Raw genomic sequence first — 135,435 nt, forward strand, 5'->3', positions numbered from 1 at the left:
TGTTTTACATATTTCCCCATATCTTTGTTTATTTTGATGAAATTTTCAAACTTTTATGGGATATCAGTATCAAAATAATTTTTCCCATTGTTATGAGCATCTTAAATATAATTTACTTTGACCATCGTCATCATGCAAAATAAAACAAGGTTTCATGTTTATTTTATCCAATAAATCTATTCTTGATTTTAGTAAAAACCTTTTAAATCTACCTAAACGTATTCCCATCGACGATTTTTTGTGCTTCGCTACTTATGGATGTTGTCATCCTTGTTTTTTATATTGATAATAAATCGAACAAAAGTTATTAGTTCAAAACATCCCCAAATACTTTCTTTCATTTGTAAATTACTTTAAAACGACATACAAAATAAAGAATATATCAGAAAGACTACAGAAATGTGCACAGGTACTTTGGAGAGGGGAGGGGGGGGGGGGTTGATATAATATTCTATTACTAAAAGATTCTTTAAGGTTAATAAACCAATAGATAGACAATTTACCAATGAAAATTACTGTTTGGTTAATTGTCTACCTATCATTTTAGTATTCATATTTGTCTGGAAAACGTTAAATAAAATAATTTTAGATCTTTACAAATAAAAATGTTTGTGACATAGGATTATTATAATGTGGTGTCTATTTGTGTAAAGAAATGGCGTCAAGACGGAGACAATATAGCAACTCCAAACGTTATAATCAGAGCTTACCAGGTATAAAGATCAGGTATCTTAGGGATATGACAATGGCCGATAAAATGATTTACATCCATAAAATTATCACTTATATAAATTACAATTATTGGTTGAACAGCAACTTAATTAGCGAACCAATTTAAATTCATTAAAAGTCCCCAAAGTTGTTAAGTCAACGAATTATAAAACTTTGGGGACTAGTATAACAAACAGCTCAATGTCCCCTCATTCCCTGAATAACGCTACAAAAACATTTTAGAAAAACATCAAATAAATAGGTAATTAACAACAAACAAATGATAGTTTTATAATAGCTTTGCTGAATAGGAATTATATACAAAAACATATCATATGTTCCTTCGTTATGTTAGGTTAAGTTGATGAGAGGAAGGCCTTCGCAGGGTACGAGGCAGGGATATACTTATAGTAAAGTTTGTCTGTACAGAAGGATCTCGCCAACCGCTGAACCGATAGAGTTCTTCTTAACAGGGTAGCTTCTCATAGGAAATTAAAAAAAATTCTTGCTTTTACGTAGCGACTTCAACATGAATTAGACATAGATATTAAAAAATTTTAAAAAAACATTTAAAGTGCCACTAGAGGCCTCAGGTGGAGTAGCCAATAGTTACGGATAATACAATGGATGATAAATTAAGTACATATCAAATGATGATGATATTAATCACCACTAATGTAGATCAAAATTATTGCTTGTAAAGTTTGGACACTTCAAGTCTGGAACCAACCAATCAAAATTCAATCTAAGTACTCACAATTTTTAAGTCAAAGAATAAGAAAACGTGGTTATAAACCTTTGAGTACCAGTATAATGCCCCCTCCCTCCCTTGTTAAAGGGGAAGGTGGTATAGTGAGTGTTTGGGTGACCTCTCGTCGTTTGATTTTACAAAACAAGGATGACAACATCCATCAAAACGAAGCTCTGAAACGGTAGGACAAACGAACATTAACACTTGTATAGTGTCAGAACTGAATAATCAAAATATAAATGTATAAAATTCGTACGAAACAAAATTGTAAGTAGATCTGTTGAAAAACTGCAGGATACAGGATATTGTTTAAGGCCATACTTACATTTTTAGGACTTGATTATAGAGATTCTTCGCTAATAACAATGTAACAACAAAGTCCTATGAATCAATCGGATAATTTTATCACATAAAATTTGATGTTAAAAAAGTTAAAAAACACTAAAAAGTACGGACTTTCTAGTAACGATTATAGAGTTGCTTCGCTTTCTAACTCGTATAACTCCTATAGGAATCATCATGCAAAGTTTGAAATCGATAGGAAAATTAAAAATAGCTATCCGTTACGTATGGACATACGGACCGACCCTAATTATAGAAAAGCTTCGCTTTTAAAAATACTAAAGTTTCCAGCTTCAATTTCTTAGTAGTATATTGATTCATTTAAGTTTACATTTGTACAATTATACTTCCCCAAGTCGAACGATGTATTTTCATTCAAATATATTTCAATTTGTTAGTAATCCTTATAATAAAGTAACAAGATGTCAAATTGTCTGTGTGTTTGTATGTATGTACCGAAGGATCTTGCTAACCGCTGAATCGATCTTGTTCTCCTTGACAGGGTAGCTTCTCATAGGTCCCAGAAAGGTTTATTACTTTTTTGGGGGGAGATTACCGCCACCCGTCCAAGAGAAATAACAAAAAAATCAAATTTAAAAAAAATATTCGTAGAGACTTGTACGCAACATAGAAATAGCACATTTAAAAAAAAACTTTTTCTTATAAAATTGGCCGTTGGAATTCAACTTCCTTCTTCTCAAGTTCCCCTAGTGGCCTCTAGGGGCGTATACGCTAGTGAATAATAAACTAGCTGTTCTTGTTTTCTATTGAAATTTAACTAATTTGAATTCATTTTTTCACTATCAAGAAAAGAAAATATAGGGCAAGGCAATAATATTAGAATAACAAGAATGACAACATACATAAAAGCGAAGCTCTAAAACGGTAGGATATATGAACACAAACTTTTGTAGAGTGTCAGAATTGGACATTCTTGTAACGATTATAGGAATCATCATGCTAAGTTTAAAATCAATAGGATAATTCTAACATGTCTAAATAAAAAAAAGATCGGGTATAGTTTATTTTGTGACTTCGTCTCTTAAGGGGCGTTTCGTCGTATTTTTACATCTTAAGAAGCGATGTCACGAAAGGGACTATATCCAAAAGATCTAAGCGTCACCTAACTGTTACGGACATACGGACGAAACGAAAATTAAAGAAAATAGTTGCTTTTAAAAACCAATATATTCTAGATACAATATTTAAAACCCTCCCTCTCTCCCTTTCTCTTTCTTTATTTTTACTGATATATTGACAAAATATGATTGTCAACCCACTTTGCATGCTTCCTTACCATACAATATGTTTTAAACAAGGATGTCAACAAGGAATCAATATTCCAAAAATCAAATGAATAGGATAATAATAGCACAAAAAAAATGTTGTCAAAATATAATTATGTTTTAAAAGAGTGTACGGAATTTTTGGTCGCGATCATAGGGTTTCTACGCTTTTTAAATCTTACCTGACTGTTAAGTCGATAGAACAATTTTAACATGCTTAAATTCATTAAAAGAGCTAACCGTTACAAACGGACAGACCTTAATTATAGAAAAAGATAAGTTACTATATGACAAGACAGCCATAATTTTGGCAAATCATGCATATTTTAAACCTATAACGCCAAGCAACAAAGTAGAAATCTTAATTTTCCTTACATAGACTAAAGAGAAATTTAACGTTATCTAAAGTTATCAAATGCCATGTTTAAGTCAATATTCTAAAACAGTGCTTGCGGCCAGAAGGGTGTATAGGGGTGTCAACTCCCCCCTAAAAATTAATATTGGATAGACCCATCTTCCCCTTTTTTCACCCCCTAATGGTTTTATGCCTCCCTAGTAAATTGGTAAGTAGCGCCAATGTTTTAAAACCTATTAAATATTTATAATTTTAATTTTGAAATTATAAATCTAATAGTGCATAATTTATTTTTACATAGAAACCAATTTAATACTACAAAAAATGTAGTACCATAAAATATAAAAAAAACGTGCTAAATCATAGTAGATTAACAGCAAAATTTGCAAAACTATTAATTGTAAAACAAATAATAAGTAGAAGAAAAAAAACTGCCAAATCTTAAATTTTGTAGCTTAAATTAAAAAAATTAATAAACTTTAATAATAAAAAAAAAAATTATGGACATACATACGAATTTTTAGGCTTCATTATAAACATTGAACTACTAAGTTCTATTTCAGTACTTTCGCAAGCATAAAAAAAGATAAAAATTAGCCGGGAAAAAATATTAAGTTTTTAGTGTCAGTTTTTGTCCAAGTTTGTTGTGCACCTCAAATTAGAATGAAATTATTGCCGAGAGGACTTTCTGGCAAGGATCTTCAACTGCAAGGAGAACCAACTCGGTTCAGCGATTACCTCCGATTTTAATTTATCGAGAAAATTACATTTATAGCCTATTTTTTATTGGTACAATAGTGTTTTTATTGCAAAGCTGCTCCTTAACTTTCAATGTATGACTGTCTTGCAATCTTCAGTGTAAACTCAACCGTTCCAGAAGCTATCCAATATAATAAAGTAGTAATTTCTTTTGTGTGTGAAGATCTCGGAAATAGTAAGTTAGACTATTTGTTGTCCCAACAATCCTTTCTCTACCCTAAATGCTAGGGGCGAAGCAGCTTGTGTGAGACAAAACGGTTAAAAAATTAAGTTTCTGAGTGTATTACACTATAATGTGTTGTTTGCTTTTTTGTTTTATTGATAAAATCAGACTTACCTATTAAGTATACAGAACACTCTGCTACTTGCTTTGCGGCTGTCTATACCCTTGTTTAACTTTGGTAAGCAAAAGCTTTACTGTTACTAAGCCAGGAGCTTTTTAACACTTGGTTTCATAGACGAAAAATAGTTTAGTTTGGAAACATTTACACTTTGAGATACAAAGCTTTAAAGAACAATGAAAATTACAATCTGGCCACTCGCTAATAAAGACGTTAGCACCTTTCTTGGAAGGAGATGTCAAGGAAGTAATTCATATTTTTAAAAGCGAAGCTTTTCTGTAATTAGGGTCGGTCCGTCCATCAGTCCGTTGGGGTGAGCTTTTTTCTTTAATTTAGGCATGTTAGAATTGACATATTGATTTCAAACTTTGCATGATCATTCCTTGAGTAGTTAGGTATGATTTAGAAAGGGAGTTGATAATTTAAAGAATGGAGGGGTAAAATATGGAAAGGTGTATGTATCACTCCCAGCACCTATTCAACACCTTGGTCTTTATTCATATTTTTAAAAAATTAATATTAACTTAAATTGATATTTAATCTGTTATACAGTTTTATATCAATCAATAACATTTAGGAATCATTAAATATGTATGTGTGATCTTTACAAATGTACAGAATAACTTTTAGTTTTACACTTCTTTTTATGGTAGACAGTTATATTATATTTATTTATATTTATAAAAAATAGTAAGGTTATTTTGTCTGCAGCTTAAGATTACAATAACTACAGAACTGATTGAGCTATCCATTTCAAGAAAGCTTTACATAGGTTTCAGGATGGTTTTAGGCTATTTATTTTTATGCTTTCCTGCCCTTCCATATCCAAAATAAAGACCCCAAGTTTCTCTACACATTAAGAATGAATATAAGAAAGTGTATATTACAAATATTATCTAAGAAAGTAAAGTAAATAAACCAATACTAATCAGAACATTGAAGCTGTCTATGGCACTGCAAAATCAGGCCCTATAGCCAAAAAAGTATTTTAATAAAAAGACAACTCCTACTAGAAAACCAACCCAGGGGCTGCTATTCAGCCAATTAATTCGAATTGAAAATGCCACAAAATTTATTATTTTGTTGGAGTAAGGTTGTAGTAAAACTTATTTTGGATGTAACTGAGGGGGAGTGGGTGGGAAGGGGAGAAAAAAAACAGGGGGTTGTTGGGAAATTTTTCTTTAGAATTGTTTGTCAGAATCACATTTATTTTTCCCTGGATGTACCATTTTTATCTCAAATTTTCCTATCTGGTCTAAATGTTATTGAGTTGCCCTGTTTATCACAAGGCATTCCCCATTCTCTTATTATTGATGCATTGTAATTAAGCAGGCAGGGGACATTCTGCTGTTTATTATAATAGTCCCCAAATGTTTAAAATAACGTTTTCTTATTCGTAGTTTAACAACTTTAGGGACTTTAATTGAATTTTAATTGGTTAGTTCATCAATTTGAGTGAATTAATGTTTCAATCACTAATTGTAATCTCCATAATTTTGTGTACCATCATTGGAGATGTAAAAACAGTAAAATAGATCCTTTGCAATTAAGCCTGTTCTTAGTTATTAATAAGCCAAAACCGCTGTTTTTTTTCAATCTATGATATAAATTATCTATGAAGCTTGCTTTAACTTGCCTTAAAGTAATTACAATGTTTTTCATAATCAATTATTTATTCACCTTAGACTGAAAAATTATTTTGTTTCCAGAAATCTGGTGTAAGGTTATAATAATCTGGTGTAAGGTTACAATAATTTTCCTACTTTTAAACTTGGCATAGTAATTCTTAGAACAACCTAGGACATTTGTTTTCATAGTTAGAATAAAGTTTATTTAAAAATAGAGAATAGTTATCTATCGCATCGTATTTTAGACAGATTTCCGCAGATGTTAAAATGAAAAATATATGGTTTTAATATTCATAGAAATCAATTGTCTGTAATAGGATGCTAAACATGATTTTTCAGTAGGGCTAAGAACCGTTTCTAATCCAGCGGATATTAATCGGTTTCGAAGCCATACTGTTTATAGATTTCCTTGTCTAGTTAGAAGGTGTATAATTTAGTGCAATTGGCATTGATATATAAAAGATATAGGAAAATATATTTTTTTAAAGGAATATTCAATGTCTTGCGGGGACTAGGCTTATATTTCTTAATGCTAGTGACTAATCTACTTTTAAAAAGCAGTTCCATGCAATTAATATGATTCTTAAGTTAGTCCTACTTTACTTTTAAGGAAAAAAGTTATATTAACAAATCTAAATTTGATTTTTATTAAATTATTCAAATAAAAAGTTTTATTTACTGAAAAAAGTTTAATTTCTTACAGGAAGAATATCATCAGGGATATTTCACAATCTTTTATTCTTCAAATGACATTTAGATTCTTTTGTAGGGGTGCCAATCGCTTTGGTCAAAATTAGGGTTGGGCCGAATACTTTTTTGGCCGGATTCCGTATATCTGGCTGATTTCTAATTCCGGATATCTGATAACCGGTAAATTACCGGTTATCTGGTCGGATAACCGGATATCCGGCATTAGAAATCAACTGGATATTGAAAATGGCCGGATATTTGGCCCAACCCTATTCAAAATATATCAAATGTGGATATTTTTAGAACTTTTTGCTTGTAAGTCTAGCAAGTGTAGAATTCAGGTTAATATTAATATTCAAGATATATTCAATAGTATTTTGATACTATGTAGAAAAATTAAGTTGAAATGCCAGAAACTGAAACAAATAAATATATTCTGAAGCCATAATTCAATTTTTTTTTTATAATTTCAGCGAAGCTGTATCAGTTTCATGTGCCGGTATCCAACGTCAACAATCAAAGGTAAAATTAATTTGCATGGCTTTGATATTCGCAATTTTTGTACCTTTTGAAGTTGACATTACAATCATTTTATTTGCACAGGAATTTAGGAATGGCATGCTGATGTTTTCATATTGTTTAAGATTGCATATTTTCTTATATTGAGTAGCGAAAATCTTATAATTGTTCATTTTAATACCCGCGGAAAGTTGTCTATATATAGTACTATGATTATTATAAACCCCTAAAGAATAAACTTGAGCGACAAAAACTTGTTTTTCTGATATTATTTTATCATTACACTTTTCCTTTCTTCTTGTTAATTCCCCCTTGATCGTAAGTTGACTGCGGAGTTTCATATCATCAGGGATGTAAAGGACAGGACAATTGAAAATAGATTCACTTCTTGCCAAATTGTCCCTCATATGGTTCCAGGACAAACGCAGGAGTCCCAAACGTCGGAGTGGACAAACGCAGTAGTGTTAAAATATTAATATTATTAAGTATTTCTATACAGATTAGGTTAGGTTAAGATATGAATGAATAAATAAGCCCCCCTGCAGGGGTTAGGCATTTAAAAAACCTATAAGATGGTCTAAAATAGGTTAGGTTAGGTTAAGTGTCCACTCCGACGTTTGGGACTCCTGCGTTTGTCGTAGGACCCATAATATATTCTGAAAATTTCATTTATTTGGTAAAGAAGTTGTATCAACTTTTTTGCTTTTTATTTAAGATAGCTAGCCGGTCCTTTCAGTAAGTAGTAGATGTAAAATTTTTCATAGAATTCAGATATGCAATCGGTTTTTTTTGTAGACCTCTTATTTTTTAAGTAATTTAAGTTTTTTTAAAAATAATTAAGTCGGTTTTAAGGTACTAAAACGCAACAAAATAAAAGAAGAAAATAGCCAGTATAAACAAAAATAGTAAGATCTTTAATTTGACACCTTACTTTTAAAATTCTGTTGAGTAATTGTTGAAAAAATCTATTTTTTTAACCTCGGTTTAATCAAAACATTAAACCTAAATATGTTCTCATGCAGACATAAAAAATATGGGTTCATATATACCATTAGAATGAGAAAAATAATATGAATCCATTGTAAGCAAAATTGAAAAAGTTTAAAAAAATTGTAATAAAAAATAGAAAAAATAAAAAAGTTATTTTAAGAATTGTAACTACTAAACTAGCCAATCACAAATCGCAAAAATTGACGAATCGGGAAGCTTAATCTATAAAATTAACCTATAGAATTGCCAGAAAAAAAGGAGAACGTTCATACAATATATACAATAGATACTACAATAAATATAGTGATATTAAAGAACATGTAAAGAATGAAAAATTATGAAAAAATATGCATCAGTCTGTTTATAAACTTCAAAACAATGCAGTTAAAAATACATTATTGTTTCTTGTGTTTAAAAAATATCTGCTACATTGCATTGTCTTTTGTTTAGGTTTTTTTCAGGTTTGGTTTAAGCTAACCCTTTAAAGCCGAAAATTATGATTCTTAAAATAAACTTATTTTTTTTATTATAGTTTTATAAAACTTTTTCAATTTTGCTTAGAATAGATTCGTAATATTTTTCTGATTCTAAAGGTATATATGAACCCATGTTTTTTATGTCTGTTTGAGAAAATATTTAGGTCTAAAGTTTTTATTAAACCGAGGTTAAAAAAATAGATTTTTTCAATAATTACTCAACAGAATTTTAAAAGTAAGGTGTCAAATTAAAGATCTTACTATTTTTGTTCATACTGGCCATTTTCTTCTTTTATTTTGTTGCGTTTTAGTACCTTAAAACCGACTTAATTATTTTTTTAAAAAACTTAAATTACTTAAAAAATAAGAGGTCTACAAAAAAACCGATTGCATATCTGAATTCTATGAAAAATTTTACATCTACTACTTACTGAAAGGACCGGCTAGCTATCTTAAATAAAAAGCAAAAAAGTTGATACAACTTCTTTGAAAAATAGGGAATTCTTTGACAATCCTATTGTATAAAGTAGTAAGGTTGTTTTTGTTTGAAGCTTAGGATTTCAATAACTACTTAAATGATTGAGTTATCTTTTTAAGGGGGGCTTCAAATAAATTGGAAGATGGTTTTAGGCTATTTCATTATTAGATTTAAGCCTATTTATGCTATTTTTCTACACCCTTCTTATCGGCTAATCTTGAATACAGTGCCCCTAGATGCTAAGGTGAAAACACTAGTAGGCTAAAAATAAAGTCCGTCCCTTACAATAGATTGAAATTTATAGAAATTGTCCTTTCCTTCTATCCCTGAAAATTACAGTAATACAAATACTATACCAATAAAAAAAACTTACTATAAAATGGTATTTAGGTCAAGTTTACATCTTTTACTATTATTGTTTTTGTTAAAAAGTCTAACCACAGTTTTACGATAATAGTTTTAGAATAAAATATCAATTTTAAGTGATTTAAAAAATAGGGGCAAAAATCGTTGAATACATGTAATTCTTTAAGAGGCAAAGATACTCTAAAAATTATTCTCGTTGGTCTGTCTGTTTGCTACGTTTGGACATTCGCTGCCCAATTTATACTATGAAACTATTAAAGAATTCTCGTGCTTTAATGACAATTTTGAATCTCTAATAATTAAAGTTTACATTTCAAAAACAAGTTTAAGATAATCGCAAATATTTATAGAATACCAAAGCAATATACAATTTTTTTTCTGATTGGCTTAACACAACTCTAACATCTCTTAAAATTATGAATGCAGAAGAAATATTTCTTTGCTCTGACTTAAATATTAATCTGCTTAAATATAATGAACATTCTCCAACCAACGACTTTTTAAATATGTTAATCTCTCATTCATTTTTACCAGTTATTACATTACCTAGCAGAATTACACCAACAAGTGCCACTTTGATTGATAATATTTTCACAAATAAAAGGATGGATAATTACAATGCTGGACTTATTTATTCAAGCCTATCTGACCATCTCCCAATATTTTACTTAAATGTAAGTAATCCTTAGCAAAACAAAGATTCTTCTTTACAAAAAATAAATATGTCTAATGAAAATACTGAAATATTTAAGCAATCCTTATCTTCTTTTGATTGGTCTGACATAACTACAGATTCTAGTCCAGAGAGTGCTTTTGAAAACTTTTCTATTGTTATCAACGGAAACTTTGAAAAATGTTTCCCTTTTAAAACTATAAAACCCAACAAAAGAGTTATCCCCCAAAATCCCTGGATGTCACCAGATTTACTAAACCTAAGAAAGAAAAAGGAAATGTTATTAAGAAAAAAATTTAAGGATAAAACCGTTGATAGCAATAGAAAATTTGTCACTGCAAATAATATTTATAAATCTGCAGTTAGGAAAGCCAAAAAAGAGTACTATTTTTCTAAATTCAATGAATTTTCGTCTAATATGAAAAAAACTTGGTCTACAATTAATCAACTCATTAACAAGAATAAAAAAACGCATTCTATCCCAAATTTTTTTACTGATGATAACAGATCTTATGAAAACTTTCAAGATATTTGTGAAGGTTTTAACAATTTTTTTATTAATGTTGGCCCCAGACTAGCGGATGAAATTCCATTTTGCGAAAATGATTTTAATGACTACCTTGGGGTTCCAGTCAATGAAAATTTTGTGTTTCAAAAAATCACCCCTCAAATAATTTTTTCTACTCTCAATAAGCTAAAACCTAAACTAAGTTGTGGGCCTGACAATATTTCTACTAAACTTTTAAAAGAAATTATGCCAAGTATTATAGAGCCTGTTGTACACCTATTTAATCTATCTTTTAAACATGGCTTTGTTCCAAACAGTTATAAACACGCTAAAATTTTGTCAATCTTTAAATCAGGAAGGAATAATTCATTTGATAACTATAGACCTATTAGTATATTAAATGCCTTTTCTAAGCTTCTGGAAAAAATAGTTGCCTGTCAAATGTTTAAATACTTAAATAAGTTCAATATTCTTTATAAACATCAGTATGCATTTAGACCCAAGCACAACACAACCCAGCCCCTAATTCAACTATTGAATAAAATATACCAAGGTCTTGATTCTCAAACACCAGAATACACACTGGGATGCTTCATTGACTTAAAAAAGGCATTTGATACTTGCAATGTCCAAATCCTTTTAAACAAATTAAATCATTATGGTTTTAAAGGTATATCAAATGAATGGTTCCATTCTTATTTAAATAATCGTTCTCAATGTATAGAAATTAATGGTATCAAATCATCTATTCAAAACATTACCCATGGAGTCCCACAGGAAAGTGTTCTTGGTCCTATACTGTTTTTATTATATATAAATGACTTGCCTAATGCAATTGATATATTTTCCTCACTTTTTGCACAATTTTTGCACATAGTGATAGCAATTTAAAAAGATTAGAGGAGAGGGTAAACATTGAACTAGAAAAAGCTAAACTTTGGTTTCAAGCAAATAAACTTTCACTTAATGTTGCCAAAACTAAGTTTATGGTTTTTAGAACCAAACAAATGCAGTGTGTTAAAGATTCATTAGACATAAAAATTGGTGGTGAAAAAATTGAAAGAATCGGGAATGATTGTAATATTAAATCTTTTAAATTTGTAGGTGTTCATTTAGATGAGTTTATAACATGGGAACACTATATAAACTCAGTTATTAACAAAGTATCTAGTGCTAATTTTGTATTAAATCAATTGAAAAAGTTTGTACCCACTAAAATTCGTAAATCTATATATAATTCCCTTGTAAAATCGCACTTGGAATTTTCTATTATAACATGGGGTAATGCTAAATGTGAGGGAATGAATAGATTATTATTAAAACAAAAGCAAGCTGTGAGATATGTCGCTAATGCAAAGTACAATGCTCATGTAGATCCATTACTTGAAAAGCTTGAGTTACTTAAACTTGAAGATATTAAGATAGTTAATATAGGTAGCTTTGTAAAAAGTCTCCTTGCAGGACAAATGCCAGACTCATTCAATAATATTTTTGAACCAATGTTATCAAACAGAGTAATGAAATTAAAAGTACCTTTACCTAAACATAAAGCCTTAGAAACTTTTCCCAATGTCTGCTTTGTTAAAACATGGAACAATCTAGACACTGCTATAAGGTGTGCTAAAACTAAAAATTCCACTAAAAATCTCATTAAAAAGAAATCATTAAATAAGTACACGAGTTTTAACTGTAATAAGCAAAAATGTTTTGTCTGTAAAAATAATTAAAATCTGCCTAAATTTGTTGTAAAAATTTTAACAACTCTCTAACCCCATTGTATCATAGTGTAAATACCATTGCTAATACCATACTATTTATTTATTTATTTGTTCTGTTTAAACCTATTTATATGTCATATGTATATATCCAATATGACTATCTTATTAAAATTCGATGTAGCTAGAAACCTTATAAAATCTTTTTGGATATGTTTGTCATGAACTGGTATTTTCAGCTTATGCAACGGCCAACCCAGGTTTTGAAAGTACCAAACTATGCATAAAAATATGTGAATATGTGTAATAATTTTATTATTATTATTTTGTATGCTTATGTTGAAATACATATCTATCTATACTCCCATTTTTTGTACTCCGTATATGTTTCACTTTTTAGATGTTATAATACTTAATTTGTTCAAAATTTAAGAAGAAATTGCTAGTTGAATTGACCAATTTTATTTCAAATAAATACTAGAAAAATTTCCCAGGAAAGACGTCTGATAGTTGGTATTGGAATAAATTTTGAATAGTCATACTACAGGGGTAAATATAAGTTCCTTTTCAAAACTTGTGACTAAGCTACATTTCTCTAGGTGCGATTGTAATAAAGTAGGGTGAGGTAAACAACCTCTTTTAGATTTTTTTTGGAAAATTGAAAAAAAATAAAACAATATTTTTTGTGGAGTTTTCTATGAGACAGTTATCTTGAATATCAACAGATAACGATAGAACGAAGGTTTTAACAATTTCTCAGCAATGTGAAGGTTTTTAGTTCTTCTGCCAATTTTCAACTTAAACGTTTCAGGCCAAAGATATGATATTCAAAAAATCTGTTGTCAAAGTCTACTCTACGACTAGCGCCGGTCAGTTTTCTAAAAAAATCTAAAAAATAGTGAAACAATTACATCGCCAGCGCTAGTCTCGGTTTAAAGAAATGTGCAGAACACCTAATTTCATCTCAGAGCCATTCTCGTATGCATTCGAAATTTCTTCATAAGATTACGGAATTTCAAAACTGCTATTTCTTGAGAAAAAAAAATCAAATGCATAGGACTAAGGCTTGGAGACGAATTTAGGTTTTCTGCATATTTTTTTAGAATTAGAAAATACCATTAAGAATATTGTGTCAAAAGTATACTGTGTTATTTTTGAACCGAGACTAGCGCCGCGCTGGAGATGACTTTTTTTCACAATTTTCAGCGATTTTTTAAGAAAACTGACTGGCGCTACTTGTAGAGTAGACTTTGACATAAGATTTTTTGGACATCATATCTTTGGCCTTATATGTTTAAGTTGAAATACACACACAAACAGTCACACAGCGATCCTTTTACTTTATTATAAAGATATGAAATTTAATTTTGTTTATTTAGATCAACAGACAGTACCCCCTCGCGGACAGTAAGCCGTGCCAGAAAACTTCCGCGGGCCAGGTCTCAATGCTCCCCTGACTACTCTCTAGAAATATCAGAATGTTCGCTGGAGGAGCGGACAACCTACTCGCGCAACACCTACCCTAAAGTTCAGGCGGGGAGACGAAGGCGACATTTGTCTACTTCAGATCATTCTGAAACTTCGGTAAACCCGAACAGACACAGAAATTGCTCAAAAGAAGGTGGTATAAATAGCAGGTAAAGTTTCTAAGTATCGCAGCTACTCTATATTTAGGACCAACGGCTACGCCCCTTGAGGTCTCTAAAGGGACTTGAGTTGGGGGAGAGGAGTTAACTCCCCCCGCCCCTATTATTAATTTAAGTTTTAAAAGAAAATATAAAAAATAAATTTTATGGGGGTCAAATTTCTCTTGGGGAAAATTCTCTTGCAAGGGTTGTGGTACCCTCCCCTAAAATAGTTAGAAACCTTCCCAGAGCCTGTGAGAAATTACATGATAAATCAGAACCATATCAGTCTAATGGATAGCAAGATCCTTCGGGACAAACAGACAGACAGAAAGACAGAAATCATTTTAATTTTATATTAGGCTAAGTCTGTCTGATCGTCCATACTTTTAAAAGATAAATAATTTAATAATTCATTGAGTTAAATTTGGTGTATTTATTATTCAGTTCTTTAAATAGAATGATTCTGTAATTAATTTTCAAATATTCCAATGAAAAATCAGATCATATTCAATCATGTATAATTACAAAAAAAATTGCAAAAGAAATTAATAAAAAAGTGTGCATTTTCTTAAGAAATCTTGAAAAATCCATGACTCAGAAAACTATGCACGTAAATTTTCGTGTTCATTTGAATAAAAATAAAAATTCAATATCTTTTATTGAAAAAAAAAATGATTTTAATTTTCAGGAAGCATAGAAGTCCAACTATAGATAAACATGGATTTCTAGGTAAGGCACTTCATCATATTTTTTGATAACGAAGCTTTTCTATAATTAGGGTAGGTCCGTCCGTCCGTACGTCACAGACAGATAGCTCTTTCGTTAATTTAGATAGGTTAGAATTGTCCTATCGATTGCAAACTATGTATGGTAATTCCTGTAGTAGTTAGGTACGATTTAGAAAGCGTAGCAACTCTATAACCGTTAACAGAATGTCCGTACGTCCATTTTAAACTTGTTGATTTTTAACTTTTTACAACAAATAATAATGTGATAATATTATCCGATTGATCTGATTTTTGGAATACTGATTCCTGGGACAACAAAGTACAATGGTATTAGCGAAGCATCTCTATAATCAAGTCCTCAAAATGTAAGTATGTCCTTAAACAATATCCTGTATTTACTTAGTTTTTAAACAAATTTACTTACAATTTTGCCTCAACTCTTATACATTTATATTCTGATTATTCAGTTCTGATACTCTTCAAGTATTAATGTTCGTTTATCTTACCGTTTCAGTGCTTCGCTTTTATGGAAGTTGTCACCCTTGTTTTCTAAAGGTCTTCTGCATATAAATAATGAACATGAAATTGTAAGAGTTGATGTAATGTTTTGGCCTATAAACAGGCGCATGTAATACAAGGCTTTGTTTTGACTTCCAGATAAACGTTGTGCAATTAAAGAATGGGTTGTCTATTAAATAACATCACCCCTTTTTGGGTCTTTCTATTTCCCACTCTCATACTTACTTTCTTTCTTTTTCTTTCTTAGTCTTTTTTTGATCAGGTTTTTTGTATATTGATTCCTGAGACGACAAAGTACAATATTGTACACGAAGCAACTCTATAATCAAGTCCTAAAAATGTAAATATGTCCTTAAACATTATCCTGCACCAAACAATTTTTCAACAAATTTACTTACAATTTTGCTTCAACTCTTATACATTTATATTTTGATTATTCAGTTCTGACACTCTACAAATGTTAATGCCCTTTTGTCCTACCGTTTCAGAGCTTCGCTTTTATGGATGTTGTCATCCTTGTTCTTTCTCAGTCCTACTTTCTCTTTCATTATTTAATCTTCTTTCTTTCTCTCAATGAAGGCACTATGTCTAGGAAGATTTTTATAGTACCTATAAAAAAAGACGTCATATTGGCCTACCATTGGTCAATGAAAATATATATTGGCTTGCTGTTTGTAATTAAGTCTGTTGGCCTTTCATTGTTCATTTAAATTGTATGACGTCATTTTTAAAAAATCATTGGTACTAATGGACGTAATCATCCTGGTTCTTTGTAGGCAGCGCAGCAGAAAACACAGATATAAACAATTCCTCCTGCTCTGATGATGTTTCTGAGGGGAGGAACAGCTCCCTACCACCACCCCACAGAAATAAAAAAGAAAAAGGTAGATTTTCTATATTTTCAGAAAGCATTCTTCACTATGAAGCATTGGAATCAGTGGTGTGCACAGAGTTTCACCAGGGGAGGAAGTGGGAAGGTTGAATAACCTTTAGGGGAAGAACAGTATCTTATTTTATGATTTTGATTAGTATTTGGTACCAAAACACCATTTAAATTACAAAAAAATATTGCTTTTTAGGATTTTTTGACATAAATTATTTCTTTTGAAAAATTATTCTAGTATATTTTTCTGTTGTTTGAAAATAACTTATTCTAGGACGAAGGAGTAGGACTTTATCAGTTCCCCCTGGCCTACACAGCATCTTAAGTCAACTTACTAAAGAGGTAAATAATTCAAATTTATTACATCTTTTCACAGTATTCTTTAAAAGGATCTAAGTGTGTGTACCGCTGAAACGATACGGTTCTCCTTTACAGTTTAGCTCTTCATAGGCCCTGGGAAGATTTGTAACTATTTTGGGGGAAGGTAGCACAACCCCCCTAAAATTTGCTTTACTTTTTCTTTTTTAAACAAAAGTTGAAAATTGGAGGGGTCGACTCCCTCCTTCTCCCACCTTAACTGCCCCTGAGGCCTCTAGTATCAGATTAAACAATTAATCTTATGAAAGGTCATAATTATAATCACTGAAGACTTAAGGATACAATTTTAGATTAGATAATTAAACACTTTAAAAAGGTCTAATATTCACAAATTGAAGACTTTCTTAATAAGCAGGGAATACTAATGAATTACTTCTTGGCTTTTGTGTGTGCTTTTGTTTATTTTATCCTTGGTTCATTTTAAGGTGTTATATGCAAAGCCGACAAACATCGCCAGTTTCTGTGCGGATGTGTTAGAAAGAAAAATCTCGCAACAAGCTTTGGTGAGCAGTGGTGCACCTGGATACTATATGGAAAATAGGTAGGTTAAATATTCTGTTTTAACACACATAGAACGTTCTATAAAGCTTACTTGCCCCCACTATTTCTTTAAATATTGAACTATTGTATGCATGTAGCGCCATGATTTCTTTGTTATATATATAACTAGCGGCTGGTGAGAAGCCCCAAATTCACCACTAATTTTAAATAATAGAAAGAAAAAAAAATAATTGGGGGAGGGATTTTTTCATTTTTAGGGGGGTTGGGGTGGCTCACCCCCGAAGAAAATAGCTTAAAACCACCACAAGACCAATAGGTATATACCCTGAAGAGTAGAATCTGATCAGTTCAGTGGTTACCGAGATCTTAAGGGACAGACGGACAGACAGACATCGTTCTACTTTATATTATAGATTATAAATTTTAGATAGTTGAAATAGGTTTATTTATACTCTCTTAATTGCTAATGTCAACTAATACACACAACATTTTGGCTCTGTGAAAAAAATGCAGCTCTCCAGCAGTTTAGATATTTATATTCATTTATTACTAAGTTCACAATACTTTAATCTTATACTAAAATGTGTCATAACTAATGACATTAAAAGTTATACACATAGCTTCTTAAGCCCAAAACAGGTACAACTTATTACCATTATAAGAAAATACTTCAAAAAAAGGTTCATGCAATGAAAGGGAATGTTGTCTGCAATAGTAGATACGTTTGAAAAAAGATCTGGCTCCACATTCATATCAAACGTAACTAAGAAATTAATCAGGTATAAAGTTAACAATGTGTAATTATAAAAGTTGCTATATTCTTTAGGCATATAACAGAAAGGTTACCCATCTCTGTACAGACTGGCGTTCCACAGGGAGGAAGAAGGTCCAGGGCTTCAATTAAGGTAAGTTTTCTTGTGAATTTGGCATGTAATCAGTTTTTTGATAGGTTAGAATACTTTATATCTAAGATCTATGATATCAAAGATGAATTGCTATTATTACAAATATTATAAATGTAACAAATAGCTTTAAACCAATTGCATGCACAATTTTTTAGCCTAAATATTTGACAATCCACCAAATATAGGGCTATGTTGGAGGTATATAAAGCTTATAAAGGGAGTTTGTGTAGATGATTTGTCAACTTTTTGTCAGGGGAGTGTTAACACTTTTCGGATCTATTGAAGTTCACGGTAAAATATTGCTGGTAAGCAATATTTCAAAAAATCTTTGAATTTTAAAGGCTGCTAGCTGTCAAATGGCTGAACGTACAGATCATGCTCGCACACTGTTTTAAGCAACATAAGAAGGCCTACAAATAATCTGGAATAGCAAAGCCATAAATAAATCATGCATAATTATCTTGCAGTGCAGAGAAATGCGCAAAAAAAGACCTATTTTATGCATTTTTTCTTCAGTTAAGCTTTCCCTTTGCATAATTGGATCTTGGCTATTCCAGATTATGTATAGGCCTTCTTTTGGCGCTTAAAATGGTGTGCGGGTATGTTTAGCTTTTTGGCATCTAGCAGCCTTAAAAATTCATAGATTTTTTGAAATATTGCTTACCAGCAATATTTTACCGTGAACTGCAGTAGATCCCACTTTTCTTTTAGTACTTTAGCAAGATAAAATTAAACAATGGTCATTTTTGTATTAAAGGTTAAATCAGTTCAAGAGACACAAACAGATGTTCATCCCTACCATACTCCTACAGTTGTCAGGTAATAAACATTGGAGGATTTTTTAAATGATTGCCATAATTTTGTCCCTTCAGAATAGCTGATATAAAATGAATAGTTTTGAAACAAATTCTGCGTGTTAGTGTAAAGGTTGATAAAGATGGGTAGGTATTATGAAATAATTAATAGATACTGCATCATTGTAATCCCTATTCCCTTGCTTTTTAATAAAGGTTACTATACAGCTTTAATAATATGAGTTAATAGAAAAATTTTATAAAACTAGTTGAGTATGGCTTCGAAACTAATTAACCTCTGCTGGATTAGAACCGGTTCTAAGCCATACTGAAAAATCATGAAATGTATCATTTTATATCTAGTTTTCAAAGAATATAAAAAAGTAAATCAAACTATTAAAACCAATTTTGTTAGTCACTGCTTTTGGCATCTTGGGGCTAACAAAACTAGTTTTAATTTTATAATTGTACATTTTTTGTACATTTTTAGCCGCGGAATGCTGTTTATAATACAATATGATAAAAACTATTAGTCCATCGCCATATGAAAAATTGATTTAGGATTGAAGAGCCAGGGGAGATACTTGAGAACAAGCACCTTCGTGGGCTGGACTCTAGATGTGCAAGTATGACACCAGACTCCCTCCAGTCCACAGCCAGGCTCGACTCTACACGAACACCAGAACAGCTGACTGCTAGGCGTGGTGGGTCAAAGAGCAATACTCCTGAACAGGGTGGTGGAGGCGGGATAAGACGTGCGGCTAGTAAAACACCAGAAAGGGTGAACGCCGGTCGTACACCTGAGGTTAAACGGGAGCAGGCGGATATGGTCACTCAAACTGTTATTTCTGCAGGTTAAGAATTTGTTTACATTAAATCTGTTAGGATAGAGTCAAATGCCTTTTAAAAATCATAATATATTCATCCTTTAATTGTATAATATTTTGTTGTTTTCTGTTATTGATTATGATATAATTAGTTACTACAGCATAAAAAAGTATGTAAAAGAAAGTAGTAAAAAAGGAGGGAAGGGGAAAAAATTAAGAGGAGAGGGAGATATAGAGAAGGAGAGAATGCAGTTGGTTGCAGTTAATTTTTCACATTGCTCTAAAAGAATAAAACAATTAATTCCCAAAAATTTATTTATTATTAACTTAAAACCTGTATAATTTTATTTTGTCTTTCTTCATTGTGTTTTTGCATACAAGTCAATCTTAATTTAGTCCCTGTTTTCACCTTTTTGTTCCATAGTGTAATTTATAATATAATGTATAAAATTCAAGCCTCTTTACTCAAGTTTAAGGTCAAAATTTCAAACTCTTGAAAAAATCTAATTTAAGGGCTAAATATGCTTTAAGATTTTTTTAAAGTTTCAATAAAATTGATGTTTAATTACACAAATACATTTGAAAAAGCGTATTGGAAAAAAGTTTGGAAACAATTTTGTTATTTTTGCGGCATAGTCGCCGATATAATTTTTAATGGGGAAGGGATTACAGCTAGGCAAGGGCATGCAAGGGGTTTTATAAAAATTGAGGCATTAGGCCTAGTTGGAATGAGGGGGATATGGGGATGTGGGGGGGGGGGGTGGATTATAATGCAAAGTTTGCTGACTGTCTCTATTACTACCCAGACTGTGGAGTATCTTCAGTTGGAAGGACCAGGGCTGCACAATCACAGCTTATAAACAAAACTACATCAACAGATCCTATCAATAATAAAATGTAAGTATTTTAACATTTAAAAATCCTCCATTTTCTCTAAAAATCTGGGAATTTAATGACAATATTAGATTGTAAAAATTGCAGTGTATTTTTATGAAAGCTCAATGCAGATTAATTTTTATGGAAGGGTAACCTTCAAGCCTTTTTATTTTCATCAAACTTTATTTTATGGCAATTTTTATTATGTTTTAAGGAATAATATATTTAGGGAATAAACAGGTGAAATAATTTTGTTGTTATCTAATTTTCAAACAAAATACCTAATTAGAAATTTTTAACAAGTGATTTATGAGTGAAAAGAAAATGTGATATTTTGTGTAGTTATAATAATGTTATCTTATATTCCAAATGTTCTCGTTTAAAAGTTATTGAATTATTGATGAAAAAAGTTAAAATTGACAAAAATTTCCAAGTATATGATATATGCATTTTTACTTAGCAGATTGCAGTTCCTCTATGATTTATTTAATTTTATTGGTCGAGTTACGTATGTTGATTAATTTTATACGTGTATTAGCCTATAACTTTAAGTGGCTTTAACATAAAGGTTTATGTGAGTATAACATCTTTTTAAAAGCGAAGCTTTTCTTAATTATTAAAAGCGAAGCTTTTCTATAATTAGGGTCGGTCCGTCCGTACGTCCGTCCGTACGTCCGAGATAGATAGCTTTTATTCGTTAAGTTAGGCATGTTAGAATTGTCCTATCGAATTCAAACTTTGCATGATGATTCCTGTAGTAGTTAGGTACGATTTAGAAAGCGTAGCAACTCTAAAATCATTACCAGAATGTCCGTACGTCCATTTTAAACATGTTGATTTTTCTACTTTTTTAACAACAAATTTTTATGTGATCTAATTATCCGTTTGATCTGATTTTTTGTATATTGATTCCTGGAACAACAAAGAACAATATTATAAGCGAAGCAACTCTATAATCAAGTCCTAAAAATGTAAGCATATGCATAAACATTATCCTGTATCAAGCAGTTTTTCAACAAATTTACTTATAATTTTCCTTCGACTCTTATACTTCTATATTCTGATTATTCAGTTCAGACACTATACAAGCGTTAATGTCCGTTTGTCCTACCGTTTCAGTGCTTCGCTTTTATGGATGTTGTCATCCTTGTTTGATTTTAAAAATAGGAGAAGGACAAATTTACGAAGTGGGTTCATCTAACATCCATCTACTATGAACTGTCTTGAACCAATACTTAGTCAAAGCTTCCCAGATAAGTGTTGAGCATTCAGTCAAGTTGTTAACGATATCTTACTGGACATAAATAGTACTTATGAGTTAGTATTGGTGATTAGGAATTATAATTAGATTTATATTTGTGGTATATTATTTGTGAGTATGTATGTTATTTCAGTCATTGTTTTGCATTGTATGCAGAGGAATTAGCTTAGACTAATGGCTTAGTAAATAGTAATGCACAAAGTGGCGTCGGCTTACAATAGCTGATTTATCCTCAAAACCCCTCCAGCTTTCTTAAATTTGCATGATTTGTTGCGGCTGCGAGTAGCGGGACAAAGTGTCTCAAAAATCTGCCATGTGACGTCATAAAAATGAGGGAGATGAGAGGAGACATTGAAAAGAAAACCCCAAAAAAAGAGATGGAAATCACTCATTTTATGGCTGATTTTTGAGACACTTTGTCCCGCTACGGCTGCGACTGTAGCTTGTTAACTTCAAACTTCTTTGCTGATGAATATTTTAAAGATGATTGATGGCAATAATTGCTTTGGATGATGAAGTACTCGTTAAATACATGCATATTTAAACATATTCTTTCATGAGCTAAAAATCTTTTTATTTAAATATTACATGATAATTCACGTATTTAAGATTTTTAAACATTTCTTATCAAAGTGATTAATTTAATTTAAAAATAGGCTCTCAATATTTTATCTATTGCCCTTTTATATTTTAAAAGACTTATAATAGCATAAAACATGCACATAATCTGCAGGACTTTAAAAGTTTTATATTTATAATAACACACGTTCTTCGAGGCTATTTAGGGTATATAAAAGTTTAAGTATATTCTTAATATCTAAAATGCAGTGCTCTGGAATGGCATACTTTTTAGGGTAAAAAAAGTTGTTTAACGCGACGTGTTATAGTCAACTTTCCGCAGATATTAAAATGACTAAAATCATTTTGTTAGACCCGAGGGACCGAAGAGTTATAATATTATAATTTTTATTTAAAATTTCATGGAAAATTGTCTGTACTACAATGCTATGAGTTTTCCGTATTGCTGAGAACTGGTTCTAATCCAGCAAATATTAATTGGTTTCGAAGCCGTACTGGAAAGTTTTTACTGACATTTCTGCGATAGTCGAGCATTTTTAGATCCCTACTTCTGCCAATAATATGAACTGCATTGATGAAATGATAAAACAATTGCAATTGCATTATTTAAAAAAAACTTCTTGTGTTTGTTGTGTAATAACTTATCTATAGTTGAAGTTATGTAAGGTAACTTTTATAAATGGATTTATAATTTCCTTGATCTTATTACACCAGATTAACATGTACTCTAATAAAGTGAAACTTGTAGCTGGCTAGAATATCGATCCCCCATCCACCCCATTTACCTCATCTTCTTCCCTTCTACTGCATGAACGAACTGACAAATAAATTATGTCCATGTTAGCAACCTAAATTAACGACAATTTTCCCCCTGTCATGCATAATATCCACGTATACTATATATCCATTCTTTTATACCATTTACCACTTTTATTTACTTTTAATTTTCTATAAAATTTACATAAAGATAAATATTTTCTGAAAAATTATTTTCTATCTTAAAAAATATGAAAATTACAGCTGTTTGAAATTTTTAAGCAAAAAAGAACCTAAAAACAAAGGTTGTTAGATAAAAGGGTGAAGGAAGCGAAATTTGACTTTGACTCACTTATAGTCGGAAATTCATTATCAAACAGGGGACATGCACAATTTTTTTTTAGCCCTCTAGCTCTAATAGGAGCTGAGATCAAGGTGCGGCTAGGGTCTCTAAGAAATTTTAGGGAAATCATTGTAATTTGATTTGTTATTGTATTGAGAATAAATGTATAAATATAGACATAGACGTCCAAGGGGGGGGGGTAATGGGGCGATTATCCCCCCCAAACGATTTTTTTTGGGGGGGGGGTAAACTAAATTTACCCCTGCCAACAGATTTCAGGGGGGGTAATTACCATCCCCCCAAAGCAAATTTGCGGCGCGCTTGGCGCGCCATTTTACCACCCCCACATTAAAAAATTGATACCCCCCCCCCCCAAAAAAAAAGCTTGGATGTCTATGAATATAGATGGTTAATCTAGACAACTACCTGGCCCAAGTCGCTGAGAACCTATTCATCTGCAAGCAAATTGTTTTCTGTTATTTTGTAGAGACTCTGCCATATTTATATTTCCGACGCTATTTCAAAAACGGGACAGGGTTTCCACCCCTTGGGTAAAGTTGCATTTTGCTCTTACCCCCTCTATTCTTTTTCTTTAATGTATACCAGAATCTTGAAAATGTTTTGCCTAACCAAAAGAAAACAGTTTGGGGGATATTGCAAGTTGTAAATGTAGAAATATGATAGGAATAATAAAGTTGGGAGCACCAACCCAAGTCTAACTACTAAAGATATTTTCAGTTTAATCTTATGATTTTAATTGTCATCCAGTATTGACTCTCCATGAATTAGAATAAAACAATAGAGGGGAAAGGGGTTAAATAACTGTATATCCCCATCCCAAGGACCTTGTGCCGACACTCAATTAGGTCTTTGAAAATCAACCAATAGTGTCGAGAACATTAACACAACCAAGTAGAAGAAAACAATTTGCTAGCAGACGAAAAAGGTCCATGGCAAAGAGGGGCAGGTAGTTATACATCTATACTATAGATCTGTTCACCATGTTAAACGAATTCAATAATTTATAGCATAAACTCTGTTTTATTTTGTGTATTTTGCCTTTAGTAGATGGTAAATTTAGAAGACAAAGAAGGGTTGTAATAAATTGTAAAGAGATGAACAGTAAACAGTAAATATTTCTATGTAGTCAGATTTGATTTCACGCTCCCAACTATAAAATGATAAGAATGATATTCAGGCTAATTATCATCAATATTATTATTTAAATTCCCCCCTTTTATTTTTACACTATACCTTCTTCTTTTTATACCCAGGTATAAAGGGTTATGTAAAAAGGTAGAGTAATAAAGTATATTTTTTTATAAGAATTAAATCTTAACTTGATTTTAACAAAAGATTTATTTTGTTTGACTGTCTAATTATGTGTAATTTTAAATTCATACAAAGACTTTATTGATTGAATTTCTTTTAGCAATGATTCAGCCCTAAGTAAGTTCAAATTGTTTTAAAAGACTAGGGATGGCTAAGACCTACAAAAATAATGAATAGATTTTAGAAAATTATATATCTATAAACGTAAAAAAATTCTAAGAGATTGAACGTATTCTTTTATCCCTGACAACACCTAACTTCTCCCCTCTTTAAATACTTTTTTTTGTAATCCTTTGAGCTAAAAACAAGGCAAGTCAACACTAACAGTCAAAAGGTTAAAATTGTTTGAATCCTGTTTTTAATATTGTTTTGTTTTCATTTGGTTCAAAATTAGAATAAAATAACAGCTTAGCGTCAATGTAAAAATAAACACAAGTTTCAAATGAAAACAGATATTGATCTTAAAATTAAACATTATTTTAATAAAAATATTATCTAATAGTGTAATACATTAAAAAAGTATTAGAGTATCTTTATAGAAATTGTGTAGTTTAGAGTGTTTTTTTTAAATAGAATATGATGTTGTGATACTGTTTTCTTTTTGGTCTTTAAGAGTGGGATAGTTGAACCTAGGTATAAAGTAGCTACACTAGTAACCAGCTTACATTTACAGTTAGAGGTCCAAAATACAAAACGGTTTCTACCCCTTTGCCCCTCTAAAAACCCCTTGGACAACTAATGCACCTCCTCAAAACAGCTAAAAGAGGTTTAAAGCTATAAGAAGTCACAAATCTCTTTAACAAACCCCACTGGCAAAACCCTGTGCCCGGCACTGTATTAATGTTATATTTTTATGATAGTTGCTGCGTAATTTTATCAGGAAATATTATGCAAACTTTATCTATAGTAAAACAGGGAATTTAGCAAGTTTGCTTCAGAATAGAAGCAATTGATAAGACAATTTTTTGTTGAAACGGTTGCAAAGATAACAGTCAAATGCCTTTGTAAAGTCAAATTACAAGCATTCATAATATTGGAATATTTATTATTTTAACTCTTTTCATGTATTAAAGAAATTAATCTGTACAACAAATATGAATACTAAATATATTTTTGATGATTCAAAATCGACAAAGCCTAATGTACTATGAAAATATTGGGCCAAACAAACTGTTGTGTTGAAAAGTGCCAGGAATAAAAGAGAAAGAGTATGAAAAAAAAACTAAAAAATGTTTGAACTGTGTTATCAAAAAGTTATATTTAATAGCCACTTCTTTATATAAAACTGGTTTAATTAAATTAATAAAATTGAAAAAAATCTTAACCCTTTATCCCTGAGAAAGGTAAAGTGTGGAGGTATAGAGACATTGTTGGTGCAGACAGGGGGAGGGACAGTGCATCTTAACAAAAATATTTTTTCTTAATCATTTCTGCATGATTCCTTTTAATCAATTGTAACATATTTTGTTCATTGAAACAACCAATGCCACATTAAGAAATAGAAACATTTTGTCTGAGCAGGATCTTTAAATCATTTCAGTGGTGAGCCAGATCGGGGTGCGCCGAATTTCAGCCAATCACAGCGCGGCATTTCATAAAATGCTGTGCTCTCATTGGTAGAAAGTTGGCTCACTCCGATCTGGCTCACCACTAAAATGATTTAAAGATCCAGCTCTGTATAGTGATTGTTTATTGTTTTAAGGGAAAATTTTGGGGCAATTTTTTTCTTAAGATTGTCTATCCCTGCCAGTGATGCAGATACCAGATAGTAACAACCAAACAAAAACATCAATTTACCATTTCAAGGAATAATTTGTTTTTTTTTATTCGCCTCAGTCATCACAAGGTCTTTTCAAATAAAATTATCTGTTCAAATTTAATTTTGATTGGCCAACTTGGATTTATTATAGTAGCATTTCATTTAGAGTAACAAAACTTAGGCAAAACATAAAAAATAGATGAAAATTGGCATAGACTAAAAATAAAAAGATTCAAACATGTTTTAAAATTAAACAGCGCATCCTAAAAAAATTAAAGCACTAATTAAATATAGATTCATTCCTTTTTAACCAAAGCAGTATGAAGTTTGTGTGTTAGTCTATATTTTATCTATAATTTATTATGAGTACAGAAGAATGTTTTTGTATATATTACCTTTCCTTAACCCATTAGTGACGAACCTCAACCGCGAAAAAAAAGGTGCTTTAGAAAAACGTTAATAACTTTTTTGTTTTTATAGGTAAGTTGCTGATTTTTTTTTTTGTGAAATCTAATGTTTATTGACAAGTACATCTATTTGTGAATTCGTTTTATTCAAATTATTATTTTTTATATGATTTTTTTATCATTTTTTTACGCCCTATTAGAACCCGGTTCGGCATGGCCATAAATACCTGACATTTTTAAACCCGGCTCGGTTTTGGTTTTATTACCCGGTTATTCAACCATTAAATATTTTTTTATGATTTATTATTCTTGAGCAACCCTAATCAGTATACCCTAGTAATCTCTATATGTGTCCTCCAATAGTTTTATGCTCTTTTTCTGATATGTATCATCCAATTTTTATATGTTCTTTTTTTGTGTATGTCAGGTTTTAAAACTTCGACAAACGGGCTTTTTTACCCGGTTACGGCGGCCGAAACCGGCCGAAACACTAAATTTGAAATAAATCGCTTTATATATTACTTGTAGCCAAATAGATTACATGAGGTTGTGTAGTTTTCAATTACGGATCGTATCAAAGTTCTAAAAAGTGTTCATCTCACTTTGGGCGTTCAAAAATTACATTTTTCATTTTTTTGTCGAAATAACCGGGTATTTAGGAAAAAGCAGCTTTTATTGCCGGCAGAAAACCACCCAAAACGGGTTTAAATACCCGTTGTGCATTTATGGCCATGCCGAACCAGTTTTTTTGCAACTTTCCTGTGCACGCCACTAGAGCAAAACAAAAAATTGGAATTCCGTTTTGACCATTATAAAGCTTCCCTGAAATTTTCAGCTCGATCGGCCCATAAAAGTGGCGCTCGGCACTAATAGGTTAATAAAGTGTTTTGTTTACATTAATAAAACTTGGCTAAGGACTAAACCACAAGATAAAATTCCCTATATAGATTGATGATTTTAGGTTCAAATATCAGTAGAGGTATTAAAACGTATTGAATACTAGAAATTTTCTTATAATTGACATATAGTTACTTGGATGTTGCACCAGATTTTCATGTACTATAATAAAATAATACTCCAAGCTGGATAAAATAACGATACTCTCATCCCTCTCTTAACGCTATACTTTCCTCTCCTTCTGGATGAATGAACTGACCAATAACTTGTCACATATTAGCATTATAAATTGACGACACATTTTCTCTGTCAATATATCCTCTTATATTATATCCATTTTTGGTAAAACAAAAGCCTAAATATATTTTAAAAATTTAGACTATGTGACACCCATGTTGATAATATTTATAAAATTTAGACTATGTGACACCCATGTTGATAATGTTTATAAAATTTAGACTATGTGACACCCATGTTGATAATGTTTATAAAATTTAGACTATGTGACGCCCAGACAGAGACATCATCCAACCCTCACATTCCAGACCATTTCGTTCAAGGTAAAATATATTTTTATTTGCAAAGCTATCATTGGAAGCAAAGTATTTCTATAAATATGATATGACTGTCATAGCTCTAAATATATAAATAACAAATGTCTATGCAAGCATGATTTTATTTAAAATTTTAGAAGAGCAAGCTACTCTATATCTGGTTCTAGTACACTTTAGTCAGTATGATTACCAATACTTTTATTTTGTGAAAAATACTTCCACGTTTATCTTATCAAAATTGTACTTACAACAAATCATAATAACTAGATTTCATTTCAATGTATTGGTATATATATACAAAATTTTCCTATTGCTGATAGTAGTAAGGTTTTTGTTTGTTTGCCCGTTAAAATCTCGCTGAAACTGAACCGATTGAGTTCTCCGTTTGCTTAAATGTCCTGGGATGGTTTAAGGCCAATTGATTTTTGATTTAAGCATTAAGATGGTTTTAGGTCATATTAATGCCCTCCCTTTAACAGATGCGCAGTTGCTAGTTTATGATATAAATCATTAAGCCGGTAAAAAAGTGTAATATTTACAAAAACAACGTGAATTATATAGATTACATAATTTAAAATTACTTACTCCAATTGTATAAAGGGTTTGCTTTATCCACCATAATAAGTTTGTTAAAATTACAAGCTGGTCATTTTGGTGTGACAAACGGCAAAAAAGACAAAATTAAACTTTCATAAAATTGTCTTTTTTTTAACCTTGAAACTTTTAACAACTGGAAAAATATTACGCTCAAATTAAAACATAAGCTAAGATTTTAATAATTTAGGTATGTTCGTCTGTCCGCAATTTTAAATACGTAAAATTGAAATTGAACTATAAATATAAAGGTATTTTTGTTTGACATGGATTTTAAGAGAAAATGTTAAATACCCAACTGTGTGAATTTTGTCATCCTTGTTTTCATGTCCTTTGGGAAGGGGTGGAACATTGGACTGTAAACTATATACTGTTTCATAAACACGTCCTTTATTCATTGCTTCAAACTTTGGGTACTTTTTAAAATCTAGATTTTGTTCAGATATAAATAAAGTTTTATTTTATTATTTTTGTTCAGGGCTTGAATGTTATCAAGTTAGTGATCATACTGCTCAGATACCCCATGTTAAATCAAGGAAATTTTAATCAATACAACTAACTAACTAATTTATTTAATATCAACTAGCGGCGCGATATTATCTAGCAAGTATGTATTCAAATGGATATAGAATGGGCAGACAAATAGACTAAAACCATACCAAGAATTAAATCTAAAATTAAAACAGCATAAAACAATACAAGGGCTTTAGTGAATCTTCCCCAAAAAGGAGAAGTCAATTAGTTTAAAACTTATTGAGATCTTTAGCTTCAGACAAAAAATCTATAATAGTATAGATTTTAATTAATTAGTGAGTATGTCAGTCAGAAAATTTTTTAAGAGCATAATTATAATAGAGTGAGTATAAATAATATAAGTCTACAAGTTTCATATTTTTGTGGTTAGGTTTTAAAGGAATGATCAATGAAAAACGTTATTTTATATAGCCATAAAAAGCCATAAAAAAGCTTTAAGTAACACTTATCCTAACATTTAAGGTTGTTAGATTTTTACGGTTAGAACTCGCTAACCACTTCGGTTTTACATTTATAGGATGCTTGATAACTTGACGTAGCATGACATAGATGGTTTAAGGCTATTTAACTATCATTTTAAGTCTTTGGATGGTTTTAGGCTTTATTTATCCTCTCTCATTTCGAAACAGAGCCCCTAGATCCTAGGAGCGCAACCGCTAGTACTTCATAAATTAATAGATAATAGCCTGAAGGCATGGAAAGTGGGTGGAGTAATGTTATAGTGAAAGTTATCATTTGTGTAAATGTTTCTTCTTTTATTTTTACAATTATTGACCAAACAGTTTCTCTAAATAAAACCTTCCCTTCCTCCATCCTTCTTCTTTCTTTTCTCTCTCTCTTTCTCTCTCTCTCTCTCTCTCTCTCTCTCTCTCTCTCTCTCTCTCTCTCTCTCTCTCTCTCTCTCTCTCTCTCTCTCTCTCTCTCTCTCTCTCTCTCTCTCTCTTTCTATCTCTAAAGTGGTAAGGCCTCGGGGTTGTTATATGAATTTCAGCAACCTTAAGCTTGTTATGGTATTTCTTTACTTTGTAAAACTAGAGTTTTGGCGGATTTTCAATAACTAATAATTAAAATAAAAAATCATTTTTTAATTTGCTGGATCAATTATATTTTTCACAAAATATATTACAAGTATACTATTTTATTATTCGTATTCGGCTTAAGCCTAAAAATAAGTTATTTAAAGGTATTTTTTTTGCATTTTATTCAATGTTTTTTACTGCATAAAAAACTACTATGCCTTTACTCTAGGGTATGCTATTATACTACAGATAGTAATTTTACAGCCAATCATTTTTGTCTTTAAGTATTTAGTATCAGGGAGGGTGTGGACATTGGGATAATTATTACACCAGTCCCCAAATTTTTATGATAACGCTTCTTATTCTTTGGCTCAATAACTTTGGGGACAATTATTGAATTTAGATTTGCTGTTTTTTTGGTGTTCAAACATTTAATCCAATAACTGAAATCTACAGAAGGGGTAATTTTGTGTATCATCATATCAACTAACTAATTTTTAGAATTTAAGAGTATATTCGCGCGCGCGAGAGAGAGAGAGAGATAGATAGATAGATAGATAGATAGATAGATAGATAGATAGATAGATAGATAAAGAGAGAGAGAGAGAGAGAGAGAGAGAGAGAGAGAGAGAGAGAGAGAGAGAGAGAGAGAGAGAGAGAGAGAGAGAGAGAGAGAGAGAGAGAGAGAGAGAGAGAGAGAGAGAGAGAGAGAGAGAGAGAGAGAGAGAGAGAGAGAGAGAGAGAGAGAGAGAGAGAGAGAGAGAGAGATAGAGAGAGAGAGAGAAAAAAATACATTATTTAACAATTACAATGCAATGGTAGGATAATTATTATATAATTATGATTATACAATTATCCAACAAGGTTTCCCCACCAGGTACTTAGATACAGGGCATAGCTGCTGCCTCCAAGTTTCAAACTTTTAGACATAAATTAAATGTCTTTTACAAATCAAAATGCCACCTTTTAAAAAGATACTTTACAAGTGTGACCATAGGCGTGCACTGAGATCTGTTAATGGTGGGGGATAAGCCTTGAGTGCATAAAATAAACAAAAAGGCAGACATATATATTTTATAGGGGGGGGGGGGGGGGAGTGAATAAATTTTTAATGCATTTATTACTATATACTATATTTTAAATTGTTTACTTTTTAAAAACATTGTTTTCTATACACACTAAATGCACGATAAGTAGAAAATAAATAATACAAAAAGAGCAATACAATCATTATATTATTATCTACTTTTGAAGGTTGTTATTTTCTAAAAATCTTGTGAAAATCACTTTTTGAACACAGTAATAGTGTCTGACTGATTATGACGTAACAAAAAAAAATTAGCCAATGAGAGGCCGCTATTGACCAATGGTAAAATTTATAGTGGCCTCTCATTGGCTAATTTTTTTGTGTTACGTCATAATCAGTCAGACACTATTACTGTGTTCTCACTTTTTAATACAAAGCATTGCAAATCTGAAAAAAAAAGATTGGCAAACGACTATTTGCTTGCCCTTTATCCCTTCCACCCATCCCCTACCCCCCCCCCCCCCCCCGCAAGTTCAGTAATTGAGCTATTTCATGTGAAACGGTATTTTTCTAAATCTAATCAGGTTAAATAAATTCCACCAATTTTGTGCAAAATTTTGAGCAATTTTACTTCTGTGAAGTGGAAATAGGATGCATGGCAAAGTTGTGGTAATGAATTAGCTAATTCATAAGAAATAAGTTGCACGCCTTCTATATTAATAATTTCTTATTTTGTCATTTTGGAAACTAAATAATCAGTTGAGAAGCTGCAGTTAGTATGTCTGTTAGTCATTAAGAAAAAAAAGATTTTATTCGGTAACTACTCAAGATAGATGGCAGATTTTTTTTATCAAAATCCAACTAATTACCATTTTCTTCCATCAGTTCATATAGGTATTGAATTGATGGGGTTTAATTTGTACGAATAAATTGTGATTTTCTTTCTTGTTTAAAAGTGAAATGGCTAAATTATCCAGAGATTTAAGGGACAAGACAAGTAACAGTCCAATGTCCCTTCCCTTCCTGCCGTTCTTGAGTGCTAGACAAAGCTTTTTATTCTAACCTACATTCCTTTGGATTGTAAATACGTTGTATTGATTGTCTGGTTGTGTGTGTGCAGTGTTGGAGGACCACAGGCTGGAGGCAAGTCTGGAGAACCTTTACAAGTTGCAATTCAGCATCTGTCTCAGACTATCAAGGCAGAGATTATAATTTCATAACAAATATTAAGACTATTAATACAAGTAAGATAACATAAATCAAGTAAAAGGAGGACCAACTGTGTGTTCGTAAGTTGTCTATTGTCGTATAGTAAGACATCTAAAAACGCGGGAATAGTCCCTTTCGTGGCAACGCCCCTTAACGGGCGATTCGTCTTATTTTTAAAATTGCTTTTGATAGGTTATTTTAGGTTATATTGGGTTAGATGATTGCCCCACAGGATTAGGCAATAGGCCCCGCAGGGTTAGAGCCCCCCGCAGGGGCTAGAAATACGAAAAAAGCTACTGTGAAAAAACGAAGAATCGCCCTTTAAGAAGCGTTGCCACGAACGGGACTATTAAAACGCTTGTACCAACATACCTTTTTTAAAATCTTAGATGTATGTACTTATTTGTGTACTTTTGACCTAACCAAAGTGCTTGAGTGTCTTCAGTCCAAAAAACTGAATGGTAATTCTTCAAATAAACTGATCAAATAACACTAACTCTTATGCTGTCAATAATTAAATCAATTTTCTATGCTTTGTTTCTATCCTTAGAATTCATATAATAGGTTGAATTTTTAAAACACAATGCCTTTGCTAATGACATTTTGGATATCTTAATCAAATGAAAATTTTTACTCTTTTCGTTTTTATCTATATAAAGAAATAATTAGTGCTTCTCAAAATGCCTATCCAGCACCAAACTGAACTTTCTATTTTGTTATAAATTAAAAATATGGTTGAATTTTCTTTTATACACCTTACCCCTGCAGAGTCTATGCCAGAGATGCCCTAACCATGTGGAGCCATACGGCCCAGTACTTAAAAAAGCCCACCTTTACCTGTTTCAAAGTAATAAATAAACAAACTAAAAACTTCCCACGACTTTAACTCTTATTATCAATTTAATTTAAACCAGGGGAAGGGGGTATGTGCTAGACTTGTCCCTTAGAGGGAAACCGCCGAATTATTATCTCTGATTTGAAGGCCTACGATGATGGATGTGTAAACTTATCTCCTGGAGCCGGTTGTCCTCCAGTGTATAACACTTTAGGTAACAATTTTACCATTTTTAGAAGCAAATTTTTTCTACTCTTTCTAAAAATGGTCTATCCGTAACGAATAGATGTACATTTGATTTATGAATAACTATCTCGTAAAATGCCCTATATTATAAAGTAATAAGATGTTTGTATTGTATATGTATTTTTCAGAGAATTTATGTATAGAAATTGCAATTTTTCCATTGCTTAAAGTTATGGTCACAAGAAAACAACCCCCCCCCAAACTAAAAAAAAGTAATATATTTTTTTTAATCATAGAAAATATTTGGGGAGTGTCCAACACCTTCCTCTTAGGGCAAAGCTATTAGAGTCTTTGAATGAAGCCCTTAGTAGTGTTGAAAAATAGATAGTTTAAGAATTATACTGTTTAAAAAAAAAATAAACTTTGCCTGTATTGACATTTATTCATCTTTGTGATTTAATTTCCTTTTTTATTCTTGCAAAAGTTATCTATCTATCTATCTATTGATTATTTTGTCTAGTATTTTGTGGGCATAGCGCCTGTCTGTAAACGGCACTAGGTCAAAATAACAAACAATGGCCTTTTTATTCTTCAACATTTTAAACAGTCGTGATTTTTTCATTTCAAATTCATAGATTGTTTTGGGTAAATACATTAAAAAATTCCAAAACCAAGCCATTACCTAAACCTTAATTGTTTTAAGTTAATAGAATAACCTTTATCAAAATCTTTGAATTATGTATCAAGTTTATATTTAAAAATGAAAACATAACATTTTTGTTTAAAATCTAAAAAAAAACATTTGTAAGTCTTAAAATATTTAATTATATATTGTTTATTCTTGGGGATTTTAATTTCTCAAATTTCATTTAAACAAAAAGACCGAGCTTTATAAAATTTTGCAAAAATGTTGTTTTGATGATATTTTTTCAGGGTTACATGCTTTCAATTTTACTCTTTCATTTTACAATTCTTTTTCTTTTCAAACTTTGTTCTTTGGATTATTTACAGGTTTTTCATGGAGAAAATTAATGAAAAAACATTTATTTTTTTTTATCTAATAATGGATGAAATTAAATCATAATTTGCATATGAAAACTTTTTAAAATAGAAGCTTAGAACCTATATCTTGTATGCTTATTCTAGGTTAGGTAAGGTTAAGTATGGGTTAAAAGACTTAGTGGCAGGGTCCCACAGGGTTTAAGTCCACTTTAGGGGCTAGAAATATGTTTATAATATTTAGAACTTTGAATTGCTTAAATATTGATTTAAAAACTATTTTATTAGAACCTTGTACCTATTTTGAAATAAATTTAGTTTATTTTTATAAATAATGATACTTTTTTAAAATTTCAGTTGTAGGACGAAGAAATCCTTACAGTAACAACAGCAGTGCTAACCTCACCTCTGACTTTGATGAAGAGTTCTCTGACGCGGATGAAGACAAACAAATCATTGAGATTGACATAAATATAAATGGAGTGGAGCTAAAGAATATAAATCTTCTTGTGAGTAAACATGGTGTGGCTAAAATATTGAATGATACCAAGAATCCTGAACATGCAAAATTAAGGAGGTATGTATTTAGCTGTGTGTACAGAAATTTTTAATACTTAGTTGTCGCATCGTATTATAAGATACCTCGCGGATATTAGAATGAAAAATTATAAGAGTAAAACCAGTTTTGGTAGCCCCGACCGGATGAAGGCTCGAGCTAACAAAACTGGAATAAATTTTATTTTTATTTTTATTTTCATTTTCGCGGAAAATTGTTTGTACTACAATGCTATACATGATTTTTCGGGATGTCTGAGAACCGGTTCTAATCAAGCGGATATCTCCAATTTTCTGTTAGTCAAAACCTTTTTTTAAGATTTGTGTTTTTTTACAATACTTGCATACAAATCATATGCAAAAAATATTTCTTTTGAGGTTCATATCATGCATATAATATTTTTTTTTTATAGATATGTTTGGGAAAATTCACCAATAATAACTTTTTAAAATTATTATAGGACAACAGTTCCAATACAACTTGGAAAATCCGGGAGCAAAGAAAGTGTTAATACCAAGAAAGATGCTAATGTAGCAGATAAGAAAAGGAAGGATGGAAGAGAAGATTCTGTAACTTCAGATCTACCAACTTCTCCAGGTAGACATATTATAAAAAGCCTTTTAAAATCTATTACAGTTTATAAAGATCTTAATCCCTTTTTTCAAAGTTTTCATTTAAGAAATAGTTTTTAAAGATGAATAAATGATAAATAATGTTTGAGATTTATCATTATATAAAAGAAACATGATTTGTGTCCGCGTGTCTGTACCTTAGAATATCCCTAATCGCTTAACTGATATGTTTCTTCTTTTAAAGTAGGGACTGAGAAGGTTTATCGCTCTTTTGGGATAGGTAACACCACTTTACCAAGAGAAATCGCCCCTAAAAAAAAATTAATCTTTTACCCCCAAATTTTTTTTTTCTTTTTAAAATTCGAATTCAAAATTTATGGGGGATGACTTCTTCCCTCCCCTCTCAAGTACCCCCAGGGTATATAAAGCATAATTTTTCTGTTGTTATCAGGAAGCAGCTGCCTGCCAAGCCCAGGAAGTTCTAGCAGCTCCAGATCATTGAGTCCAATCAAATTCAACTACCTTGAGAAAAAGCCGCAGCTTATCAGACAAAACACCTTTACAGAATCCAGCTGTCAAACCCCAGCTGATAAGAAATGTAACAGTGACAATAGGAATGGTGATGGAAAGGTGAAGAGTCATACAATACAAACCCAAACAGATCCTGCTCCAAGACAAAAATCCTCCCACGTTCAGACACTTCCGGATAACAAATCCTCCAAAAACAGCGGCAACTCAAAGAAGCCTAAAACCAGCAGCATTCAAACTGATCTAACCCTGAAAGATCTTGCAAATTTCCCCGCCAAAATGTCGGCTTCAGATGTGCTGCCGGCGGCTGCTAATGCTTTTATGCAAACCGAAGCAACGCCTGTTAATTATGATATCATTACTGAAGGTTTCCCCAACCTAAGTCGCACCCCATGCATTGAGCTTAGATTCAACAGTACTCAGACAGATCCAAATAGATTATTTAGCACTCAGGTTCAAGGATTATTTACTAAAAGCTTTTATTAAAACAAATTAACAGCAAAGTTTTTTTTCAATTTCCTGCATATTTTTGAAAATTATAACCTAGGTAAATACTTATCTGGTTTTCATTAATTCAAAATAATATTTCTAATTCTTTTTGACATGATTTGAAAAAGTATCTATTCTGATCTCTTGGCGCTTCTTTACTTTCTCTTTATTATTTTTATAAAAAAAAATAATGCTTTTAACTATAACAATCCTTGCCAAGGTGCAGACGGAACTTGCAGCCAGAGAGGAAGCTGAACACTTGATGACAGACTCGGCCAGATTTAGGGACAGAACAACTACATTTGTCAAATCACATTCATTCACTGACGAGGTTGTCTGTCGGGTGTTGTTAGAGCATGCTGATGATTCTGATGAACCTCCCAGGTCAAGATCCGCAGAAGAACGCAATTTGATCTATGACAAAGCTCCCAAAACATCAGAATCAGATCCTGGTGAGCTTGCCAGAAGCTCATCTGTCTCAATTGATGGCTTCAACAGAGCATTTTCTGACAACAAGAATGAAGAGTGGCTGGATATGATGAAGAATCCAATTGACATGTCAAGATCTGTTAATTACCTTGATTTGACCAAGTTAGGTAATGAGGGAGAGACCCCTAACTCTGAAGAGATGTGGGTCAATGTAGAGGATGATAATAAGTTCCTCACAACAGATTCAGAATCATGTTCAGCTGCTACTGATAAAGTATCCACCATGGCTAACTGTGGAGGTTATGGCAGCAATCAAGACACGTCTAATCTAATTAGAAGTGTCTCTGAAACTGAGTTACTTGAGTTTGGGGCTGAGATATCAGATATTGAGTCTTCATTTACTGCCAAGCAGTTGGCTAACTTTATGCGAATGGAAATGATGCCAATCAAAGATAGTCTAAACACAACAGAACATACTATAACTGGTATTGCTGGTACTCTATGTAATATTCAACTTGGAGTCAATAATCTTTGCTGCAATCTTAACCAAATGAAAGCCAAAGTGTTGTCAACTGGTGAAAATGATGATAGTATCTTTAATATTGATGATGATAAAGTTGAGATTGTAAAGAATGGTGAACTGACAGGTCCACCTGATCAAATGGTTGATTCTCTTATGATGAAACTTGAAAAGATTCTTGTCATGAGAGATATTGAACTTGAACATCTTATTAACAACCTCAAAGAAGATAATAGTTTGCTTAGAAAGGAACTAGAACTTTACAGGGCAAAAGATGGCTCTGAAGGCAACCTTGAAAGCAAAATGCAAGAAGTTCTTGAAAAAATGAAAACTTTGAGTCTTAGAAAATCTGCCAATTCATCAACATCAGCTGAAGAAATAAAAAAATCCGGGGAAACCAAAAGAAGAGTAAGAAAGAGAAATAAGAGTAAAGCAGACAAAGAAAGATCAAATCTAAATGGTTATGAATCATCAGAAGAAGATCTTGATAGAAACAAGAAAGGTCATGTTGCTCCTGTAAAAGCAAAAACTCCTCTAGTAGATTCTTCTCAGCAAACAACCAAAATTAGCCAATTCTTCAAAGAAACCCAAACTGTGCAACATCTTACCAAAGAAGCTAGTACAATCACTGACTTAACTTCCAAAGATCTAGTTGTTAAGGAGGATGTAGTTTCAACTCCTAATTTAGTATTTACACCTAGCGAAGATGAACCTTTGATTGAAGAACCTTTTAAACCTAAGAAAGGAGTAAAGCCAAAGAAAATACTCAACAGATCAAGATCAATTGACAAGAAGGTTCCTCCACAAATCACAAATCTCTCCAAGAATAATACAAATAAACGGGCAGGATCCAAGCCACGGAAACCTTTGAGTAAAACTCCGTCCATGCAAGAAATTACAGATTCTCAGGTAAATATTTTCTTTTGTGACAAATTTGGAGGGAAGTAAATTTATTACATGTTTGAAAAATATAATGAATAAATTTTTTTTCGTATTTGGAAACTTATCTTTCTTTCCTTGTGTAGGTTATCATTGGTAATGGTCTGGGAGCTGAGGGTGCAGACCCATCCCCAACACCTGATATTTGTATCCCCGACATACCCAACCTAACAGAAGCCAAGCTCCAGCAGGCTGCCAAGTCAGTAACTCCGGTCGTCACAGCCGCAGCTGCCATTGTAGAAAAGCCGCCCAAAGAAGATCCACCACCCAGGGCTGCCACAAAAACCATGCAACACTCAGATTCATTTGAGATCAGCTTTACTGGTAAAAGCAAACCATTGACAAGATCCAACTCAATATCACGCACACCAGCAGCCACGCCGGTCAATCCTGCCAAGAAATCTGATGCTTCCAAACTAAAACCTCTCACTAACACCAAGTCAAATATTTTCAAGAAAACGCCACGAGATGCCAAAGACAAGGACAAAGATGGTCATAACAAGGACGCCAAAGATGCCAAGAATGTGACAATAGTTGAGAACAAACCTAACCCCAGTCTTACCATTGATTCCTGTGTTAGAAGTAAAGTTATTGAAGGTGATGATTTTAAAATAACCATCACCTCAAACGCCGAACTTCAATCTTGTGAACTATCTGATGCAGAAGGGGGCGGAGATTCTCCCAAAAAGAAGATTGTTGTCACCCCCAAAACTCCAGAAAAGAAGGAGGAGAAGAAAAAAGTTGTTGAGAAAGAAGTGAAAAAGAAAAATGGAAAGATTCCTATCAGCAAACAGTATATTAAACACAGGCATAGAAAACTATGGAATAATGATGATAGTTATTTTGATAGCAATGTGAAATTTGTCTTTTGTAAATGTAGTTTAATTAAAGGCCAAGAGTTAACTTTTATATTATCTATCTACCGTATGCTATATTCTCGGGGGTGTAACTAATAGGATGTTTGTGTGTCTATGTGTAATGAAGAATTTGACTAACCACAGAACTGATTGGTTGTACTTTACAGTGAAGCTTCATACAGCCATCCTCGAAAAATTATTTAATTTTTTTTTCATTTTAATACTAAAATTGAATGTAAAGTATAGACTCCCTCCCCCCCCCCCTCTACATCCCCTACAATGTCTGGCTTTACTGGCCCTTTTATGGCATAGCTTATAATCATAAATTTAGCCCTAAAGATGTATTATGTATTCTACAGTTTTGCTAACCCCAGGGCAGAGATACCCGGACCAGAACAGTTTCCAGTGGCCAGGCCTCCAGCCAGCCAGATACCCACACCCTCCATAGCCTCCTCATATTCTATGTCTCCATCATATCCTATCTGTTATGATATGCCTGGATATAACCATAATATTCCCCCAACACCAACACAGGTAGATTACAATTTTTGAAGTTGAAGATCTCTGACATAACTAAATAAAACCATATTTCAAATTTTTTTTGAAGTTTGCAATATAGCAACTAATGAAGCTTTACAAAGTGTCTCAAAAATCAACCATGTGACGTCATAAAAATAAGAGATGAGAGGATAAGTGGGAAAGAGAACCCTTAAAAAAGATAGATATCCCCTCATTTTTATGACGTCACATGGTTGAGACACTTTGTAAAGCTTCCCTATCATACAAAATAAAGGGCGGTTTCCTCTAAGTCGAGTATCGAACCACACCACCCCAAACTTTATTTGAGAAAAGGTTGGGGGATACTTTTTGTTTGTTTATTTTTTTTAGTTCATGCTGAGTTAGGTTATATTAGGTATTTGGTAACCCCGCAAGGTTAATGCACTTTGATAAAAAGCACCAAAACATTTTTATTTTATTTCAGGACTATTCTATCTGCTCAAACACATACCCCATCTCTGGCCGTAATACCCAGATGAGTATGGAGGGCGAGGTGATTACTATGATGATAAAACAGGACAGAGAAACCTCGCTGTATGATGCTCCCTCCAGCTTACCTGACTTTGCCGATATCAGGGATATCAATATGGATATTTTTATCTTATTTTTTAATTTCAAAAATTGCATGCAATTATACAAAATATTATATTACAAGGTAAAGTTTCAACTATTATTTAGATTGGATTGAGTGAATTCTTCTAAATCCTTCCTCACCACTACCAATTGTTTACAACCGAAAACTAAGTTTGTGCTAATTTTATGCCAGTAAAATTTCTATTTTTATGACAATTTTAATTTTAATTAAATTGCTGATATAAATATTGTCAGTTATTGTTTAATGTTTATTTTTGATTTTTTGTTAAAATTCAAATTTAATTATCAAAAGTTTTTATCCGAAAGGCAAAAAATATTTTTGATGTTAACCTTTTTTCCTAAGGTACAAATTATAAGGGCTTGACAGTGGCGCGTCAGCCGTCTATAAGCCTCAGTGAATTCATAGTATTATAGATTTAAAATTCAGCTGGATTTCTAAACCAGTTCGAAAACAAATAATCCATCTTTTTAGAATTTATTTTTTAGCTGGTTTAATTTTGAGGCTTAGACGCAGCTGCCGCGCCCTTTAAAGTATTTGTTAAAATTTTTTTACGTGAAATTATTATCTATAATACAAAGTAGAACGATGTCTGTCTGTCTGTTTGTACCAAAGAATCTCGCTAACCGCAGAACCGATTGGGTTCTCCTTAACAGGGTAGCTTCTCATAGGTCCCGGGAGGGTTTATAATTTTTTTTGGGAGGGTACCACCACCCCCCCCAAGAGAAATCACAAAAATCGAATTTTAAAAATATTTTTTTCTAGAGACTTCAACGCAACATAGAAAAAAATCTGGCAAAATTTGGTAACATGTATAATATCGTTTGAAATTTAAAAAAAAAAACATTTAAAGTGGCAATAGCGGCCTCTAGGGGCGTAGCCGCAAGTTTACAAAATAGGAATACCACAAATCTAGAAGTTTAATTTGATAGTCGTGCCTTTCTTTTTTATTATTTCACCATTTCAAACTAAATCTACAATTCTTTAGAAATATCATTAATCTTGATAAGATATAGAAATTTTGAAACACTTTTCTTGTATTCATTTGAAACTGATTAATATCCGGTGGATTAGAACCGGTTCTCATCCATACGAAAAAAACTATGTCTAGCATCGTATTATATCCGCGGAAAGGTGTTTATAATACGATGCGAGAAATAACTATTAAACACTGACACAAAAACGTTCGGCATCAAATTAATTAAACACTAAGTTTCAAAAATATCTGTATGATAAAAAATCAGGGAATCCCCTGACGGCGCGTTCAGCTATGTGATCGACGGACCCGCCAAGTCCAGCATGAGCAACATATCCGACCTGAAGTATGACCACGAGGAGGAGATCTCCATCAGAATGGACAGAGAGGATGGCTCCAGACAGGGTGGCAAGCTCAGGTACAAATAGCTTACAAACTAATGTTGACAGGACAAACAGTATTAATTGCGGTTTCAGAAATTCTCTTAACTTAGAAAAAATGAAAAATAAAGGGGGGTGCGGAAGAAAGTATTTGTCTTTGTATTTTACTTGAAGTCAAAATAGGTCAGGTTAAATTTGGTACAGGGTAGCCTCGCATAATTAGGTCCCCCCGCAGGGGTTAGGCATAAATTTCCACCTCCCTCTATTTTATTTTTAAAAGGTTCTTTAAGGTACAGCACCACCTAAATAATTTTGCAAAACACATTTGAGTGTATACAAAAAATGTAATAATAGGTGCCAACATTTTTTTATGGGACCTCCTTCCCAAAAAATTTAAAAAATTAGGTTAGATAAGTTATAAAAGAAAAGATTCTGTAAAATAGGGGGGGGGGGGAGATTGCATTACCCCCTAATCAACATCGGACATCCTAATATTTAATTTTAGATATTATATTTTTTAACAGTTCTAAATTTCTATTGCAAAAATTTGCACAAAAATAATTATTTTTGGGACAATAATAATCTTTTTGACGGTAAAAAAGCTGATTTTTATGATATCTGCTGTAATTATTAAAATTTCAGGTATTCCGAGTATCTAATCAAACGGAAAGTAATGAAGGAGATGGCCAACAACCGCAAGAAGACCATCGACGTGAACAGGGGCCCCATGCGGCCCATGGACAAGCTAGCCAGGCACAGCAACAAAACTACCCCACTGCGACAGAACCACCGCAGAAACTTGTTCCGCACAAAATCTCAATCAGTGTCCACTGAAAATATCACCAAAATAGAAAATCCGCTAGATCAAGCCAGGAAGCTGATACAATCTAAACGTAGCATGAGTACTGATAGGCTACCCATGCTAACTCCTTCAGAAGAGGAGAGAATAATTCGTATTAAGAAGTATGAAGATGATACTGAACGCATCAATGAAAGTCGAAAGAATCACAATCTAAGAAAGCTCTGCAAAGAGGCTAAAAAGAATAATATAATCCATCAGAATACAAATGATGATGTATTTATATATGAAAGCGCGCACAAGAGCACAAAAGCTGCGTCCAAGCCTGCTACCCCAACAACTCTGGCTGAGGAATGTCAGAAACAGAAGGAGGTTGTGAGTGGTCTGGAATCACAGAGCTCAAAGGACAGCTCGTCAGAAGCTACTGCAGGCATATATAACTTTAGTACACTAGTGAATAGGCCCCTAGAGGCCTCCAGGAAAATGTTAAAGAGGGGGGGAGGGTCGACTACACATATATAATTTCAGTTTTTCCTAGGGGCTATCTATCTTGAAAGGACGGAGGTTCCCTTCCTAAAAAAAGTAAAAAAAAACTTTACAAGTTCCTGTAAGAAGCTTTACTGTAAAGTAGAGCAATATCGGTCTAGTGGCTAGTAAGATCTTTTTTTTCTTTTTTTTGCTGGTCATGATTTATAAGAAAACACCAAAATGTTTTCTTTGGCCATATAAAATCTGAACTTACTTCTATAGTTATATATAATTTAACAGGACAAGATTCTGGCGAAGAAAACACCCGAAAGTCCAACACAATCCTGAAACGGTTGCCGTCGCTGGATAGCTTTACAAAACGGCTGATGTCGCCCCAATACCCACCCCTCACTGTTGAGTGTTTCATAGGTTCTGTATTAGATCATATAAATTCCTATACGAGTTAATATATATTCACATAATAATGAATAGATTTTAGTTTTTATTTATGGCCTATCAGCATACATATGTTTCCCAATTTTTAAAACTATTTTACAAATCGGTCAAATAATTATTGAAAAAAACCTATATATATATGTGTATGTCTAATCAAACTAAAAAATTACATGATTTATCGAAAGAGTGATAATTTAACTGAAGTTAATAGATATGGTTAGCTATAAAGACAGAAAATGTGACAGAAAGAGTTTCGCGGATATTATAATGAAAAATATAAGGTTAAAATCAGTGTTGTTAGCCTCGATGGGCCTAAGGCCCTTGCTAACACAACTGGTAGTAATCTTTTTAATATTCGTGGAAAATTGTCTGTAATACGATGCTATACATGATTTTTCAGTATCGATCTAATCCACTGGATATTATTCGGTTTCGAAGCCATACTGGAAAAGAAGTCATGTTTTTTTCTCTTAAATATGAAATGAAAAGATATGAAATGATCTAATACTGAATGATTGTGTAGTGTCCCGTGGTTGGCAGATAGATCAGGCCCAGCTGACAAAAGCTCTTGCAAAGTTGGACGGAATCAACTTTGCAAGATTGCAGGTTACCAACACTATGAACAGGGTTCTAGAGAATGTTAGGTATTATTTTAATATTATCCAACTCAAAATGCGCAACTTTGTAATTGTGTAGTTTGTTGCTTAAATTGTAATTTTACCATAGCAGCGAAAATGTTACTAAAATCGGGGTTGTCTGAGACATGTATTTTAAAAACATCAAATCACTTATTTATTTTTCATATTTCCTTTTTCGTGAATCAAACAAATAATACTTTTGTCTTTGACTTTTTAGTTTTTGCAATTATTAAAAGTATTCTATTTTTTATGGAACCTAGTAATAGTGTCTAACTTTTTATCTTTGTGACGTAACAAAAATCCATCTCTTTTTTAGGGGGTTCCTTTCCCACCTCCCCTCTCATCCTTCGATTTTTGTTACGTCACAAAGATAAAAAGTTAGACACTATTACTAGGTTCTTTTTTTATGTCTAAATTTATTTCTGCAAAACGACATACCACCGGTCCACTTTTCAAGTCAAAAATGGATTAGAAAAAAATATAAAATCTTTAGGCCCCACAACGACATTGTTCTGGTGCACATTGGATCCCAAGAGATTGAGGAATCTTGTCTCAGCATCAACAACGAGGACTCCATAGCTGGAGTGGCCGGCAGTATAGCCACTGTCTACTCCAAGCACATTATCATGGCTTCCAAGACATTCAGAGAAACTGTATTTGTCCTATCACTCCCCTTACCGCGTACAACGACCGGCCTGCCGGCCAATAACCCGCTGACCTTCCATGAACGGCTGCGCAAGGCGTTCAACTCGTTCCTGCACGCGAATGTTCACGAGTATGATAATATTGTGCTGTGCAACAATGATAATTTGACTACTGAGTGTGGACAGCCGGACTCAAGGTAGATATTTGTAGAGTAGCTTCAAATAAAGTAAAAACATTAAATATTATGTTGTAACGTTTGTGAACATTTGTTTGGTCTTTTGTCCGTCTATTTGTCTTTCTTTAATAGTCTTGTGACAACCCTGAAGTCGCGTTTTCCAACCCTAACAAACGGACAAAGAAAGTTATAGACTAGATGTTAAATTAACATAAAAAAGAAGGAGATGAAATATGCAAGATATAATAGAAAATCACGAAACCTTTTTAGAAAAACAAATATCTATATTGTTAAAGCGTGCCCGACAGACCTACGATCCAAGTAAATTTTATACTGGATGCTTATTAGTACAGGGAATCTTCACCAAAAAAGTCAGCTGTCTATCTTATACAACAGAAGAGAAAGCACATGCGTTACGGACGGACTGAAGAAAGGACGGACATATAGATATATTAGAAAACTGCATCTTTTGCTTGACTATATTTTTCCGAAGCTTTTTATAGTGCCATTAAAAATGACGTCATACAATACAAATGACCAATGATAGGCCAATACACAGACTAAATTACTAATGAGAGGCCAGTATACATTTATATTGGTAGGCCAGTATTTTTTTATAGGCATAATAAAATATAATATTCCAGGTATTATTCTGATGGTATCCACCTGAACAGTTCTGGATTCCGTAAGTTGGTCAAGAACTGGGAACAAGTCATTAAGAAGATGATCAGAACTCCAGATGGAAAGGTTCTTAGCAGGTGTGAAATTTTACAGAGAGAGAGAGGGGACATTGGGCTGTTTATTTCACAAGTCCTCAAAGTTTTATGATAAAGTTTGCTTATTCGTTGGCTCAACAACTTTGGGGAATTTAGTGAATTTTGATTGGGTGCAATTGAGTGTTTGAACGTTTCAACTGCTAATTTTAATCTACATAAGAGGTTATATTATTTATCATCATTGGGAATGTTCATTAATTTATCGGTCATTTTCTTATCCCTTTAAATCTTTGGAAATTTTACTAGATTTTAAATTGACTTACAGTAATAGAATTATAATCCTAGATGGCTAAAAATACACAGTAGTCAATGGTTCCCTTCAAAGTGCCTTAAACATGTGTACACCTTTTTTTGAAATAAATTGAAAATAAGGGCATTGATCTAAAAATTAAAGATATTTCATGGAAATGAATCTACAAATAGTACATTTTGATCTTACATGTGGAGTGTCCCATTAACACTTACAATACACTTGCAAAAATAACTTTTTTTTGTATAGAATGTATAACAAAAAGGTCCATAATTTACCATCGCAAAAATTAATGTAGTTCCTTTTTATTGTATTTACGTATAAAACAATGAGTCAAAATTGGACAAAATATAATAATAAATTACATAAAGAAATTTGTCCACATAAAGTAAATAAGTTTTTTTTTGAAATATAACTATTTTTTGAACAACTATGCTTTTTACCTTGTTTTATTATCTCTTATGGTTTTTCGAAATAGCTAGAGGGGGGGGGGGTCAATACCTCCGCAGTAATAAGGATTTTAGAAGCCCCCCTCAGGAATAGAATAGTGTTATTAGTTTTGTATAGGTATCCCAAATAATTTTACACATGAAATTACATTTGAGGGAATAGTGAAATATTGTTGATATTTTGCATGCAACAAACACTTATTTTTCTTGCCATTTGCAGGTGAAAATTTGCAAGTTTTACTTGCAACATACTTCACTGCAAATTGCAAATTATTTTTCTTTTACCATTAATTAAGGTTTACCAATGCTTTTATTGATTTGCAAATAAAAAATTAATTTGTTTTATGGATATTTATATTTTAGGAAAACAAACTTTCCTTTATTTGATTTTGTACAGATGCAAGTTTTTCATGAAAATCAACTTTTAATTAAAAAAAATATTAGTATTTTAGTTTTAAAGAAGATATTATTGAATATTTATTAATTTTCTACCTATTTTATTAGATGGTAGTTCCAACCCAAATTTTTTAAGAGAAAGAAAGCTGAATATGATTATTTGAGGTTAGGAAAGGTTAAATTAGGCTTTAAGAAGCCCTTTAGGAATTAAAATATTTTTACAATAACTCCCACAGGGCTAAAACCAAGTTTTGATAAGTGGGAGGTTTTTTTTATCTCTGAACTGAACATCTTCCCTTATTAATTTAAATTCTACATAATTTTTTTTCTTAGGAGATCCTCAGAATCCAGCAGCATAACTAGCAGTTCCTCAGCAGGATCCAACTCATCCAAGTCAAGTGTCATCAAGAGAGAACCATGGAAACCATACTAATTAGTTTAATTCAACATTTTTAACAAGTTCAAAAATTATTGTATGTGTATTGTATTAAGTAATAAACCCAAACCAGATTCAAAATCAATTTCAAAAGTAATTTTGATTAAAGACAAGCAGTAAGCTCAACTTTGCTTTTTAAACTATAGAAATAAAAACTTCCTAAAACTAACCTCTATTTCTGACACTCCTATATGAAACCAAAGTAAAGTTATAAGACAATATTGTAAATATGTGAATATCAATGTGTTCATACTCAAGTAAGCAGTCATATCAATTGTAATTTAATACTCAATCAAGAATATGCATGTATCCAAAAAAAATCTAATATTTAAAAATCAATAACCAACCCTTATAAATGTAAGTAAAATTGTATTCCAAGAAAAAATTTGTTTCTTTACTTATTCATGTTTTGAAATGAAAATACTTTTCTGTTTTTGATGTAATATTTCAATAAAAACAAAGTCAAACTTCTTTTTAAAGTCAAGGATAAAAAGAATTGGTGAAATGATCTAGCATATTGTGCTACAAATTAACCTAACAATTGTAGAATATTTACGGATTTGACAGGGTTTCAAGAAAATGTGTTATTTGAAACATTGAAAATGTATTCTTTTTATGCTTTTTAGGGCATTAAAGATGTGTTTTCAAAATGTAGATTATATAATTCTAGAAGTAGAAAATTTGTTGAGTAGATTTTTATAAATGATAAATATTGTTTATAGTTCACTGTAAGATGCTTAACATTGAAATAGAAAATTTATTATTCAGTTTTTGTTCATAAAAACCTTCATTTTTGTTAATTTGAAAAAAATTAACAACATTATATGTAGTTAATATTTATTAACATTAATTTAAATACACATTTATAATTAATTCCACAATTATTACAATAACAAAATAAATTAAGGATAATAAATATTTTAAAGGCTTAGGGATATCATCAACCAAAACCTTTTTTGGCAACTTTAAAGGATTTTTTCAGGAGATTTTTAATTAACATTGCTTTTGAATTGAAAGGACCAAACAGTACATTTTGTATGTTTTAAATTTTGGTAGATTTTTAGAATTTAATAAATTCTTAAATGAAAACACCAAAACTAGTAAATATTTTGCCCCTTGCAAATTTAAGCATTGAATGATAATTTTGAAAGACAAATATATGCCAATTTACAATAAAGAAAAAGAATAGGATTAGTATTAATTTTATCAATCAAATAAACAATTTTTAAGTTTGATGTTTGATTGAAATAAGCAAATATAGGATGAGGTATAGGGGATAGGGGTTATAATAAATAAATAAAGGTTATGGCTTCTAAAATACTTTTTTTAATGTTTAGTCTTTGGATATAGGATTAATGATTTGTTTTTAGTAAGAAATAAATAAACTATTTGACTAGATAATTAGTGCTAGCAAACTAGACTTTTCAAGTCATAACTATTAGTAAAACAATAAAAATACATGGGAGAAATAAAATTAGATGCTTTTTAAGCTTTTGCTCTTAAGCTTGTTTCTGTTTAGACTAAAATTGAGTAATTATTGGCAATGCTGATTTGTGACTAGATTATTCTAGTTGTTGAACCTCTGTCTGAGGCTGTCAAGACTGGTGACACTCTTGCCTGCCCTAGCCTCGGCGTTCTTGGCCTCCGCCTCCTTCATAGCGGCCAACACCTCCTCGTTCAGGTAGAAGAAGTCAGGAGCCTGAAACAATAAATCCTTACAATTAAGTAAAAGGAGCTTTGTGTTTTTGTATCGAAGGATCTCGCTAACCATTGAACCGAACACTCTTCTTACAGAGTAGCTTCTCATAGGTCCTGGGAAGGTTTATAACTATTGTGTACCCTCCCAAGAGAAGTCGCCCTTAGAAAAAAATAAAATTGAAAGTTGGGGGTCGACTTCCCCACCCTCAAGGTCCCCTAGGCCTCTAGGGGCGTAGCCGCTAGTAAATAAAAAAATGAGAAACAATCCAGCCATATTATTGGTCAGAATGTGTACTTATTTTGGTACAAAATGGCAGTAATTTTTTCATTTCGTCCCAAGTTTTAAATAAGCTATGAATAGTTACACTTATCAGGATAAATTCTGAAGATTTAATTGAAGCTTTTTTGAAAATTTTATATGGTTGAATGATAACATATGACAAAAAAGAAATAATTTTAAAAAAAGTCTATTAGTAGAATAAGCATTTTAAAATATTCACCCACCTTACGCTGTTTTGTTAGCCCTAACTAATATTATTATCATAAATTTTGTTTCTATTTACTGTTATCCAATTATTTATTATTATGAATAATCCTAAATTATAAAAACATGTTTAGTCCATAATTTTTTTGTGATTGCAATTTTTTGGCATCATTTACAAAATTATTTTTGATGAAAAATTATTGTTAACAGTTAACAGTTTCATAAAAATAAGAGTAGAAAGCTGGTTCACTGGGAAGGACGTTTGGATAAAAAAAAATTTATCATAAATTTGTTCGGTAGCTCTAATCATTTTGAGAAGAAAGTGTTGCATTTTAACCATCTTTAACCATCTTTTTAAATCAAATCTTTTTTCCCTAAAGAAGTTGAGAAAGGAATGACAACCTTTTTACTTATAAATTCTTTTTTCAGGATAACTTCAAAACTGTTTTCCAGGAATATTAAAATAAGACTTCGGGCTAACGAAACTGGTTTTAATCTTATTTTTCTTTTCATTTTGATATCTACGAAAAGCTGTCTAAAAGGTTACGATTAAGATGCGATTAATAACTAATCTCATTGTTAAAGTTGTACTACAATGTACACAATGTTTTTTTTTAAAACTCTTTTTGCATTTTTTAAAAAAATGTCGAAATAATGTCAGCCTTGACCACTGTTTATTAAAGCCATTTAGTCGACATAAACTAATGAAATATTTACAGAATGTGGACATAAACAATAGATTATAATAAGAAAAAGAATTAATCCGGCATATTTTTATTTTATTTTTCTAATCACGGAAAAGTCTTATACAATTCAAAAGTTTTGATTTAAAATAAAATCCCAATGAACCGAGCTCTAAATATAGAATGACTACCGACCATGAAAATAATCACTTCATTCATTTTCCTTTCATGTTTCCATTATAAATTCATTATTATAGATGTGTTTATGCTTTTTCAATCTATTTTGCTAAATAAATTTTAAATAACTTTAATTGCCTATCAAAAACCATATCCCAATTAATTTTGATAAGGTTTTAATTTTGGTTTGATAAGCGTAAAAATTATCGTACTATTAGATTTGTTTAAGAATGATACATTACCTAAAACATTAATTGGAAACGTAGGTGCAACTTAAAAAGATAGTCAACCTTTTGGGGAGATGTAATTGCAAAAAAAAATATTTCTATTTCATTGAAAATTCATCTTTCTTAATGATTATTAACGAAGACATAACACAAGGTTAATTTTAATTAGGCCCCAACCAAATCATGGTTTATCAAGTGTAGAATCATTCTACAGTCAACCAACCCTTTGATTGTAAGTCCTCTTAAAATTAAACCCTAAAGAATTGCCACATGTAACTGACCCTATTGATTTTTTTATTGTTGACTTGTACTCGACATAGCAGCAGTGGGAAAAATTATTAAAAGCTTTGCTTTGTTTTGGGGCATTTTTTTTATAAAAAAAACGAGATGATACGTTTATATAAAGAGCTTCAGTTAATAGATCTTTTCTAAAGTGACTCAAAAACATGATACCTAAGGAGTAGCTTTGCTCCAAGTAACTTTATACTATACCTGTGAGCAGTCCACATTGAACCACCAGTTGCAGACAAAGTACTGCTGGTCAAACAGGGTTCCGTTGGGGCACAGGAAATCATACTTGATCAGGGCACCCTCGGCTCCAGCACAGATGTGGTAGAGCTGGCAGTCACCCTCCTGGTCAGCATAGTAGCCGGGCACCTGCTGTGGACACACAAAATCTGTTTCTGGAGGCGTGGACAGGATGGGATAGTCTTCTCCGGGGACACCGGGAATATTTTCAGCTAAAATTATTTTAAATTAATAAAATATTGGCATATTAAGCAGGGCTCGGCAGCAATGCATCAGCTGCCTGTAAGCCTAAGGGAAATTAACCTTTTACAATTTTATACTTCACCTAGAAGTATAAAACTGACCCAAATATGGCAATTTTTCTTTCCCAAAGAAGGTGTATCAACTTTTTTTTTTATGGCTAGCCGGTTCTTTTAGTAAGTAGTAGATGTAAAATTTTTCATAGAATTCAGATATGCAATCGGTTTTTTTGTAGACCTCTTATTTTTTAAGTAATTTAAGTTTTTAAAAAAAATAATTAAGTCGGTTTTAAGGTACTAAAACGCAACAAAATAAAAGAAGAAAATGGCCAGTAAGAACAAAAATAGTAAGATCTTTAATTTGACACCTTACTTTTAAAATTCTGTTGAGTAATTATTGAAAAAATCTATTTTTTTAACCTCGGTTTAATAAAAACTTTAGACCTAAATATTTTCTCAAACAGACATAAAAAACATGGGTTCATATATACCTTTAGAATCAGAAAAATATTACAAATCCATTGTAAGCAAAATTGAAAAAAAGTAAAAAAATAAAAAAATATAAAAATGGCCAATTGTATTTTTTGTTCTGGCAACACTATCGTCTTCCCTTTTTTACCCCCTCTTTACCCCCTCTATACCCCCTTCCCATTTTTATACCCAATTCAAAAGTTAAGACGTTGCCTGTACAATATAATATGATATTTTCATATAATTCCTTTTATTGTAGTTTATATACTATATTGTAAACTTTTTTTTTCAATTTTGCTTACAATGGATTCGTAATATTTTTCTGATTCTAAAGGTATATATGAACCCATATTTTTTTACTTGTGAAATGATAAAATTGAGTTCAAAGTTTTTATTCTCATGGGTTTAAAAAAATCGATGTTTTCAATAATTACCTGACAGAATTGAAAAAGTAAGGTGTCAAACTAAAGATCTTACTATTTTTGTTCATAATGGTCATTTTCTTTCTTTTTTTTGTTGCATTTTAGTACCTTAAAATCGACTTAATTTTTTTTTTTTAAACTTAAATTACTTAAAAAATAAGAGGTCTACAAAAAAACCGATTGCATATCTGAATTCTATGAAAAATTTTACATCTACTACTTACTAAAAGGACCGGCTAGCTATAAAAAAAAAAAGTTGATACAACTTCTTTTCAAATCATCCAAATGGGTTTAAATTGAGACTTAGTCGCGGCAACGCGCGGCTGCCGAGCTATGACATTAAGGGTTTGGACAATGGTCAACAATTAAATTTTGTAGGGGGAGAAAGTCACTCAAAAATCAGCCACGTGACGTCATAAAAATGAGGGAGATGAGAGGAGAAGTGGGAAAGAAACCCCCTGAAAAGGAGATGGATAATCCCTCATTTTTATGACGTCACGTAGCTGACTTTTGAGTGACTTTCTCCCCCTACAATATTACACTTTATATATAAAAAAAACTATTGGTTTCAAACGTTTGAAATTTTGCTTAACCCAAGTTCTGGGCTAACAAATAATGGATCAAGTTTATACAAATTTTGGTGAAGTATAGTTTCCATTATATTGTCCTTCTCCCCCCCCCCGCCCCACCCCCCCCCCCCCCATCATTAAATTAAACCATTATTAGGGGAAAAATGCATTGCTAAAAAAAAGCAAAACTAGTCAATTTTCAAAAACTTCTTAAAATATTCCTAATCTTGATAAAATATTAATCTTTTGTAATTTTTGTTAACAATAAATCTAAATTCAATAAAAGTTAACGGTTTAGACGGACAGGTTGCTCAGTATAGATAAAATTTCAAATATTAAGAAGTCATCGCTTCTATAGAAATTTTTGAAAACTAACAATTAAAACATATAAATCATATTTCATCATAAAGCAATGTTAACATTTTTCGGTTTTCGTTGGTCTGTCTGTCGGTAAAGCTCTTTGGAAACAGACGTTACTAATGTCTGCAGCTGCACATTCGCCGCTGTCTATCCATTTTTGTTCATCTGCCGTCGCAAGTTACTTTACAATGTACAAATAAGCCAAATAATATTTTTTTTATTTGCGGTGAAAAATGAACCCAGCAAAATATTTAAACCATAGTTTTAAGCTTTTAAAGCTTTTTTAGACGAATGTGTAGTACCAGACCCTCACTGGTAAGGTTTCAATAAAAGAAAAAAAAATATTTTTTTTGGAGCGACAATCATATTCTTTTATATTTTCTAATAATTTGTTTATAATGAAATAAATTTAATCCTCCTAAATGTTTAAAATTTGATGTGTGTGTTTACATTTGTTTAAGGTCCAAAACTAAATGTTTGTTGATGTAAGAAAATGTCAAATCATCTCCTAATAACAGAATCCTCAAATCATGTCAGTATTAAATACTTAAAATATTTCATTAACAAGGTGGCAACATCAAATTTATTTTCAACATTTAATATTTAATATATTTAAAATAAAATTAAAATTAAAAGTAAATTTTATGACAGTCGCAAAATCTAATATTCTAATGAATATTATGACAGGGGAAAAATTGACATCATTTTGGTTGCTTGCTTTTACGGAACTCATTTATTGGTCAGATCGTTCATCCAGTAGGTGAGGAGAGGATGGGGTAAAAGGGTTGGAAGGGGGGATTCATTCCTTTAGCCCGCTGCATGTTTCTCTTCACTAGAGAACATGAAATTCTGGTGTATCATCCAAGTATTAATATATCCATGGACAAAGCACTATATACTGACATATACAAATCTTAATCTATTGTGGTATGCGGCAGCTCTGGACCATGCAGAAACCAAGACATTATAGTGATGCTACGCACCTAGTTAAATCCTGTTATTCTACAATTATGAAGCCACCTGAAAAGATGTTAGATAACGGTACTGATTTTATCTCTCAGTTGTCCTGCAAATGGAGGGAGGGGTGTTACCCCTCCCTCTCCCATCTTAAGCACCGGAACCTTCCCCTTCAACCACCAAGTTATCAGCACCACCTCAACCCTGAGGATAAAGGATCTAAACCTGCCCCCACACAGACTGTTGTTGTCACAAGTAATCATCAAACCTTCCCTCTTTAGTACCCAGACCTACCACTCAACCCCTCTATGCTTATCTACCTATTGTGCTGCTCCATGGGCTATCCTGCCTGCCCCAGACAGGGATAGCCATCTACCTAACCATTGCAATTATCTATGTTTTACTGTATGATTTATCTTTAACCATCTTTATTCCTAATCCATATGTATTTATATTATGGTTAACTGTATTCTTAATCCCCCCCACCCTTTCCAGGGATGGGGAATCATGATTGCCCAAACTGACTATTGTATATGTATTATAATGCTTTTATGTTATGATCATTTATTCCTATCCATGTAGTTATTGTTTGTTGTATATAGCTTTAGTATCCTTTACACCTTCAATAAAGTGACAACTGAAATAGATGTTGATTCTTGTCTAGTGAATGCTAGAGAAGCGTAGCTTCTCTATAGTAAGGTGTCCACGTCTGTTCACACTGCCGTAGTCTTTATTCGAACTCTGGTGTCTGCCATTTACCCTAGGCAGATACCACACTATAACAAGATTGTCAGATTGTTTAATCTAAACTCCAAATATGTTCTCAAGTGTTTTAAAGTAAATAAAAACAACCATTTAACAAAAACTAAACAGAGGTGAGATGTCAATATTTGAAATCTTTATGTCTAGCCTATAAGTAGTCTACAACGAGTGATGAAAAGTTATTTATCACATCGTATTATAGACACCTTTCCGCGGACAGTAAACAGATTAATTCAGGTTTAGTTGGCCCCGAAAGCTAAACTGTTAAAAATCTTAGATTTTTTATTATTTTTATTCGTAGAAAATTGCCCATAACACATTGCGACACATGATTTTTGAATGACTGAAAATCAGTTCTAATCCGGTGGTAATTCAGCGGTTTCTAAGCCCTACTGGAATAGTTATTCATCGCATCGTATTATATATCCGCGAATATTAAAATGAAAAATCATAGGATCAGTTTTATTAGGCCAACTTAACTGATTTTATGATTTTTTTATTTTATCATTTGTGGAAAATTGTCTATAACACGATTAATTCATGATTTTTTAGTATGTCTGACAATCGGTTCTTATCCGGCGGATATTCATCGGTTTTGAAGCTCTGCTGGAAAAATATTTACCTAGAGCATCTAGAGGATCCTCTCCAGTCTGGTAGTCTTGGCCAAGGACGGACAAGGTCACGGACAGGATTACAGGAAGGATCAGGAGACAAACTAAAATAAGAAACACAATTTATAAACAATTAAAAATAAATTGTCGTTTCTTGACACTTGGAAGCTCTTTATAGTGCCTAAAAAAAGGAATTAACTAACTTTTTTCCGAAAAATTCCGAATGACGTCATATCAGAATAATGGACTATTCTAATATGAAGTCACACGGGATACTCCGGCCAAATATTTTTGATTTATTCCCTTATTTATATAGGCACTATAAAGATCTTCATTTAGCTGCCATAAATGAATATACTTCTTTTCTTTGCTTACGTTGCCCTGCCCCTACCTAGTACTCAACTGGCCTAAAACAATAAAAAAAGCGAAAAATTACTCCCCCTTCCTATTTTTAATTTATTTCAAAATGACAGCGGAAGAGGTTTATCTGTGTAGGACTAATACCAAGCTTTCATGAAAATGATAGAAAGTTTGGTCCAGATGTTTGATATCGTAATTTAAATATTTTGTTAAATAGTTTGAAAATTAACTTGCAGATGCATTTCCAATGTTGTTACAAAATAATTGATTTTGTTTTGATTTAATGTTTAAATTTGAATGTGTGTTGTAGAACATGATTGTATTTGCTCTAATTATTTTATTTCCGCATTAAAATAAAGAAGAATTTATGACAGGGGTATAGAATATGGTAAATTAAGTTCCCTTTTTATTAAAACTTTTTTCTTTAACTCAAATATGGTGTACGTCAGATGTAGAGAAATTAAGGTTGCTCCTAGTCCTCGTTTATTGGAAATCACTCTCCTCCAGTAGGAGGGGAGGGGATATGGTAGAAGGGTTATCGTTATTAGCCAACTGGAACTTTGAAAGGACAATTTTAATAGAGATACGAAAAAATGGTCCAACATCCAAGTAATTATATATCTTTTCACATATATATATATTATATATATATATACAAAAAAAGAAATTTACGTTTACAGTTACTGTGTAATTTTTAAACTTTTTAGTAGTTTAAAGTAAACTTTTCAAAAATATTGCGTTTGTTTTTTTGTAGCAAAAAAAGTCTTTCAGATTTTTGGCTTGGTTGTCTATATCTATTTCTTTGATAAAAATGGTATTATTCAACGCATTAGCGTTTTATTGTCCATTCCATACATATATTACACACATTTTTTTTTTTTACAGATTTTACAATAGCTTCCATAGCTCAGTTTTTATACAAATATCTTTAATAGTTACTACTTTTAATTTATATGTTATAAAGAAATAATATACATTGGTCAAACAAAATAAATTATTATTTTTATGAATGATGAAGTTTTAGCTTGTATATTTGAATTAATATTTCCAGCCTAAAACTAGCTCGATATTCACAGCTGCAAGAAATCGAGCAGCCCAATTAAGGGGCAGCCGATCGAGTAGCCTTGCCGTTTTAATGAAGCCAAAGTCAGTCTGACCACCAACAATGATAAGACAAACTCGGATTTATCCACCAACTTTTCCGCTGTCATCCGTATAATATTAATTCGAAATTGAAAGCAATCTCGCCCAGTCGCGCGGCATCAACATCCGCCAAATCTTAGATTTTAAACTTGAGTTTTAATAACTTTAACAAAACTCAGAGCGTTTTTTAAAAACTCTCCTTTTTCTTACGGAAGACTATTTTGCATGGGAGATAGAAGGCCGAATCATTTTAAAATTAAGGCTAATATGAAAAAATACAAAACAACAGCGCTGCGCTGATACAATTTCTAGCAGACAACCAACATTTTTTAAATAAATCTTTCCTGTTTGGTAACGATCTGTTAAAAAGAATGCCAACATAATTAAAATTTTAATCACGTAAGCTACATGAAAAATAATTTTAAACAAGTATGATAAAATTCAATAAAACAAACTATCTAAATGATACAAACTTAATAATGGACAGGCATCCAAGATTATCCTTTTCTTGATATAAATGTTTTTTTAGTTGGGTTAATGTTATCTTTAAAGTGGACGTATATACCAAATGAGATAAATTATAGAGCAGTAACGCTTATAATATTTCGCTATGCCTAAGAATGCAATCAAAAGTAAAACTGTATTTATAGAAAAGCTTGTCTTTACGTAATAAACATCTGAGGTGAGTTCTTAAAAAATAGAGCATCGCTAAATCGGCTATGGTAGCCAGATCACAAAATTTTATTTTTAACAAATTTAAAGAAAAGTATTCTAAAATCATGGAAGATTTTATTTGATTTTTTTTGTAGATTTCTTTATATGATTTTGGAGGTATTTTTTTACAAGAACAATTTTGGTGATTTAGCTACCATAATTGCAATTTTTTTTAAAGAATCCACCTTTGATATTATAGATGCATAACAAAATCAGTTTATTAAAAATGTAAATGGTCCACTAAACAAAATATCCATGTACTAGCAATTATTAATTACTTTTTATATCATTAATTTTTGTCAGTACGGTTTTGAAGTATGAATTTTTAATCGATTATACAATGTACATGCATAGAGCGATTTTAGATTTGTACATTGTTTTAATAGTTATTTCTTGCATCGTATTATAAACAGCTTTCCGCGGATATAGAATGTACGATTGTAAGATTAAAACCAATTTTTTTGCCCCGAGGTGACGAAGGCACGGGCTAAAAAAACTGGTTTCAATCTAATGATTGTACATTTTTATATTCGTAAAAAGCTGGATATAATGCAATGCCAGACATAGTTTTTTCGTATGTATGTGAACCGGTTCCTATCCACCGGATTCGAATGAATACGAGAAAAGTCAATATTTGTTTGGTATGATTAAGAACCAGTTTTAATCCAGCAGAAATTAATCAGTTCTGAATCATAATTGAAATTGAAATTGGTGACATTAAACTATTATAAAAATATTATATTTCAACAATATTTTTAGTGTAAATAAAACTTTGCTTTTATGGACATTGAGATCCTTGACAGAAACATCAAACAAGATTGACAACGCTCATATCTAGCGAAGCATAGAAAAACCAAATTAAATTATTAAAAAATGGACTAATAAAGTTTGCTAGTATATGTTCATTAATTAGATGATTTATCTTCAAATGCCGATTTCATACAGCAGCTAAGATTAATACTTATCTATTTTACAAATCAAATTCCTTCTGTAGCCTTACAGACAGACAGGCCATGTAAGTCAAAGAGTAGAAACATTTATAGAGGAATCTTTAATAAAGCTTATTAATCTATCTCTAATGGTAGCCTTGCAAATCAGAGTTTTTATAAAGAAATCAAATTTTTCTCATTGTCATCGATCTTTCATATTATATAATCGTTTTCCTTGTAGTGTAGGTTATGGACGTACAGAATAACGTACATATATATTGACGGATGTTTTATTACAGAAATGCTTCGCTACAAATAATGTTAGACAATCAATTTGATTTTATTCACTATTACTGGTTAAATTACAACATAAAGTTATTAGTAGTTTAGTTAAAAAGATTGGATCTACTGCAGTTCACGGTAAAATATTGCTGGTAACGAATATTGCAAAAAAATTATGAATTTTAAAGGCTGCTAGCTGCCAAACGGCTGAACGTACAGATCATGCCCGCACATAGTTTTAAGCGGCATAAAAAGGCCTACAAATAATCTGGAATAGCCATAAATCAATAATGCATAATTATCTCGCAGTGCAGAGAAATGCGCGAAAAAGACCTATTTTACGCGGTTTTTCTTCAGTGAAAACCTTTCCTATGCATCATTGGATCTTGGCTATACCAGATTATTTGTAGGCCTCCTTATGCCGCTTAAAATAGTGTGCGGGTATGATCTGTACGTTCAGCCGTTTGGCAGCTAGCAGCCTTTAAAATTAATAAATTTTTAGCAATATTCGTTACCAGCAATATTTTACCGTGAACTGCAGTAGATCCAAAAGATTATTTAGATTCCAAGAATCGATGAGTGGACCCCCAAACTCGCCCCATCTCTATAAAGTATAAATTGAAAAAAATGTAGTGTGTAGCTTCTACCAAGCAATGTCCTATCCCTGCAGGTCTTTCCTCATCCTAACCTTAACCTAACCCACAGTAATAATCAAATATTTTTTCTTTCTATTTTCTTAAAAGTTGAATAGCATTTTACTCCCTCTCAAATTAGTTACAAAGGGTTTATAATTGAAAGGGAAGATTTTTTTGCCAATAAAATTTGAAATGTGATTCAAAAGTTAGTTATTTAAACATTAAATTGGAAACCAATTTTGCGGTTGAATTAACAAAGGGAAAAAACATCTTGGGATGAATATTCAACTTTTTGTTTCCATAATTGTATGTGTATAGCTGGATGCTTTATAAAAAGATTCTCATATAATTTGCATTTATTAAGTTTTATTAGGCTAAATTATTGTAATTATTTTAGAACTTTTGTTTAACATGGTATGTCATAAATATTCAGAAACAGTTAACACAAACGCCCCCTTTCTTTCATTCGTTTAAGTTTTATAATTTTTAGTGGGAAACGTGTAAGGTCTTTGACTTCTTTTAATTTTTAAGCTTTCATATAAAACTTTTGTATTATAAGCAAATTTAAAATATTTGTTGTTGTAATCTATAATACAAAGTAGAACGATGTCTGTCTGTCTGTCCGTCCGTCTGTCTGTCCCTTAGGATCTCGGTAACCACCGAACCGATCGGATTCTACTCTTCAGGGTATATATTTATTGGTCCTGTGGTGGTTTTAAGCTATATTCTTGAGGAATGGGACACCCCCAACCCCCTCCAAAAAAATTGTTTTTAGGCAGTTAAAAAAAAATTTAATCACCTCTTACAATAAAACAATATGAATATGAAGGATAGATGAAGTAAGGGCTCGGCATCCACAAATTTAAGCAAGCCTTGGTGCTTTAACCTTCTTTTTGAAAAGAGGGATTGTATATTTGGGTCAGGATTAGACTTCCAACTAATTAGACTTTCCCAGAGCCTTACATGCGGCTGACGAATAGCTACCGCGCCCAGGATATTATACTAATAAATAATTTATATAAAAAAAACTACAAAAGCAAGTGCTTCATCATGACGAGATTGCTAATTACATTCGAGTTAAAAAAATGCCTTGAATAATTATATTCTAGATATTTTAATATTATGATGTGTGCTATGCAACACTGATTTTTCTAATCATACACATTCATGCACATAATAATAATAACATACACCTTTGATAATAGTCATGGATAGGCATATTGGCTGGAAAAATGGATTACTTTATAAAATAGTAAAACTATATTACAAGTATCTCTGCTTAAATATGAGATTGAACGATCAAGTTTTTGAAAGATATTTTAGAGAAAATTGTTTTAAAACATATAAAGATATTAGTAATTCATAAAATAGTATTTTAAGTAGGATGAATTTTATCAATAAGGCAGTTTTAATTACAAACAAATTATCAGGCAAATGATAAATTATAAATCAAAAATTAACAAAAATTAAGAAATTTTCATTCTTACATTCTGTTCCCTCAGTTACAGCTCTATTTGATTTGCTAATTTTTTGGAAGATCATTAAAGTTCCTCCACAGATAATGTCGGCATACGATAGAATAGCCAATGAGAGGCCAGTATACACTGTAATTGACCAATGGTAAAATCTAGGCAATGCTAGCCTCTCATTGATTGTTCTATCGTATGACGCCATAATCTTCACAGTTAAAAAGAGAGATGCGCCTGATGATGACGTCATAATCTGTGGAGGGACATTAATCATCTTCAATTTTTTGTCCTTAATTTGATCCTTTATCCGTGAGTAAAAGCAATATAAAAGTTATATCCGGAGCAATATTGTTTAACACTTAGTGGTCATCCAAATTTTTAAAATATAATAAAAACAGCTAGATTTATATAGAGAAGCTTTTATGTGTTTAAAATTGAATTTATCTGTATCACCTGTATCAACTAAATTTTTTTATTGTGATTAAATCATAATATCCATTTGAAACTTAGGTTAGAATCATTGAAATCAAAAAAATCAGTTAAAAAAGACATAAAACACAAAGCAAGAGACTCCAAGATTTTTATTTGTGGGGGGTAGACTGAAGAATTTAGAAGGTGTAAGGGGGAGGGGTAATCACATGTATTTTATACAATTTTGAGATGGGTAAAATGAGGGGTTGCAAAGTTTTGTGGGGTTATAAACCCATTTACCCCCACTTCTATGCGTGACAAAAGGATCACAAAGGCTCCCAAACATAAACATCCAACTACTTGAATAAGAATTTCTAAATATTTTTGTAGCACTAAATTATTTAATAATTTTGGAAGTGATGTATAATTATGAACCACACAAATTATTGGTGTAAATTGAAATTATTCAAATATTTCAAATATGTAATGTTCCATGGTATTGATCTAAATATAATTAATTATTATTGATCAAACCAATAAATAGTGTTCAAAATTGTACACAGATAATATTTGTTTTTAAATAAGTTAATGGAACTCAAAATATGGGGGGAAAATTTCAAAAAAACGTGTCCTAACTTTTGTGATTTAAAAAAGATAGCAAGTCGTCGGTCCTTTTAGTAAGTAGTAGATGTAAAACGATCCATAGAATTTAGGTATGCAATCGTTTTTTGTAGATATCTTTTTAAAAAAGTAATTTAAGTTTTTAAAAAATTAAGTTGGTTTTAAGGTACCAAACCGCAACAAAAAAAGAAGAAAATTGCCATTATGACCAAAAATAGTAAGATCTTTAATTTGACACCTTACTTTTTGAATTCTGTTGAGTAATTAATGAAAAAATCTATTTTGTTGAAGCTTGGTGAATCAAAACTTTGAACGTTGGGAGGTCGTCACAAATGGGTTAAAACAAAATCACAAAAGTTAGGACACGTTCTTATATGTTTTTAAATCATCTCTTATTTTCATTTCAACAAAATTATTTTGTGTAAGGTAAAACAGCCATGTAAAAATTTCGTTTTGTGAAGCTGTTCTAAAATTCGAAACGTCTGTCTTTACGTCCGTCTATCTAAAACGTTTCGGGAGAACCGTGGTTTTCTTAGCTCTTATTCAAGATAGACGGCTGAAAATGCTTGTCGACATTCCCATCATTATGGAGAATATTTAAGTATAAAACATCCTAACTATTTTTTTTCATCGTTTGTGATTAATTAAATGAATTTAAAAATGTACATTATTGAACGTTATTAAATACACTTCACATTATTATAAGTCAAACATGTTAATGTTTTTTGCGGTAAAAATCAGAGTTGCGGAAAATTTTATATCTTTTATTACACAAAAAACATCAGTTTTTCTTAATCATAAATTGTTATGCTTACTAGTATGTTATTATTATTATTCGTAAACACCATTTTTATTGATGGAAAATTTAACCAGAGGTGGGTTCTTAAAAATTCAAGCATCAACGAATCGGCTATGGGAGCCAGATCACCAAATTTGATTTTGTTCATATTTATGTATAAATCTAAACATAAGTGCTCTAAAATCAATACACTGCAAATCTTCAGGGCTGTTATTATATTAACAGAGTACGACAAAAGTAAAAATGGCATTATTTGAAGAGCGTTAGCATTACCATTGCTTGGGACTTTCCTAAACTAACCTATATAACGGCTTTTTTTGTGAAATGGGTGATATCACCGTAGATAGATGTAGACATGACCATACTTAGCCAGTTAATAGCACTTTAAAAACAAAGAAAAGCATAAAAACGTTTTCCAAAAAATTTTGGTTTGCGGATTTCTTTTTAAGCTTATTTTAAATCATAAATAACCATAAATTAGAACAACATCGTTTTCATTCCTATAATTTTCAACCAAAACTCTTTTGTGAAAATCAGAAAGAAATGATTAATTTTAGCAAATGAAACAAAGATTAAATGAACCAAAAAGTTTGCATAAAAAGCTTGCAAAAAAGCCCATACAATATTCCATAAATTATGAACAAAAATATCGCCATCATTTCATTGTCTGGGATGTTTTTTTGTAGTTGGCATAAATATGTTTCTAAATATATGTAATCATTGTCCAAAAGTGGATGTATAAAGCATAATAAATCACCGTTATCAGCAGTATGAATACGTAATAATGCCGTTTTTGTAATAATTTCAGATAAATTTAGTATTTTATAGCCATTTAACCCCCCCCCCCTCCCCCCAAAAAAATATTTAATATCTTAAATTACTTTCAAAGAAATCAATTATATAATAAATCAAAGAATTAAGAGTTTATGAGTTTTGATTAAACAATGAAATAATGATTTATTATAATATTGCAAGTTATACCCATCTCATTTAATATGTTTTAGCAAGGGGCGTGCATCTTAGGTTTTAAAGCTAATTTAATTATATAAAAAAAAACATTTTTAAATGGGTTGTGTTTGCTTAATGTATTAGGGGATGTAAACGAATCATACAGGGGTATGGTAACGAGACAATTAAATATAAATGAAGAATGGCGTAGAGGGCTGAAAGTTGAATAAGACACCCTTTAGTATAGCTGAGAACCGGTTCTAGTCCAGTAGATATTATTCGGTTTCGAAGCCATACTGGAAAATATTATATTTGTCTTATTTGTTTCAATTTATAGTTTAAATCTTCCTCAGTCACGATTCTGGGAGGGACTTCTCTGAAGATGTAGCAGGCGCTTTAACAGATCATTGGGCACTAAAATTACATCAAGAAATAACACGACACAAGTCACCCATGTCAAACTTAATTTAATATTCATACAACATTTCCTGCATTTTTTTTGTGGTAGATTTCTAAAAATGCATTCGATGCAATGATATTTTTTTGTGTACAAACATTTTTGTAGATAATTAGTTATTATAATCAACCTTAGATTAATTAAGGTAATGGAAAATGCATTTTTTACGCTATTGACATAGTTTATGTCTAGCCTTCAATTATAAAATTGCCATTTTGATAATATATTAATTATATTAAATAATTATAAAAAATATATTTACAAATTTGCTATTATAGTTGATCATTAAAGCAAAAATAAAAACAAAAACAATAATGATTTCCATAAAAGGTAGGCACCAAAATTCAATAGTCACAAAAGTTTTTTTTAGTGTCAGCACCAATAGCCTCTATGGACTGAGTCTCAGGAGGGAGGTCCTGGGAAGGTTTATAACTATTAATGTGGGAGGGCACCATCACCCACTAAGAAAAATCATCCGTGGAAAAAATTACCCCCCCCCCCCAAATAATTTTTTTTTACTTTTACTTTTTAAAACTTAAATGAAAAATGGAAGGTCGATTTCAACCCCCAACCAACTCATGGTACACTTTCAATATTATTCAGCATTTAAGATTTTTATTTTCAATATTTTTAAAAAAGTTTTGAGTCAAAAAGAATGTTTTTTAGTCTCTATGAAACACATTCCTAAATGGTATCCTATTGTATAAAGTATAAAGTACCGATATGGTTCTCCTTTACATAGGAGCTTCATATAGGTCCAGGGAAGGTTTTTAAAATATTTTAGGGGAGATTACAATAATCCTCCCAAGAGAAATCGCCCCCAGAAAAAAATTACCCCCCTCCAAACAAAATTTGTTGATCTTTTAATTTTTAAAACTAAAATAAAAAATTTGATGGATCGAATTCCACCAACCCACCCGACATATCAAGTGCCACTAGAGGCCTCCAGGGGCGTAGCTGCTTGTAATTTCATAAAGTAGTCTCGCAACCAAAAGAGACGCATTCCTTATCAGACAAGAATATTAATATGCCTTTATGCATATCATTAGTAAGGTTAAATAGGCGTTGTGTACACAAATACATACATGTAACAGTCAGGGAAATAAAGGGATAAGATAATTTCCCATACATCCCCAATGATAATACACAAAATAACCCCTTCTAAGATTACAATATGTTTTTGAAACGTTTAGACACTCATATGTAAATCAACCATTCAAAATTTAATAAAAGTCCCCAAAGTTATTAAGCCATCGAATAAGAAACGTTGTAATAAAACTTTGGGGACTAGTGTAATATACAGCCCAATGTCCCCTCCCTCCCTGGGTAACAGTGCTGCTAAATGTTTTAAATTTATATCCTTTTATGTCTAGTTGTGGTGTTATTTACACCTTGTACGTGTCATGTCATTATTATATAGAGAGGGACAACAACATATTTGGAAAAATATTCTAAAAAAATTCTGTAATTGGTAAAAAATATAAAGCCTATACTACTGACCAACCATCAAAAATATCGCAATCGACAATACGTCTTTTGGGTATAGGCCCTTTTGTGCAACATTCCTTCAGGGGCGTTTCTTAGTATTATCGTAGCTTTTCTATTTATTTTCGGACACTCAAGCACAAAATTTAAGGATCTTAACCTATTCCAAGTTTGGCAACTGCAACAAAAAAGACGGTTGAAAGAATGATAAAAGAATTGAAAGAATGATAAAAATAAGGTATCAAAGAACATAAAAGTGCCCATCCTACACTTCCTAATTATAAATAAATTAAAAGTTTTGGGTATTTTCCAACCTAAACCCTTCCGGTAGTCCTAATCTTACTGGGCCTATTCATGCGAAGTTACCCTGTATTCTATAAAACCTAATCTTTTACAACCTTAAGTAAACCAATGATAGACAACAAAAAAACAACGTCCCCACTTCCCACCCCTTATCTTCATTTTTTTGTTAGGTTATATTCAATGCAAATATACCATCTGTAGTCCAAAATATCTAATTAGATAAGATTAGGTTTTAAAAAAGGTGAGTGAAGATTATTGGAAATTTACCAATAACTTGATGACCCTGTCTGGAAAATTATTGGGCTCAGTAGCCTTCACATCATCATTTTCTTATAATATCCATCATTTCATACACAATTTATATGTAATTTAAACAAATTTTCTTCGCGATGGATTAGTTATTTATCGCATCGTATTATAGGCAGCTTTCGGTGGATATAAAAATGAAAAATTATAAGATTAAAACCAGTTTTGTTAGACCCGATGGGCTGATAGCCTGGATTAACAAAACAGGTATTAATTTTATGAATTTTATTTTAATATTCGTGGAAAATTGTCTGTAATTGGATTTTAAACATGATTTTTCAGTATGGTTGAAAACTGGAAAATACATTTTATTATGGCAGGCTTTCGTATCTTTTAGGATTGGATAAGAGTTGTTTCTGCTTTAGAGTTTAACATTTTATTTAAAAGCCTAAATAAGTAGGTCTTTTTACAGTTATTGACAATTTTAACCTTTTCACTCCATCGTTACATTCGTGCATTACACCCTTATCACAGAAAAAAAGGAATATTTTCTATGAAACTGTTAAATAACATTTTTTTCTATTATTTAGATACTTATTAGTGCCTAATCGAACACTGCGATGCTGTCTAAAATGGTGCAAAAAATGGGGACAAATTTCAAATTGTTTTGGCGTGTGACGTCATATCCCCATCTCTTTTCTAGGGGGTTTCTTTCCTCCTTCCCTTTTCTTTCCTCTCACTTGTGACGTAAATAAACCGTTCCGTCAAATCAATTTGAAATTTGTCCCCATATTTGCACCATTTTAGACAGCATCGAACACTGCCTCCCCACCCAATTTTGATATTTTTAAAGGGGGATGTTAGTTTCTTTTTCATTTGTTTGTTATTACTAAGGGACAGCTTACTTAGAATATTGATAGCCCCGCAGGGTTGGAGCCCCCCCCCCTCCCTAACCCACGCAGAAATTAGACATGGACAATTTTGGGTATATGTCCTTTTCGTGACAATGTCTTTTAAGGGGTGTTTCGTCGTATTTTCACAGTAGCTTTGGATAGGTTATTTGAGTTTTATGATCAACTGCAATCAATGAGAAACTTGACATGTGCCTAGTTCTTGGAGATATGAATCTAATCCTGTTCCATTATTTTCAAATTAAAAAAAAGGGCGAGGAGGGGAGTTCTGTATGCACCAGGCACTTTTATAGAAAGCACCATTTCAAGCATCTTAAAGATTGTAAAGTTGGCAACCTTATTTATAATTCTCATGATTTTGAGTTTAAAGTTGGCAACCTTATTCATAATTCTCCTGACATTGAGTTTAAAGTTGGCAACTTTATTTATAATTCTCATGATATTGAGTTTAAAGTTGGCAGCCTTACTTATAATTCTTATGATATTGAGTTTAAAGTTGGCAACCTTATTCATAATTCTCATGACATTGAGTTTAAAGTTGGCAGCCTTATTTATAATTCTCATGATATTGAGTTTAAAGTTGGCAGCCTTATTTATGATTCTAATGATATTGAGTTTTAAGTTGGCAACCTTATTTATGAATGTCATAACATTGAGTTTCAAGTTGGCAACCTTGTTCATAATTCTCATGATATTGAGTTTAAAGTTGGCAACCTTATTCATAATTCTCATGATATTGAGTTTAAAGTTGGCAACCTTGTTCATAATTCTCATGATATTGAGTTTGCAAAATTGTTCTAAATTGAATGCAAGAACAATTCATAACTAGAAGAAAGAATTGATATCTTTTTCACATCCCTTCATTTTTAATCTAACAAGGATAATAAACATTAAAAGAAGCTGTGTAAGAAAAACAACAAATTTAACAAGAGGACTGCCTAGAGGTATAAACCTCTTTTAGTGGGAGCCTTATTTCCAATATTTATCAAGAAATCATTAAAATTAAATATGTAACTTTAACAATAAACTAGTGGCTGTGCCCCTAGCATTTATGGGCTCTGTATAAGGAAGGGTAGAAAATAGCATAGAACCATCCTTTTAATGAAAAAAAACAGCCTAAATCCATCCCGGGATATAAGTGGAATTTTCCAAAAATGGATAGCTCAATAGGTTCAGTAGTTTTTGAGATCTTAAGTTCATACAAAACAAAATAACTAGTTTATACAATAGATTGTCATTTCTTTATATAAATATAACGCTTCTAATATTAATTAAACAGCATGATAGTTCTACAGAGAAGCTTCGATTTAAATTACGTCAATTTAAGTGGTTAGGGTTTTAAATTTAGGTATGCATTGCAAGAAAATTTCAAATTGAAATTTAATGGTTATGGGTTTATTTTTTAGCAAAAAACCTCAAGGATATTATACCTAAAGATAGTAATATAACAAAAAATACACAATTATTAAAGTCTACCGTTAAAAGTCAAACTCTAGCAATCCAAAAATTGTGTTGTTATTATATCAACATATGTAGCTAAAATGCAATTAAACCTGTAAAATGTCGATATAAACCTTTACATTGTTGTGCATAGATAGAAAGCCAACAATTTAGAAACTTTATAACTACATTCTTTTGATGTATTTGATAATTCGGGTATAGTCCCTTTCGTGTCAACCCCTCTTAAGGGGCATTTCGTCGTATTTTATGTTGTTAGGTTAATTTTGGTTAGGTGATTGTCCCGCAGCGTTATGCAATTTGCCCGCAGGGTCTATAAATAGGGGAAAAGCTACAATATAAATACGACGAAACGCCCCTTAAGGGCCGTTGCCACGAAAGGAGCTATACCCGATAATTTATATACTTATCATACTTATATACTTTCTTATATCTTTAAAAATAAGCTTATGACACAAATATTTTGTTGTTTCAGAATTGTTTAATATTCTAGGATTTTCTAGAAAAATGTAATGAATAAAATAGATTTTTAGTCGATCTATCAAAATCTCACTTGATTTTTTATTTTCTCACAAAATGTAAATAAAATCACCTTTTGCACAGGATTGATGATTCATGGTGTCGTGAAGGTTGGGTGGAGTGAATGAGGAGCTAGAGAGAGGAATATAAGGGGATGTTCACTACACCAAGGACTGACCAATACTTTACACCTTCCAACCAATACATATACACTTTATATCATGCATATATTATTATTCTCCCGACCATACGGCCCATCTCTATCTCCCTCCCTCTCTCTCTCTTTCTCCCTCGCTATCTCTCGCCTTCGCCCTTTCTCCCTCGCGCACTCTGACACCCTGTATCGGAGCTGCCGACCGGGGGAAGCGCTGTGTTTGACAAGGCAAGGGTGTGAGAGAAGGAAGGGTGTTTAAACAAGCGGACGATTTTGTTTTGAAAAAAAGACACATCTTCTTATTCAAGTAAGATGGGACTTTTTTCTGAAGTTTTTATTGAGAGATTTTTTATTGATTCGATTGCCAAATTTAAAAAAAGAGTAAGCAACTCACTAGCTACTGCAATTTTAAAAAAATGTTGCAATTAAGCAAAATACAAACGACTGGTTGGTAAAAGTTTCGGATCCACATGAACTTTTATACGCTAAATGTACTTTTGAAATGGATTAAAGAAATTGTGCCCATCCTAAAATTTAGACAGAGAAGGATCTGCTTGACTTACCCCTTACTAGATAGTCCTACAAAACATTAAAGAATAATTTTCATTCTCAAATATTCAATATGTATTATCAAGTAGTAGGGTGTTAATTATAGAAGAACTAGAAGAGGACTGGCCTTATTGAATTATGTTTTTAAAGTAAGTCTCGGAGACACCTTTTTATACGTATTTTTATGACGTCACACTTAATTAATGAATTTATCAAGAAAAAAGTAGTATTTTGTAAAATGTTTTGAAAATCAATTTTTTTTTATCATTTTTAGGACCATTTTAGAATAGATGGGCTTCTCTGTAGGCGTTCAGATGGACAATAGAACAACATACAACATATTGACATATTAAATAGTGGACACACAGAATTATCATCAATATTTGTACTCTTCAGATATGTAATAGAACAACATAAAACATATTGACATATTAAATAGTGGACACAAATAATTATTATCAATATTTGTACTATTCAGATGGATAATAGAACAACATACAACATATTGACATATTAAATAGTGGACACACAGAATTATCATTAATATTTGTACTATTCAGATGTATAATAGAACAACATACAAGATATTGACATATTAAATAGTGGACACACAGACTTAATATCAATATTTGTACTCTTCAGATGGATAATAGAACAACATACAACATATTGACATATTAAATAGTGGACACACAGAATTATTATCAATATTTGTACTCTTCAGATGGATAATAGAACAACATACAACATATTGACATATTAAATAGAGAACACACAGAATTATTATCAATATTTGTACTATTCAGATGGATAATAGAACAACATACAACATATTGACATATTAAATAGTGGACACACAGAATTATTATCAATATTTGTACTCTTCAGATGGATAATAGAACAACTTAATACATATTGACATATTAAATAGTGGACACACAGACTATTGTCAATATGTGTACTTTTTGGAAGATTAATAGAACAAGATTTGATCATAAAACCTTCTAGTTTCCTCTTAAATCTGCACTTTGCATAGATTCCTTTTTATATTTTGCATTTACTAAAGCTCGGCCACTGGAAGTATAAATCTGATCCAAATATGTAAATAACTTTTTTTTTAAAAAAACCATGTTTTAAGACATTATTTTAAAACTTCCCTCAAAAAAATATTATAAGCTTATAAATCTTGAAATTTTTTATTGTCGGTCAAAAATATGCAGTAGCTAGCAAAATGCTTTGATAAGGGACGATTTGAATAGGGGGAAGGGGTGCATGACAATCCAAAAAAATCATCTTTCGGTGAGAAAAAACATATATTGATGATATCTTTTTTAATTTATTAAAACAAAGTATTGAGAAAATGTTTTACTTTGTAGATTTGTACTCAGCTGGTTTGGGCGCGGTGGGATATGCGGTTTTCATTATTATTTCATAGATTTTCTGTAATAAATTATCTATAATACAAAGTAGAACGATGTCTGTCTGTCCGTCTGTCCGTCTGACCGTCTGTCCGTCTGTCTGTCTGTCCCTTAAGATCTCGGTAACCACTGAACCGATCGGATTCTACTCTTCAGAGTATCTACCTATTGGTCCTGTGGTGGTTTTAAGCTATTTTCTCGGGGGGTGGGACACCCCCAACCCCCCAAAAAACCAAAAAATCCCCCCCCATTTTTTTTTTTTTTTTTTTTTTTTTTTTTTTGAAGGAGATTTCCATGGTCCTTTACGATTTTCGCAATAATTTTTTTTTATCACCTCTTGGGGCAAAGCCCCTAGAGGCTAGGGGCGAAGCCGCTAGTGATTTTATATAATACAGTTTTGATTCTGTAGAAATTGCTTATTCTTATTTTGGTTGGATAAATTAATTTTATAATAATGAAAGGTGTGTTAACTGAAGAACTCGCTAACCACTCAACTGATTTTGTTCTCCTTTACAGGGTAGCTTCTCATAGGTCATGGGAAGGTTTATAAAAGCTGGGGGATGTTACCACCACCCTCCCATCAGAAATCGCCCTTGAAAAAATAAGCCCCTCAATTTTTTTACTTTCCTTTTTAGAACAAAAATTTAAAATGAGGGGGGGGGGTTGAGTGGTTTTACTCCCTTCTTCCCCTTAAGTGCCCCTAGAGGCATCTTAAGGGCGTAGTCGCTAGTACTATATAAATTAAACTTTAATTGTATGCATGTTGGAAAATTAAAAAGCTTTTAGATGGGAAAATCTTGACACGAAACAAAAATTTCTCTTGAAATTAAATGAATTGAGTCATAATTTCCGTAGCCATTGTTCTATCAAAGTCCATTCCAACGCATAAATTTTTTAGTTTAGGTTATTGTTTGTATTTGTAGTAGCGAAACTACTAAATTTCACTTTGTCTGTTCAACAATTCAAGTGTCAATCTGTCCGTAAGTCTATAGAAAGTTCTCGGCTGCTTTTTAGGATAGTTAGATGATTTTTTGTGATACATTGTTGTACTAGTGACTATCCAATATATAATTTGCTCAGACCGTCGGTCTGTCAGTAATGCTTTCAAAAACACTATAAAGGTTTCGTTATTTTCAATAAATCATCGCATTTTTTTATGCTTCTTTTTCTTTTCATGTAAACTGAAGTATATGCTTTATAACCCAGTATAACCTTAGAGTATAAAAGATTGAAAGAAATTCCATCTTTGTTTCATAAAAAGGATGACAACATCCATAAAAACGAAGCACTGAAACGGTAGGACAAACGGACATTAACACTTGTATAGTGTCAGAACTGAATAATCATAATATAAATGTGTAAGAGTCAAAGCAAAATTGTAAGTAAGTTTGTTGAAAAACTGCTTGATTCAGGATAATGTTTATGGACATACTAACATTTTTAGTCTTGATTATAGCGTTGCTTCGCTTATTACATTATACTTTGTTGTCCCAGGAATCAATATACCAAAAATCTGATCAATCGAATGATTAGATCACATAAAAATTTGTTGTTAAAAAAAGTAAAAAATCAACATGTTTAAAATGGACGTACGGATATTTTGGTGATGATTATAGAGTTGCTATGCTTTCTAAATCATACTTAACTACTAAAGGAATCACCATGGAAAATTTGAAATCGATAGGACAATTTTAACATGCCTAAATTAACGAAAAAAGCTATCCGTTACGGACGGACGGACCGACCCTAATTATAGAAAAGCCTCGCTTTTTAAAAGTTGGGTATATCTGGTTTTAAAATGTGTTCTATAATCCTCAAAGTTTCTTGATTTTATTTCTTTCTTGTATAAATTATTAGATCTATGATTCTAGTGGATGTTGTCATCCTTGTTAAAAATTACACTTTGACACTTTGATCAAAAATTTTCAAGAGATACTTATTTAAAGTTCATTATTTTGGTTTAATTATAAGATGGTCAAAATTAAATTGAAGGGTAATTAAAAATAAATAGTTTGAAAATTGCAAATATTTTGAGAAAAAAGTTATTTAAAAGTGGCAATTTATTTATGATATGTGTGCAAAAAGGTTGATTGCATTAAATGACAAAATAATTCCCAAAAAATTTAATTTAGGATAAACCTTTTAGCAATTAAGCTTACCAAGAACGCCTACACTGTATAGTACAGCTGTGGGGTGTGTGTGAATTAATATGTCCGTGTTTTCCTTTATATATCAGCAACCACCGGACCAATTGATCTAAAATAACTGGGTAAAGTTAGGGTATTGGTTCTACACCAAAGCCACCAGTACATTGCATTGCATATATTATAAACAAAAGCCAAAATTTAAACAGTAAGTTTAAGGAAATGCGCAGTAAAGTTTTTTTTTAACAAGGATGACAACATCCATAAAAGCGAAGCACTGAAACGGTAGGACAAACGAACATTAACACTTGTATAGTGTCTAAACTGAATTATCAGAATATAAAAGTATAAGAGTCGAAGCAAAATTGTAAGTAAATTTGTTGAAAAACTGCTTAAAAACAGGATAATATTTATGGACATACTTACATTTTTAGGACTTGATAATAGAGTTGCTTCGCTTAAATATTGTTCTTTGTTGTCCCAGAAATCAATATACCAAAAATCAGATAAAACGGATAATTAGATCACATAAAAATTTGCTGTTAAAAAATTAGAAAAATCAACATGTTTAAAATGGACATACGGACATTCTGGTAATGATTATAGAGTTGCTACGCTTTCTAAATCGTACCTAACTACTACAGAAATCATCATGCAAAGTTTTAAATCGATAGGACAATTCTAACATGCCTAAATTAACGAATAAAAGCTATCTATCTCGGACGGACGTACGGACGGACGGACGGACGGACGGACGGACGGACCGACCCTAATTATAGAAAAGCTTCGCTTTTAAAAATATGTGACATAGTTAATCTATAATTTTAAAAAGAAAAGCTCAGTAAACTGTAATAGAGTTAAATATTAATAAAAATCACCAATTAAGCAGCCACTGTAAGGTTTTACAGGTGAACAGGTCTTTACTAAACTCCATCTAACGTATGACTATAAACATGACGAGTTATAGAGTTGCTGCGGTTTAACTAAAATAAAGGTATTTCTAACCAGCTTGCCAAATAGGAATGCATAGAAAAGAAAATATTAATTAACACACACAAAAAAAGAAATTTGAGGTCATTAACAGCCCCAAGTTAATAAAAGACAAATTAATTTTGATAATCAAGATTACATTTTTTTATCATTTAGGAGCAAAACCACTATAAATATCGTAAATATACATCTTTGTAGTAAACTATCCATTTACAATAAATATGTTAAAAAAACAACATCACATTTTTTTGTTTCTTTTTGGTATTTAAGGCTTAAAGTGTTCACAACTCCCACCCACCCACGAAAATAGTTATGAAGCCTCGTATGACTAATATAAATATTCCCTGAAAAGAAGAGCCCAATTTGTAAAGAGGTTAGATTAATCTAGACAGACGGATTATTCTACTCTTCAATATAATTTACATTTAGATTCATTCAAATTTAGATTAAGTATAGCATCTTATTACTTTACTATTTTTAATATAATTGATAATTTGTTGGATAAAAAGAATAATTATATTTTCTATACCAAGATAAAGATGAATTACACAATTAATTCATGTAAAACATCTCCACAGTTTTTTTTTGCATTGCAATAAAACGGTGCAATATTTTTGGCAATCAGTCTCTTTTTGTTATTCGGATTCGCCAATTTTTAGCAGATATGTGTAGCGCGATTTTTCTACAATATGCTATACCAGTGCATCCATTAAACTGTCCGTCTATTTAATTTTACGGCAAGCGTTGGAATATGGGTTGATGATTAACATTTGTTGTTAATTCTCAAATGTTTATACCATGAAATGCTTAAAATATTGGTAGTATTCACAGTTATCTGTTGATTAATCCTAAGAATTTTATTTTCTTCTTTATTGAAAATTTCTAAGTCAATTGCTACCGAAAAAATGTATTAATTTAAGCATACTTAAGAACAGGAATTTGCAAAGCGGTATGACAACCCTTTTCTATTGCTTAGGGAGTTGTCTGATGTAAAATTGTAGTAAGGTATTTAGATTTTGGAAAGATTTTGCGCTGAAAATAGATAAAAATCAATATATTTTTATGAATTTGTGAAAATATTCTATTTAATTAAAGTTTTTTGATACAAATTATTGAAACTAATCAATAAATATTCCTTTTTACACAAATGTAACGAATACCAAATCATGCCATCGAATATATTTAAACAATTGACATAAAAATACATTGTTCTTTGCTAACTGTTACACAGGGCTCGGCAGTCGTATCGGTAGACAGCTGCGGTCTTTGACCTAGCATCAAATACCCCAAAAATACATAGGACTTATATTTAGTGCAGACTAAATTATTTTTTTAATCAATCATATTCAGAAAAGCATTTTTTTAAATCTCAGCCGCAGCTCAGCTGTTTTTTCTCTAAATTTTCATGGTCAATCCGCAGCTTAGCTGCCGCAACCTTGTTACCATAATAGGTTGACGACTGTCGAGCCCTGGTACAACTAATATATGTAGAGCATGATTTCCTTGTATTTCTCAATTAAATGTAATTTTTTTACATATTTTCCGAGATAAAACAGTAAGAATAAAATGCATCATTGAGTGATTATTATAAATTGACCAGATATATTCAAATTTATTCAATACTAAGTGTTTTGACAGATTAGATTTTGAAAAATGAATTTACTGAATTAACTTAGTTTATTTTGTTTCCTAATTTTTTTATTTTCGATAAAAATTACGCCGATTGTAAAGAAAAGATAATTTTAATCAAGTCATTAGAATTGATGAAAAATAGATATGAGGTTTTGTGATTTTTTTTAAAGATTAGATACAGCTATTTTCTAATATTGTTTTGTTTCTATATTGGACGTTGTTAGCAAATTGTCGATCGAAAAGCAGTTTTTGAATTTGCTTTATGTCGACCTTATTGTAATAAAATTGACCATTGCTAAAATAACAATGACATATTTTTTTCCAATTACATCCTGGACTTTTACTTATGTCAACTACAGGTGTTTTTTTTTAATAGGACAAAAGTATTGCTTAATATAACCCACTTGCCATTGACAGAAATTAATAATCTATATCTTAATTTCTTCATTGGGTTGTGGCAATTTGTATAAGAAAAAATGTTTGGCAATTTTCAACAAATTATGCCTTAAAAAGCCGGTTTTTCCAAAGTACCTATTTTTGGAAGATTTTTGGACCATGACCAATTTAAAGAGTGTGCAAAAATGCGTATATTTTTAAAATTCAAATTGTGCGGCTTGTGTTAATAGTAGAAAACAGTTATGCATATCGTTAGAATCGTCATAAACTCTAGTTTTTTGGTGTTTAAGAAATATTCCTGTGCTATGTAAAGTTTTGGTATTAATAAAAGTGGTCATGACTAGCATATTTCATCAATCTTTATACTAAAGTAACAGGATGTTTGTTTGTCTGTGTGTTTACCTTGAGACTTGAACGCAGCATGGATAGGTATCGTAGAGACTTGAACGCAACATAGATATTATGACATTATGATGTTGGTTTTTGGTCGTAATTTAGTGTTGGCCTAATATTGGTCATTTGTCTTGTATGACGTCATTTTTTATAGGCACTATAAAGAGCTTTATTGACCCTTAACGGTTGGGGGAGGGGGGGCATTTAACGCCCCCCCCCCTCCGGTTTTTTCTATCTCATTTTCTGTGTGTGAAAGATAAAGAGCCCAAACTGCGTGATGGGTATGGTATGGTATGGGTATTATACATAACTGAGAGTTAGAATTTTTTGAATATCTCCATCCTGGCGGGCACAGGATGCCAGCAAACCTGGCAGGATCATCCAGGTACAGAGCAAAACTATTTTTTTGACTAAAACAAAGCATTTTATCATACCAAAATACTAAAATATCCTCTAGTAGTACATCCTCATATGAAATACAGGTGTTCAAGTCACTTTCAGGTTCCAGGTATGATCCTGCAGTTCCTGATTCTCCAGGTCTCTAGAAATCTTTAAAAGGCTCCTGTGGCCGCAATTTTTGACTTAGAGACTTTTAGAGAATTTTAAACTTAAGCTTTTCTTACATGTCCACATAATGTATAAAGATCCGCCGCCGTTTTCCCGCCGACCGCCGACTGCGACGGCTGGCAGCTGCTAAGTACAGCTGCGGCCGCTGAAATTTATATTTTGATATTTCTAATGTAAAATTTGCATAAAAATAAACATTTTCTGGCAAAAAAAATTGTCCTTCTAGCTTCAAAAATAAGAAAATTACAGCCGTTTGAAATTTTTAAGTAAAAACAGACCTAAAAACAAAGGTTGTTAAATAAAAGGGTGAAGGAAGCGAAAATTGACTTAGACTTATAAAAGGTCGGAAATTCATTATTAAACAGGGGACTTGTACAAAAAAAATTAGCCCTCTAGCTTTAATAGGAACTGAGATAATAGGGGGGGGGGCGTTGAACGCCCCCCCCCCCCCCGACCGATTAAGGTGCGGCAAGGGGCCCGACTGTAAAGGGTTAAAAACAAACACAATTAAACTAAAAGGCTTAATATGCAAATATGTAATATACAGTGTCAAACAAATTTTAACAATCTCGTTCAAGAACATTTCATGAAAAAATTCTTTACGGAGTTGATAATAATTAGTAACTAAAACTAACCAGTGGCAATAAACTGGTGGCTTCGCCCTTAGTCTCTAGGGGCGATGTTTCTTTTCTTTACAAAATAAAAGAAAAATTTTGGAGGGTGGGGGTGTCCCAACCTCAAGAAAATATCTTAAAACCACATCGCATGACAAGTATGTATTTTCTCTGAGAAGTACATCATTGTCGGTTCATTTGTTACAGATATCTTAAGCTTCAGGCAGACAGACGAACATCGTACCACTTTGTATTTTAGATGACATATATCAGGTGTCCGACTAAAGTATTTATGTTGCATTGCAATGTTTAAAGTTATGCAAAGTTGAAGTGGAACGGAAGCAAAATCTTTATGCACCGATTTCACGGAACATATTTTAGAGGGTGCAACTACAAATTAGCCAAAACGAAAAAGGACAATAACCATAGATGGTTCTATTTTTTCAGGATAAAGCAAGCTTTTGGAAACTACTTTGTACAAAATTTTGTTATTTGTTTGGGTTTTGCTTAGTGGGGTGTGCGAAGCGAACGTGAAATTTTGACACCATCCTTTAAAAAATTGAGGAGAGTGTAGGAGCGTATTAGCTTTTTTATTGGGGGGGGGGGGGGGAGGGGGGTAATACTGATAGTAATAAATCAATTGCTGTTACATAGATAAAATTTTGTAGAGAATGTCATAAAGGTGTATCTAAGATTGTTGAAAAGATTTAAATTAGACTATAATCTTTTATTTATTCGCATTTTTACAGTTCTTCCTTTAGTATATCATTCTTTGATGGTATGAAGTATTTTATTCAGAAACTAGTTCGTTAGTCATAATAAATTTCATTCAGACTTAGTTCGTTAGTCATGGATATCTTTAATATGTCATGATAAAATTTGTTCAGAGCTAGTTCGTTAGTCGGATTAAACTATGAGGAAAATTAGCCAGAGATCTAAAATGGCCGATATATAGATGTAATTACCCCATCTGTAGACTGCAATTAGTGCTTGAATTGTTGGAATCTTAACACAATTAACCAACCAATTAAAATTCAATAAAAGTCCTTAAAGTTGTTAAGCCAACGAATATAAAAACGTTATTATAAAACTTTGGGGACTAATGTAATCAACAGCCTAATATCCCCTCTTTCCCTGAGATTTGCCCCCAGAGATTGTGTAGGGTCACCCCCCCCCCCCCCCCCACTTATCAACTTATTAGCCAACTTATTTGGTCCGTCGGTCATGCTGCATTATATTTTTCATGTGGGTTTGGTGATTTTTATAATATTTTCCTTCTTTTTCCTTTTATGACCATCGAACTCTATTACATTACTTTGTCCACCCATTTTTTTGGTGCTCTCTTCTTATGAACGTTGCCATCCTTGTTAATCTATTGATGCTCCTCTTCTCATGAGCAACATTGTACTTATTTTTATATGTATATCAGATAATAACTGCTCGCTTCATTAAACAGAGAGTACAAAATATTTTCATTACACATTTTAATTATTTTAATTGAATTCGTGATTTTGCATTTTGATAATTTTTGGAATATTTACTTTTAAACTTTTTACTTTAAACGCTATACTGTTAAAGTACTCCTTTGTTTTTTTTTCCATGATCCAAGTATTTTGCTGTCAGCCTACGAGATCTTGCTGGACATTCAAACAAACACAGAGTAGCAGGGGCGTCCAAGCTTTTTTATTGGGGGGGGGGGGTAAAATTTTGAAAATAAAAATTTTAGGGGTTGTCTACGGCAACCCCAAGCTCATTTGGGGGGGGGGGGGTAATATTTATTTCATATAGGCATTTTTTTTATTTGGGGGGGGGGGGGGGGGTAAAAATTAAAAATCCGAAATTTTGGGGGCACCCCCAAATACATTTTGGGGGGGCAATTACCCCTTTACCCCCCCCCCCCCTTGGACGTCTATGCAGAGTAGTGGCATGGAATCCATGTGATATACTAGAAAATTACCATTTGCAAGGAGTATTTTTGCAAGTTCCCTGAAAAGGAAAATACTATCGAAATCATGTCAGCGTTTAGGTCAATTCAAGGACAATACAGAAAAACAGACAAACATCATTAAGCAGGTTTTAAGTTCGAGTCATTTGTAGACAACACGCATAAATGCCAGGGAGTAAGAGAGGGGACAATGGATCGAATATTCAATTTAAAGAGTCTCAGACTTTGGGTACTGGCTTAAAGGGAATGTGCAAGAATTCAGCAGGTTCTGCCTGACTTTGGGTACTAGCGCATCAATGCCCCGCTAACTAACTTAGTTAGTTTTGAATATAGCAGACAGAGAAATTTGTTGTTAGATGGCTGGTTTTTACAAATATTTTTTCCAAGAAAATGTCATTTTATGTGTTTAGTGATGGCAATCCGTCGAATTTTTGGGCCGGATTTGGATTCCGGATTCTTAAAGAATCTGTCAAAAAAAGTGGCGGATTCCTTGCGGATTAATTACAGAATATTACTACATTGTGATGTACTGGTAATTTAATTTTCAAGTAAATGATTTTTTTCTTAAACTAATTTTGTTCTAAATTATATTAAACCATGATCCCTTTACAATTTTGGTCAAATTTTCTGGATAAATCTGGTTTTCATTGCTTTTTAGCGAAAACTCTTATATTGAATTAATTGCCCATTGTCCCCTCCCTTACTCCCTGCAAAAATGCACATTAAACTGTCCATTTCTAAAGATTTTTAATATCATGGAAGTTTTTAAATGTCGTCGTCTAGGAAAGAAAATTTAAATCACATAATTTTGAGACACATAATTTTAATAATAAATGTGCAAGTGATGGGTTATCCCCCCCCCCCCAAAAAAAAAAAAAATATATATATAATATGAGTTTTGTCCTACCCCCCAAGACAATAGCCTAAAAACATGGTGTAAAGATTGAGTATATGTGCAACTACGGTGTACTGTTTAATCCTAATATTCTATCTAGAAACATCATAGGTTTACGCAAAATAGAATATAGGAATTACATATTGAATTACATAATTATAAACAATGATTTATAGAACGATCGTTGCGTGTTAAATTTATTGTATGACTCACCTTTGGAGAAGAATGTTGAAAGTAGAACAATGCGGAATAAAGTTTTCTTCACAATAATTTTCTTCAATAAATTGATATAAAATCTTCCTCTTGTATCGCCTCAGATGGGACTTGAATTATAGATTAGATTACTAATTGTTTCAACCCTGGTCTCTGGCCTCTAGCGGTTACCTTAAGCTTCAGACGTACGGACGGAAGACAGACATCTTTCTACTTTGTGTTATACAAGGTAAGACCTGTATTTTTTTTTTAAATTTATGCACTAATCCCTAAAATATCTAATTCGCAATAGCAATTTTAATTTTCAAAGGCAAAAGATTTTGATAGAATAGAATTCCGCAGTATTAAAAAAGGAATATTTATTTCAGAGGTTGGATGACTCATATTGGTCTCATAACGAGATCTCTAGCTTTAGACAGACGGATAGAAAGACAATGTTTAACTTTGTATTACTACAACTTCAGAGGTTTAATTGTTTTTCTATTTTGTGCATTGAAATAAAATCCCCTAAAATAGCAGCCTAGAACATCGTATTCTACAATTTCCGGATTGACAGACAGAAAAAGTAAGCAGAAGAGCAACTTCGTTCGGAATTTTTTCGAAGTTGAACGTTAAAATTTTTCAAAAAATATTTTAATTTGCTGAAGACGAAAAAAGTCCCTCAATGACGTCATTAAAATGGGGGATGAGGAGAGGAGGAGTGGGAAAAGAAACCCCTAAAAAGAGATGGATAATCCCCGTTTTTATGACGTAACATGCTGATTTTTTGATGGACTTTCTTCATCTTCTAATTCACATTAATGAATAAAACTCTTCTTGTTTTGACTGTTACTCTATTTAGACAAGGAGAATATTGGAGCATGACTCATACCTACCCTTGGGGGGAAATAAAGGTTAAGCCATCTCTCAATACAAGAATATAAACATCCATACAAACGTAGCTTTACAGGCATCGTGTAACATCATGTCTAATCGATCTGGTCATCACATTTTTAAAAAATATGATTTAATGTCAAAGTAAAAGAGTTGTGTGTATGCTTTGGTATGTTCCGAAAGATATCATAAATGGCTGAACTGATCATTACAGAATATTATTTGAAATTGATCCAGGGAAGGTTTTAGTCTGTTTTGTAGGGGGGGGGGGGGGTGCAACATTAATATTCTATACATACTGTTAAATTATCGCAATTGAAGGCTGAACGTCTTCTATCAAAATTAAGAAAGTAGACGTTTTTGACATAGAAAAATTTTATTTTACACGAAAAATTTACCAAGTAAATATTATCTCATAAATTTAAATAACGTTTATATTACGCAAGTAAATGACATTTGAATGAAAGATAATGAAATATTTAAAAAGCCCATGACGTTTATGTTAAATGATTATTTACAGAATTTCTAATTTTGTGACCCGTTCTTACTGTTATAATTGAAAGCTCTAATTTTGGATTTATAAATTCTCAATTTTCTTGTACGGGGATTTCTGTAACGATAAACATAATGGGTACACTTTCCATATAATAAGCTAGACTTGATGCGCCCACAGCTTAAATTAACAAAGCAATTTCTCTACCAAGGAAGTCCAATGGGGGGCAGGGGCGTCCAAGCTTTTTTTTGGGGGGGAGGGGGTAAAATTTTTTTAAGGGGGGGGTAATTCGGTTTGGGGGGGGGGTAATCGCCCCATTACCCCCCCCCCTTGGACGTCTATGATGGGGGGAAGGTTAAAGGGGTTGATTACCCCCTCCAAATGAATTTGAATTTTAAATTTTTACCCCCCTCCCCCTAAATGAAAAAGCTTGGACGCCCTTGTTCTCTACTTCTTTTTTCTTTTTTTATTAATTAATTTAAAGGGCTTATGATATGTTAGTGTAAGTATCCGTAAACTTTTCAGTCTCCTAATCAAAAAGTGCTCTGTTTGGCGGATTTTCAGAATAAAAATATTAATTTGACTTAATTCGTTTAGATTCTTAATTCTGTCCTTTTACATTAAGTAGTCCGCTTTTTTTCTGTATCCTTTAAGATCATGCTTACAGATTTAATTCTCCAATTATAGAGAAGCTTTCTATAGACTTCAATACGGTTTTGGGTTATTTTAAACTAAATCAAAGTCTTGGGAGTTTGTCAAACTATTTTTCTGAATCTCCCCACCTTCAGAGCCCTTAGATGATAGGGGCGAATCCATTAGTTTGATAAATAAGGAAAATAAATTTGTTATAAAGCGGAAATATAAACTCTAAGCTACGCTAAAGTCTACGTAGAAAATAATTCATATTTGGAAAATCAATAAAAGTCTAAGTCTAATACATTTTAATCCACTAGATATTTATACAGGGAAAGCCGGAAAATGTTAGAGAGAGGAGAGGGTTGGAGGGGGGGGGGGGGTGGGTGATTGCACAGGAAAGGGGAAATGCAGGTGGTTAAAGTTGAAACCATGCATGGGTTCAACTTCAAGTAGTAGTAGTAGGGAGCTTTCTCATATACCATATGTCCGGCTTACACGCAGGGTTTAAAAGCGAAGCTTTTCTACATTTAGGACACCTCGGTCAGTCAATTTCCTGTGATAGAATATCTTTGCTTATAAATTTAGGCATGTTAGAATCGTTCTATCCACTTCAAAAACTGATTGAAAGATTTATGATTTGACTTATAACGTACGTAAAAGAAACTAAGAACTACTTCATTTTAATCATAAATTGTTGAAATCATGATTCTTAGGACGATACGGCACAATTTTTATGCAGAAAAATTTCATTACCATTCTGTTTTTTTCTATATTAAAGGAACCGGAAATCTAGTTAAGCTTCGCTTTAATAAATGCTGTCATCCTTGGTGATGAGTGCAGTGGTACCACAAGCGATACAAATATAATCTTCACACACACACGCACACACACATGCACAGTGTTTTAGTGGACGTGTAAGCCTGTGCTAGTCTGATGAAATTTTATTAAAAAATATTTAGTTCTCTCTCTCTGTGTGTGTGTCGTGTTGTCAAGAATTATTATCCATGACTCATAAACATTCTCCTTATCATTCAAACATACACTCAGTCTCCTAGTTATATATACAGAGCGAGAGAGAGAGAGAGAGAGAGAGAGAGAGAGAGAGAGAGAGAGGAGCTCTAGATAGAGAAGAAATGCTTGTATTGTAATATTACAGCAGAGCCATTCACAGAGTAAAAACATCTACCATTACTATTTCCAGAGAGGGCCAAGCAAGGTGAAAAAAACCGGTGTTTAATCAATTTACGTCAGAGTCAAGCAGAGCGAAGAAAAAAAAAGTTATTAGTTGATTCAACCAGCGGCGTTGGAAAGTTTGTGATTAGTGATTTTTTTTTCAAGCATTAAAATGCAGGTAATATTCTTATCTTTATATATTGTATGTGATAAGAAATTGTTTCTTTATTTGATATAAATACACCATATGGTTCTAGCTTTTATTCTATTGCTCTCAAACTATTTTACTTAAAAAAAATAGTAATACTTAATTTCACCAAAAAAACAAGAAAAATAATGTTCACAAAGAGAGTAGTAAATTCCAGTAATAACAAGGATGACAACATCCATAAAAGCGAAGCACTGAAACGGTAGGACAAACGAACATTAACACTTGTATAGTATCTAAACTGAAAAATTGGAACATAAATTATAAATGTCGAATCAAAATTGTAGGTAAATTTGTTGAAAAACTGCTTAATACAGGATAATGTTTATGGACATACTTACATTTTTGGACTTGATTATAGAGTTGCTTCGCTTATAATATTGTTCTTTGTTATCCTAGGAATCAATATACTAAAAATCAGATCAAACGGATAATTAGATCACATAAAAATTTGTTGTTAAAAAAGTAGAAAAATCAACATGTTTAAAATGGACGTACGGAACTTCTGGTAATGATTATAGAGTTGCTACGCTTTCTAAATCGTACCTAACTACTACAGAAATCATAATGCAAAGTTTGAAATCGATAGGACAATTCTAACAGGCCTAAATTAACGATTAAAAGCTATCTATCTCGGACGGACGGACGGACGTACGGACTGACGTACGGACGGACGGACGGACGTACGGACGGACCGACCCTAATTATAGAAAAGCTTCGCTTTTAAAAACAAGGAAAATAATGTTTACAATTAGCGTAGTCAAATTCCAGGGATAAAAAGAAACAAAAATAATAATGTCCAATAGAAGCGCAGCCAATAACAAGCTTGTAAAATCTTTGATTAAGAAAATGCATCAAAACTAATGTTTGGCACGATTTGTTAATGGATCGCTGAACTGAAAAGTTTAGTTCATTTAAAGAGTAGCTACGCTACTAAAAAACCAAACAAATGTCAAAAAGTAAAATTAATATATAGACGCGCAACATTTATTATAGAGCATCAACGCTTGTAATAGAATGTTATCTATTATATTTAGAAAATGTAAAAGGTTCTGTGGTATTTCAATTAGAAAACTTACGGGAATTCCTGGAATTATATTTCATTATTAAATAAATATTGAATAAGTTATCATTCATTTCACACACTGAATATAACTAATTAGATTCTTAATTGAACTCAGGGAGAAAGACATTTGACTGTTAATTATAATGGTACCGATAGAATTATAATCCAAGTCTCTTATTTGCTGGTTTATAACTTTGGGTACTTTTATTAAAATTGTATAGGCATTTTAACTAATAATTTTAATTTACAGTAGGGGTAATTTGTTCAACATCATTGGGGGTTTATATAAAGATTCCTGATTGTATGTCATTTAGTTTATATTCAATTAATTCAAATGGTTCAAGGGAGAGGGGGATGGAGTTTATTTTGTTGTTTTCGGTAAACAAAGACAGAAATTTTCTATTTATCAATTAAAGAAAAATTATGAAAACTTAATACATTTTGTCCGATATCTATGTAATTTTTCGTTCTTGTCAGAATTTTGTTAATTTTTTTTAATTTTTAGGGATTCCAAATATTGGACGCAGTAGCCCACGACCATGATTACATCAAGCAACCAGAAAACACAGCAACACAGAAAAACAGTAATTTACACAAAAATGTTGAGCCAAGCCCAAAAACCAATAAAAATACTCTTAAATTAACAATTGCCAACAATAAACCAGCTTTAACTAACTCAATACGCTTATCTACATCAAGCAGGCCAAAAATTCGCATTACAAGATCGGATTCCTATAAAAGAAAGTCTGGCCCTAAATCGCCTGCAGCAAGGATTGTGGCGCGAAGATCCTCAATATTATCCACTCCCTGCGGGTCAAGATCAACATCACCTTTTTCTACAGTCTCTCCTTTGTCAGATTTATCCTCCTCTTGTTCTAACGCAAGAAGTTTGTCTGAGTCTTCATCTACCTCGTCAATGTCAAGCTTCTCAGAATCATCTTTTTCATCAGCATCAAGTTTTTCTGATGCTCTGAGCTTTGACGATGCTTTTGAAGCTATTTTTGAGCTTCAAGAAAATATTGATCTCAGAAAACATGTTCAGGTAGATGAGAAATCTGTTTCCTTTTATTGTTATCAACTAAGAAGAGTTTTAAATCGTTTTAACATACTTCAATTATATTGGTTTTTATTTATTCATAATTCCTTTCTATTTAAGTAACATTTAAAACATAATTAAATAATGCAAGGCCTGCTGTATAAACCTTAGTTTTTGTTTACTTATTTTTCTTATGCATTATTACAAAAGGGTAAAATTGTAATACATGTATAAATTGCAGGATTACCTGTCCAAGAATGTTGATCCTGTGCTAAGCTACGTGGAAACCAACCCTGGTTTCCCAAACATTTTACAATCAGTACCTGAGTATAACAGCAGTGACGACGCCAGCCTGGCTGTTAAAAGGCCCAGGGTGAATGTTGCCACCTTGAACAGCCGGCGGACAAGTGTCGCCAGCTCCCATGGGTATTTTTCTGGCACAGACTCGGAAATGGATGACCTGGATTTTCTCAGGTAAATTTTTAAAAGCGAAGCTTTTCTATAAAAAGGGTCAGTACGTCCGAACGTCCGTCCGAAACGGATAGCTTTTTTCGGTAATTTAGGCATGTTAGAATTGTCCTATCGATTTCAAACTTTGCATGGTAATTCCTTTAGTTGTTAGGTACGATTTAGAAAGCGTAGCAACTCTATGATCATTACCAGAATGTTCGTACGTTCATTTTAAAAATGTTGATTTTTTTACTTTTTAACAACAAATTTTTATGTGATATAATTATCCGATTGATCGTATTTTTGGTATATTGATTTCTGGGACAACAAGTACAATATTAAAAGCGAAGCAACTCTATAATCAAGTTCTAAAAATGTAAGTATGTACATAAACATATTCCTGTATCAAGCAGTTTTTCAATGAATTTACTTACAATTTTGCTTCGACTCTTATATACTTAATTTTAGATCATTCAGTTCTGACACTATATAAGTGTTACTGTCCGTTTGTCCTACCAACTCAGTGTTTAGCCTTTATGGATGTTGTCAACCTTGGTTAATTTTGAACTTCTACCTATTAAAATGTATTTAACATTTTATTATTTTTTCAGGGATAGTTCAGACATAACACCAACAAGAATCTCAAAACTCTGGAATTTATCATTGGACAATTTTCTCTTCAATGACAGAGACTCTGACAAAGACAATCTGTCCTTTGACAAACTTGAAAAAGATATAACCAGTGATTTTCTCGATAAAGACAATGATAATGTTTTTAATGAAATTGATAACCAACAGGGTCTAAGTTTTAGATGTGAATAATTATTCAAAAATTCAAAGGCAGCTATTTATATCTTGTTGTAATTTGTAATTAATAAAAATTTAAAACGACTGAATAATGATATATCAGTTAAAGATTCATAATGTCAATTGATTTCAATATAGTACATATCGACAAAGTTTAGCTTATATAAATGTCTTTCGTTTGAGCGGTCAACTCCTATTTTCCCCTCCCGCTTATATTTTCTTTTTGTACTTTAATAAAACGACGTGAAAATTGCAAAAAGAAAGAAACAAATAAATGTGTATCCCAATATAAGTCTCCACCTAAATTAGGCAGACGATTAACAAATGATCATCATTTAAATTTTGTGTATTTGCTTAAATCTTTTTAAAAAAATAAAAAGAATATACAAATCAAACTTTATAATTAAGTGTAACCCTCTTATTACTCAGAAAAGGTTCATTAAAAAAAAAAACATTTATGTGATATATTTAAAATTTTTGTAACTCGTAAAATTTTCTTTAAATTTGCTGTTTTTTCTATATTTTTTTCAGCTAAAATGAGTATTTAATTTTTTATGTTTTCATCCTTAAAACACTTATTTATTTATAAAAATGATAAGACTGTGAGTCACAATTTAGTCAAAATATATTTGTTTTTTTAAAGGTTTTGTAATATAATACACAGAACTACAAATTTGTGTTGACCTATATAATTATAGTTTTGTTAGATGAAGTAGCTATTCTACAATTTACTTACTAGTCATTTTATGTAGAGTCTGGATTTTACAACTGCACATGGCATTAAATTGCAACCGTTTTCGGGCCCAGGCGTTTCCCTTACTCTTGTGTATCAATGTTGACCACTCACCTTAGGAACAGTAGGAACCATTTTCATCGTCTTTAGTATGTCGCAGTGTTGAAACGAGATTTGAACCCATCATTAACCCTGCCATGAACAGGTGCGCTATATATTACGCCAAAGTCGCAGAATTGGTTGTATGCTGATGCTATAGATACATTTGTCTAAGAATATTCATGCTGCTTGAATGCGGATCATTGATTTTCTTGCTGTTTTCGTTGCAGTTTGTCAAAAGTGTCTCAAAAATCAGCCATCATCTGGGACGGCATAAAAATGAGGCATTATCGATCTCTCTTTAGGGGTTTTCTTTCCCACTTCTCTTCTCATCTCTCTCATTTTTATGACGTTACATGGCTTATTTTTTAGACACTTTGTAAAGTTACCTGTAAATGCGACTATTGAAAATTTAAAACAGTAACATTTATCTTAATCTATATTGCTGGTAATAAAACGCCAGAGACGGTTACTTAACTTTTTTAAAATCCACATTTATAGAGGAAAAAAGGTAACTTTAATCGGTCAATTATTGCAATTTTTTTGAAACTTTGCCAAAAAGTCCACTGCGATTCAGAATTTTTTGTGTGGAAAATTACTAGTTATGAAACACACAGTACAGCTTAATACACTTTGCAAAGAATGGAGTACACTTTTTTAAAACGCAGTTTTTCTATTTTTAGGGTCTATCCGTCCATCAGCACGTTTACAACGCATTGCTCTGATAGTCAATCTAGGCATGTTAGAATCGTCCTATCAATTTAATCGATTTTGAACTATGCATGATTGTTTTTGTAACAACAAGGTAGCAACGTACCAACCCTATAACTATTACTTTGACGTCATTATCACAGTTGTTTATACCTTTTATTAATAATATTCCTTATCTGACTACATAATTTATCGAGCTGCGATTTTATTGATGTTGTCATCCTTGTTTGAAAATTCGCACATATCAAGCTTGATACCATGATTGTTTTGACTGAGTTATGAAAGTAAATATTATAAAACTAACGGCCCCTCTATGAAGGATTGAAGAAAAATGATATTAGATATCGACACGAAAAAAAAACAGAAAAGCCAATTACCAAAAAACAAATATTGAGTTAATCTAATTTAAAAGATACTTTATAAGTGACCCATGTCGGTTTATCTGTGGTGCGTGTCCTCTTTGTGTGTTTCTTAAAAATAACAATAATTTCCAAACTTACTATCTATAGTTGCTTAACTGCTGCTGCTGTTGCTACTTAAGTTTTTGTCTTAGCTGTTTTATTGAGGTTTTCAGTGGGTACAGCTATAAAAAAAAAGCCGCTTTGTCAGGCGGCTGCGTCTGAGGCTTCGGGTGACAGATTTGAAAATTTTATAGGTTTTCACTTGTTTTGTTTTAAATAAAGGCTTTTAATTTTGGTTTTTAATTTCCTCAATATTTTGTTTAATTTATCCAAACGTCTTAAAGATCCATTTAAGGCTACATTAAAATTGGCAAAAGAATATGAATATTATTTTCTTCTAATTATAAAAGATCAGCTGAAATAAATTTCCTATTCGAGCCCTAGTTTCCTAAAGTGTACAGCAGATAACCCAATTATTGCAGACCCTATTTTCAGCGACTCCGGTCAAATGGAAAAGCGATTTAATGTATAAACGATTAATACATTATACATTCAAAAATTTAAATTTTTCAAATTTTGATTTGTTTTTGAAGTTTGAAGCTTTTTTAGCTAGTAGCAAATATTGAGATAGGACGCGGAAGCTACGCACACTTTCGGAAACTAAATTCAGTTCATCTTATAAAACAAATTAGGACGATTTCTCTTGGGAGTGTGGATGTACTCCCCACTCCCCCCCCCAAAAAAAAAAATAGTTATTTGCCTTCCCAGAAGCTTAACTCTAAAGAAAGCAATATCGGTCCAATAGATAAAGATATCCATGGTATACACATACAAACAAACTAACAAACATCCTGTTTCTTTATACAGATTGGCATTTTGTGTTAACAGAGCTTTGCTCTATCTGAAGTAAATTACTTAACATAGTACTTTCAGGAAAACGGTAAGGGGAAAGCTTTCTATGGGGCATTTCAATTTAAACAGTCTGACTTAATTAATAAATAAGCATGTATCCTTCTAATAATTTTGATGAAAACCAGCTTAACTAATGGCCAACAACTAAATCTTATTCTTGTTTCCCCCTTTTTCCTTTAAAACAACAAAATCTTAAACCCCCACCTCAAAAATACCCTCTTCCAATCTTTTTTCGTGAGACAGTTAAATGTTTGGGTGGAAATCATCCACATCCCCCTCTTTTTGAGATTTATTTTGAGTATTTATTCTTAGGCCTAATCTTTTCAGCTTATCAAATTATTACTTTATGCCATTGTTATTTTGAACTGTCTGCCAAAAAGCATTCCTTTTCACAAAGACAAATTTAGTGTTACAAAATTAGAGCAGTTCAAAAAGTATAAATAGCGTTTATTGCTCTTTCTAATTTTGAATTAATATAAAAAGTATTATAATGATATGAAAATAATTATTATCTAAATTTAAGTAAATAAAAAAGTAGGAAGAAAGAAGAAAAGTCGTCTTAGAATGCTTTGTCATAGAAATTAGATATATTTTACATATTTTTGAGTTAACAGGGTTCAAAATAATGTTTGTAAGTGCTCTACGAATGTCCTACAATATAAATTATTTATGTTTTTAGGAAAAAATCTATGAAATTGCTAAACTAGAATAGATTTGTACTTGTATGAAATCTTTATACAGATCATTGCATGGTATTGAGCTATTTTAATGTGGTTAGGAGTCTCTCTATTTGGGTCAGAAGCCACGATACAAATTATCCAAGGTTTCTTTGGGTAGATTCTTTTTCCCCTTGATCTATGCATTTGGTGAACAGCAACAGTTGTAGCCAGACAAAAAAATTTATTGTATTCAAGATTCTTCAAAATTGGTATTTTGGTCCCATACATCGATGTGATAGAGTTGTCGTTTGCGCAGCTAGGCTTCAGCTCTATCGACATTTTTTTAAATCGGATAGGGGAAATGGATTTTTAGACTAGAAAAATCTACCTGATTTGTTAACACTAAGGGCTTTAAAAATATGACACTAAGCGCTGAAAAATGAACTAAAATATTTTCAAAAGAATTAATATTTTTCTTTACTTTCCAGAAACTAATTCATATGGTTGGTTGATCGATTTGGTGGCCAACTACCTATTACAAAAGAGCATATTTGTAGAATAGTTTCGTTTGCTTCATGAATTTTCCTATTTTATGCAATGCGTTGTTTTTGTCATGGCAGTTGGAGACGAGAAACCAACCCCAGACAATTTAAAACAATAAATAAATTATTACATGGATGTTTCACCAGATTTTTAAGTACTCTGATGTAGTGTTGCTTGCAGCTTGCTAAAATAACAAAACCCACATCAACCCCCTTGACCAATAGATGAGGTGTCCACACGTTTCAACCACTAATTGTAATCTACAGAAGGGGCATTTTGTGTAGCACCATTGGAGATGTACATGAATTTATCTATGTTTGTCTTATCCTTGTAGATCCCTGTAATTATCCCCCTGTCAATATATCCACGTATTGTTCTATGACTCAACGTAGTAATACATGGTTTTGAGTTCCAAACTTTATGAATACAGTAAATAATACATCAAACTGTACCGCATTGATTAAATGTAATAGAATCAAGTAAAACCATTTATTTTGGGAGGTATAAAAGACTTGAGACACTATAATCTTTACATGAATACCATTCATATTAATATTTTAATAATGATTTTATACAAACAAGGATGACAACATCCATATTAGTATGAAAATTAGACAGTAGTATAAATAAACATAACCCAGAAAAAAAGAAATATTGCTTAATCGCCACAGGAATCACAATTTTAAGGCTCAAGTTATGGTTATTTTATCATTATTCCATTATTACTTAAAGTTGAATTATATAAGAATATTTGGATACAAGAAAAAAAATGTCTTATCTAATATGTACTAAATCTGTCTGAAAAATAGGGGGGGAGGGGATATTGGCCGAAGATTAATTACGACTTTATTTACCGAAACACTCTAAGCCTTAATCCTTTTGTAAAAAGTGGTGTACATGAGAATCACAATTAAACCTATTTATTTACAATGTAAAAAATCTGTCTGAAAAATTAGTAGGCGAGGGAGGGGTATTTGGTGAAAATTTATGAGGTTTCCAATTACCTAAACTAAAATCCTAAATCATTTTGTAATTAGTGAAGTGCACAGGAATTCATAAGGGATAAAATAGAGAAAAGGCAGTTCTGCCAAAATTCATATTATAGGGTGGTGTTGACAACCCCCCTCCCCATTACACTCCCCTTCCATACGCCTATGATTTAGTTGCTTACTGGCCGGTTGTGTACTGGGAGTGACCCTTTGCTAACCTTTCTTTGCACAGAATACACTTTCTGTTCAATAATATCTGCAAAAATAAAAACTGGATTGTTTTTCAAAATAGCAAAAAATAAATCAATGTTGCCAAAGGATATAAATCTACAGCAAAATTATTTAGGACTTATCATGTGTACATAAATTAAAATAAATTGATTGAGTCTTAGTAATAAAAGAGTTTATAGTTTACAACCAATAAAATATGAGCATGTAATTTTTTTTTATGTTTATGATCTGCATATTGTGCTTAAACGATTGTAGTCCCTAAACTTCTTAACAATAGTTGTATAACTTGTATTCTGAAATATTTGTGCTTGCAAAATTTAACTTCATTGTTTTCAAATAGTTCAAATTTTATCTCAGTTTTCAACCTTGCTGGACTGAAAGGCAATTTTTTTAATTGGACCTTTTTAATTTTGTAAAAAATTTACTTAAGAGTACAGTTTCATTAATGTTACATAAGATTTAGATAATGACCTTATTTAAGCTTTGGATGACCTTTATTGAAAAGCAATTTGGAAAGAAGAAAGGCCATTTAATTATATTATAGCAAATAAACCAAAAATTGAAGAGTTAAGAAATATCAAGTTTTTTTTAGGAATGAAGAATAAGAATAAATCTTTTTTTTTAATAGCGAAGCTACTCTATAATTCATTTTGTCCATCCGTCCGTCAGTCCGTCCGTAACGCTATGGGGGAAACGTGATTTTCTTAACTCCTATTAAAGATAGACAGCTGAAATTTTTAGTGAAGATTCCTATGGCATATGCCCATCTAATCTATACATTGTTTTGTCCAACTTTCTGTTACTTTGGGTGCTATATCGATTCCTAGATTTTCAAGTTTTTGTGATTTTCTCAATTCCTATTCAAGATAGATGGCTAAACTTTCAGAGATCAATTTATTTTACATTCAAAATATCTTCACTAAGTTTTATTAAGAATTTAAGATTTGTCGATTAATTGGTGTGCTAGATCGATTCCTAGATTTTTAGGTTTTCGTGAATTTCTCTATTCTTATTCAGTATTGATGGCCGAAACTATCAGGGATTGAATAGGCTCATATTCTTCATATTTTCATCAAGTTTCAATAAGATTTGTCTATTAATAGCGGTGCTAGATCGATTCCTATATTTTTAAGTTTTCATGCTTATAAGGTTGCGTGATTTTAAAGGCTTTATGATTTCCCTATTTTATCAAGTTTAATGATTATTGTATTACACGGCTCTATAGTGAATTTTTTCCAGATATCCATTTATAATTTATGAGCTTCGCTACTTATGGATGTTGTCATCCTTGTTTAAAGTATGATATAACGATACATAAATCATTTTCTCGTATTCATTCGAATCCGGTGGATAGGAACCGGTTCTCATCCATACGAAAAAACTATGTCTAGCATCGTATCATATCCAGTTTTCTACGAATATAGAAATGTACAATCATAAGATTAAAACTAGTTTTTTTAGCCGGTGCCTTCGGCACCACGGGGCTAAAAAAACTAGTTTTAATCTTATAATTGTACATTCTATATCCGCGGAAAGCCGTTTATAATACGAAACGAGAAATAACTATTAAGGTATAATAAATAAATTTTTGTTATTCATCTACTTTTTTTCTTAAATTTTCAAAGTTTTTATATTTCAGTTTGTTTTATTTTGTTAAAAATGGTGTTGTTCTATTTTTAATTTTCATTGACAACATCTTTTCCTAACGATCTAAGCATAAAACTTAACGTATTGCTGTATAGATTTGGCCTTGCTTAACGGTGAACTCCTTTCTGGTCCGATAGTGGATTAAATCTTTTTTTTTTTCATCAAGGAAAATCTTCAAACCATCTTTAAAAACAATATTCCAGTAGTCCTCTGTATTGTCAATGTTAAGATTTTTAACAACCTTAGCTTAAATACACAAAGATCCTAAGGACATGGAAAGTTAATTTCGATATTTTAGGTAGGTTAACCATCAGAAGTTTTTTTTGTAAACTGGGCTTTTGATAGAACTCACTAAAATTAATATTAAAGGGAATCCTTACCCCTTCTAGATAAAAAAGAATTATAAAAGGAAAAGTAAGTATACATATATAATAAAAATTGCATAAGAACACTGGACAGTGTATACTGCAAATATTTTAATCACCAAATAAAGAAAAAAATATGTATTTTCTCAGACACAACTATTTGTGCAGTGCATTTTGTACAACGCACAGTTGGGTGGCGAGAAATAATCATCCTAATCACACATTTTCCATAATGGCTTTGAAGCCGATTAACATCCGCTCGATTAGAACTGGTTTTCAGCCATACTAAAAAATCATGTATAGCATCGTATTACAGTGGCTAACAAATCTGGTTAAAATTTCATTTGAAAGCTGACTATAATACGATGCTATAAATAAACGTTCTCGTATTCATTCGAATCCAGTGGATAGAAACCGGTTCTCATCCATACGAAAAAACTATGTCTAGCATCGTATTACATCCAGCTTTCTACGAATATAAGAATGTACAAACATAAGAAAGCTGTTTATAATACGATGCGAGAAATAACTGTTTCATTTTTCCCAATATTTTTTGGTTTATGTTGATGATTTAGTGTGAAATGAAGAAATAAAGGTAAAATTTTATAGGATGGTATCGCCAAGAACTTAGAGGGCAAACAAACAGATAAATAAATTCCCTGCTTTTATTCAGTTGAATTAGATCTTTAGATCTTCAGTCTAAAGCTCTCCCAACTGGGTTCTGTTCTGGATTACAAACAAAGGGAGGTGGGTGGGTATTAAACGGAGAAACTACGGTAAGTTTGTGGAAATTGATTTTACGTCTCTTAATTGCAAAAGTACAGCTACAGCTGTCCAACTGTTTACAGATCTTTGTTTCTTCTCCGTTTTTATCTTTATTACTCTTCTAATGATATCATAAATCTAATTGAACTTACAAAACTAACTTCATCCGTGCAATTGAAAAGTATAGGCTTTTGAAATTTTGTTGTACTAAAATAATGGATGTAAAATATTTTTGGATATTATAACAGTAGAAGGGGAGTGGATGGGCTTAAGGGAATGGATGGGGGGAGGGAGGTCCTTAGTTTAGCCAGCTACAAGTTTCATTTCATTAGAGTATATGATAATCTTGTATAAGATAATAATAAATCTATTGCTAAATTTTGTTTTGTTACACGAAGTTTAAAGGGAGTGTGAACGTAAAAATTTCTCATCTGATTATCAAATCTTAACATTTTCTAAGCACACTACACTGATCAACCAAAAGCGTCCTATTAACAAAAAATATCAGGAATAATGCCTTGATTTTATGGTATTTTGGGAGGGAAAAGGAAAAAACAGGGAAAATCTGAACGTTTTTGTTTCTTATAATGTTTGTAGGGATATTTAACTTGTCATATATAGTTGAAACAATTTACTTACTGTTAAGAATTTATTTTATGATATAAAATTGCCAATTAGTTTTTTTATAACGTAGTAATTAGGCAATAAAGACCTATTTTAAATTCGTATTATTGACAAAAAAAAACCTCACTGTCTACAAAGGGTTGAATCTCATAGGTTATTTAAAATAATAATATCCTTTTTATTGTGTTGGACAATAAATAACCCACTTTGGAGAATTAGTTTACACTTTTATCAGACTGTTTATAAAGAAATATTGCGTCTTTATTATTTACAAATTTGTAATTAAAGGTGGGCGAGAGATGGGCCATCTAAAGTTAATTGGATACTAATAAAAAAACCGGTTTCTAGCTTTGTTATTGTATTTGGTTTTCAATAAAAAAATATTGCTTATTTTATCAATTTATAAGTAACTATACATTGCACATAGGGGCAACAAGGGGCATCAATTCACCACCCCCAAATCAAGTTTTAAACATTCTATGAGTATTATTATCATACCCAATGTACATCAGATTTCAAAGGAATCGTAAAAATACGCTTTTCAAGTAAGCATTCTAATGCATGGAAGTCAAGAAATGCAAAAATTTTCTTACATAAAAAGGCATACTTTTTGTGTTTCACCAACAATTTTAAAAGTATTATAAAATCTCTTAGAATTAACGTAATTAGACAAAATAACTTTAAATGAGTCATGCATTACATATATTTTGACAGTATAAAAGAAAAAAACACAAATTGAAGAAATTAGTCCTAAATAATTCTAGTTGAAGTCAAGATTTTAGTTTTTTTTCTTTGTTTTTTAATCAACTTTTAAGGAGACAGTAAGAGGAAACATGTTTTCGCCGGGTGTCGCCGGCTAAAAAAACGATATTTGATTACCCAAAGACATATTTTAATCGCCAGTACTGGTTTCACTTACCCCCCCGCGCCCCCGTAGGGGTTTTTAGTCCGTTTTCCAAACGTAAGTGCATGAAAAGTTTGTAAGAAAAAGCGTTTAAATGCACTTTTAAAGTCAAAACTTAAGATATAATTCAAATAAATAAAAAACACAAAAACATAGACATATTGGGAAATATTTATTCTGACTTAAAATTAAAGTTAATAATAAATATTTTCAAGTTCTATTGCACTAAATGATGGGAAGGAGAGAGGGGGGGGGGGGCTAAACCTGAATCTAAACTTCCTTATGTTTGATGTTTTAATGTAACTAAATCATCGTTTCTATAGATTATTACAAATATCAGGGATCTAAAGGGATAAGACAAAGGTCAATAAATTGTTGTACATCCCCAATGATAATACACAAAATTACCCCTTGTGTAGATTAAAGTTAGTAGTTAGTAGAACACACAACTGTAAAACTTTGGGGACTAGTGTTAGAACAGGGTAGAACTGTCCTATTGATCTCAAACTTTTCATGCTGATTTCTACAACAGTTAGGTACGACTTAGAAAGCACAGCAACTCTATAATCATTACCAGAAAGTCCGTACATCCATTTATAACAAGCTGATTTTTACTTTTTTGACAACAAATAATGGTTTTGAATGTTAAAAATATCCTATTCATCTGATTTTTTAAATTCTGATTCCTATTTCAATAAGGTGTAATGTTATAAGCGAAGCATCTCTATAATCAAGTCCTAAAAACGTCAGTATCTCCTTAAACAGTAACATGTATTTAATCAGTTTTAATTACAATTTTGTATAGACATGCACTAATATTCAGTTCTGACACTTCACAAGTGTTAATGTTTGTTTGTCCTTCCATTTCAGAGCTTCGCTTCTTTCATGGACGTTGTCATTCTTGTTTAATTACCTCTTGGAGCAAATCCCCTAGAGGCTAAGGGCTAAGCCGCTAGTATTCATATGAACAGTAAACAAGAATCATAATATCATTATAAATATAGTATTAGTTAATAAAAATTTATGTTAATCATGCCCACATTTATAATGGATTTATTAAACATAAAAATAAAGTGAAACTTGTAGCTTGCTAAAATAAGGATCCCCATCCACCCCCATTTACACCATCCCCTCCCCTCCTACTGAAATGAATTCCATGACCCCAAATTTGACACTTTGAACACTAAAATCGGACTACAATTGACATAGTTACACTTTTAAGTGCCCAAAAAGCTAGTGATAGGGTAGCTGCGCTACTAAATAATTATCATATTGCTCTGATAACCAAAACCCCTAATTAGACATTTTAAACACTAAATTCAAGATAGTTGATGGATAGATAGATGGATAGATAGATGGATAGATAGATGGATAGGTAGATGAATAGATATATGGATAGATAGATGGATAAGTAAATGGATAGACAGATGGATAGATAGAGGGATAGATTGATAGATGGATAAATTGATAGTTGATGGATAAAGAGATGAATAGTTGATGGATAGATAGATGGATCGATATATAGATGGAGAGACAGATGGATAGATAGATGGATAGATAGATGGATAGATAGATAGATAGATAGATGGATAGATAGATGGATAGATAGATGGATATATAGATGGATAGATAGATGGATAGATAGATGGATATATAGATGGATAGATAGATGGATAGATAGATGGATAGATAGATGGATAGATAGATGGATTGATAGATGGATAGATAGATGGATAGATAGATGGATAGATAGATGGATAGATAGATGGATAGATAGATGGATAGATAGATGGATAGATAGATGGATAGATAAATGGATAGATAGATAGATGGATAGATAGATGGATAGATAGATGGATAGATAGATGGATAGATAGATGGATAGATAGATGGATAGATAGATGGATAGATAGATGGATAGATAGATGGATAGATAGATGGATAGATAGATGGATAGATAGCTGGATAGATAGATGGATAGATATATGGATAGATAGATGGATAGATAGATGGATAGATAGATGGATAGATAGATGGATAGATAGATGGATAGATAGATGGATAGATAGATGGATAGATAGATGGATAGATAGATGGATAGATAGATGGATAGATAGATGGATAGATAGATTGATAGATAGATGGATAGATAGATGGATAGATAGATGGATAGATAGATGGATAGATAGATGGATAGATAGATGGATAGATAGATGGATAGATAGATGGATAGATATATGGATAGATAGATGGATAGATTGATGGATAGATTGATGGATAGATAGATGGATAGGGTAAGGGGGGGCTATTTTCGGGAGGGGTTAATCTGGTAATTTTCTATCTACCTTCATAAAATGACCTTTATCTCCATGTTTCTTTCAAATGATAGAAAAAAACATCAAAGCAATTTGTTTGTTGTTAAATTATCTACAAAAAAGTATAAAATGAAATTTTTGTGAGATGAATTTTAAGGGTACTAAATAATTAAATCCCCTTTTTGGTTGATTTGCCTCAATGTGCATTGGTTTAAAGCAAGGATTATGTTAAAAGTCAGCTTAACCGTCAGGAAAAATCAAGAACTATGTGAAAAAGTTTAATTTTAGCTATAATGGGAGAAAAAAGCAATTTAATGCACATTTTATATAATACAGAAAATTTCTTCCTTTCCCTTTACCTTATAAAAATCGTCGGAAAAAGCCGTTTTTTAAGCAAGCAAAAGCGCGTTTTGCTCTATCTGTGAGATATTATGAATGAGATAATGTTAAGATTTGATATTACGATGAGAAAAATTTACGTTCACAGTCCCATTAAATTTGTTTTTAGAGGAAAGGTTTCGAGTAATTTGTTATAAATTTCAATATTGAATATTACAAAGCAGTTTAGGTTCTCTGATATTTTAAGTAGTACGTATTTTGTACTTTTTACAGAATATTTTAACTATATAGGGCTGGATATTGTACTCTGTACGTACAGTTGACCTGTAAAGGGTATGGTTCAAATATGTAGAGGACGTGACAACTAAGTTGTCTCCCTTAGTAATAAAGCTTAATCTAATAAGGGGCCAAGCTTTATGAAATAGAATTACTACTTTAATGTATACTAGAGGCTACAAATACACCATAAAAACTTTATAAAGCTTCCCTAAGAAGTACAACCAATTCGGACCAGTATCGTCCGAGATTGCTTCAGACACAAAAAAATTTCTACTTTATATTATTGGATAGAATGCGTGGATATTCTGGGTAAAATTTGTCGCCAATTTGGGTTGCTACAATGGTCCTCATTTATTGGTCAGGTCGTTTCAATAGTTCTAGGGGAGGGGATGGGGTAAAGGGGGTGTATTGGGTTACCGATATAATAGCCAGCTGGAAGTAACATATTATCAATGTATCATACTATCCCCGCATTCTATCTCCATTCCTACTTTGAATTTTATTTGTAGAAAACTATTATGCTACATTTAAAGGAAATAAACTTATTTCTCGTATTTATTCGAATCCGGTGGATAGGAACCGGTTCTCATTTATACGAAAAAAACTATGTCTAACATCGTATTATATCCAGCTTTCTACGAATATAAAAATGTACAATCATAAGATTAAAACCAGTTTTTTTAGCCCGTGCCTTCGGCACCTCGGGGCTAAAAAAATGGTTCTAATCTTATAATTGTACTTTCTATATTCGCGGAAAGCTGTTTATAATACGATGCGAGAAATAACTATTATTTTATTTCTATATCAAGTCAATCACACTAGGACAATTTCAGTGGCACACCCAGTTTATTTAAAATCTGCCCGTCCCAGGATTCAAATTGTAAATTTTTCTGTCTGCATCGATTTATCCTTTCAATATATGTGTCTCTAGTATTTCTATTTTTATTTCTAATTCAAAGCTAATTTTTGCTATATCATATTTTGATAAATATAAGCTAAATCATAATGTTACTTAAAAATATTATTTTAGCCTTCATATAATCTGTTGCATGTGCTTCAAATTTACATATAAAATTATTTAGTTTAGTTTCTATTCAAATTTTATCCATAATAAACTAACGCTCTATTGAATGCACTTTCAGTCTATTCGATAGTTTTTCTCAAGGTTCAAAGTGTCTAGTCAAGCATGGAACCCCAACCCTAGCCACTTTTTAAAACATAAATTGAAATGATAGAGGAGGTCGTTTTTATATGTTTTTTTATTACTTTAGGTCAGGTCAGTTTAATGGGTTTTGGACAGGTATAGTACCTGCAGGGTTAATGCCCCCTCAAAAAAAGTAAAACTACCATTTCCTTTTTTCCAATTTACTAAAATGATATGGGGAGAGGGTGGTCGTTATGCACCATGAGGGAAACATAAAAAAAGCAATTCTTTCAGGGCCCCTAGAAAAGAAGAATAGAAGACTTTAATTATTTGAATTTTTGCAGTTGGTAAGCCACAACCCAGTTAGCTAAATGCTGATCAACTAAATATTGATTGCCCATTTTTTCCCTGATTTCCAAATTTGTACGACAGATAACCAAATTATTGCAAAAGCTATTTTCAGTTTACATTAATTTAGTTAGTTAATACATTATACATTCAAAATTTTAATTGTTCAAATTTGGATTTTTTTAAGTTTGAAGCTTTTTTATCTAGTAGTAAATATTGAGATAGGATAAGGGTGCTATGTACATAATCGGAAACTCAAATTCAGCTGACCTAAATGCTAGTTCCTTGGATATTATAGCCAGGACATTCAGAAGCCGCTTGTCTCATACTGCTTTAATTAAAGGATGGTTTAACTTTTTAGCATGATACCCCCCTTAGCTGTTTTAGGGGGGTGTATCAGAGCGGTGTAGATCTTTGTAAAGGGTGGTGTAGAGGTGTTTAGGAGGTGAACAACTACCTCTTCACGCCTCTGATATACGCTTTATTGATTTTGCAATTATAAAGGTTTTGCTCTAGCCGAATGCTTGTTTTCAGATGAAAAAACCGCTTCACAGATATCTATTAGAATATCAATTGCAGCCAATCTGTACCTTTTTTCCACAAGCTACAGACGAGCCAAAATAGATTATGCGCGGCTGCCGAACCTTGGAAATTTTTTTTACAGTACAATAAAAGCTAGGAAAAATGTTCATAGGAGAATTATTTTATAACTGCATTGTCTGAAAAATTCTACGCCTGTATCTACTGTAAAATTTCTAATTAAGATTTATCTAGATTTAAAAACCAATTAGTATTTCTAATAGTAATTCTATTACATTGGTGAAGATTATAATCTGTTTGGGCTCTTAAAAAGCTTCCCTGATAAACATAGTTGACAATTCCTTTTCAGAGATAATAATTGTTCATATTATATTGGAGCTAATATAGAAATCAACTCTTTGGAAAAATAGAACGAAAATTAGAATGATATAGAACACGTGGATATATTGACATGGGGGAAAAGTGTCATTAATTTAAGTTGCTAATATGGACCTCATTACGTTCGTTCGTTTGTCAAGTAGGAGGGGAGGAAAGATACGAGCATAATTTTATTAGAGTACATGAAAATCTTGTGCACTATCCAAATAATAATACATCGATTGTCATAAGCAATTTTTCTTTAAAAGTTGATATTTTACAATTATTCCTGTTAGATAATGATAACAGCTAAGTCTGTAAGTTGTAGAGTAGTTGCGCTGCTAAAAAAACTGTTAAATTCTCTTTGTTCTTTAATGTTTTCTATTTGAACTCTTTTCATTGTCTATAATGTCTCAATTTATGTCCTTTTCAATCTTTAAAATAGTCTCTCACAATCTGTCACTCTCTTTTTTGTATAATTGACTTATCCTTTCTTTCTCTATCTCTTTCACTCTCTCTCTCTCTCTCTCTCTCTCTCTCTCTCTCTCTCTCTCTCTCTCTGTCTCTCTCTCTCTCTCTCTCTCTCTCTCTCTCTGTCTCTCTCTCACTCTCACTCACTCTAACTCACTCTTTTTCCTTTCCTTTTTTTCTTACATCTCTTTCCAAGAAGCGAAGTACCTATACCTTTTTAAAATCACTTTGGCAACTTAATAATTAATTAAATTGAGGAATAATGAGATAATATCCTAAAAATTGATCAAATTAATTCCTTAATTAGATTAGGTAACAAATCACACCTGTGTTAATACAAAACTACAAATTTGTTTCATTTCTAAAAATTATCTTAACATAGATTTAATTAGATTTATATTTATATTTTAATTTTTTTTCGCTTATTATCTTGAAAGCTTTTTAATTGTATCAAATATTTTTGTCCTTTTGAGCCTCATGTGGCAAGTGTAGTACAGGGTATTAGGCCTCAAACAGGGAGAAATTATCCCCTTCACCGCCCCCCCCCCCCCCAACCACATACGCCTAGCAGGGCCTATATTACTCAATTCTTTCACCTAGGCCTAAACACAGTTTACTTGAATTAAATTCAGGTTTATAGACTCAAACATAAACTGAAATTCTTTATCAAATTCTATAAAAAGGTCTAAAAATCTAAAAACTTAGCTTACGAAGTTCTTCTAATGATCTATGATATTAAATCTGTTAACCCTTAACAGTCAGGCCCCTTGCCGCACCTTATCTCCGTTCCTATTAGAGCTAGAAGGCTAAAAAAAATTTTGTGCAAGTCCCCTGATTGATAATGAATTTCTGACCTTAAGTGAGTCAAAGTCAATTTTTGCTTCCTTCACACTTTTATTTAACAACCTTTGTTTTTAGGTCCTTTTTTACTTAAAAATTTCAAACGGCTGTAATTTTTTTATTTTTGAAACTAGAAGAACAATTTTTTTTGCAGAAAATGTTTATATTTTTTGTAAATTCTACATTAGTCGGCAGGAAAACAGCGGCGGATCTTTATGAAATTTAAATATGTTATTTAGACATGTAAGAAAAGCTTAAGTTTAAAATTTGAAGTCTCTAAGTCTTTAAGTCAAAAATTGCGGCCACAGAAGCCTTTTAAACATTACTGGAGACCTGGAGGATCAGGACCTGCAGGATCATACCTGGAACCTGAAATTTATTTGAACACCGTATTTCATATAAGGATGTACTACTACAGGATATTTTAGTATTTTTGTAAGATAAAATGCTTTGTTTAAGTCAAAAAAATATTTTTGCTCTTTACTTGGATGAACATGCCAGGTTTGCTGGCATCCTGTGCCCTCCAGGATGGAGATATTAAAAAAATTCCAACTCTTAGTTATGTGTCATACCCATACTTAAAAAGTAGGGTTGGGCCGGATATCCGGTGTGGCCGGATATCCGGCCGGATATCCGGCCATTTTCAATATCCGGCCGGATACCGGATATTGAAACTATCCGGCCGGATATCCGGCTCTATAATTGTTTATACTTTACACCAAAAATCTCTGCTTTTTAAAATCTTAAATGGCTATAATTTTCTTATTATTGAAGCTAGAAGAACATTTTTTCTGAATAAGTTTAACTTTATGTAAATTTATATAAGATTTCTGAAGAAATTTTTTTTTACTACTTTAATATCTGGTAATTTGGCCGGTTATCCGGCCGGATATCCGGTAATTTGGTCGGATAACCGGATATTTGCCGGATATCCGGCGTTGGCCGGATATCCGGCCGGTTACCGGATATCCGGCATTTGAAATCAGCCGGATATCCGGTATCCGGTATCCGGCCAAAAAAGTATCCGGCCCAACCCTATTAAAAAGTCATGCAGTTTTGGCTCTTTATCTTTCACACACATAAAATGAGATAGAAAAATACATAGGGGGGGGGGCGCAGTAAAAGTGTCGGACTGATTATGACGTAAAAAAAATTAGCAAATGAGAGGCCACTATAAATTTTACCATTGGTCAATAATGGCCTCTCATTGGCTAATTTTTTTTTACGTCATAATCAGTCCAACACTTTTACTGTGTTCCAACCAATCCTTTGATTTCATGACCTTTGTGTAATAGTCATAATTGTGCATGTAATAAGTTGCGCCTGTTTTTTTTAAGGCCAAGGCAATTCTCATAACCTTACTTTTAATGTCGCAAATCTGAGGTGGCAAAATTATTAGTAAGGCAAAATTATTTTTGTTAAAAATCCTCTAAAATCGTATAAAAATTTACAAGAGATAAATAAAATCATAAAAGCGTTATTCACATAAGATTTTGTTTAATTTTTGTAGATTTTCATGCGATTTTGGATGATTTTTCACAAAAATAATTTTATCTCACTAATGATTTTGCCTCACTAAGTGACCCCATTTTTTAAAAAAGAATTCACCTCTGATAGTTTTGTAATTTTAACTATGAATTTATCATCTAGTCTATAAACATTATTTTGCAGTATTCAAAACCTAACTTTTGTTCCTAGAAACTGTGTAAAAGAATATCAATCTCCCATAACAGACACACCTCCTATATATGCTGTATACAAGTTCGTCTTTTTCAACCTCCTCTTTTTCTTTCCGAAACGATGTAACTTCTTAATTTTCAGGCTCAAAAAAGACACCTTCTTTCCGCCCCCAACCCCTTCATGATCTACGCCCTTTTTTGCCTATATCTTCTTTCCTTTACCCCGTTCTTTTAAGCACTTACAGCTTTTTTTAGGCCTAAAGTCTTACTGCAAATCTGACAACTCATTTCCTTTCTTTCCCTTTAGAATATATAACCTCAAAGTTCTCCATTTATTACCTCTTTTCCCTTTCCCTTTTACATCCTTTCTCATAGAATAAAATGCGTGTATGTGGATGTATACAAACTTAGTTTGACCGACAGCTAGCCAAGTGAGCGGTAAAAAGAACAGCGCACGTTATTAAACGCAAGTTGACAACATGTGAAGTGAAAATTTAAACAAAAGTATAAATTATCATTAACTTAATTCAATTAAACTTATAATCAATAGTATAAAGCAAAATAACTACAGAAATAGACAATAAATATCCTAGTTTTAATATTACTTTATAATATGTAAACAAAGTACATAGCCAAAAGTTAAGACAAAAATCAATAATAAGTATGGAAATAGAAAACCAGAGCTCCAACCACTTATTTGGACAGGACTCAATCAAAGTTGAATCTTGTGTTGATGACAATTCTGACCCCATGGACGAGTTTGCTGCCATTGCTGATGTCTTCAGCAGATTTCACAACGAAGAATCCTCCGGAAGCCATGATGGTTTGGGTGACAATGTTGCCAGATTTCGGCTTAATGACAATCTAACCGCAGTGACTAGCAGCAGCACTAGTGTCTCTGGTGGATTTTTGTCACACTACTGCAGCAGCGGCGGGGGCATGGAGAGCAGCACTGACTCCACCTCCTGGGACAGTGGCGTCATCCTTGACACTAATACTGTCGTTCAGATGGCAGAGTTTCAGGAAAGATGATACATATTTTTGTTTGGATTTTTATATATACTCTATAGTTGTTTCTGTAAAACAATCTTTATATTAAATAGGTAAAATGTATGTCTATACCAATTGTATTCTCCTTCTACTGTAAATTAGTGGATGGTTTTTAACTATTTAAATCCTACCTCCTCAAATATTTATATTTTTTGAGGCTAAGGATAAAGCTACTTAAAAACAAATAGCAAAAATGTGTCGATCATTATCAGGAGGTTGTAAACAACCTACAAAAGGAGTTGCTGCTCCCACCTCCACCCTATCCTGGCCATTATAATAACCAACACAGAGGCTCTCATCCTTCATACGGATCTGAATCTGCTATCCCCTCATTTAAGGTATTTTAGTTCAGTTTTAGCATCAAATACATTTTTATCAGCATGTTTTTTTTCTGCTCTTCTGGTTTGTCTCGTAGAAATATATTTGGGTATAAGCTGACAATTTAAACCAATTTAAATGGTTACAAATATTTACTAAATGGAAGATTTTAAGTTATAAAAGTTCCGAGCAGATTACATGTGGCTACCAATCTCATTCTTTAAATTATATATATCAGTATTTGTCTGCAAAGAGAACTTATTTGTAAAGACATAATTTTTTATGTTATGTATAAAATTACAAAGATTTTATTAAAAAAATAAAGAGAACACAAGGTTTTAGGTGTGACGTTTGTATTCCTTATTTTTATGACTAAACCATATATTTATAAATATCTGCGCGCAGTGAGTCAATTAATATGTTTGTATGATGAAATTGTTTAAACATTTTTTAGTAGCAAAGCTTCTCCAAAATTATGAATATCCGTTTGTCCGATTACCTGTCATTTACGTTTAGGGGGATTGTGATTTTCTCTATTGCAATTCAAGGACTTTTTGTTAAGATTCCTTTTACCAATAAGCATCCAGTATATAGTTTACTTGGTCCGTAAGTCTGTCGGTAATTCTTTGACGGTCATTTGATTTCTGAAGGAAAAATGGATTTACTTTGATGCTATTACACATTGACGGCTTTTTTTCTGACCCATGCACATCTACTCTACATACATTTCACGCAATTTATATTTATTTACAGTGTTTTTCTCAGCATCAAAGTTCATTTTATGACAATTTTCATCCTTGTTTGTTGAATTGCAGGTATCAAGTGCATCTGATGGGAGTTCCCCTATTCCTGGTCTATCTGATCAACACAGGTATTAATAAAATTCATCTTATCTTATAAAGTGGAACGATGTCTGTCTGTCTGTTTGTTTGTCTGTCTGTTTGTTTGTAGCGAAGGATCTCACTAACCGCTGAACCGATCGGGTTCTACTTTACAGGGTAGCTTCTCATAGGTCCCGGGAAGGTTTATAACTATTTTCTTGGGGGATGGGACACCCCCAAGCCCCCTAAAAAATGAAAAATACCCCCCCCCCCCCCAATAGGTGCTTAAAACTTTTTTTAGATTTTGTCAAAGTTTTAAAAATATTAAAAGAAAATCTTTGAAAAATTAATAATGAAATCCTACAAAGTTAAAAATATCCTAAAGAAGTACATACAAGCATTTAGAAGGAGTAAAAAAGTTTTCTTTCTTGGTAATGGTAAAAGCTACCTGGCCATGCCTCTGCAATTATGAATAATAATTTCATTGTTAGGGAACTTGACCAGCTGCTCAGCTCAACCCCAACTTCATCCAGCTCAATACTCACCTCTCAGGCACAGTGGATATTTTATATAGTTTTTTCTTTAAATACTAATTAAAAATCAAATCATTAGTTGACATCGTGCATCTACGATTTTGAACGGCGGCTAAAACATTATGAAGTCTCGGCAAAATCTTACTGCACTGGAACCTTTTTGTAAGCCGCAATCCCTTTTTATCGAGTTAAATTTTAAGATTAAAAGGAATTTTGTACATATAACTTATATTTCATGATTAAAATTTTCAATGTGCCAGGGCCCAAACAGCTCGACTCACCTGAGTACACAAGGCTACCTATTGAACCAGCGGAGTGCCGTGTCCTACAATGGGTCAGGCAACCCTCCAGTGGTACTCACCGGTTGCAGTGTTGGCCATCCCAGGTATAAACTAAATTAATTTTAAGTAAGTCGTTCAGAATATGGGCTGAAGGACATAAGTTAGGAAAAAAATTGATACAAAAGGGTCATAACTAGATAAGCAGAATAATATTTTTAAGTTTAAACAAAATTGTACGGACTACTGGTAACGAATAAACATTCTCTACGCTTTCTAAAACGTATCCATCTGTAACAGGAATCAGCATGCAAAGTTTAAAATCAATAGGACAATTATAACATGCTCAAATTAACGACAAGAGCGAACTATTACGTACGGACGTACTCTCGGACTGACAAAGGTACGGATGGAACCTAATTATAGAAAATCTTCATTTTTAAAACTACTAGCTTGATATCATTTATTGTATAGGTCACTTCCTGTTTGTGTAGACCAAGTTCCGAACATTGTTGAGCGGGTTAGGTCCGATACCCTCACTTCAAGGTAGGCTATTTAAGGGATTAAATGGCTGATAAATTGATGTACATGCCCAATGATAATACACAAAATTACGTCTTCTGTAGATTAAAATTAGTGATTAAAACGTTAAAATACTCAATGAAAATCAATAAAACAATTAAAATTGCTATCAGAATGCTTTTTGGTTTGGCGGAAAAATACGATTCTCAATTGTCAAATCAAGGTCTAACCATCCTTTAATTATACAATATATTAAATAAAATCCTTTACTTCTAAAAGAAAGAAAGATTTCTAAAAAGTTTTAGATATTAATACTTGAAAAGGCATTTTATGATCTGGTCATCGTACGTACTACACGGCTAGCCACTGCGGTCAATCTTTTGCGAAATATTAGTGATTTATAAGTCAGAGACACCCAGAGTCTTATGGATTGGCCAATGGAGGTATATTATTCTTACTTCTATTCACAAGTTCAAATTTTAAAATCTGTCTCTATTTCAAAATATCTTTGTATTTCATTTAACTCCATCCCTGTATCCCTGGAGAAAACATTTGTTTAGAATCAGGGACAGTTTAGAATGACTTTCAACTTTATTTGCTAATTCTTTAACATAAGAAATTATTAAGATTGTTTGTCAAATCTACAATATATTAAATTTACTAGTTATAAATGCATTTAAGAATAAGAAATTAAAAATTGTAAGATCATTCTGTATAAGCTCTTTTAATTACAATATTGTTTTATTTTCATCAGAAAAGAATAAAATTAAAACACTATTTTATTGCAAGACTGTCATTTAGATAATTTATTGGAGTTTATATTTATTTGACACATAAGTTTACTGATATTATTGTAATGTTAATATACTTAGTATTATGTCAAAACTGTTTTATTCATATGAATTTTGTTAGTTATAAGATAACTAGAGTTGGCTCGATATAATTATCTCCCTATTGGCTAGTTTTCTATATGCATATCTATTTCTCAATAAATCTATTTTCCTCACCCGGCATTATTATCTAAAAGAAAGTAAATATTTAATAATCTAAATGATTTTAAAAAGATTTTTTAAATTATATTTTTTCTTTACATTACCATCACCAAAGGGTTAATGATGATGATTACAATTTTAGTTTAATATTTGAACACACAAAGTGTCGCCACAATCGAATTCTTTTAAAACAGAGTTTTCTTAAATTTATTATATTATAAATTTAAATTTTCTTTTTTATGATTAGAAATTAAATACATTTATATAAGGTAAATAGCAACATGAAATTAAAAAAAGGAATTTATTTTTAATAAAGTAAAATAATGGGTCTTATCGTTCTGGGCAGTGAGAGTTTATTATGGATTATTGGAGCACTATGAGTTTTAAACAAATATTCCTTGGAAAACTTGAGCTTGTTTATAGACATTTATTTCCTATATAGATCTGACATGGATCTTGAAGCAATTAAGCAGGCCGTTTTGTACATGTTAAAAATTGGAAGATTTCATTAAATAAAAGTTATCGCAAATATACTTAGTAAATAAGATATAGTGGGTTTTATTAAGAATCCTCCCTTACATTAAACTGAAACCTACTCACGTTTTGCAAAATATATTTAAGTTCTAACTTAACATATATGAATATAAGTAAGTAGTAATAAAATGAAATACTAAAGAGTGCAAAAGTAAGAAAGAGAGATAGTCTGTGAGGGGAAAAGGCCAATACATATCTGCAAATAGCTTTCTGCTCATATTTATTTATTTAACTTAAACCCTTTAGTCCACATTATTAGAAATGGGTTTTAATTTCAAATAAAAAATGGAGGTTTTCTGATTATTGTAAGATAGCTGATTTTAAAGCATAAACAATTAAATGGTTTTAAATCACTTTTAATCAGTGGCGTGAACAGCAATTCACGAGGGGGTTATAAACCAGTAAGGGGTCAACAAGGTGAAGGCAGACCTTCCAAACTTTAATTTTAAGGAGAGTGTTGACAAGCTGGCTAAGGGTTGTAATTGGATTAATTTTCTTTGTTAAAAAACATTAAATCTGCCTTAAAGCGCAGAATGCATTTAACTACGCAAATGTCATTGGCCAGGCAAAACATATTTGCCAAACAAACCTGTCATAGTCTGAGTCTCAGCAAAATTGTCATTTATCAGTCTCAGGTTTGAAAAGGTACAGTTGACTGGTTGACAGCCCCCCCCCCCCCCCCCCCCAACCCCCAAATACGAACACGTGTACAACGAGAACGTGGAAACGTGGACATTGAAAGAAGTTGCCATGGGTGGAAAAATTTTCCTTGTCAAAAATCAATCTTTTAAATTTTTGCAAGTCTTGTCAAAGGGGTGCAAAATTTATTCGAAATGTATATTAATGTAATTTTCGTATATAGTACATTTTGGAATATTTGTTTGCTCCTTAGATACAGTTAATAGGAGCCTAATTGAAATATTATATACCCTCTTATTAAACGCTGCATTACTGCCATTTATTGATACCAACACTTAAATAAACACTTTTTTTCTAAATTCATAAGCTTTTTGGATTAAGAGATCGATGGGAAAATCCTTTTAAAGTACATTAAACCCCTAAAAAAGTTTGATTTTGAAAGCACAGCTTTAGGCTTTAATTAAATTTAACTTTAAATGACAAAGGAACAAAATTGAAATCTAAATTTTATATCTAAAACTTAATTTTCTATTTATCAATTTTAGCTTATGTGTTAAGTTTATATTTGCAAAAACCGATTCATTATTTAAATAAAGAAAAATATTTATCTTAGAAGAAAAATAAATTGTTTCTTAAATTTGACATCAATGAATCCCTATAAATAGAATCGAAAGCATTCATAAAACAAGGATGACAACATCCATTAGAGCAAAGCTCAACAAATAAGACAGTCGGACAAACGACTTATATACATATTATTTAAAAATATGAAGGAAAAAAATCGTCAATTTTTTTAATGTAGGATTGTTGATAGCAATTTTTGATTATAAATATGCTTCATTTAACATATTGTACCTAATAATCTTATGAATCACCATTCCAAAAATTAACATTTTATGATGATCATTCTGTGTAAATTGTCAAAAAACTAAAAATCAAATTGTTTTTTCAGATGTATGGACTTTCTTATAATAATTTAAGATTTGTTATGTTTTTAAATAGTACCTTTTTGTTACAATAAACTTCATGTATATTTGAAAATCGATGCTAAGATGCCTATATAAACAACTGCTCTACCCTAATTTTAGAAAAGCCCCGTTTATGACAAGCCTTTGTTATTCCTAACCTTCCCCTTATTCTTGGTATTATTTTACCCCCTGTTATACCACTTATCTAAATATCTTTAGTGAGGCATGAAATTAAACACTTAGGGGGTGAGGAATTTCAGATAGAATAACAATTCATGCTTCTTGTAAATACCTTTCAAAGTAACTGGATGTCTATGTGCCTGTAGTGAAAGATCTCGGAAACTGGCTCTCATTTACATTAAAGCTTCTCTTTTTAGTTTTTTTTTATGGAAAATGACCTTTCCCCAAAAAAGTTGATTTTAAAGTTTTGTTTTACTAAAATTGAAAAGGGGTTTTATTTTCTCCCAACCTCTTTCCCTCTTATTAAAAAGGCATTACTTTTATAGTATACTTATACTTATATACATATTGTTTAGTCTATTGTGACATACTGTTGTATTACATATTAATAAAAACACCATTATAAAGGAAATACAAGGAAATATACACAAAAAGGGAATTACAAAAATAAAACATGAATGCTTTTGTATATCCATTAAAAGAGCAAAAATCAAAGATGTAACTAATTTTAGATTTATGGGTTTATGTAAAGTAAATATATTTTTTACGTATACCTCTACTTTCCCTTTTACCAAAATTACATAATTTATTTAAATTTATGTCGTCAACTGTAACTAACATATCTGAATATATCGGCCTTTTACAAATATTTTCTAAGTTTTTTGGGCTTTGGGCAGCAGTGGGGGGGGAGGGGGGCACAAATTATATTTTGCTGACGTTAGCATCGTTTTTTTCTAAACTTTCAATTTGAATGTCTGGATCTTAAATAACTTAAAGTGTCTTGAAGGGGTAGCCTTGAGGATTAGGGTAAGTTTAAATCATTATTTCAGGATTAATTCTGATTTATTTGCTATTTATGATGGATAGGATAGTTAATATACTAACAAGGATGACAACATCCATGAAACGATATGACAGACGAACATTAACTTTTGTTGAGTGTCAGAACTGAATATACAAAATATGAAAATATAAGGTTTGACAAAATTATACGTAAATTTGTTGCAAAACTTCTTAAATACAGAATTCTGTTTAAGGACATACTGACATTTCTAATACTTGATTATAGAGATGCTTTGCTCATAATATTGTACCTTTTTGTAATAGGAATCAATTATATAAAAAATCAGATCAATCAGATGTTTTTATCACATAAAAAAAATTTATAAAAAAGTAAAAAAATCAACATGTTTAAAAAGGACGTACGGACATTCTGGTAATGATTATAGAGTTGCTAACTACTAAAGGAATCACCATGCAAAATTTGAAATCGATAGGACAATTCTAACATGTCTAAATTAACGAAAAAAGCTATCCGTTACGGACGGACGTACGGACCTACCCTAATTATAGAAAAGCTTCGCTTTTAAAAAGATGATTTTATTAAATGGATAAACCGATTCGAATGACATTTTCAATTCAAATGTTTATTTCTTTTCAATTTGGACAATCAAATAATTAAATAAACATGACAAGAATTAAAGAATCCATAAAAAGAGAAAATATATGCAAGAATATTTTAAATCATAGTAACAAGTTAAATTATGGCAGCTTTGGTAGTAGTTTATTTTAATTTTTCAATAAGTTTAATTTTTCAATAAATCTTACATTGTTATAAATTAGGTGTTTTTTAAATTTTAAAATTTGTTTTAAAAACAGATTTTTTGTAATCAATGATATGAGCATTTATATAAAATTCAATTTTATTAGAGATATGTATATTATTCAGTCAAAAATAAACTCAATTTTATTTTTAGAAAATTCAATAACTATAAATTTAAAAGTTTGCACTTGAATAATAAAGCTGAGGAAACAGGAAAACTTAAACTTTTACGTCATTTTGGAAAAAAAAGTTTAGTAAATATATACAGAAGTGTATATTGTATATTTTATATATGGATGTAAAATATATGCGGATATTATGACATGGGAAAAATTTGTTGTTAATTTAGCTTGCTAACATGGAACTTGTAAAGAGATTAGAAGGGGGAAATCGTCATTGTAGTCCGTTCAAGGTTTCACTTTTTAAGAGAACATGAAAACCTGGTGTAAGATCCAATTAATAATACATCCATTATCATGTATTTGACTCACTACAAAGGTTGTTTACGCAATCTGCATATATGTAAATAGGATGACCGACTAAAAGGTCGATTTTTAAGTCAACAATTCACAAGTAACAGGATGTTTGTATGGTATTATGTCTCGCAAATAATAGGTATGGTCGTTCCAGAATATTAAAAATATTAGAAATACTATCAAACATCGAAAATAGGACCACTAACGAATATCTTATGAACTATAGTTTAATATCGAGTTGATAAAAAAATTAAATGTTTTGATAAAGTTAAAGTTACATAAATTAATCATATCAAATGTATATGGTCACCATGATTTCATGTTTTTAAGACCTTTAATCCTTTAACATGCATAAGAACTATTATGCTATCATTATGGCATTTCCTATTTTATAATTTATCTACTGTTCAATGTGCATTTTAGGAATCTTTTTAAAATCTTTTAAAGGTACAAGTTCAACTTTTGAAAAAATTTTCTTAAAAATTTGAAGGTGTTGTTTCTTCTGATGACGTATTTATTTGTTAATTTACATCAGCTAAATATTTTTTCTTTGTTTTGTTCATACTTTTAGTTCAAACCCTTTAAACATAGCTTCATCAGTTTTAATTTGAACAAATAATATAATTAAATAAAACTTTTTTGTTTATAAGACTGAATATCTAGAACATTTTATCCTGAAAATGATCAATATAGACTAGTGAAACTAAAATGTAGAATCTGTAGCATATCACTACTTGGAAATTTAAGGGGGAAAATTTTGAAAAGGAGGTCCAATGGGGGAGTGTAAATGGGTATTATTCCCCTCCCCCCCCTCCAACAAAATTTTTTAGAAATACATTATATTACCCCTTCCCCTTTTAAACCCCCGGGGTAAAATTTTTGGGGGGGGTAATTTAAATTTGATTAAATATTTAGTATTAAAAATGCGCGCGCAGCGCGCAAAATTTTTTTTTATCAGAAATTTTTTATTTTGGGGGGGTATTTACCCCCCCAAAATTGTTTGGGGGGGGGTAAATACCCCCTCCTAAATGGTTGGGGGTGCCTACGGCACCCCCAGGGTAGGGGTAAATTTTAAATGGGGGGGGGGGGTAATCGCCCCATTACCCCCCCCCCTTGGACGTCTATGTTCCCCAACCCCCAAAAAAAGATTTGGCGTCCAATGGTTATCTCCAAATAAAATCAGTCTAAAACCAATCCAAAAACCGGTTAATTTCGATAAGACTCCACATGTTGTACTACTCCTATTTGCAATACAAAATTGCACTCGAAAAGAAAATCCAACTCTGGACAAAATCCAGATAAATCTGACTTTAGCTTCAATGCAAAAAAAAAACAATTGGCAATTTTTCACGCTAGTGTTTCAAGTTGAAATAGTTGTTGAAAAAATATAAATTCTTATCATCTTTAATCAAATAGATGATAATTATGTACTACTCTTTTTTATGAAATATTAATAATAATGATATTCTTTGCAGGCCTCCAAATTTCAAGCAAAGCCGAGCTACAAGTAGAACAAATATGAAACAACTTCTTTACAGGTAAGTAAATGTTTTTAAGTATTCTGTATTTCATTAATAGGATATTTGTTAATAAGCAAAAAATAAATAACTTTTTAAATGACTTACTAATTATAAATTTCCACGATTTTAAAACAGTATTATCTTTTAAGTTGTCTTATTTTCCGAAAGCTTTACATTGTTTATGGCCAGTTTTAAGCTCATTGATGCATAAAAATATCATATATCTATTCTTGATATAACCATTTCAAAGACAATTAATATTGACAAAACTATCTAGGGAGCAGTGTATGGAGCAACAGCAAAAGGCTCAAGAACAGCAGCTACAGCTTAGCAGCGCAGCAGCTGTCATGCTTAGTCCTCCCTCCCCCGTCGTAAATATTCCACATCAACACAAAGAGATTCCAACATCTGTATTTAAGGTAGCCTATAATTTAAATTTTAAAATAATGCAAAAAAAAATTATATATTTCATATTATTATATTTATTATATATATTATATTTATCTATTTAGATTGAAACCCGCCTTGAAAATCCCACCAAGTACCATGTCATTGAATCCCAACGGAGACAGGTTGCTGAATACCTGTCCAGCACTCCACAATCCAGCAGTGATAGCTTCCCGCAGCTGCCACACAGCAGCTCTGACCTCCATCAGCAGCTGCCTCATATGGTTGCCAGCAATCCTATCACCAGTGTAACTGGCAACCTGGTATTCCATCAGAACAGCCAAAATGTTGGACAAAAAATTGTTCATACTTCTCAGAGAAACGGTTCTCTGGGTCATTTGTCCCCCTTGCCACAATTTACAAATGCCAGCAGCCCACACACGCCAACAAGTTCTGGTCCCGGCGGCAGCGGCGTTATTTTGGAGAATAGGCGGGCAAGTAATGGCGGTGGAAGAGAGAGCAGGCGGCCTAGCGGCGGAGGGGCGGGAAGTAGACGTCCTAGTGGTGCACAAAGCAGGCGGGCAAGCGGCGGAGGTCCTTTTTCTCCAAGCTGCAGCAGTGCAACCACAAGTCCTTCCGAATATACCCCCTCAGAGGTTGGGGTAAGTTTTTTTTACTTCAGTGATGCAACATATTTTTATTTTGTACCCAAAAAATAATGGAATTTGAAATTGCAAAATATCTCAATTTTTGTAAAATATGCGTGTACTGTACAATGCACTCGATGGTCAAAATGTACTCGGCTATATTATCTTTCACTTATTGTCATTGGGCGTTTAGTAAGTATGCGTTACATCATAATTCATATTTTTTAGTAAAAAAAGATACATTTTTAGCTTTTTTATCTACTTAGCATTAACTAAAATAAAACATCATGATTTTATCAAATTTATTTGATAGAACTGCGAAGACTTCCTTGACGAGATACTGAGCCAGGGCGACAACATCCTTGAGAACAACCTGCTCGAGTTCAAGGACAAGCTGGGTGACATGGTGAAGGAGGAGCCCCTGGGGGAGGAGGAACTGAAGGCCCTCCAGAGAGACAGAATCAAGAAGGATAACCACAACATGAGTAAGTAATGGATTAATTATTACTTGGATAAGACACCAGAGGTGAATTCTTTAAAAAAAAATTTGCCTCACTAAAATCAGTTTGCCCCACTAAAATTTTAGTGAGGCAAAAATATCCCCTCTAAATTTCTAGTGAGCCTCACTGATTTTAGTGGGGCAACTGATTTTAGTGAGGCAATCTTTATCCTAAATTATCGACAATTTTAGCCTGTCATATTATTGAGTAAGTACATAATTCTTCCTTAGTATTTGAAGTACTTTTCTTATCTTGCAAAAACATATTAATATTTTGACAAATCTTAAAGTAAACTAAAAACGAATAAAAAATGAAAAGCTCAATTGTGTAACATACCTTTCATAGCAACACACAAAAGTGAAAAAAGTGTATCGTCGTTCTCTGTTTGTTTTCTGAATTTTTCACGCCCAATAAAATTGAACAGTAATTGCTCTTTATTAGAGCATCAAATGGACAAGAAAATTTTACCACAAAAAATTAAAATAATTTTGTCACATTAGTGTAACTTAATACAATACAACTATAAAAAATGACTTCATACAATACAAATGACCAATGATACACAGACTAAATTACCAATAGTAGTCCAGTATGATAATAAAAAGCTTCAATACATTCATAACAATTTCCAATTGGGAGAAAATAATCCTGATAATAAAGTAACAGGATGTTTGTGTGTTTGTCTGTGTGTTTGTATGTTTGTACCGAAGGATCTCGCTAACCGTTGAACCAATCGGGTTCTCCTTAACAGGGTAGCTTCTCATAGGTCCCGGGAAGGGTTATAACTGTTTTCTTGGGATGTGGGACACCCCCAACACCCCCAAAAAATGAAAAATCCCCCCTCCCAAATTTTTTTTTACTTTTTCTTTTAAAATCTAAAATAAGAAATTGAATTATTAAATTCGACTCTCTCCTCCTCCTCAAGTGCCCCTAGAGGCCTCTAGGGGGCGTAGCCGCTAGTCTTAAATAAATTAGTTACTCCATTTAAGACACTCCCTCTGTCTAGGGCAAAACAAACTGATTTATTTATTACTTTGTAATCTAAGCCTAAGCGGACCTAAGTTATTCTTGAAATAAATCTTTTTCTCACAATACAAAACATTTATTGTCTACTTGTAAAATTATACATATTTTTGTTTAAAAAGAATTGAGTACATTTTAATGAGATTATATATTTGAAAAGAGTTAGTTTTTGCATGTTTAAAAGTGTGCTAATGGATGTAAACAAAACATCATTCATTAAATATTTTTTCATACCTTACTTCAAGGATTATTTTCATAATAATTTTGTAATGGCAGAAAGCAATGGTACTATTGCTATAATTTATAGTTCAACTCGTTCTGCCATTGTTTGTAATTTTGATTTCCTTAAATCTCTTAATGTTATTAGAAATAATAGATTTTCTCGTATTCATTCGAATCCGGTGGATAGGAACCGGTTCTCATCCATACGAAAAAACTATGTCTAGCATCGTATTATATCCAGCTTTCTACAAATATAAAAATGTACAATCATAAGATTAAAACCTCGGCACCTCGGGGCTAAAAAACAAGTTTTAATCTCATAATTGTACATTCTATATCCGCGAAAAGCCGTTTATAATACGATGCGAGAAATAACTTTTACTTTATCTTGTAAAAGTTAACTTCTTATTTAAAAAAAATATTTGGAAGAAAACAATATCTCTAGTTTTCTATGTTAGGTTTTTTTTTCAATCTAACCATCTCATTTTATTATTTCTTCATTTAGTTGAGAGGAGGCGACGATTTAATATCAATGATCGAATCAAAGAACTTGGGCACCTCCTACCCAAACAATCAGAGCAGTATTATGAACTTGTCAGGGACGTCAGGTAAGCTTCCCGGATTTTTAAGAACCCCTGTCAGTTCAAAAGATCGGGAAGATGTTTGGTGAAATTTTTGATCCGTTAAAACAAAATAGCTCTAAATGCTACTAATTCAAATGTGTGACATTAATTGTAAGATATAAAGTAAAGCATGCCTTGCAAATAAACAGGCGCATTGTATTAATTAAATTTCCTTTTTGATCATCTGGTTTATTATTAGTCCTCCAATGAAATATTTATACTTTGTGTAGGTTAAAAAAAAAATTGGCCTTTGTATATTTTTAAGGATAAAAAATATCAGAAAAAAATCTTCTAATTAGAATCTAATTATAAACGAGGAAATAAAATTGTAGTGTGTTTGAAAACGTGTATGGTCATGATTATGTAACAATTAAGATTTTATGTGTTAAAACAAGGGTGTCCATTTTATTTACAGCGAAAAAAATATTGACCCAACAACCTTTCCTTATTTTAAAATATATTTAAAATAGTTTTTCGTTTGTTTGTTTATTACTTTAGGTCAGGTTATATTTGGTACTGGGTAGACCTGCAGGGTTTAGGATCCCCACCAGTTGTTAGGGATAGAAATAGAAACTACCCCATTTCTTTTTTTTCAATTTATTTCAAAATAAGGGATGGGGGGATATAAGCACTCAACCGGCCACTTGTCTCTTTTTTTTGGCAATTTTTGGTCACAGAATTTGTAGGAAGGAATTCTAGAGTAACTGCGTGTATGGTAAATGTACATATGCGTATCTTTTTTAATCCTGTACTTCACTTGACAACGAAACTTGAAATTTACAAAATGTTTCCTTTTTTGAGGCCTAAAATTACCCTTGAATTATTCGTAGACTTTACTGTCAAATTGTTTCAAGTTTTTTAAATTCAAATTAAAACAACTTCCAAATAAACGATAACAATGAGAAAAAAAATAAAATAACCCTTCTTTTGGGCGATATTACAAAATATTGTAGTTATATTAGTATCAAAGGCTATGCGAAAGTCAAAGTGTTATAAATGAATTTTTATTTATGATAAATATTATTCAGATGAAAACAAAACTGTACAAAATGAGTTTCAAATAGATATAAACTAAACTTTGTTTTCGAAAATGGGTTAACAGCAAAATAATTTAGTTTTATTGCTATTTTAAATTAGCAAAAAATCTTGGTGGCCTCAGACTTAATTCGTAGTTAAAAGAAAAAGGGAATAAGAAGTACCTTGTATCCTTTATCCTTTTAAACTACTAAATAACATAGACGTGTTTTTACATTAGAATATTTAGAATGCCTTTGTGAGGAATTTGTTTTATTAGCGGAAAGAGCGTTTAAGAAAGTCTTCTTTAACTATAAGACACTAAGCTAATACGCTTTAACAATTAAATTTGTAAAATTTAAAAGATGGACTTCCAAAGTACTTTTAGTCTAATCTAAGTTAACCTATTTGAATCCTAGTTAATTTTGGGGATTGATAGATTAATGCAAAATACGTGAGTTGAACAAGTTCTTTTAAATCACCTTTTAATCTCTTGACCATCCTTTCTTCCATTTCAAAAGTTCAATTACTTTTTTTTATTGAAAATCATGTAAAGATTAGCCCATAACATTTTTGCTAGTTTTAACAAGGATGGCAACATCCATAAATAGCAAAAATCGCAAAAACTTATGGATAAGATTTAAATGGAATAATACACAGCAACGTTGTTAAAAAGAGACTATCCAAGGAAAAACACACAGCTCAATTTGTGGGAATATATTTCGATTAAATCACATCTAATCCTTGTCAACCTTCTTTATCATAGTTCTTTACTGTACAAAGGTTTATTTGAAACGATTTAAAGTGCTTTTTGTTAAATCAATCATGGGTGTTTTATAGTAAATTATGCTCCATAACGATGATAATGTTGGCCAGAAGTTTCAGCCTTTTATTTTAAATAGCAGCCGAGAAAATCAAATTTCCCCAATAGAGTGACAGAATGACGGACAGACTGTCATGAAAACTATAGAGTAGCTTCGCTACTATAAATATCTGTTTAAACATTTGAAATCTCGATGGCTTCAAATCATTAACTCAATTGTTTTCATTTGTACTTTAACCAAATGAAAGCAGATTTTTAAAATTTGCACTTGTGTTGTTCAAAAACTGCATAAAAATTGCACACGATTAAGTCGTAACTTTGAACAAAACACATTTTCTCTAAAAAGTTAAATTTTAAAACTTTTTAGTACAAAATAGCTATCTGTCTTTTTAGTGATATTGCCCCAATAGATTATATACAGACTTCTTATTTGTCCTAAGCAGACGAACTAAAATATTTAGGTCCTTCAAATTTTGGCAAAATATTTTGAATACCACCTTAATTCCTAAAATAAAGGTTAAAAGTTTCAATTGACTTTATGTTGTACGCAAAAAAATCTAGAAATCTAGAAAGCCTACGAGGAAAACAATTGCATAAAAAAGGCATAATTGGCAGTTTCTGGAGTTTTTACCTAATTTTGTGAAAAATTCAACTGTTGTTGTGTGTGGTGTAATCTTTGATGTTTATATTTCAATTTTAAAGTAATTCAATATTTCAAATTTTTAAGAAAAGTTTTTTTTTATACAGGGTGCGGCACATAAATCCGGACTTTTTTTAAACGGCCATAGCGCCAAGACTACTTGACCGATCAGGACGTTTGACCCCACTATGAAAAGCTTAGGTGATGAGCTTTTTACCCGTAAAAAGCTTTGGACGATGTAGGACGTGTACTCCGAGCTTGGCGCGCATATGTTCAACTAAGCAAATTCGAAGTGCGCAGGTTGCTCATGAAACTTGCTGAAGTTACTGTTAGATACTTAAGTTAGGTACTAGAAATTACCAGAGTTCTCTGTTCAAGTTGATTTGCCCGTGGTACTCCGGCAAATTGACACGTGGCATATTGTGAGCTGTCCAAAACACCAAAAATCTTGAAAATTTCACGATTCCCGTCTACAAGGGCCCATATGGAAACTTGAATCTCTTTTGAGAATGTGAGTTGCGCTGACAACCCTAGTTAAATCTTCATGCCGTTTCAAAAAAGGTATAAAACGTCGTTCTAGCTCAACTGTGGCCCAAATAAGAGCCGCCGTGTCGAAGGGTAGCCTGAAAGATGGGAATTTGGATCCTGCGGTTACTCACGTCACTAAGGAAATGTGGCCTCCCAGCAGCCCAGATCTAAATCCATAGACTATTTGGCCCAGAGCTACTTTGAAGCATGCACCAATAGACGTACCTATACCATCAAGACCTCCCTCATTGACACTATCAAGGAGAACTTCGCCAGTTTGTACAGGGACATGGTGACCAGGGCCTGCGGGCGGTTCAGGGGGCGGGTAGGGGCGGTAATTGAGGCTGTCGGCGATTTTATTGAATAATCTAATAGTCATATACCTATTTTGCCTCTCAGTTTTTAAAATTCTATAAAATCTTTAAAATTGACGATTTTATGTTCAATTGTTTACAAATTAGAAAAAGTCCGGATTTATATGCCGCACCCTGTATATCATTAATTTAAAGCTTTTGGGTCATCAAGAAGTTTAAAAATATAAATAAAGCTGTGTTTGTGTGCCTGTACCAAAGGATCCCGCTAACCACTGAACAGATATTTAATTTATTTAATTATTTTGGTAAAAAGCTGATTTTAACTTTGATTATTATTTTACGTGCCGCTAAAGTCCTATAGGGGCGCAGCCGCTAGTATTAAATAAGGAAAATTTTTAATTAAAGAAACTTAAATATCTAATTTTAACCATTAGCATTTACAAATATAATTTATTTATAGCCCCATGCTAGAATTAATCATAATGTCAATAAGTTTAAAAGCAGAAACTAATTGCTTTTAAAGGTTTTGTATTCGTTACCCTCATTTGAAGCGATCCTACTCTACAAGTAATTCTATTTGCTGGATCGCTTGTTATTAAAAAAAAGATTATAATAATGATGTTGAATTTCAAAATGAAGGCTTATCAATAATAACCCTGCCATCAATCTATCTATGTATCCAATTAAAAAGTTAGAAAAGCTTCACTATCATTAGATGTCCTTGTTTACAAAAATTACAATGTCATTTGCACTTCAAAATAAAACATTAACATTTAGTTTTTTTTTCAGGCACAACAAAGGATCCATTTTGAAAGCTAGTGTTGACTATATCAAGATTCTTAAGAAAGAAAAGGTAAGTAATTTTCATAGCAGTAGAAAATGACCACCCTAAACAAGGAAGTCCAATGGGAGGGAGGGTACAGGGGTGATTACACCCTCCGCCCCCCCCCCCCCCAAAAAAAAAAAGAAATAAAAAGCTTGAACATCGTTGCCTATATGATATAAAGATTACCCCCCTCAAATAAATTTAAGGGTGCCTTAGGCACCCCCAAAGAATTTCAACCCCCCCCCCCCTCCCAAATGAAAAATCTTAGACGCCCTTGCCCCTAAAATTAGAAATTATATTTATAATATTTTCAGATCAAAAACAACTTAGAAACTAGCTCAGAAATCTGATGGTTTTTTACTTATTTAGGAGAGAAAGTCAGCTTTGGAGGAAGAAATGAGAAAAACCAAATACCAAAACAAGAAACTACTTCAAAAGTTACAGGTAAAGAAAAGATTTTCAAATCAAGTAACTCTTTCTCCTAGAGTGCCTAGCGGAGCACAATGCCTGTACTCTCCCACCCTCTTATTTAAAATAAATTTAAAATAAATGTTGTTGGGTAATTTCATATTTATTAGGTACTTATTTTCAGGTTAGGTTAGGTTCAATTAAAATGAGTTAAGGGTATCCCCCAAGAGTTAGTTCATCCAAGGAATAGGCCCCCCGCAAGGATTAGGCATAAAGAATAAAAAAAACTATCCTTCCCCGTAATTTCCAATTATTCATAAAATAAAGGATGGAGTTCTTTTGCTCGCAATTCACTTAAAGAGACAGCACAATTGAAGCCTTGAAGACATTTTTGAACTAGATTTTATAAATGAAAATTTTGTATTTTCAGGAATATGAAGAAATGTTATCTAAAGTAAGATTATCTGATCAGCCACAAACTGAACAGATAGCTAAAAGCCAGGTAAAACAATTTTGACTTTGCATTTAAATAAAATGAGGTTTGATTAAATAAAAAATATTAAGGTAATGAAAGCAAACAAGGGTTATTAGATACTAAAAGAGTTTGATACATCATACTTGTATTGATATTTTAAACAAGGACATCAATGTCTAATATTATATAACGGAGCTTGAAAATTTGATTTCAGAATAGTTATTTCTGTCATCGTATTATAAACTGCTTTCCGCGGATATAGAATGTACAATTATAAGATTAAAACCAGTTTTTTAGCCCCGAGGTGCCGAAGGCACGGGCTAAAAAATGGTTTTAATCTTATGATTGTACATTTTTATATTCGTAGAAAGCGGTTTATAATACGATGCTAGACATAGTTTTTTCGTATGGATGAGAACCGGTTCCTTTCCGGATTCGAATGAATACGAGAAAAGAAATTAAGCTCCTCTTTTGGCAAAACAACAATAAATCAAATTGATACAATTGACTGGAAAATATGACTTTAGCTTGTTTAATACCATAAACAAGGATGATAAAATGTATTTTCTTAAATCATAATCAGAATAAGCAATTATATTTTTGTTTTATAGAGTAGCTTTGCTATTAGAAGAGAAAACACAAAAAGTATTCTTTGTTACCTTTTCTTACATAAGAACATTTTGAGCCTCATAAATTAAAGTAATAACTACCAGTCCACTTGACAGACATCAAAGAAAGCAAGCAGCAACGCAATTTTAAGACATAACATATGCAAATACGCAAAATAAGCTTGCATAATAAATAGTAACATATGAATATTAAGTGACATTTGTAAAGTAAAAAAAAACAGACGCGCTGTCGAATAATGTTTGTCACTTTGTCAAGGACAATTTACACTCAAAATAAGTTTGAACTATGTGTAACTCTTTAAATATATTAAACATATATTGCAATGGATATATTATTACTTGGATCTTACACCAGATTTTCATGTTTTCTAAAAAAGTGAAACTTGCAGCTCAGTAAAATGACGATATACCCCTTCCACCATCTTTACATCATCCTCTCCCTTCCTACTGGATGAATGAACTGACCAACAAGTTCCATGTTAGCAAGCTAAATTGAAGACATTTTTCACCTGTCATAATATACACGTATATTTTACATCCATTTATATTAAATCGGTCAATACTTTCTTGAAATATAGTTAATGAATTTATATTTTGGGGTTGTTTTGCTTTATATTGCACGATAATGCGCTTTGATAACCATAAATAGATCTGCATATTTCATTTTTATTTGCTGGAAAAAAATATGTTTTTTTCATTTTTTTTAGATCAATAATTATTTTTTCTTAATTTTAGGATAGTGGAGATGACGATATTTACATGGAACATTGAGTTTATACAGCAAAAAGAGAAAAAGAAACATTAACAAAAAGAACAAAATAACAGAATATTTTTTTAAATATACCTATTAATACCAAAAAATCTGTAAATTCTTTAGACATGTAAAATTGTAAGCAAAATTATAAAGATTTACGGTGCTTGCTTACATGTGAAGACCGGAGCACCGAAAACCCCCCCCCCCCCCCCGCTTAGTTTTGACAAAAATCAAAAATAAGGGGGGGGTAGTTTTTTAATGTCTGGAAAACGGCAAGGAGGAAAAAAGCACAGCAAGGCAAAGACTTAACCCCCCCCCTTAATTTTGAAGAAAATCAAAAATAAGGGGGGGGTAGTTTTTTCACTGTACAACACGCCAGAAAGTTGAGTGAGGTAAATCAAGTAAATCCAGTATGCCAGAGGGGAAACCTTATTACAGGGATATTCATGTTTTGGGTCATAATTTCCTTATTTATTGACTGATTTTAGTAATTGATGTATCCCTGAACAGGTAGTCTTAAGGAGAATATATCAGAAGTGTTTTCATGGGGACTGTCCCCTGATTTACCTCACTCAACTTTCTGGCGTGTTGTACAGTGAAAAAACTACCCCCCCCCCCTTATTTTTGATTTTCTTCAAATTTAAGGGGGGGGGGTTAAGTCTTTGCCTTGCTGTGCTTTTTTCCTCCTTGCCGTTTTCCAGACACTAAAAAACTACCCCCCCCCCCCCTTATTTTTGATTTTTGTCAAAACTAAGCGGGGGGGGGGGGGTTTCGGTGCTCCAGTCTACCACATGTAAGCAAGTACCAGATTTACTTTCCTAAGTTAAATGTATACCATAAAAGTCAAACTAAACTTTTTGTGATTTTTATAAAAAAAATTATCATTCCTTATGTTTGAAGATTAAGCATGCAGATTTATCGTATTATAAACAGCTTTCCGCGGATATAAAATGTACAATTATGAGAGTGTTTCTATCCCCGAGATGCTAAAAAGGCTAAAAAATGATTTTAATCTTATGATTGTACATTTTATTCGTAAAAAAAATGGATATAATACGATGCTAGGCATAGTTGTTTTCGTATGGATGAGAACCGGTTCCTATCCACCGGATTCGAATAAATACGAGAAAATGATATTATTATATGTATTATTGTAAAATTTTATAAATGATAATAATGTACTGTACCAAATACAAACCTTAGAGGCATTTTAGAATATAGTAAAGGTTGTCTTCCTCAATAAAAAAATATTTTTATTTAAATTACTTTTTTTCTTCTTTTTAGATTAAAGTAATCCAACCTTACAAAGTTCAAACTAGTTTATTTATATAAATATGTGTAGATATTTGTTTATTGTAATCTATAATACAAAGTAGCTTGATGTCTGTCTGTCCGTCTATCTCTTAAGTTCTCGGAAATTTGCGATTCAGTCGCATTTTTTTCTGCTGGGTATTGCGATTAATTCGCATTTTTTTCCGCTGGGTAGGTAATAGAAGATGGAATTATACCTCTTTGGGCAAAGCCCCTAGAGGCACGGGGCGAAGCCGCTAGTAAGTAAATAATGTGATTGCATGTATTATTGTTGAGTTTGGTTTTACAGAAAATAATTAAATTGTTAAAAAATATTAATAATGTAATTTATATATATATATGAAATTATATATTTTCTTAGTTGGAGTGGAATATGGTTAAAATATATATTATATATTTAGTTTTAGTTTTGTTGTTAAATATATAAAATATATGTTTGGGAATATATTTGTTTTTTTTTATTTTATATAACTGCAAATTAAGAGAACATTTTTTTTCTAGGGGCTTATTCACTTGGTTGTACCCTCCCCAAGAATAGTTATAAACCTTTAAAAGACCTATGAGAAGCTACATGAGAGCCATTCTCCGGATCGGCGGTTAGCGAGTTCTTTCGGTACAAATCAGATCATTTACAGATAGATAGATAGACACTCTGTTACATTCATATAAGGATATATGTGACCTTATATCTTTTGTACTTCCACTTGCCGATCAAAAAATCTTCAAAAATGTAAAATTAAAGAGTTTCCTCTGATCAGTATCTCTCCACCTCACCTGACAGCTTGGCGGCAACAGATAAAAACTAGATACCTACTCTCTAAATCAGCCAATGGGAAGACAGTTGAGGAACAATAAGGTCATGTTATTGTTTAGAAAGTGTACAGATTTTATCATAAAATGGCAGTTATTTACATTTTGTTCCCATAATGAGTCAGCTATAAATTGGGATAAAGCATTTCTTGGGTAAATTTTAACGTCAAAAATTTGTTTTTCTTTGTATAATGTAAAGCAAATGACTAAACATATAAGATAAGTCAACTGTGAACAGATTAATTTCTTAGGATAAAGTTAGCATTCGGAAAATTAAAAGGTCAAAAAGTTCGTATTATTAAAATGATCCGTACATAACAAAAATAAACAAAGGTATTTGTCTGCTAGAATTTCTAGAAGTTTGACGGATTATGGAGTCAATTTAACATCTAGATCTACTATATTTATTTAATTTGGCGGCAAAAGCATAATACTTTCTTTTCGTTGTATGGGTGTGTGTGGATATACTGTACCCGCCTGGTATTATAACCTCACCTCGAGAATAGAGTCATGAATAAACCAATATTAAAGAATCAGAGACCCGATACAACTAGAAAAAAAAGAATGAAGGTTCATTTCCCATCAAGGGGGGGGGGGAGAACGTTAAAGGTGAAGTGTTTATTGTTGATATAAATAATGTTGTAAATATAAAAACCTGTCATTTAAGAATAGTTTGGGCCAGAGATAACATCTAGAGCACAGGCCTAGAACAAAGGGATTCTCACCTCAATTAGAGGTTTTCAGGAAAGAATATTCATTTTTAAAACTTTTTTGTATGAAAAGTAACTGAAAACAGAATCATAACTAGCTTTTAAAAACACCAAAGATATCTTACTTTTGATTTTGATTGAGGACAATCTGTATTGAAGTTAATTTTTGACTGAAAAAATAAATATTCTCTTTCAAAGGTAGATTCCCAAATTTGTAACAAGACAATGCTCATTAGAATAGGTGAGATTTATAAAATAAATTCCAGCAAGGCTTCGAACTCAATTTATATCCGCTTGTTTAGAAATGGTTATCAGCTTTGCTGAAAAATCATGTATAGCATCATATTACAGACAATTTTCAAAGATTATCAAATTAAAATTCATAAAATTAATGCCAATATAGTTAGCCCGGGCTAACAAACCTGGTTTATATCCTATAACTTTGCATGTTAATATCCGCGGAAAGCTGTCTATAATACGATGCGGCAAATAACTATTCTTTAATCAAACAGTTATAATTATTTTCAAATTCATAAACCATCCAAAACTTAAACAATATGTAAACGATTTATCTTTGACCTTTTTTACTATTTTTATTTGCTAATGAAAAATGCTTATGTCTTTCAACAACTTAAATTTGTTTGGCTGTTGTCTTATAATTGGAAATATAAGAGGAAATTACCGCTTCATCAATTTATAAAGCAACATTTGCTAATCAGTAATCATTATTATTTTGATTTAGGACTATGGCTTCAGTTATGTGTTCTACAAACAAAGTTAAATGCAAAATATATTCAAGGTAAAGTAATTTATAATTTTTATTCAAATATTCTTAATCCAACTAAAATAGAATTCCGTTATCTTCTTTCTCAAATAATAAAGGGTAGGAGCGAAGCAACTAGTATTTTAAATATGGATATGGCTTTTAATTATTAAAATATTTTACACTAGCGGCTTCGCCCCTAGCCTCTAGAGGCGTTGCCCCAAGAGGTTTGATCAACATGATTTTTCGTATTTTAGATTTAAAAAGAAAAAGTAAAAAAAAAATTTCTAAGGGGGGGGGGGATATTTTTTTGGGAGGTGGCAGGGGGTTAGTCGTTTCCCCTTTTTTAGTTTTAGTTTAAAAAATAATTTTTTTGTAGGGGGGAACTTTCATTTTTTGGGGAGGTTTGGGGTGTCCCACCCCCAAGAAAATAGCTTAAAACCATCACAGGACCAGTTGGTATATTCCCTGAAGAGAAGAGCCCGATAGGTTCAGTGGTTACTGAGATTTTGAGCTTCAGACGGACAGATAGACATCGTTCTACATTGTATTATAGATGGTATAAATCTTGAGTAATTAAACAAAATTTTAAGTTTTAAATTTCAGAGATTTGAAAAAAATCCGCATATAACATTTGTTTCATTACTCTTACTATTTAGCAAAGGATTATAACACAATATCAATATTTAAAAAGTAAAGAACATTGGTATAAATTTGAAAACTTTGAGACAAACAATATTTAACTTATAAACCAAGAGAAAATAATTATTTTATTTAAATTTTAGGCCAACCAACTCAAATGCCAGGATCAGAGTCGTTGAGCAGAGCACAGTCTCCAGTCCAGATACAAAAACATTTGCTAGATGAGGGAGCTTATAACCAGTTACCATCACAGGTAAATTAACTAGATTTACAAAAGATAGGAAGATCTTCCTCGTTATGTTATAAAACTTTTAAATATAGTCAACTCTCTACTTTCAACTTTAGTTTTAATAAGGAAAAAAAATATTTTTTTCTGTTGGGGTATTCTTTTCAAGTGGCAATTTCTCTTAGGAGAAAGGTTTCCTCTCCCAACTTTTTGTTAACCTTTAAGAAGCTTCACTGTAAAGTAGAACCAAATTGTGTAAGAGATCATTCGCAATAATCAGACACACACAAATAGGCATTCAGTTACTTTTATGGAAGGATATTCATGTGATATAGTCTTTCTATTCATAATAACTCATAAATTATTTTAGATTGTGGAAGATGTGGGAGATACTGCTCATTACCAGGATTCCTATACAAAACTGGCGGACAAAGTGAAACAGATTCTAACAATGGAGAAGTATCTCCTCAACACCATCCATTCCCTTAAACATGAAATCATCAGGTATAGTTCAAAACATAAATCCACCCGGATCAAATGAATCTTCATTAGGCGCTTTCACACAAAATATCTTATTGAGCACTGATATTTTTAAAATAAGTTTAAAAAGTTAGTTTTTGGGTTAGATTAGGTTAGGTTACTATTTTTAGAAAATAAGAGTACTTTGTGTTAAAGAACCTTTCATTCAATTTAATTATTATTATTATTAATGATATTTATTTCCGATAATATTTATTATTCCGTAAATTAAGCAAATGATGTAAAGTCAATTACCTGCAGATTTTTTGTCAACCGACTGGAAAATAAAGCGCCTGATTGAAAAAAACGACATTGGCTGTGATAACATTTAATAGCTTTTATAAGCAGTTTGTCAAAATAGTTGTGATACTAGCTGCTGTTTCTATAATCGCGTAGGTTGCTGTAATTCGCTTGGTAATACAGAAGTTTAGACTAGGCTCCCCACAACTTTTTTTTTATCTAAATTTTTTTAGAAACATTGGAGGGGAGGATTTATTAGAGATGAGCAACTCAAAAGAACATTCAGCTTCTGATTTTCACCCAGCAGAGAGATTCTTGGCACATGAGAGCAATGTCTATCAAAATTCTCCAGATATTCAACACAGCAAGAAGTTAAAAGTAAGTCAAATGTTTAAAAGTCATGACAAATCTTTAAAAGTTTTATGTCATTCTATAATTATAGTCTAGTGCTCTTAGTAGCGAAGCTACTCTATAATTTGAAATACCCGTCTAAACATTTTGGGGGAAACTTGATTTTCTCGGCTCCTTTTCAAGATAGACCTCCCAATGTTAAATAAGTTCCCATTTTTCATATTTTCACCAAGTTTCATTAAGATATGTCAATTAATTGGGGTGCTAGATCGATTCAAAGATTTTAAAGTTTTCATGATTTTTCTCGACTCCTATTCAAGATAGACGGTTGAAATTTTCAAATAAGTTCAAATTCTGAATACTTCTATAAAGTTTCATTGATACTTGCTTATTGATTGGGGTGCAAGATCGATTGCTAGTTTTTTAAGTGTTTAAGGTTTTATTCAATTCGTAGTTCAGACAGACAGCTGAAATTTTCAGGGATTAAATAAGTTCACATTTTACATACTTTCACAAAGTTTCATTAAGATTTACTTAGTTGTTGTGGTGCTAGATCGATTCCTAGATTTTCACATTATAAATAATAATTTATTTTATTTTAATGTTTAATTTGTATTACACTGCTCTATAGTTCATTTTCCCTATATGTCCATTCATAATTTTGAAGCTTCGCTACTTAAAGATGTTGTCATCCTTGTTTATTTTTTGTCTATGTATATAAAATGGATGTCGTCATTGGTATAACATTTAAAAAAGGTTATTCTTTAATAATGTTTAATCTTTAAATAAATAATTTTTATTTTTCTTATTAGAAATGGTACAACAATCTGAGGAGCTCTTCCGTGCCAGAACAAGAACACAACATAGTTGCCAGCGAAACAGCAGATAATCAAAGAAGTTCTCCTGTTTATGATACAGTCAAATCTAGTTGGTTAACAGCACCCAACTATTATGAAACTTCGCTGGACTCAAATGCAGCTAACAATGATTACAAGCTATTTGAGGCAAATGATAATTCACATTTTACAGTCATTCCAAGAAATCCATACTACTTGAGGACGGCGGCTGGTAAACTGGCGGATTTCAGGCTGCGAGTGGCTGGGCTAGGACTGGCAGGACCAGTGCCACGGAACCTGTACATGGCAAAGGTGAACAAGCGCAGGACGAACATGATTGGGGATGATCCAAGACAGATGATTCCTTATCCACGGCTTGGATAAACTTCTATTCATTAAATTGTAATATAAATTGATTTCAACTAGAATTTAGCTAAGTTTATATGAACAATGGAAAGCCTGAAAAAGAAAAACTGAAAACCTAACTTGCATCTATTTTAAATCTATTGTAATCAAATGGTGTTTACTAGTATAATCCAAATAACTATGCAGTAAAAAAAAAGAATTTAAAGTACATCTATGGAAGTTATAATATGAACAATTAATTAAAATGTGTAATTTTCAAGTTTTTAAAATCAAATATATCAAAACTTTTGGCACTTTAAATTTAGATAAGGTTGACTTTTTAAAAGTAAAAAATGAATCCAATAGTTATTTTCTATTTTGTTTAGTATTGTAATTTAGGATTGGGCCGGATATCCGGCCGGATACCGGATATTGAAACTATCCGGATAACGGATATTCAGTAATTTGCCAGATATCGAACGTAGCCAGATATCCAGCCATCTCCGGACATCCGGCATTAAAAATCATCCGAATATCCGGTATCTGGCAAAAAAAGTATCCGGCCCAACCCTATTGTAAATATAACTTACTACTACATATATTATATATATAACTTGTGATAAGATATTGATATAATTCGATTGTGACATTGATAATAATTTAAAATATATTGTAAAATTAGTATTTATATTTTTTGGGGGGTTCTACCATTTTTAAATTTAATTGGAAATCAGAAAAGCAATTTCATAGTATGAGTTTTATAGATCTTGCTTCAGTCTTAAGAAATCAAAATTTGTCTCATCACGACCGCCAACCACTGACAACAGGCATTAACCCCCTCCCTCCACCTCAGCTCCCCTCTCTCCATTAACTAAAACTGAATAGTGTCCAATTGTTTTTAATATTAAATGACATGATTTCGTATTATGACCGCTTCAGGGTAAATATCTTCCTTAAAATAAATAAAAAGGTATAGGATATCAGGAATAAGGTATAACCAACAAGCAAATTAATTCAAAAATTCATTTGGGAGGCTACATTTATTAATTTGCCATTTTCACCTTTCACAATGATATCATCATGGCCGATTTTTGCAATCTATTATTCTTCGCATTAGAGATAGCAAGTTTTACCTGTTGGAGCAAGAAGAATGAACTTTGAAAGACATTATATTGTTCTCTTAAAGTTTTAGCCTTTTCTTCTTAGTCTTTGTATAATATAAAACGCAATTTTTAACTGAAATTTTAATAGTTTCGAAACAAGGGTCATAAAAAAATTGTATAGTTGAGATATGATAAAACTGAATTTTATTTAGACATTTTAATTTTTAGATTTTTGAATCAACACGATATATGTGTCATTATCCTTAAATAAAAGTAACAGGACGTATGTATTTCTGTGTATACCGAAGGATCTCGCTAAACCAATATTGTTCTCCTTTCGAGTGTAGGTAGGTCCTGAAAAGGTTTATAACTATTACAAGATTTCAGTGATTTCCACTGTTGACCTAAAACATGATATAACAGCTTTAATCTGGAATTGTACAAAACTATTTTTATTCATCTATAACTAAACATTAACAAACCTTTAATGTCCAACATTCCAAATTTTCCATACGTATTTAATTTCATGAGAAAGAAAAGACAATGCTGAATTGTATAAAACTTTAATTATGTCATGATGACCTTAGCATGGCATTTGGCATTGGTGAAGTTAATTATCTAATTAAAGATTTGTAAAAATGGATATATTTTTACTTGGATCTTACACCAGATTTGATGTTCTTTAATGAAGTGAAACTTGCAGCAAGCTAAAATAACGATTCAACCCTTCTACCCCCTTTACCCCATCCCAGCCCCGACCTCCTACTAGATGAACGTACTGACCAATAAACGGGTTCCATGTTAAAAAGGTAATTTGACAATTTTTTCCCCTGTCATAATATCCACGTAGATTTTACATTTTTGTGGCGTCGTTGGCAAAGTACAAAAGGATCCAATGTAATTTTTAAATCTTATTTTAAAAATAGGACTTTTGTTTAGAATGTTCTTACCAAAACGTTTGATTCAATACAAGTGTGTTTGTTTACAGAGATTAAATAATGTTATTCATAACACAATGCAGACTTTCAATAAATTACATATTTATAAATAGTAATTTAATATTAATCAACAAACAATAACTTTAATACTCAATAATAACTACATG

The 135,435-nt window shown here is 31.9% G+C and overlaps 6 protein-coding genes across 8 annotated transcripts; 5 read left to right on the forward strand and 1 right to left on the reverse strand.

Moving 5' to 3' along the window:
• Positions 1-587: 587 nt before the first annotated feature.
• LOC145313737 (uncharacterized) lies at positions 588-29,655 on the forward strand. The gene is made up of 13 exons (XM_080153302.1): positions 588-713; positions 7,337-7,385; positions 13,968-14,225; positions 14,905-14,945; positions 16,240-16,347; positions 16,621-16,688; positions 17,150-17,265; positions 18,052-18,130; positions 18,888-18,949; positions 19,486-19,778; positions 20,558-20,648; positions 28,460-28,521; positions 29,588-29,655. The coding sequence occupies exons 1-13, from the start codon at positions 656-658 to the stop codon at positions 29,653-29,655; spliced, it is 1,353 nt and encodes a 450-aa protein (XP_080009428.1). The 5' UTR covers positions 588-655.
• A 2,994-nt stretch (positions 29,656-32,649) lies between these two features.
• On the forward strand, positions 32,650-48,569 carry LOC145313744 (uncharacterized). Its single transcript, XM_080153312.1, has 15 exons — positions 32,650-32,686; positions 35,276-35,495; positions 35,935-36,071; positions 36,498-37,027; positions 37,290-38,921; positions 39,038-39,759; positions 40,183-40,342; positions 40,791-40,993; positions 42,203-42,352; positions 42,957-43,543; positions 43,882-44,010; positions 44,561-44,681; positions 45,169-45,516; positions 46,140-46,253; positions 47,700-48,569. The coding sequence occupies exons 1-15, from the start codon at positions 32,650-32,652 to the stop codon at positions 47,797-47,799; spliced, it is 5,190 nt and encodes a 1,729-aa protein (XP_080009438.1). The 3' UTR covers positions 47,800-48,569.
• Positions 48,570-48,622: 53 nt separating this feature from the next.
• On the reverse strand, positions 48,623-69,873 carry LOC145313251 (uncharacterized). Its single transcript, XM_080152572.1, has 4 exons — positions 69,754-69,873; positions 56,002-56,094; positions 51,564-51,811; positions 48,623-49,501 (listed from the first exon to the last, which is right to left on the reverse strand). The coding sequence occupies exons 1-4, from the start codon at positions 69,776-69,778 to the stop codon at positions 49,370-49,372; spliced, it is 498 nt and encodes a 165-aa protein (XP_080008698.1). The 5' UTR covers positions 69,779-69,873; the 3' UTR covers positions 48,623-49,369.
• A 14,173-nt stretch (positions 69,874-84,046) lies between these two features.
• On the forward strand, positions 84,047-89,005 carry LOC145313252 (uncharacterized). Its single transcript, XM_080152573.1, has 4 exons — positions 84,047-84,943; positions 86,545-87,081; positions 87,317-87,549; positions 88,137-89,005. Exons 1-4 carry the CDS (start codon positions 84,938-84,940, stop codon positions 88,345-88,347), a joined length of 987 nt encoding a protein of 328 aa, XP_080008699.1. The 5' UTR covers positions 84,047-84,937; the 3' UTR covers positions 88,348-89,005.
• A 17,641-nt stretch (positions 89,006-106,646) lies between these two features.
• LOC145313253 (uncharacterized) lies at positions 106,647-126,519 on the forward strand. The gene is made up of 15 exons (XM_080152574.1): positions 106,647-107,246; positions 107,486-107,615; positions 108,411-108,466; positions 108,908-108,968; positions 109,210-109,334; positions 109,702-109,773; positions 116,617-116,679; positions 116,939-117,080; positions 117,174-117,710; positions 118,009-118,180; positions 119,946-120,048; positions 124,172-124,235; positions 124,578-124,652; positions 125,047-125,118; positions 126,456-126,519. The coding sequence occupies exons 1-15, from the start codon at positions 106,891-106,893 to the stop codon at positions 126,489-126,491; spliced, it is 2,064 nt and encodes a 687-aa protein (XP_080008700.1). The 5' UTR covers positions 106,647-106,890; the 3' UTR covers positions 126,492-126,519.
• Positions 126,520-129,243: 2,724 nt separating this feature from the next.
• LOC145313254 (uncharacterized) lies at positions 129,244-133,911 on the forward strand. Of its 3 annotated transcripts, none has more exons than XM_080152575.1 (7): positions 129,244-129,337; positions 129,502-129,546; positions 130,048-130,104; positions 130,854-130,963; positions 131,307-131,440; positions 131,929-132,073; positions 132,859-133,911. In XM_080152575.1, the coding sequence occupies exons 2-7, from the start codon at positions 129,531-129,533 to the stop codon at positions 133,264-133,266; spliced, it is 870 nt and encodes a 289-aa protein (XP_080008701.1). In that variant the 5' UTR covers positions 129,244-129,337; positions 129,502-129,530; the 3' UTR covers positions 133,267-133,911. The 3 variants fall into 3 exon arrangements, with proteins under 3 accessions (XP_080008701.1, XP_080008702.1, XP_080008703.1); XM_080152576.1 differs by having other exon boundaries at positions 129,257-129,337; positions 129,506-129,546; XM_080152577.1 differs by having other exon boundaries at positions 129,257-129,331; positions 129,504-129,546.
• The last annotated feature ends 1,524 nt before the right edge of the window (positions 133,912-135,435 follow it).

The sequence above is a fragment of the Acartia tonsa genome, chromosome 3 (genome assembly GCF_053477335.1).
Source record: "Acartia tonsa isolate MP-2025a chromosome 3, ASM5347733v1, whole genome shotgun sequence".
Classification (NCBI taxonomy): domain Eukaryota; kingdom Metazoa; phylum Arthropoda; class Copepoda; order Calanoida; family Acartiidae; genus Acartia; species Acartia tonsa.

Excerpts from the sequence above, each read along its gene's own strand:
- LOC145313737 (XM_080153302.1), top strand. The coding sequence starts at position 656 with ATGGCGTCAAGACGGAGACAATATAGCAACTCCAAACGTTATAATCAG. Across the intron at positions 18,131-18,887 it reads GGTCCAGGGCTTCAATTAAG|GTTAAATCAGTTCAAGAGAC; the intron begins GTAAGTTTTCTT and ends TTTGTATTAAAG. Across the intron at positions 28,522-29,587 it reads TCCAGACCATTTCGTTCAAG|GGCTTGAATGTTATCAAGTT; the intron begins GTAAAATATATT and ends ATTTTTGTTCAG.
- LOC145313744 (XM_080153312.1), top strand. The coding sequence starts at position 32,650 with ATGGCTAAATTATCCAGAGATTTAAGGGACAAGACAA. Across the intron at positions 36,072-36,497 it reads AGATCTACCAACTTCTCCAG|GAAGCAGCTGCCTGCCAAGC; the intron begins GTAGACATATTA and ends TGTTGTTATCAG. Across the intron at positions 40,343-40,790 it reads TTCCCCCAACACCAACACAG|GACTATTCTATCTGCTCAAA; the intron begins GTAGATTACAAT and ends ATTTTATTTCAG.
- LOC145313251 (XM_080152572.1), bottom strand. The coding sequence starts at position 69,778 with ATGAATCATCAATCCTGTGCAAAAG. Across the intron at positions 56,095-69,753 it reads TCATCAATCCTGTGCAAAAG|TTTGTCTCCTGATCCTTCCT; the intron begins GTGATTTTATTT and ends TTCTTATTTTAG. Across the intron at positions 49,502-51,563 it reads TCAATGTGGACTGCTCACAG|GCTCCTGACTTCTTCTACCT; the intron begins GTATAGTATAAA and ends TTATTGTTTCAG.
- LOC145313252 (XM_080152573.1), top strand. Across the intron at positions 87,082-87,316 it reads ATCTCAGAAAACATGTTCAG|GATTACCTGTCCAAGAATGT; the intron begins GTAGATGAGAAA and ends TATAAATTGCAG. Across the intron at positions 87,550-88,136 it reads GATGACCTGGATTTTCTCAG|GGATAGTTCAGACATAACAC; the intron begins GTAAATTTTTAA and ends TTATTTTTTCAG.
- LOC145313253 (XM_080152574.1), top strand. The coding sequence starts at position 106,891 with ATGGAAATAGAAAACCAGAGCTCCAACCACTTATTTGGACAGGACTCA. Across the intron at positions 116,680-116,938 it reads ATGAAACAACTTCTTTACAG|GGAGCAGTGTATGGAGCAAC; the intron begins GTAAGTAAATGT and ends AAAACTATCTAG. Across the intron at positions 124,653-125,046 it reads AACTACTTCAAAAGTTACAG|GAATATGAAGAAATGTTATC; the intron begins GTAAAGAAAAGA and ends TTGTATTTTCAG.
- LOC145313254 (XM_080152575.1), top strand. Across the intron at positions 131,441-131,928 it reads CTTAAACATGAAATCATCAG|AAACATTGGAGGGGAGGATT; the intron begins GTATAGTTCAAA and ends AAATTTTTTTAG. Across the intron at positions 132,074-132,858 it reads AACACAGCAAGAAGTTAAAA|AAATGGTACAACAATCTGAG; the intron begins GTAAGTCAAATG and ends TTTTCTTATTAG.